General features: G+C 35.8%; 6 protein-coding genes across 11 annotated transcripts in view; 3 read left to right on the forward strand and 3 right to left on the reverse strand.

Annotated features, from left to right (window-relative positions):
- The first annotated feature begins 2,089 nt into the window (after window positions 1–2,089).
- LOC128241389 (uncharacterized) lies at window positions 2,090–7,415 on the forward strand. The gene is made up of 3 exons (XM_052958309.1): window positions 2,090–2,173; window positions 3,888–4,012; window positions 6,740–7,415. The coding sequence occupies exons 1-3, from the start codon at window positions 2,090–2,092 to the stop codon at window positions 7,413–7,415; spliced, it is 885 nt and encodes a 294-aa protein (XP_052814269.1).
- Window positions 7,416–8,683: 1,268 nt separating this feature from the next.
- LOC128241741 (centrosomal protein of 78 kDa-like) lies at window positions 8,684–104,418 on the forward strand. Of its 2 annotated transcripts, none has more exons than XM_052958804.1 (15): window positions 8,684–8,768; window positions 10,633–10,803; window positions 11,086–11,186; window positions 11,554–11,723; window positions 19,993–20,065; window positions 21,808–21,911; window positions 90,306–90,480; window positions 91,033–91,146; window positions 94,179–94,243; window positions 95,553–95,666; window positions 96,286–96,428; window positions 96,948–97,176; window positions 98,905–98,982; window positions 100,009–100,157; window positions 100,814–104,418. In XM_052958804.1, the coding sequence occupies exons 2-15, from the start codon at window positions 10,652–10,654 to the stop codon at window positions 101,670–101,672; spliced, it is 2,526 nt and encodes an 841-aa protein (XP_052814764.1). In that variant the 5' UTR covers window positions 8,684–8,768; window positions 10,633–10,651; the 3' UTR covers window positions 101,673–104,418. The 2 variants fall into 2 exon arrangements, with proteins under 2 accessions (XP_052814764.1, XP_052814765.1); XM_052958805.1 differs by lacking the exon at window positions 8,684–8,768 and adding an exon at window positions 8,916–8,961.
- LOC128241742 (uncharacterized) lies at window positions 47,038–48,719 on the reverse strand. The gene has a single exon (XM_052958806.1). It carries the CDS (start codon window positions 48,598–48,600, stop codon window positions 47,398–47,400), a length of 1,203 nt encoding a protein of 400 aa, XP_052814766.1. The 5' UTR covers window positions 48,601–48,719; the 3' UTR covers window positions 47,038–47,397.
- A 9,478-nt stretch (window positions 104,419–113,896) lies between the features above and the next one.
- On the forward strand, window positions 113,897–124,086 carry LOC128240701 (procathepsin L-like). Its single transcript, XM_052957447.1, has 9 exons — window positions 113,897–113,992; window positions 114,979–115,121; window positions 117,528–117,633; window positions 118,494–118,640; window positions 119,081–119,204; window positions 119,699–119,799; window positions 120,207–120,367; window positions 120,966–121,076; window positions 123,745–124,086. The coding sequence occupies exons 2-9, from the start codon at window positions 114,979–114,981 to the stop codon at window positions 123,842–123,844; spliced, it is 993 nt and encodes a 330-aa protein (XP_052813407.1). The 5' UTR covers window positions 113,897–113,992; the 3' UTR covers window positions 123,845–124,086.
- Window positions 124,087–127,490: 3,404 nt separating this feature from the next.
- LOC128240487 (uncharacterized) overlaps window positions 127,491–144,179 on the reverse strand; it is a 77,297-nt gene continuing 60,608 nt past the window's right edge. Inside the window, exons 1-10 of one of the 5 annotated variants that reach the window (XM_052957136.1) lie at window positions 139,220–139,390; window positions 134,404–134,595; window positions 134,051–134,160; window positions 133,738–133,882; window positions 133,088–133,243; window positions 130,928–131,080; window positions 130,572–130,682; window positions 129,697–129,777; window positions 129,193–129,283; window positions 127,491–128,625 (exon numbers count right to left, since the gene is read on the reverse strand). In XM_052957136.1, the coding sequence (XP_052813096.1) occupies window positions 127,962–128,625; window positions 129,193–129,283; window positions 129,697–129,777; window positions 130,572–130,682; window positions 130,928–131,080; window positions 133,088–133,243; window positions 133,738–133,882; window positions 134,051–134,160; window positions 134,404–134,595; window positions 139,220–139,268 (1,752 nt within the window). In that variant the 5' untranslated portion in view covers window positions 139,269–139,390 and the 3' untranslated portion in view covers window positions 127,491–127,961. Of the gene's footprint in view, window positions 128,626–129,192; window positions 129,284–129,696; window positions 129,778–130,571; window positions 130,683–130,927; window positions 131,123–133,087; window positions 133,244–133,737; window positions 133,883–134,050; window positions 134,161–134,403; window positions 134,596–139,219; window positions 139,391–144,179 lie in introns of those variants that run through there. The other 4 variants (XM_052957133.1, XM_052957137.1, XM_052957134.1 and 1 more) reach the window with 4 other exon arrangements.
- LOC128240486 (uncharacterized) overlaps window positions 144,101–144,179 on the reverse strand; it is a 15,853-nt gene continuing 15,774 nt past the window's right edge. Inside the window, exon 7 of the mRNA XM_052957131.1 lies at window positions 144,101–144,179. This exon is cut by the window's right edge and continues 3,116 nt beyond it. The gene's annotated coding sequence lies outside the window, so the exon portion shown is untranslated.

Genomic DNA, 144,179 nt, shown 5'->3' on the forward strand with positions numbered 1-144,179 from the left:
GTCACCAAGCTGTGTACAAGCATGTCCGACGATAATTCTCACTCCGACAATTCAATTGCCAGGCAGTTGCGTGATATTTCAAATAAACTTTCGCAACAAAGTGACGAAGTATCTGCTTTGCGTGAGGAATTTAGGGGAAACAGTGTTTCTATCGGAAAGGAAGTTAAGAAATTGAAAATGGACATAGACGTGCAGTGGAAGAGGCAAGGTAACAAAGTTCAATACACATTCAACGCGGAGATTATCGACTTTATGAGTCAAGCTTGTTGGGCTTTGGAAAACGACAAAGTATCCTACTGTAAAGATGTTCTCTCTGAAGGAATAGATAAACTGAAACACAGGCAAAAGTTAATTCGTATTGCTGATAGCTCTGAGGGTGGATGGGACACCGTGAATTGTTACGAATCCAATCCACTAGCCAGTGACTCTGATGATGAAACTAAGTTACGTAAGGCCGAAACGCAAGCTCTCAAGAAGCGAAAAAACAAGAGCGTCAAGCGTCTTCAGTCAGTTCGCAAGACGCCTTCTGCAACCGTTACTTCCGGCGCTTTGTATGGGTATCCTGCTTTTCGTGGTTTTCAACCAGACGCATACAGGCAGCAGGCTCCAAGAGGCAGGGGGTCTTTTCGTGGCTTCTACGGCAACGCTCCCAGACCCAGTCTCCCGTTCGGTTCCTGTTACTCCTGTGGGGAATACGACCACTTCCGGCGACAATGTCCGTACACCACCGGTGCCGCCGTCTTCAAGGCCGACGCCTCAGCCACCAAGAAATGACGTGGCACAGGGCACCAGCACCGTGGAAGATGAGTATTTTTCATATCTGTCAGAACATTGCAAAGAACAGGAACATTCACACAATTTGACTACTGATTATTTTGAGTATGAATCCGGGCAAAAAGACATTATAGTTCGTGGTAGGCTTAGAGAACATTTAGATTTTTGGAAACGAATTTGTACAAATGATTTCATAATAGACACAATAGAAAACGGTTATAAAATCCCTTTTTATTCTTTACCAGCATCTTGTTGTTTAAGGAATAATAAGTCTGCTTTAGATAATTCTGAATTTGTTTCTGAAGCCATAAATGATTTGTTAATAAGAAATTTAATTCAAGTTTGTGAGTCTAGGCCTCATGTAGTTAGTCCACTCACTGTCAGTGTCAGGAGCAATCAAAAGAAACGTTTAATTTTGGATTTAAGAGTCGTTAATCGACATTTATGGAAACAATATTTTAAGTATGATGACATCAAAACTGCATTAGGCTTTTTTGAACAAGATTGTTGGATGATAAAATTTGACATACATTCAGCATATCATTTTATAGAAATCTACTCGCTTCATACTGAGTTTCTAGGATTCTCTTGGGTAAACAGCCTCGGTGAAACTGTTTTTTATAAATTTTTAGTCTTGCCATTCGGTTTAAGCAGCAGTGCTTTTATTTATAGTAAAGTTACTAGGCCCTTGGTAGCTAAATGGAGGGGTGAAGGCTTTAGAGTCATGATGTTTCTAGACGATGGTTTAGGTTCAAGCAGGACTTACGATAGTACTGTAGATCTAAGCGCTGTAGTAAAGCAAGATTTGATCTCCTCGGGGTTCGTTCCAAAAGCTGAAAAATGCATTTGGGTACCAGTTCAAAACATGCAATTTCTTGGAAATGATATAGATTCAAAAACAGGATCTTTGTCTATACCTCATGCTCGGCTTGAAAAATGTAAGGACACTCTTCAAGGTCTTGTTAACAGTGTACGAAGTCACAGTAGGGTGAACGTTAGAAAGCTAGCAAGTTTTACAGGTCAAATTATGTCCATGTCAATTGTCATAGGTAACGTTGCTCAGATTATGACACGTTATTTAAGTATGGACATTATTCAGGCCCCTCACTGGGATTTCTATGTGTATTTAAGCACACAAAGTAAGGACCAACTTCGTTTCTGGGAAAATGAGTTGCCTTCGTTAAATTGTAGAAGACTCTTTGAAAGTCATTCTTGCTCAAAGATAGTTTACACTGATGCTTCGTCGTACGCGTACGGTGGTTACGAGGTTAGTACAGTTAACGGAGTAGCACACGGTGTTTGGTCACCTGACGAAATGTTGAAGTCCTCCACGTGGAGGGAGTTAATGGCTGTGTATAGAGTCCTGTTGTCATTGGTTCAAAATTTGAGGTTTCAGAGGGTAAAATGGTTTACGGACAACCAATCCGTTTCAAAAATTGTAGCTAATGGTTCAATGGTACCTGAATTACAAGAAACCGCTTTAGATATTTATAGATATTGCGCGTCAAATTCTATTATCGTAGAAATGGAATGGATTCCAAGGTCCGAAAACGACAAAGCTGATTATTTGTCAAAAATCGTAGATTACGACGATTGGGGTGTTTCGCAAGCAATAGTAGATATGGTTCAGAATAAATGGGGGAATCTTGAAGTAGATTGGTTTGCGTCTGATTTCAATGCAAAATTGCCTTGCTTCTATACAAGATTTTGGAACAAAGGTTCCAGTGGCATAGATGCATTTACTGAGAATTGGTCTGGTAAATTTGGACTGTTCGTGTCACCAATTTGTATCCTTCCGAGAGTTATCAGGAAACTGATTACTGACCATGTGTTTGGAGTTTTGATAGTTCCGTACTGGCCGTCTTCAAGCTTTTGGCCTTTATTATGTCCACTTGGGACTTTTACACATGCAGTGTTAGACTGGATGTATTTACCAACATCAAAGAGTTTTTACACAATTTGCAAAAACGGAAAAGGGTTGTTTGGAAATAAGGATTTAAATTTCCAAATGTTGGCACTATTGGTTAAATTTTGATAGAAGGGAGTTAAATCATGTACTTATTTAGAGCAATTACAGTGCTTTATTATCTCCCTTTGCTCCACACAGCTGCACGTGAAACATAATTACGTTAATTGCGTTACAACATGCTCTCAAATTGTGGCATTTTCATTTTTAACCAGTCAATTTTGTTTTGCAATATATGATAATCACGAGTTTTTAATTCCTACAGCATATGATATATCGCCTTATGGCATATTTGTACGTTTGTACGCTGATCAATGACAAATATAAAATGCTTGATAGTACATTTATTCACTCTAAATGTTTTCAGTAGCCAGAAATTACTCTGTTGAAGGTTTAGAAGCAAATATTGTAAAATTTACACGTGAATTTTGGCAAACGTAACGCAAATTTATGTTTTACGTGCGTTATAGGTCGAGCGCTTTTTACAATAGTCTGTGAGACATATGCACAGTTATAGAAAATTTAGTTCTCACAATAGTACCTAAAGTACATAAATTTCAGATAAGGGTCTTGTAGACATAATTATTGCAAAGAAGTAATGCATTTTCATATATGTAGGCTTGACAGCCATTAGAATAGTCAGCGAAAGAAACGCACGCATTTATATATACAGGCTCGGCGGCCATTAGAATAGCCAGTTAAAGTGATGTACGCATACATATACGAAGGCCCGGCGGCCATTAGAATAGCCAGTTTTAGTTATGTGCTCATATAAATATGCAGGCCCGGCGGCCATTAAAATAGCCAGTTATGTGTTCATATAAATATGCAGGCCCGGCGGCCATTAGAATAGCCAGTACAAGTTATGTACTCACATACATATGCAGGCCAGGCAGCCTTGAGAATAGTCTTAGAATTTATAAAAAACTCCATGTGTTGTACTTATGTACTACGTTCATGTATTATGATTATGCAACAAAGGTTGAAAGCGTTCAAATAGCTTTAATAACTAGTTATATTCACAAGATATAAGTTTTGTTGTTTAATAGATTTAATAGTATCATTATAAAGTTAACATGTTTATATGTTCATTTTGCAAATAAAAGATACATTTAATTTAAAAAGATTTTTACATCTATTTTTCCAGATTCACAAACACGAGATAGACGAGCTGCCGGAGGTCTTGGCGGACAAGGTGGCCCTTCTCCCTCAGATACTGCAAAAGTCAAGAGCCGACAGCACGTGCAAGAACTATAATCAGTCGTTTCAAAGGTGGAAAGTTTGGGCTCTTTCAAACGGTTTCAGGATTAGGGACATTTTGCCCGCTAGGGCGTTTCCGGTGGCTATCTATCTAACTTCGTTAATACAGACTGCTTCTACAGCAAAACCTATTATATCAGCTTTCTATAGTTTAAAATGGATGCACGAAATTAATGGTTTTGTTTCCCCTACTGATTCAAAACTTGTTATTAATGTGTTAGAATCAGCAAAACGTATAAATTCTAGGTCTACGATTAAGAAGGAACCTATAACTGTTAGTATCCTACAAAAAATGTATGATAGTCTTTATGGTAAATGTAACCTAATGTCACAGAGAATGATTTGTGCATGTTTAATAGCCTTTTCTGGGTTTTTAAGAAGTGCTGAACTGTTAAAGATAAAGAGAAGTGATATTATTATAAGTACAGCATATATGGAAATATTTATAGAATCTAGTAAAACTGATCAATATAGAGACGGCGCATGGATAGTTATAGCGCGAACTGGAACTTTGTTGTGCCCTGTTAAGAATTTGGAAAAGTATATTCAATGGGCTGGATTTTCTGATGAATCTTACATATTTTGTAACTTGAGTGCTACTAAAACAGGATTTAAAGTCAGAAGTGTTAACAAGCCTATGTCTTATTCAACTCTTAGAGACTTGTTCATAAAAACTTTCAAACCTTTAGTTACAGACGTTCGTAAATATGGCTTTCATTCACTTCGTTCTGGCGGGGCTACGGCTGCCGCGAACAAAGGTATAAAAGACCGAATGTTTAAGAGACATGGACGTTGGGCGAGTGAAAAAGCGAAAGACGGTTACGTAAAAGATAGTTTAGAACAACGTTTGGTTGTTTCACAGTGCTTGGGTTTATAAATGATGAGTTCCGAATTAGTTTTGTTTTTTATAAAGTCGCTTTCCCGTTCTTTATAATTCAGTTGATTGGCCATGACGCTTACAACAAATTAAACATTTGTATACTCTACATGTTGTTTTTCGTCTTAGTACAAGATCGAATTAGTAAGATAGAGTGAGTAAGGATTGATTCTAGGGGAATATAATTTCTACGTTTGATTGAAAAGAATTAGGAGAAAATTGTTTCCCCTTGTATCGTTCCGAAACGATACGCCTGGGGGCGCTATGATTTCGCGCTCTATCGAGCACGTGTTTACCGTGCAATATTGAGTGATTCATTCAGCGCATGGTCACCAAGCTGTGTACAAGCATGTCCGACGTTTTTTTTATTTCAAAAAACTTAACGGGTTCATTCATAGCAAACATCGAAACTCATCATTATATTCTTGAAATCAGTATACATTATGATATACAAAATTTTGTCTTTATGTTTAACAAAAGTTGTGTTGTTACATAGATATATCAATGCTTTTTGAATAATTTCAATGAAAATGTGTTGTTTATGTTAGTATATGTTGAAATATGTGAAAATGTTTGTGTATGTACAGTTGATTGGCCATGACGCTTACAACAAATTAAACATTTGTATACTCTACATGTTGTTTTTCGTCTTAGTACAAGATCGAATTAGTAAGATAGAGTGAGTAAGGATTGATTCTAGGGGAAGTTTATTTTGGTTACTGGGCAATCAGAGATAAAGTAAGCGAGAGACAGTTTATTTTGATTACTGGGCAATCAGAGATAAAGTAAGCGAGAGACAGTTTATTTTGATTACTGGGCAATCAGAGATTGAGTAAGCGAGAGACAGTTTATTTTGATTACTGGGCAATCAGAGATTAAGTAAGCAAGAGACAGTTTATTTTGTTGAAAACAGTCGGAAGAACATGTATACGCAGAAACTCTTTACAATTGGAAAAAAACGAGTCTGGATATTTGCTGGATTAGATAGAAGAGGGAGAGTACCATTAAGAGTGAGGGCACTTACTAAGAGGGAGGGCACCACCAGCAAATTAGAAATCGCCAAGTGAAAAGGCATCTGTCAGAGAACATATTAATTGTTTCCCAACCATATACTTGCAGTACATGTATACACAAAATCTTAGCATTATGCTACAACGCCAATTATTTGCAATAATTTACTTGTAGCATTTTAGTCACTGAATTTTATTTTATAAGAATACATATATATTTTGCAATATTCAAATGTACATTGCATATTAATTTTACAATGTTCTTTTGTTCGTTACGTATCCACCACGTTACAAGTACATGCTTTAGATATTTATCTTTAATGCATATCACCCTAAGCGCATTTTGTTGTTAAAACGTCTTATTTCTAAATGCGGGGGTCCAGCATGGAAAAAAGTTATGTAATATTAACTTATTAATAGCCTTGTGACAGTCACGTGGTTGATACTGACCAAAAGATACTGATAAAACATTTTCTGGTTTTGACAAGCGTCGAGGATACACCTCTGTTAGGATTTCCTATCAATTTACAAATATATGAACATTTTAAACTAGTGAAATGGAATTGTTACCACTGTTATTCATTATTATCACAATCAAATAAAACACTTGAAACTTGTATGCTGTTTTACTTGGATACTTTCGAAGTGAGCGTTGGACAACTAATAGTTATAACAACATTGCTTCATAGTCGACTAAGACTTCGTGACTAACCGTGTATTCCGGACATTACTTTTACTACTACTACTTTTAAAACCCGTTACACGACCAGTTTTTCATCCTGTCATCAATTATAATAATGTATGCACTCTATGCTTAAAAGTGTGAGAAATTCGGCAAATACTGTAATACAGAAGCAGTTTACAGAAATACATACATTCATGCTTCCACCCACACTTCACGGCACCAATCCCAATCAAAAACCCACCCACCCACACCTCACCCACCTCCCCTCCACCCACCCCTCTAACCCCGCCCCTTCCCTCGACCCACACCTCACCCCACCCCTCCCTTCCGCCCACCCCTCTCACCCCGTACCCCCTCAACCCACACCTCACCCCACCATCCCCTCCACCTACCCCTCTCACCCCGCCCCTGCCCTCGACCCACACCACACCTCACCCCATCCCTCCCCTCCACCCACACATCACCCCCCCCCCACACACACACACACACACTCGCCCCTTCCTTCGACCCATACCTCACAACACCCCTCCCCTCCCCTCCACCAACACCGCCTCCCCTCCACCCACCATTCTAACTACGCCCCTTCCCTCGACCCATACCTCACCCAACCCCTCCCCTCTACCCACATCCCGCCTCACCCCTCTCCTCCGCCCACCCCTCTCATCCCGCACCTCCCCTCCGCCCACCTCTCTTACCCCGCCCCTCCCCTCGACCCACTTCTCACCCCACCCTCCCCTCCACCCACACCTCACCCCACCCCTCCCCTCCCCTCCACCCACACCTCACCCCACCCCTCCCCTCCACCCTCCATGCACACAAAAGAGACCAATGAAAGGCGTGTAACCATTACGAAAGTTTGAAATCTGAAGGGAAATTAGACGATGCAACTGAGCAGAAGAAACATGCCTATCAAGAGAGGAGGAAAATGTTCCGACAAGAAGCAAGGCACACGAGAAACAACCCTCAACTTTACCCATCAACCAATAAAGTTTGACCTGAAAGCTATTTTAACACCATTCAGTTTGATTGGAGAACAAATAAAACAACTTTTGTATTTTTTTCTTCTCTGATATATGTGAAATGGAAATGGTTTCTGTCATTTGTGGGGTTGAAACTCAAGGTAAAAGAGGCTCTCGTGAGGCAGTTTTTATATTGAATATAATTGTAGGTAAAATGTCTGTCCCCAATATCACAAAAAATACTCAAGTCAAATCTAAATCTCAGTCTCAACTCATTTTAGCACATAAAAGTATGATTAGAAATGTTGCACGTTTTTATACTTTTTAAAAACTGACTTTCTCATAAAATGCGTTGATAAAAAGATTTTAACAATATTTCAGAGAAAACTCATTTTTATGCAAAATATATATTCGAGTTATTGTTGTATGGCATTGATTTATACTCAAGTACATTTTTGGCTGTATAATATGGTTTTCATTGAAATCTATATCAAAGGTTTTAATCATTATATTCAATGATATCTGGTTTATAGGTCCGTGACATTTATAACTAATAGGATAAGTAATGTTTTAAACACAAGTGATCGTCACATAGCTTTGTCACTAAAATATGGCCCTTCAGTTCTTTTATATTTAAAAATATATATATATGTGGCCCTTCAGTCCATTAATATTGTTTTAAAATTAACAAAAACTAATTAAAATTGATAACATTTAATTTCAGTAATTTTTATAAATATATAATTATATACAAATATATTTCAAGTTATATTCTTAGAAATTTATTGAAATTTCATTTTATCAATTTTAATTATGTTTTGTTAATTGTGAAACAATATCAAAGGACTGAAGGGCCATATTTTAGTGACTAAGCTATGTGACGATTACCTGTGGTTTTAAAAGTGCACAAACACTGTAAATGGTCATTTTATTTAGACTAGGCAAAATAAACACTAATCTCTTTCAGATTAAAAACGATTTTATTATCTTTTTTCGTTTTCCTCAAAGTGATGAATTTTGGAAGTTGGGTTTTACATTTGAAAAAAGTAATTTAAAGGTGTTGGTTTTTGTTTAAATTAAAAATAAAATTAAAGGTTGAATGTAGCCTTAAGTCGACAACGTTCATTATAGAAATTTTAACCTTTCCAACGCGCCATTTCCTGTCGGTTCAAAGACAGTTTACATCGACAACACTCTTAGTTACACCAAATTATCATTGCTTACAAATGATATTAAGGTAAAAAAATTGAGCGATTTCTCAATTAAGTGTTTTTTCATATAAACGTTTCCTTTGCAACAGCTAATTTTCATTGATTTGTTTGAAAAATTATTCGCGAACGAGTATTGGCATGAAATTTGGATGCGGATTACTCGGACTTTGCCGTTGAATTTATGTAGAGGAATAGTAAACAAAACGTCTTGTCTTTGCTGTATGTATTTGCAATATTTTTGCTTAGAACGACACAAGCAAAAGCCAATAATGTATATTTCTGCAGTTATTTCAATTTATACAGCTGTTGATTCAGTTGTGAACCAAATACAACTAAACTTGTCGTATTTAAATGCCATTTGTTACTGTCGCTTCAAGCTATCACTAGCAGGGTTCGAATTAAGACTCGCATACTCGCAAAATACGAGCGACATTTGCAAATTGCGAGTGACTTTTTATTCAGGCTCGTAAAATTTTGCGAGTGTTTTTTTCTAGTCCACAAAATGTTAAAAGGAAAGTAGAATAAACATGAACTAAACTCCGCTACATAGTTGAGTGTAAACAGCCTATAAGTGGCATGTTTACACTACCAGTATAAAGATGACTGTACGGAGCCACGCTTTAGTAAGTTTTCAAAAATAGAACAAATACGGAAAAGGCCGAGTTTTGTCTCGAATCTTTCCGGGATGCTCCGAGGCGTGCGTAATACAAAGTGAGTAGAAATGACGTAATCGCCAAGCTCAATCATTGGCCAAATTTATCGCTTAAACCCCATCAACCTTTAAATATATTTCCGCCTAACTGTCAAAGTGAATAGACTTCGTCGATCAATATATTTCATGGTCCAAAGCATCAACGCTACATTTACTGTTGCTTTTATTTATTTTAAATTTATAATGTTATTGTTTTTAATACGTATAGATTTAATGACATCTGTAGCGTGCTTACCAAATGGGTATTACCCAATGGCGAGGGTAAATATACAAAGTGAAAAATGTCAAATTATTGGACAGCTTTGTTACCAAAAAGCGGCCAGCATCTGATGAGTCTTTCCGTATTTCCCAAATAGAATAAGCCATCAACACGTTCTAGTAGTCAAGTCACTCAAGATTGATACTTTTTAATATTCATAATATGTTCAGGTGTAAATTTCTACTTTAATTAGACAATATTATAAGGGAATAAAGCAAATAATAAAATTGCAAGTTAATTTTTCATTTTGTGAGTAGCCTCAAAAAGCACTCGCAAAGTTTTGCGAGTGCTCCTCAAAGTTAAATTCAAACCCTGACTAGTATTATATTAAGAAGAGCTGAGGAAACAGAAGGAGAACTGAACAATAGCAACAAAACCCTGGTTCTTAAATGTTTCTGGTCTAAAGCAACAATTCATGGGATACAACTTGTTTCTAACATTTTACCCAGTACTCTCAACTTTTCCGAGTTCTTGTCTACCTGCATATGCCGAGTGTTTCAGTTGTCAGGTCAATCACATCCCTCAATTAATGTTTATTTTATTTCAAAATTGTCTGTTTTAATTCAACATTAATTTAACAGTATGTTAACATGCAATCTTAGTCTCTTAAAATGCTTAAAAGTTAAATCCCATATATATAAGTGCTCAGCCCTTCACCAACACAGCCTTACACAGCCCCCTTGACACTGCTGACTGCTGAAAAAGTAGCGACACCTTTTCAAAACCTAGAGGGAGCCCTTGCCTGCCTTCATAAATATATGCCTATGATACTTTGAGATTGAGCATGGAACCATCCGCACCTGAAGCGAACAGTCAAACACAGAGCTTTAGATAGCCACAAATAATATAATATTGGACCTTTTTAAGATTGTTTTCATTGAGAAAAGTATTCGGTTTTAAGTCTTTCTATTAATTTCAGATAACTAGCACCATCAAAGATGATAGAAAGCGTACAAGTACGGCACAGAGGTGCGTACGACTTTGAGACACACTATGACAACTTGTGTGCCTTACAAGATTCCTGCCCTCTGACTGCAGTTAAAGCCCATCTATCACAAGGGGTGTTGGATTTGAATGGCGACCGAATCAGGTATGAGTTTATGTTCTAGTTGAAAAAGTTTTTAAGTTTAAACTTAAATTATTTCACAACAATGGGGAAGAAAGTTACATGAATTCATACATATCCTTACCAACAATACTAACATTAAATCTGGATTGGAATCATGTCCTAGCTAAGAATCAGGCAAAACTATATACTATATATACATACTACATACTACGCCCAAATTAATACTATATGTTTATACAGCCTTAGCCACATTTCTCCGTATCACGGTATGAAGTTAAGGAGTCTGATATTATATGTTTACAGGGCCAATGACTGGATGCCGGTCCTGAACACATTGAGGATCAACAAAAGTTTAGAGTTTGTAGCTATCCGTAGCTACTATACACCACCCTCTGATGATAATGGTAAGCTGTATAATGTTTCTTGATGGGCTTCTGAGTGAATTGCTTTTTAATTTTGGCAAAAACTATTGTGTAGGCATTTTTTAATGTAGCAGTCCCCACTAGCTCTTCATTAAAGTCATCAAAATGAGACTTTAGAAGCTCAAATTCTGAAATTAATGCTTGACATCCATATTTTTAAATCCAGAATTGACATTTTGTTGGTAAGCCTGGCAAGCATTTTACCAGTTCAAGACTTGCAAGCTTGTGCTTATTTCAACTACAACTATTTACATTAGGAAAGTTATAATCAGGTATTTTTTAAGCGCCTAGCAGGGGTTTATAGGCTGCAGTCCATGAAGTATTAATGTTGTACCATTTTAATTTTCAGAGAAAAAGGCAATGATTGAGAAACGCAAGACTCCTTCAGTTCGATCGAAAGAAATCACCTACCGCATGTGCAAGGCTCTAAAGGAATGTCTTGGTTTGACCCCGGTGTTGACGTGTCTAGAGATCCAGGGACTGCCGCTGCGAGAGAGGGATTTAAACACACTCATGAAGGTTTGTGTTCCGTTTATGTATAATGTGGGTAATATCAGGGCTTTTTCTATAGTACCCACGGGTCCGACTATCGGACCCATTCCCAAAGCAAAATATAAGATATTTTTCCCAATGTTCAGGAAAAAATCCCAATCAAAAGTAAAAAAAAAAAAGAAAGTCTTTTTACATGTACTGGTTTATTTTCAACATCCTAATAAATTATGTGATGTAAAGTTTTTTTGATAATTGAACTTGGAAATCATTGATTTTCATCACATTCAGATATCTGTATGAAATATTATCTGTCATGATTGATTTATTGCAATAGATATTTACACCCAAGGATTGATATTTCAGCCATTTTGGTTCTATTAAAGGGAAAAAAACTAATGTAAAATCATTTCCTAATTGCAGGAGACTAGACAGCTTTTTCTTTTAACTGTAAAATTTCCCAATTTTGGCATTTTCACGACGCAAAATTTCCCAAAATGGCTAGGGTCTTTTTCCCAAATTGGGCAGAAAAAGCCCTGTATGTCTCAGTTGATGTGTGCTTGTGATTGTTGCATTGATTCATTAGTTGCTAGGGTTTTAGCCAGTTTTTCAAAAGAACAGGGTGCTGCAGAAAAAGGACAGGTTGCTGCAGAAAAAGGACAGGTTGCTGCAGAAAAAGAACAGGGTGCTGCAGAAAAAGGACAGGGTGCTGCAGAAAAAGGACAGGGTGCTGCAGAAAAAGGACAGGGTGCTGCAGAAAAAGGACAGGGTGCTGCAGATAAAGGACAGGGTGCTGCAGAAAAAGGACAGGATGCTTCAGAAAAAGGACAGGGTGCCACAGAAAAAGGACAGGGTGCTACAGAAAAAGGACAGGGTGCTTCAGAAAAAGGACAGGGTGCTTCAGAAAAAGGACAGGGTGCTTCAGAAAAAGGACAGGGTGCTTCAGAAAAAGGACAGGGTGCCACAGAAAAAGGACAGGGTGCTTCAGAAAAAGGACAGGGTGCTTCAGAAAAAGGACAGGGTGCTTCAGAAAAAGGACAGGGTGCCACAGAAAAAGGACAGGGTGCTACAGAAAAAGGACAGGGTGCTTCAGAAAAAGGACAGGGTGCCACAGAAAAAGGACAGGGTGCCACAGAAAAAGGACAGGGTGCTTCAGAAAAAGGACAGGGTGCTACAGAAAAAGGACAGGGTGCTTCAGAAAAAGGACAGGGTGCTTCAGAAAAAGGACAGTGTGCTTCAGAAAAAGGACAGGGTGCTTCAGAAAAAGGACAGGGTGCCACAGAAAAAGGACAGGGTGCCACAGAAAAAGGACAGGGTGCTACAGAAAAAGGACAGGGTGCTTCAGAAAAAGGACAGGGTGCTTCAGAAAAAGGACAGGGTGCTGCAGAAAAAGGACAGGGTGCTTCAGAAAAAGGACAGGGTGCTTCAGAAAAAGGACAGGGTGCTTCAGAAAAAGGACAGGGTGCTTCAGAAAAAGGACAGGGTGCTTCAGAAAAAGGACAGGGTGCCACAGAAAAAGGACAGGGTGCCACAGAAAAAGGACAGGGTGCCACAGGGTGCCACAGAAAAAGGACAGGGTGCTGCAGAAAAAGGACAGGGTGCCACAGAAAAAGGACAGGGTGCCACAGAAAAAGGACAGGGTGCTGCAGAAAAAGGACAGGGTGCCACAGAAAATGGACAGGGTGCTGCAGAAAAAGGACAGGGTGCCACAGAAAATGGCCAGGGTGCTTCAGAAAAAGGACAGGGTGCTGCAGAAAAAGGACAGGGTGCCACAGAAAAAGGACAGGGGACTGCAGAAAAAGGACAGGGTGCTTCAGAAAAAGGACAGGATGCTTCAGAAAAAGGACAGGGTGCCACAGAAAAAGGACAGGGTGCTACAGAAAAAGGACAGGGTGCTTCAGAAAAAGGACAGGGTGCTACAGAAAAAGGACAGGGTGCTTCAGAAAAAGGACAGGGTGCTTCAGAAAAAGGACAGGGTGCCACAGAAAAAGGACAGGGTGCCACAGAAAAAGGACAGGGTGCCACAGAAAAAGGACAGGGTGCTTCAGAAAAAGGACAGGGTGCTTCAGAAAAAGGACAGGGTGCTGCAGAAAAAGGACAGGGTGCTTCAGAAAAAGGACAGGGTGCTTCAGAAAAAGGACAGGGTGCTTCAGAAAAAGGACAGGGTGCTTCAGAAAAAGGACAGGGTGCTTCAGAAAAAGGACAGGGTGCTTCAGAAAAAGGACAGGGTGCTTCAGAAAAAGGACAGGGTGCCACAGAAAAAGGACAGGGTGCCACAGAAAAAGGACAGGGTGCTACAGAAAAAGGACAGGGTGCTGCAGAAAAAGGACAGGGTGCTACAGAAAAAGGACAGGGTGCTGCAGAAAAAGGACAGGGTGCTTCAGAAAAAGGACAGGGTGCCACAGAAAAAGGACAGGGTGCTACAGAAAAAGGACAGGGTGCTGCAGAAAAAGGACAGGGTGCCACAGAAAATGGACAGGGTGCTGCAGAAAAAGGACAGGGTGCCACAGAAAATGGACAGGGTGCTTCAGAAAAAGGACAGGGTGCTGCAGAAAAAGGACAGGGTGCCACAGAAAATGGACAGGGTGCTACAGAAAAAGGACAGGATGCTGCAGAAAAAGGACAGGGTGCTGCAGAAAAAGGACAGGGTGCTGCAGAAAATGGACAGGGTGCTGCAGAAAAAGGACAGGGTGCCACAGAAAAAGGACAGGGTGCTACAGAAAAAGGACAGGATGCTTCAGAAAAAGGACAGGGTGCTGCAGAAAAAGGACAGGGTGCTGCAGAAAAAGGACAGGGTGCTGCAGATAAAGGACAGGGTGCTGCAGAAAAAGGACAGGATGCCACAGAAAAAGGACAGGGTGCTACAGAAAAAGGACAGGGTGCTTCAGAAAAAGGACAGGGTGCTACAGAAAAAGGACAGGGTGCTTCAGAAAAAGGACAGGGTGCTTCAGAAAAAGGACAGGGTGCCACAGAAAAAGGACAGGGTGCCACAGAAAAAGGACAGGGTGCCACAGAAAAAGGACAGGGTGCTTCAGAAAAAGGACAGGGTGCTTCAGAAAAAGGACAGGGTGCTGCAGAAAAAGGACAGGGTGCTACAGAAAAAGGACAGGGTGCTTCAGAAAAAGGACAGGGTGCTTCAGAAAAAGGACAGGGTGCTTCAGAAAAAGGACAGGGTGCTTCAGAAAAAGGACAGGGTGCTTCAGAAAAAGGACAGGGTGCTTCAGAAAAAGGACAGGGTGCCACAGAAAAAGGACAGGGTGCTACAGAAAAAGGACAGGGTGCTGCAGAAAAAGGACAGGGTGCCACAGAAAAAGGACAGGGTGCCACAGAAAAAGGACAGGGTGCTGCAGAAAAAGGACAGGGTGCCACAGAAAATGGACAGGGTGCTGCAGAAAAAGGACAGGGTGCCACAGAAAATGGACAGGGTGCTTCAGAAAAAGGACAGGGTGCTGCAGAAAAAGGACAGGGTGCCACAGAAAATGGACAGGGTGCTACAGAAAAAGGACAGGATGCTGCAGAAAAAGGACAGGGTGCTTCAGAAAAAGGACAGGGTGCTACAGAAAAAGGACAGGGTGCCACAGAAAAAGGACAGGGTGCTACAGAAAAAGGACAGGGTGCTTCAGAAAAAGGACAGGGTGCTACAGAAAAAGGACAGGGTGCTTCAGAAAAAGGACAGGGTGCTTCAGAAAAAGGACAGGGTGCTTCAGAAAAAGGACAGGGTGCCACAGAAAAAGGACAGGGTGCTACAGAAAAAGGACAGGGTGCTGCAGAAAAAGGACAGGGTGCCACAGAAAAAGGACAGGGTGCTACAGAAAAAGGACAGGGTGCTGCAGAAAAAGGACAGGGTGCCACAGAAAATGGACAGGGTGCTGCAGAAAAAGGACAGGGTGCCACAGAAAATGGACAGGGTGCTTCAGAAAAAGGACAGGGTGCTGCAGAAAAAGGACAGGGTGCCACAGAAAATGGACAGGGTGCTACAGAAAAAGGACAGGATGCTGCAGAAAAAGGACAGGGTGCTTCAGAAAAAGGACAGGGTGCTACAGAAAAAGGACAGGGTGCCACAGAAAAAGGACAGGGTGCTACAGAAAAAGGACAGGGTGCTTCAGAAAAAGGACAGGGTGCTACAGAAAAAGGACAGGGTGCTACAGAAAAAGGACAGGGTGCTACAGAAAAAGGACAGGATGCTGCAGAAAAAGGACAGGGTGCTGCAGAAAAAGGACAGGGTGCTGCAGAAAAAGGACAGGGTGCTACAGAAAAAGGACAGGGTGCTTCAGAAAAAGGACAGGGTGCTACAGAAAAAGGACAGGATGCTGCAGAAAAAGGACAGGGTGCTACAGAAAAAGGACAGGGTGCTTCAGAAAAAGGACAGGGTGCTTCAGAAAAAGGACAGGGTGCTGCAGAAAAAGGACAGGGTGCTGCAGAAAAAGGACAGGGTGCTACAGAAAAAGGACAGGGTGCTTCAGAAAAAGGACAGGGTGCTACAGAAAAAGGACAGGATGCTGCAGAAAAAGGACAGGGTGCTGCAGAAAAAGGACAGGGTGCTGCAGAAAATGGACAGGGTGCTGCAGAAAAAGGACAGGGTGCCACAGAAAAAGGACAGGGTGCTACAGAAAAAGGACAGGATGCTTCAGAAAAAGGACAGGGTGCTTCAGAAAAAGGACATCATGCTTCAGAAAAAGGACATCATTCTTCAGAAAAAGGACATCATGCTTCAGAAAAAGGACATCATGCTAAGGGAGAAAAGTGTACATTGTGTCAGGCTGTGAAAAATTTGAACATTGTGAATTTTACAAAAAAAATCGTAGCAATAGGGCTAAACTTACAGTAGGTTTCAACTGCCAAAAATGTTAAGTTTGTATGAATTTATAATAATATTTTAAGCGGGTACCCATGCTGGTCTCCCTATGAGGGCAGAAGGGTGCTACTAAAAGGGGGCAGCATGCATCACCCTTCCATAACCCTTTAGCTAAAACCCTTATGCTGTTTCAAAATTCATTTTTAGCTCGACTATTCAAAGAATAAGGAGAGCTATCCTAGTCACCCGAACGGCGCTGTAACCACTGATGTTAAAGTTTGCGTATCACCTCAAATATTTTCAGTCAATTGACATCTGGCTTTGAAAATTTGCACGCTTGTTTACCATCATGCACTCAACCTGTACGCAGGAGGAGGTAACTCTATCAAGCATTTTGACAAAATAATGCCCCTTTTTGACTTAAAATTTATGTAAAAGTTTGCGTACCACCTCAAATATTTTCAACGTCCATTGACATCTGGCTTTGAAACTTCTCATGCTTGTTCACCATCATGCCCCCAACCTGAGAAAAGTTGAGTGCGCTGTCTACTGACAGCTCTCGTGATTTTCCTGAGGACCCGTTGTTCTTACTCATGTTCATCCAGAGGATGCATATATATCTAAAGAAATCTGTGCTCAAAAGTATACCCAATAAAATAAGCTTATTATTGCCCTGCACTGACAAAAATGTTTTCCGAGCTTGCTCAAATTCTGGGTTTTATACAAAGTAGTTAATGGTTTATTAGTCAAAATTGATGATCATTATACATGTGTTTGTAATGAATTTAAAAAAGAGTGTCACTTTAAAAGGTATCAATTAAAGGTGTCAACACTATCTTAATTATGGTATGGCAGACTAAACTGTATCCGGGCTGACTCCTTACAATAAGGTGAATTTGTACTAGGGTTGTGGATGCTTTCAAGAAAGCATTATTATAGTGTGTTAGCAATATAATAAGTTTTGGATTCCAAATTGAGAATAAATCTTGTTATTTTGGACTGGAATGGAAATGTAGATTCTAAACATTTGAGAGGGATGTCCCATACAGAAAAAAGATCTAGTCGAACTTACAAAATGCCAGTTAGGACAAGAAAATAATCATTTCAAAGAAAACATCTGGAAAACTTTGCTTGGTCATCTTTAGTTCACATAGTAGATAGTAGTGTGGGGAAATACATCGTCTGCTCTGATCAGCCCTGTTTGTTTAACTTTCTCCAGTGTGTGCTAAAGATAGAACACTGAGTTAAACAGACAGGTACATAGCTGAGGGAATTTACAATAAGCCACTCCCCATTTACTCGCTGCCGAGGCAGGGAATGTTGCCCCTGAAAGGTCTGGTTTAAAATGTCAAGTCAGTTTTCAAGGGTCATGAAATGATTTTCTAATATCTTGGTCTTTCTTCGTAATTTATGTTTCTCAATCCGTCATAGGATGTCAGAAACACGTCAAAACATTAACAAACAAACATTCGGCACATGCTTTGGGACTCCTTTCATCTTCATGTTCCTGACTTTCGACTCTTGCACTGAAATTATCTCCGGTCAAAGTTGACGCATACTTCAAACTTATGATGCATCAATTTCATTTTTTTTTTATGCATCAAAACCGGGGAGCTCGGATCAATAAATAGCCCTGGCATGGAACTCTCATATCTTGGCTTAGGACCCATAGTTTGAAATGTGCGAATCCTAAAAAAGCTTTGAAGCAGGTTTTGTCTTCGCTTTAAATATAGCGGGGAATGGGCCTTACATATAGACTCCCTGGGGTGCAGGGGCATTTGGCAGGGATTTTACCATCTGTTCGTCCCCGCAGGGCGGGGATTTTAGCAGGGGTTGGCTGGACCGAAAGTCAAAGTCCCCACTATTCCTCGGACCTGGGGGGGGGGGGGGCGTGGTTACAATTGAATGGTGTATTACATTGTAGACTGTCTTGTTGTGTTGGGACGTTGTATGTCACTATTTAGTGTCTCTTAGACCATGACCTTGGTTAACGTTTTTGTTAAGATAAAAACATGATCTAGATGAAGCATACAAAAGTCATGTGGAGTCTGTCTTTGTGTTTGTGATGTTGGGTTTCACTTGTTTAGTGTTGGTCAGGTCTAAACATTATAACTTTAACATGATCTGTATTGTGTCGATTGTATTATATTTAATTTTGTGTATTAAATCCCAAAAATCAATTAGACTCTAGAGATATAGTCACAGATCAGGGCTTTTTCTATAGTACCCACGGGTCTGACTATCGGACCCATTCCCAAAGCAAAATTATAAGATATTTTTCCCAATCGTCAGAAAAAAATCCCAATAAAAAATTATTTTTCTATAGAAATTCTTTTTACCTGTACTGGTTCATTTTCAACATCCTAATAAATTATGTGATGTGAAGTTTTTTTGGTAATTGAACTCAGAAATCATTGATTTTCATCACATTCAGAGATATGAAATATTATCTGTCATGATTTATTGTAGATATTTACACCCCAAGGATTGATATTTCAGCCATTGTGGGTCTTTTAAAGGGAAAATAAACTAATATTAAATCATTTCCTAATTCACAAGAGACTAGACAGCTTTTTCTTTTCACTGTAAAATTTCCCAATTTCCACATTTTCACGACGCAAAATTTCCCAAAATGTCTAGGGTCTTTTTCCCAAAATGGGCAGAAAAAGCCCTGCAGATAGATGCTCACAAAATATAAGCTAACTGACATGTTATGTGTAAGAATATGAAATATATATTTAAGGAATGTATTGCGGGGTTGATGTCATTATCGGGGTATGAACGCAATTGGGTTGGTCAATGTGTGTGGAGTCCGAAGGACTCCACGCGTACTTTGACTAACCCAATTGCGTTCATATCCCCGATAATGACATCAATCCCGCAATTCATTCCTTATATTTACACCAATAGTCCATTATTTTATTCAAGAAACGTTAAAAAAATACTTCATCTCATTTAAGAAAACCTTTCAGTAATCCGTTCTTACCCATTTTGTAAATAGAACGACCCGACTATAACTGGAAACATTTTTTTCAAATGACGTCACAATAACGCGGGAAAAGATCAACCACTTGAAATCACTTTAAAACGTAAAATTGAAACACTTCTGGTACCAATACATTTAAAATATAATAAACTAACACTTTTAAAAATGTTGATCTATATTATACGGGACCTGCAGACACAATACAACCAATAACAAGATCAATCGCTTTCAGGTATATTGTTATGCAATGATTTACGATCTGAACATATCCGAAGATGTTGCGTTCATCGATTGATGAACGCAATTGCCGAAAGGCAGTTCATTTAAGGAATGGAAGTTGAGGTGTAAATATTCTTTTATATTGGAGACTAGTGCTGTATTCATCTCTGTTGAAGATTTGGTTATTCTTGCTTATATTAATCCAAGTTGTATTTAAATATTTTACTGGATTTTGATTTATTTGAAATCGTCACATGTTTATGTTTTGTTTGCATGAAAGGTCATGTTTTATATTTCAGGGTCTTGTGAAGAATGCGACTCTGAACCACTTCTCTCTGGAGTACTGCAGGATCGGAGACGCCGGGCTGGACAGTAAATAGCATCTCTTTTTATTATACTCAATGGTCAAGTTTTATTAACGAAAATATCATGCAATGGCTTATTTAAATTAATATTTCTGAGCAGTTTCAGTGTATCTTCCCAAAACGTGATAGAAATGCTCAACAATCCAGCTCTTCTATCCTCTGCCAATATCTACATCCAGGGCTTCCGTTAATGCAAGTTTGGAAGTATATTACTCCCTAGCAATGGGTTAAAACTTCCAAAATTGATTCCAATATTAATTTTAAAGTCACAATTTCAATCAGTCTTTAACAAAGATGAATCATTATAGTATAAGTATGTGAATTTGGCAAGTTAAAGTTGCAAATTATTTGATTTTTAATACTAATTGAAAAATAGTGGAAAAAGATATCTTATTCAGGAGACCTAAACTTCCACATTTCAGTGAAAAACTTCTAAATTTGATGGACAGGAAGTTCATACTTCCAGATTCAAATTCTTAATGGAAGCCCTGCACATCACCATGTGAAATTTTTTGGTACAAGTGGTAAAGCGGAGTTTGATGACATGTGCACCTCAACCTGAAGGGCTTGATAGTTCCCAACTAATGGCCTCCCAGAATGGACACTTGTACTGCTTTCTACCAATAGACTAGCATGATTCCATAAATAGACTAGAGCGTGATCTATATAAAGACTAAAGCGTGTTTCTATATAAAGACTAGAGCGTGATTCTATATCAGGCTTAAAGAAATAATTATAAACTAACCTGAATATATTTATACCCCCACAAACAAAGTTTGAGGGGGTATATAGGAGTGAGCTTGTCGGTCGGTCTGTATGTCGGTCGGTCGGTCGGTTTTCATGGTTTCCGGACGATAACTCATGAAAGGCTAGACAGATTTGAAAAATTTTTGGTACACAGGTGTGAAATCAGAAGATACAGGTCAAGATTGATATTGGGGCTGGTGGGGCCAAGGTCAAAGTCACTGTTACTAAAAATAGAAAAACGGTTTCCGGACGATAGCTCATGAAAGGCTAAACAGATTTGAACAATTTTTGGTACACAGATGTAACATCAGAAGATACAGATCAAGTTCGATATTGGGGCTGGTGGGGCCAAGGTCACTGTTACTAAAAATAGAAAAATGGTTTCCGGACGATAACTCATGAAAAGCTTGACAGATTTGAACATTTTTTGGTACACAGGTGTAACATCAGAAAATACAGGTCGAGTTCGATAATGGGGCTGGTGGGGCCAAGGTCAAGGTCACTGTTAATTAAAAATAGAAAATGGTTTCTGCTTCATAACTTTAATTGGGCATGAGATATTGTGATGAAACTTGCTGTATAGGCAGCCTCTGTGTATAGGCAGCCTCTGTGAAGACAATGCTTGTGATTGAAAATGGGGCCAGTGGAGTAAAGGTTTTTGTGCACTGTTACGAAAATAGAAAAACGGTTTCCGGACAAACAATATGATAAACAGAAGATGCAGTGTGCAGTAACCTTGGAGTTATGGCCTCTTTTCAAAGGAATGGTTTGCCATTCCTGTGTCCAGGCGGCATTTGGGGGTATTCGTCACTCCTGTGTCAGCTCTAGTTTGTGATCCAGTGCTAGAAACAAAGCCCTGTACTGATAAAATATTTTCTTGTTTGCTCAAATTCTGCATTTCATATAGCAGGGCTTTTGATTTTGATAGAAAAAAATAATGTAAGAATCAGGCTTGTTCATTCAAATCATCTGTATTTTTGACGGCTGTTTCTCTATTTTCAGTTGTGTGTAAGGGTATTAAAAACTCCACTTCAATCAACTCTGTCAATTTCACGGGCTGCAGCTTGACTCCAAAAGGTTCCGATTCACTAGCGAAAGTTATCAAGGTAAGATGCGTGTGTTGAGTTTGATAAGCAGTGGTCAACTTAGCACAAGCCCCATGCTCCCTGCAATTGTTAATTGGAAGTTGAGCTCACTTTAATTGTGAATTTTACACAGCATGGCTTGTTTCCATTAGCTTAGTAATAACATGGTGATTGGACTTGTTGATCAAAAGTGCAAATTTCGATGACTGGATAACTTATATATCCATCATAAATAAGCAAGCCATGGATATTACAAAAATATGCTTGTACCAATTCTGCTTTGATGACCTTATATCATTTCCCCATGTTAAAATGATGGTGCTGATAATGATGGCGCTGATAATGATGGCGCTAATAATGATGGCGCTGATAATGATGGCACTGATAATGATGGCGCTGATAATGATGGTGTTAATAATGATGGCGCTGATAATGATGGCGCTAGTAATGGTGGTATGATCTAATATAAGAAATTATTTTTGATAAGAGCTTTACATCATCAAAAACCCAATGTGTTTGTTTATTAATCACCATCAGACAGTGCCTTGTGAAATCCAGCAAACAAGAATGGAGTAAAACCTCCTGGATCATTGTGCAGTAGTTTTACCCCTATTTTATTATAACACTAATTCATAGCTACTTGTATTTAATACTTAATAATTAGATAATTATTATACCCCCACCTCCAAGTTGCTTAGGCTTTATCGGAATCACCTTGTCCCTTCCATCCATACGTCAGTCCGCCGTGGTACATTGGGACAAGTCTACTTGTCTCCATTACTCCATATTTCCCTTGTATGGACAGATTTCAAAATAACTTGCCACATGTGTTCGACATACCAAGATGACGTGTCGCGTGCAAGACCCTTGTTCCTACCTCTAATTTTGACTGTTATTTCCACCAGCTGTATCTTAAAAAGGAAAGTTGCTGACTCGTTACCTCAAGTCATCAAGGTAAGGCTTGGGTAGTTTGTTGATTGATTGTTTATGATGAAGGTGGTAATAATTAAGCACTTGACTACTGTTTCATGAACTGGAATTGATATTCAAGCTTTTTAAGACTCTTCTATGTTCAAGTAGTGTCTATGATTGAGGCTCTTCGAAACTCAACAAATTCTGATCTTGCTTTTAATTTAAGTATACAGCATGTTTCTCAAGCACTGTTACTCGAAATATTAATACATGGTCAAGGCTTGGATTGCAAACAGCTTTGAATCAATGCAAGTGACACATCTGTTTTAACAGATAGTTTTAACACAATGTCTTGTCAGCTCTCAATGGCAGTCATTTAGACTGTACCGCTAGCAGATTTTTATGAATGAAGACGTCATTACCATAAATGGCGCCCAGTTAAAAAACAGTTGTGGTAATTGTATTGAAATGATAAAGTGTTGAATGGGTCAGATATTCTGACCCATGAGATGGGTGGAAAAGGCACTGATTACCCAGCCAATATGTTTTTATCATACAGTACATGCAGTAAGTGGCCAACTGTCTAGTTACTAATCTTTGATCCCGTAAAACAAATTTGGCTCTTTTAAACGACCAATTATTCCCTGTCACTGACATTCTTCCACTAATAAATTATCAAGCAGTGATGGGTTTGACTGTAAGCAATTGTTTGATCATATATATAGCAATCAGATGGTAAGCATAATTAAAGAAAATCATTTTTATAACCTTTCAGCTTCCGGTCAAATTCGGAATTATTTGTATTGAAATCTGTATTGTCCATTTCACCCTTTCATGAAATAAAATATGTTCAAACCAATATACTGCAATCATTAAAGCACAAGGTTTGCCTTCCTACAAACACAAGAAAGCGGATGGTTTTGTTTGTTGTCTGCTCCGCTCCTGTATTCTTGTGAATCTGAAACAATTATATCAAGGGAGGCTACTTTTAAGCATGGATTATGAAGTATCTGGAAAGTTATTTCCCTTTGAATGAGCCATGCAATGTTTTTAACGATTTTCCTGGGGGTTTTTAACGTTTGAAGCTCTCAGTGGCCGGAATTTCTTTAAATTTCTTAAGCGCAACTCTCTAAAGTATAATCTTATTTCATTTAGCACAATCATTCAAATATGACTTTATAAAACGAAAGTAGTTAAGTATATGGATCTGAAATATTATTTTCCTGTCAAGCCTCAAAACTCTTTCAAAAGGGCATTTTACACATTTAATTATACCAAATCAAAAATAGTATGCTGAGCTTGGGCCTGTTGTAAGGGAATTTAGATGTTTGGAGAAATTGAGGACCTGATTATCATTTAAAGCTTTTACTGGCAATAGCAGTGTTGGTTCTATCTCACGGCATCTTCAAAACACCAGTACTGGTTTTGACCCAGGATATATACTCTCTTGTGGATCTGTTAGCTATCAGCTTTCCTTGCAAGGAAGTTAAAAGCAAATAGTATCAACTAAGCAAAAAAAAGCAAATAGTATAAACTAAGCAAAAAAATAGTATAAACTAACCTTGCAAAGGTGTGCTGACATAAGACCTGCAGAGTATAAAACATATATGACATGAACTTCATTCAGAGTTTATCTTTTTATTTTATTATATGCCTCAAATTCCTTTTTCCAAATCCAACAGTGAAACTGTATCATGATACTGTCGTTTTCTGATTCCGTATCATGCGAGTACTGTGTGTAATGTCGGAACTACTTTCGCGTTGCTAAAAATAGCATGGCCAAAAAAACTGGTAAAACCTGTCAACTTTTAAATACATTAAATTAACTAACTTTACTCACGCTCTAGAGGCATGTTAATATTCAGGAAAATGGTTCTCATGTTCTTTAAAGAACCATAATGATAAGCATGAAGCAGAGAACACTTCCAATTTATCTAGACAGCTACTTCAGTGAACTAGTTGTTTGCCATTTCGTAGTTCATAAATTGTTGTATTATCCATGTTTATTATCATAAATATGAGCAGCTCGCAAATACAAAGAAGAAGCCGAAATTGCGTCATCGATAGAAATAGCGACTCACAAACTTCCCTCAATTCTGCATATTTTGATTGTCAAAAAATATTTACTTTGTCAAAAATGGCCGCGTTACGGCTACAGGAAATGACGATTAGTGTATACTCATAAAATAAGTACCGCTTTTTTTTCTTTTCTTTTTTGTGCTGTGACATTAAATAATTATTAAAGTATTAGCAATTTGTTATTTTGCTAAAATATAAAATATTGTTTTCTTATTTTTGCTCAATAAAGTGAATTCAGTAACATCTGACTTCGTTACGATGTAGTAGCCTTCCTTGACTTCATTACAAAAACTATGTAACATATTCATACGCGCATTCGACAGATGGCGGTAAAATTAAATCAAATTAAAACTGAAAAATAAAAAGGAATAATTAAATAGGCAGGTATATAATAAATGGAATATTACGACAAAATGATTTTCTGGTGACCTGCATCATGTCTCGTTCAGTGAGTAAACATGTATCCATCCTTCATTTTAGAGTTTATCTCTTAATTATATCATACTATAAGACAACACACTAAACATGTATGACATATCCTTCATTTTAGAGTTTATGTCTTAATTATATCATACTATCATACAACACACTAAACATGTATGACATGTCCTTCATTTTAGAGTTTATGTCTTAATTATATCATACTATCAGACAACACACAAAACATGTATGGCATGTCCTTCATTTTAGAGTTAATGTCTTAATTATATCATACTATCAGACAACACACAAAACATGTATGACATATCCTTCATTTTAGAGTTTATGTCTTAATTATATCATACTATCATACAACACACTAAACATGTATGACATGTCCTTCATTTTAGAGTTTATCTCTTAATTATATCATACTATCATACAACACACAAAACATGTATGGCATGTCCTTCATTTTAGAGTTTATGTCTTAATTATATCATACTATCATACAACACACAAAACATGTATGACATATCCTTCATTTTAGAGTTTATGTCTTAATTATATCATACTATCAGACAACACACAAAACATGTATGGCATATCCTTCATTTTAGAGTTAATGTCTTAATTATATCATACTATCAGACAACACACAAAACATGTATGACATATCCTTCATTTTAGAGTTTATGTCTTAATTATATCATACTATCATACAACACACAAAACATGTATGACATGTCCTTCATTTTAGAGTTTATGTCTTAATTATATCATACTATCATACAACACACAAAACATGTATGGCATGTCCTTCATTTTAGAGTTTATGTCTTAATTATATCATACTATCAGACAACACACAAAACATGTATGGCATGTCCTTCATTTTAGAGTTTATGTCTTAATTATATCATACTATCAGACAACACACAAAACATGTATGGCATGTCCTTCATTTTAGAGTTTATGTCTTAATTATATCATACTATCATACAACACACAAAACATGTATGGCATGTCCTTCATTTTAGAGTTTATGTCTTAATTATATCATACTATCAGACAACACACAAAACATGTATGACATATCCTTCATTTTAGAGTTTATGTCTTAATTATATCATACTATCATACAACACACAAAACATGTATGACATGTCCTTCATTTTAGAGTTTATGTCTTAATTATATCATACTATCATACAACACACAAAACATGTATGGCATGTCCTTCATTTTAGAGTTTATGTCTTAATTATATCATACTATCATACAACACACAAAACATGTATGGCATGTCCTTCATTTTAGAGTTTATGTCTTAATTATATCATACTATCATACAACACACAAAACATGTATGACATGTCCTTCATTTTAGAGTTTATGTCTTAATTATATCATACTATCAGACAACACACAAAACATGTATGGCATGTCCTTCATTTTAGAGTTTATGTCTTAATTATATCATACTATCAGACAACACACAAAACATGTATGGCATATCCTTCATTTTAGAGTTTATGTCTTAATTATATCATACTATCATACAACACACAAAACATGTATGGCATGTCCTTCATTTTAGAGTTTATGTCTTAATTATATCATACTATCATACAACAAACAAAACATGTATGACATGTCCTTCATTTTAGAGTTTATGTCTTAATTATATCATACTATCATACAACACACAAAACATGTATGACATGTCCTTCATTTTAGAGTTTATGTCTTAATTATATCATACTATCATACAACACACAAAACATGTATGACATATCCTTCATTTTAGAGTTTATGTCTTAATTATATCATACTATCATACAACACACAAAACATGTATGACATATCCTTCATTTTAGAGTTTATGTCTTAATTATATCATACTATCATACAACACACAAAACATGTATGGCATGTCCTTCATTTTAGTGTTTATGTCTTAATTATATCATACTATCAGACAACACACAAAACATGTATGACATGTCCTTCATTTTAGAGTTTATGTCTTAATTATATCATACTATCATACAACAAACAAAACATGTATGACATATCCTTCATTTTAGAGTTTATGTCTTAATTATATCATACTATCATACAACAAACAAAACATGTATGACATATCCTTCATTTTAGAGTTTATGTCTTAATTATATCATACTATCAGACAACACACAAAACATGTATGACATATCCTTCATTTTAGAGTTTATGTCTTAATTATATCATACTATCAGACAATACACAAAACATGTATGGCATGTCCTTCATTTTAGAGTTTATGTCTTAATTATATCATACTATCATACAACACACAAAACATGTATGGCATGTCCTTCATTTTAGAGTTTATGTCTTAATTATATCATACTATCATACAACACACAAAACATGTATGGCATGTCCTTCATTTTAGAGTTAATGTCTTAATTATATCATACTATCATACAACACACAAAACATGTATGACATATCCTTCATTTTAGAGTTAATGTCTTAATTATATCATACTATCATACAACACACAAAACATGTATGACATATCCTTCATTTTAGAGTTTATGTCTTAATTATATCATACTATAAGACAATACACAAAACATGTATGACATGTCCTTCATTTTAGAGTTTATGTCTTAATTATATCATACTATCATACAACACACAAAACATGTATGGCATATCCTTCATTTTAGAGTTTATGTCTTAATTATATCATACTATAAGACAACACACAAAACATGTATGACATATCCTTCATTTTAGAGTTTATGTCTTAATTATATCATACTATAAGACAACACACAAAACATGTATGACATATCCTTCATTTTAGAGTTTATGTCTTAATTATATCATACTATCATACAACACAGAAAACATGTATGGCATGTCCTTCATTTTAGAGTTTATGTCTTAATAATATCATACTATCAGACAACACACAAAACATGTATGACATATCCTTCATTTTAGAGTTTATGTCTTAATTATATCATACTATCAGACAACACACAAAACATGTATGGCATGTCCTTCATTTTAGAGTTTATGTCTTAATTATATCATACTATCAGACAACACACAAAACATGTATGACATATCCTTCATTTTAGAGTTTATGTCTTAATTATATCATACTATCAGACAACACACAAAACATGTATGACATGTCCTTCATTTTAGAGTTTATGTCTTAATTATATCATACTATCAGACAACACACAAAACATGTATGGCATGTCCTTCATTTTAGAGTTTATGTCTTAATTATATCATACTATCAGACAACACACAAAACATGTATGACATATCCTTCATTTTAGAGTTATCATACTATCAGACAACACACAAAACATGTATGGCATATCCTTCATTTTAGAGTTATCATACTATCAGACAACACACAAAACATGTATGGCATATCCTTCATTTTAGAGTTTATGTCTTAATTATATCATACTATAAGTCAACACACAAAACATGTATGGCATATCCTTCATTTTAGAGTTTATGTCTTAATTATATCATACTATCAGACAACACACAAAACATGTATGGCATATCCTTCATTTTAGAGTTTATGTCTTAGTTATATCATACTATCATACAACACACAAAACATGTATGGCATGTCCTTCATTTTAGAGTTTATGTCTTAATTATATCATACTATCATACAACACACAAAACATGTATGGCATGTCCTTCATTTTAGAGTTTATGTCTTAATTATATCATACTATCATACAATATGCAAATTTAGTATATAAGACATATCCTTTATTTATAAATAGGATTTTATGATAATATCACTCAGACAAGTTGCAAACATCACACTCCCAAAATCATCAAGCACAATTAATCGCTCTGTCAAAGAAAAATCAAGTTATCAACAGCCATGGCTGATTGTTGGTGAAAATTGTGGCTCAAATTGGGTGATGGATGATCGTACTGTAGGATCAAATATTTTTGTGAGGATTTTATTTTCAAATTCTCTATTCCAGACAAGTCATACAGATCATACTTAAATAACGGGCCCAAATATTTACAAGGCTTTACTTCGTATAACATAAAACAAGCCCAAGTTTTTATAATTCAAATTTTGAATAAGTCCAGCGAACATTTTTCGTGCGCACTGTTGGCAGGAGTTTGTATTCTTTTCTTTTTTTACCACAAAAATTTCATAGAGTTTTTAATTTTAGTCTTAATAATAAATAAAAAATGTACATTGCAGTGTAAATGATCAGACATTATATCATCATTGAATTTCGGACAACGTCGGGAGCAAGCCATGCACTGGTAAAATGTTTAACACATTTACTCAAATTTCGGAATTCTGTTCAGCAAGTCTTGTGCCAGGAAATGAAGTTAATATTGTGGCTTTTTCATCCAAAAAATCCAATTTTGATGATTGTTTGCTGCAGTTGTATATGATCTAAAACTGGCTAGGAAACAATTATCCTAAAAAAGGATACTACAAATCGAAAGCTGTCTACATTAGCCTGTAATTCAGACATCATTCAATATTTTGTATCTGACTGGAATGAATAATCAGCTACTTGATTGTTAATCTGTTTCCTGTGTTTATGCTGTGTCTCCGCCAATGAGATTGTGAGATGAATTCTGATGGCCCGTAGCTTGGTTGTGAATCCTTGATTGGGAAAAAATAAGATGTTTAGAAATTGTTTATTGCAATATCTCACTGTCCCTATTATGTTGGAAAATAGCAGGGTTATTGCTGAAAGTTATGTAAAAGTAAGATGACATGAAGTAAAGTCTTAATGATTAAGAATGGGTGGAGCGAGTGTAGCAAACGAGTCTTACTTAATAATTAAGATATTACTTCAGGTCATCTTAATGACTTAGAATACATCGTTGTTGGCTGATACATTGTTCAACGTAAAATATGATGCATGGATTGTGTATCAGATGAGTGGCAGTAGGCGGACCTTTAAACACACTAAGTTGAAATTCTTAATGATTAAGTCTACTACTTAATGATTGCCTTTCTGTGATTTCATCAGCTGGAAATGTAGGTTGTATTGTAATAAGGCATTCACTGCAAGGACCTCCCCCATGATGGCCATCAAGTTTTAAAAGGGACAGCAAAAAAAGTTGCTGAGTAAGCAGTCTAATTGCTGTTGTTTTTTTTACCCTGCTAAACCTACAGTAAATGACTGGGTATAAGACGATAGGGTGTATAAGATGCAGACAAAAAAAATCCGTGAAAAATCTGAGGAAAAAACTTTTAATCTATGTTTTGGGTTAAAGGACACATAGAAAAAATGTCAAAATCTTCTGCCAATTTCGGCCACCATGTTTGTTGACAGTGACAAAAACAAAAAATCAAGAAAATGGCGATGGTTATCTTTAAAACCATACAATGATTATGCAAAATATGTTTCATTTTTATTCGTTTCATGTAAGGATAGGCACTGAAAAGTACTGAGTGTGACAATTTGTTTCTGGATGGCACTGAAAAGTACCTTTTATGACAATTTGTAAGATTCCTTTCTGACAGTATATCGTAAATGATAACCTGTCGAGAATGAAAAGTTAAGTTATGCAAAAACCTTATATTGTACGGGTTTGTTCTCAAAATGTCAACACCTACAGAAATGGATAAAGAACGTGGAAAAGTGCAAAAAAACAAGACCATTATCGCATCAGTTTGTAGTATTGGTATGTTAAACAGGTCTAAAGGCAGTGCGAGTTTTTCAAACCTTAACTGACAAAAAATATTTTAACAGTGCCCAACTTTGCTTTTTTATATGCATGTTCAATTATTGTTATATTAAATAATATTGAATAATTTTAATCGTACAATATTTTTTTAAATTATAAACGTCTTATGATATACCATATCCCGTTCTTCAACTGCCGTTTTAACTGTATATACTCGATCGATATGACGTGAGTAACATTCCTTTCTACATTAATCTAAACAAACTCTCGTCCTGAAATCGACCACAGAAAAAAAGTTCAAAAGCTTGTTACTGGTTATTAGACGCAGGCATTTTTTTACATCAAAATCAGAGGGGAAAAAATGCGTCTAATAACCCAGTCATTTACGGTAGTCAGTTTGAACTCCTTGACAATGATCTAACTGTTGTACGTTCAGTTCAAAACCCTTTTCAGTAAAAGTTTCAATGATTTCTTCTGTACCGACCAACCAAAGGCTGGAAGCATCTAGTGCTGTTATGGCCCACATGAGGTTCAATTTCAGATTAGAATTAAGGTATTTGATAATCCATGGAAATAGGTAGTCAGTACTCCCTCATTTGAGTCTTCAAGTCTGTAAATTGGGTTCAAAAGCGGTAGAATTCCTTATTTCTTGAATTTTCAGACAAAAACAATGATGGAAACAATGTAAACAAATACTTGATATTTGTTACTATTTTTAGATTTTCGGAAAATACTTCTAAATTTATTTTAGAATGAAAATGTTGTTGTTGTTTTTTAAAGTGGTAGATTTTTTCTGAAGAGCAGAAGAGGGCTATCAAAAGCGGTAAATTTGACCTACCATCGGTAGAGTTTACATGTCTGGCTATAAACAAATCGATATGCTTTTTTTTGTTTTGATCAATAAAGCTAAGGGTCTGAGGTCAACATTATATTATGCACTAAAATTAATATATTTCTTTTGTGCATCTATTTTGACTTTTTACCTTTAAAAAAATATTACATACCTTTTTCGACTGAAAAACAAAAGTCAAGAACGGTGTTTGCTGCATTGCTTTCATATTTAAGGCATTATCTAAATTTTTCCATAAATGGGCATAATTCTCCTGGCCTTGTTTATTTGATGCAGCCTCTCTACCAAATAATTATCACCAAACAGTTTGCTATTCTGAGATAGAAATGAATTCCCAATCCATAGCCATTAAAAAAAAATCCTTAATTTAATGATATGATTGTTTCCATTTGAGGCGGCACATTACGCAGCAAATGTTGGAAAGTGCGCATCTTAAATTGTGCAATTTCACAGCATTCCCTATTAAAAGATTTTTGAGATAGTTAAATTTTAGCACCACACTGTAAAAAATTCAGGGCATTTCAGGCTTTAGTAGGAAAATAAATAAAATAGAAGCTATTATTCAAACAGATTGAAAAATATTTGGAAATTCATCAATTAAGCATGCTTTCTCAGGAAAGATTTCAATCAAGGTTTCCTGAAGGTCAATCAAAGTTTTCTGGAGATTTTCATCCAGGCTATACAAAAATGGGGTGCGTCAGGGCTCATGATATTTGTTAATATTACAAACATGGGTTATTTTAAGTGTTGGGGGTGGGGTGGGTGTGGTGCGGGTGTTTTAGGTAGGGCAAGAGTGGTATAATCTAAAAATATATTTTTCCTCAGACTGGCCAAAAATCAGTAATAGTTAGTGTTGGGAATATTTTCCAGTTTAATTGACTATCGATATTTGGTTCGACGTGAGTAACCTATTATTGATTGTACATCAGTTATTGACAATACGTTAATTGTAATTTTATTCCCGTACAATAACTTGAAATCCTTAACTATGCTATGTTATGTGTATGTTTGAAGTTATGAAGTGTTGTTGTTGCATATTGTTAATGATGACAACTGAACAATTCCAAATGTATAAATGATGGAGAAAATGGCGGAAAAATTAACTGAACCCAAATAACGCGAGGAAAGAAGAGAAACAACTGGCTGGTTGAACTGATAATCAATTATGACCAAATACAAACATTTTTCAATTGTATTCGATCATCAGGACACCACAACTTAGAACAGCTCCGGGTGGATCAAAACTTTTAAAAGACAGGTCAGGTAAAGACAGTGATTTACATATTTCAATTGCTTTTGCAGTCTTTTATAGCTGACTCTTAATTGTAAAATTGTAAACAATTGTTTTTGATACAGTAGCTTAAAAGAGCAATTTGTTTCTGAATTCTATGTTACCGTATGGCATGGTTTAGGATATACAGAAGGGTTTGATTTTATCCTTGTAATAAATCATGCAAAATAAAGCTTGAGTTGAGCAAAACCAGAACCCATCATTCAATTGTATCTAAAATATCTTGAGACAGTGTCGGCTGGAATAAAAAAAGAGTTTTTTTCAAGCCCACTATAACGTTAGCTCGCTTGCTGACTGTAGCTACAGATAGGATCATTTCCATTAGAGAGCGCTTGTCCGATCTTTTATAGCTCTCCTGTTTGGTAAAGGCTACCATGTTTATAGGATTGTCTTAGATATGGAAAATGAAAGCTTGTTGTAAAAGTCAAAATAGCTTCATATACAATGTAAATGTCTACCATTTATATAGTCAATGTTTTCTTAATTGAAAGAATAACAAGTAACATCAAGTTGCTATAATGCAGTGTTAGGTTGTTTAGCTTGGAGATACGTGATGCTGTTTGCCATAACAGATTTAATGTCTTGCTGATGGCTTAGATCGAATAATGTACCCAAAACTTACAACTTGAATACAAGTTTTTCAATAGTTCAAGTTTTGCCTGCCCCTATAAGTGAAAAAAAATACTGTTTACATCTATATGATATACATGTATGATGTTATTTAGCAAGTCTCATTACCCTGGCTAAAATATTTCAGTAGTTATGTCCCTTGATTTGATAGGAAAGTTGAGTTGGCCACTGTAGGACAAACGCTGGATTAAATTAAGCTTGCTATAATGCTGTCTGCCTTCACCCTTCATTTCAACATTCAGTATGACATTGATTTCCAAATGTTCCTTGGAATTTTTTAATGAATAGAGACTCCCAGCTTCCAGAAAAAGATAAAAAAAAAACAACCTTTAATGTCATTGTTTCTCTCAAACTCATTGTGGAACCTCCATTTTTAGACACAATAACTAAGCTTTCCCATACCATCAAGACACAATAGAGCACAATTTGTTAGATTTTCTTAATGAACCAAGTTCCTAAAGAAAGAGAAAACCTTTATTCTTTACCATGATAGTTTGTCTGAGGCTTTCTGTGAACACATCGGATTAAGTAAAAGAGCATCATTATACAGCATGGTTTCTACAATTGCCAATGTTATCTTATGCTATTGACTGGTGTTGATAATATTTGAGGTACTTCATTGCATTTTTGTAGTGTAAAGGTTAAACTTAGTACTAGACAATCATATTGGTTCATTTGTTTCATTATATATATATATATATATATAAGTAATTGACTGTGTTTAGAGTTGTTCAACTCTGTGTCCCATTATTCTGCAGCACTTGGGAGTACTCTACTGTGGCAGCTGGTGTTCTCAGTAAGTTTTGATTGCATCATCTTAAATAGTAAAGTAGCTAACCAGCTACTACTTATTTCTCTCAAAATTCACTTAATTTTCCAAATTTGAACCGCCCCATTTGCCATTTTAATTGTCAATTTCGGTCAGCAGCCCCTTTGTATTTATAACACTGGGTGGCATCATCCTTGTTTTGCAAAAAAACTAAAACATTGACCATTACTTTGAAACAGGAAAGATACAAGTGACAATACATAGCACTTGCCTAAGTAATTGTAGAGTTATGCCCCTTTAATGAAAAATATATGAGCATTTGGGGTAGTTTAGCCCTATAGAGGAGCATTTGAGGTAGTCTACACTAATGAGGAGCTTTTTGGGTAATTTACCCCTAATGAGGAGTATTTGGGATAGTTTAGCCCTATAGAGGAGCATTTGGGGTAGTCTACCATAATGAGGAGCATTTGGGGTAATTCTGCCCTAATGAGGAGTATTTGGGGTTATTTTGTCTATTGATGAGCTTTTGGGCTAGTTTAGCCTGAATGAAGAGCATTTTGGGTAGTTTAGCCATATTAAGGAGCATTTGGTGTAGTAATGCCCTAATGAGGAGCATTTGGGGAAGTTTAGCCCTAATGAAGGGCATTTGGGGAATGTCACCCTATTTAGGTTTGGGAGTAGGTATGCCCTAATGTTGAGCATTTTGGGTAATATTGCTCCACTGAGGAACATTTTGGGAAGTTTGTCCGATTGAGGAGTATTTGGGGTAGTTTAGCCTAAATGAAGAGTATTTAGGGTAGTTTATCCCAATTGAGGAACATTTGGTGTAGTTATTCCCTAATGAGGAACATTTTGGGGTAGTTTAGCCCAATTGAGGAGCATTTGGGGTAGTGTAGCCCTATTGATGAGCATTTGGGGTCATTTTGTCCCATTGAGGAGCATTTGGGGTAGTTTAACCTGAATGAGGAGCTTTTTGGGAAGGTTTGTCCAAATGAAATCTCAGGAAAGATCGATAAAACATTCATCATTTTCTCAGACTCATTGTTGAACCAACACAATACAGAAGTTCTCATAATTCTCCCATGCAATTGACTTGGAATGTGTTGATTACACTCTCAATATCTTCTTGATTGCTGACTGCATGAGGCCTTGGTTTATGACTTAAGTTCCATGGTGTTATTGTTGGAAGCTGCCATTTTCTTAGGAAATCTTAGTTGGGATGGGTTTTTGAGCTTATAGTAATCAATTGAAATAACACACTAGTAATCTAGTAACTGACTGGTATCTTAGTGACATTGCAGACTTGTAATCTAGTAAAATAACAGACTGGTAGTCTTGTGAAATAACAACCTGGAAGTCTAGTGACATTACAGACTGGTAATCTAGTAACACTGCTGACTGGTTTCTTAGTGAGAATGCAGACCAGTAATCAAGTAAAATAGAAGACCAGTAGTCTTGTGAATTACCACACTTGTAATCTTGTGACATTGCAGAATGGTAATCTTGTGAAATTGCATATTTGAAGTCTAGGGACATTGCAGACTGGTATTCTGATGACATTTCAGGCTGGTTATTTGGTTACATTGCAGACTGGTTATCTGGTTACATTACAGACTGGTAGTCTAGTTACACTGCAGACTGGAAGTCTGGTGACTGGATGTATAGTAACATTGCAAACTGGTCTTTAGTGACACTACAAACTGGAAGTCTGGTGACATTGCAGACTGGTAGTATAGTGACATTGCAGACTGGTGACATTGGCTTCTCTTTTTACACCGCCATAGCCCAGCAAATCAAAAGCTGGCTTGACTTTTGACACCCCATAGCCCAGCAAACTAAGCCTAGCTTGACTTTTTACACACTGCCATAGCCCAGCAAATAAAAACCTGGCTTGACTTTTTACACACAGCCATAGCCCAGCAAATAAAAACCTGGCTTGACTTTTTACACACAGCCATAGCCCAGCAAATCAGAACCTTACTTGACTTTTTACACAAGGCCATAACCCAGCATATCAAAACCTGGCTTGACTTTACACACCACAATAGCCCAGAAAATCAAAACCCAGCTTGACTTTTTACACACCACCATAGCCCAGCAAATCAACACCCGGCTTGATTTTTTACACACTGCCATAGCCCAGCAAATCAAAACCTGGCTTGACTTTTTACACACAACCATAGCCAAGCAAACAAACCTGGCTTGATTTTTACACACAAATTAAAAATAAAACATAGCTGAGGAGATCAACCTGAAATTACCTAAGAATCTCACTTGGAGCCTTATCTCAATCAATCAAAAGACGATTTCTGCTGATTCCAGGGCTGATTTGATACCTAATCATAGGCAATAATCCCAGCTAGGAATTCTCTGCCATCCAATATAACCCTTCTGTGTTTCTCTCATGATGTGAAATCTTTGATTTTTCTTGAGTTTATTGTTTGTGTCTCTAATAAGGCTGGAGTAGCCCGCAAGCCCTGCTCTGGTATCATGATCTCTGGGCTTCCTGAAATTCTGGATTTTGTATGGAAGGGGTTGTTTAAAATTTGATGTCAAACATTAGTTGAAGAATTTGGGTTTCTTCATCAAAAAAACAATTTTGATGACTGAACAAATATACCAGAAAAAGTATAAACAACAAGATATTTTTACCTTTATCATAATCGAATTGCCTAATTGTCTTATCAGATCCCTGATCTGAATATCCTGCTGTGCAGTTTTTGAGGTTTTATTATAGATATGGACCCTTAATGTCCCTGAGCCAACAAACAAATAAACAGGAAATTGGCCCCTTCTGTGACATCAGTGCATTTAACAGGAGATGCACTGAGCAGGGGATTGTCATGCCAAACATTCCTTAAACTTAAGGCCTGTAAGATCAGAAATATACAAACTCATTTTTTTATCTATCAGGTATTTTCGTTCATATAGTTTACATGTTTGTTATAAGCAAATACCTGTCAAATCATACCAAAAAACTGGTTAAACCAAATGCAAAAAAAGTCTTAGGCCACAACAAATTGATCATTTGTTCGTTGGATTTGCCGCACCCAAAATTCGGAAAACGAAAAAAAAATAAAAAAACTTTTTTTTTGCGCCCGCACATACCTTTTGGCCGCGCATATTATTTTTTATTTACTGCTGAATTTCCTCTATTTTCTAAACTTCTTTTACATAGAATTTAAACCTGCAACGTCGACTTCGCCTTTTTTGAAGGTATTTCCAAGTTTTACATTCTTCGCGAGCAAAATTTCCTCGTGTCAGGACAAAATCAGGTCCGGGTAACCGCAAAACAGCCTATTTGTTGACAGTCTTTTTTTTGTCGGGAATATTTTGCAGGACGCACCGTTGTTATTTATTTCCGGTATTAATGTTACTGTCAGTTTTAAAATACACGTTTAAATGAAAATCAGTGTCATAGTCAATGGATTATAGTCTTCAGCAAACAACAACATTTTTACGGCGTCGAAGGCAAGAATTATTTATGTGTGCTTTAAGTAATTCATTGTTTTGTACTCAAAATTTAGTGTTAAATAACAACTAAATTGGATTTTGAGGGCAAAACTTATATTAAAATACACGAACACACGACTTACAACAATTGAACATAAATTCGTGAGTTATTTTTTTAATTCTAAAATGCATTTCTCAGTTTTCATATACTCATAATTGTTATAAACTGACAAAAATAGTAGGACTTGTAAATGTTTTAGAAATATTCCCCCCTCCCCCCGCCACCCCCATCCCAGGGTCCGGGGGTATACCAGGGATAGCCGGGGAATTGGCAGTGTTTTTACCTTCCAGGTGGCCCCGCAGTGCCAGATGAATGAAGTGTATTTACCCGGGGTTGGCTGGACCGAAAGTCCAGTAAAGTTGCCTGTGATTAAAGAGGCCTGTTTCTTACGGGCATTGAAGCTATGGAGGCCGTCATGATATTCTTTTTCAAGGCACATACCTATAAACCATAGGTTCGTGGAAAAGGCGAGGTCTTGAAAGGGAAACATCTTTATTCCACCACCTGCTCTAATATAATGATCGTTGCCACATTTGCAGATTTGTTTGATGCTGCTTTAATTATGTTGTCCCGCAATTGAATCCACAGGGTCTTTTTTTAGAAATGTTCTCTGTGTTATTAACATTTTTGATCTTCTGCAATGTCAAAGTCACTACAATTTTATCATGTGCTTCAAGAGGTTCAAATTTAGACCTGACCCAATATTTGGAAATGCTCAAATGATAAATTACTTTTACTTGTCTAAAATGTTTTTTGTGATAGTAAGTTACGAAATGAATACAATAGTTGCACGTTACTATGAGAACTGTTGTCTTTACAATATATCCACGTTTAAATTAAAGTTCATAGTAAAGCACTGGATCTTATTGCCATTTGTTAAATATTGAGACAGATTTTCATGTGTTACCATCAAAACCTTTTCATTTATAACTGAGAACCTATGTTTGCAATTAAAAAGCATTTCTTGACATAATTCATGATAGTTGTATGATAAATTTGGTAAGATATAAACTGTTTAATTTTTTTTTTAATTTTTCACTTTGCGCTCGCCTCTGAATTGCCTTAAATTTAAAAAAAAGTATTTTTTTTTTTTTTTCGCTCGCTCGCTCCTACTTTTTTTTGGCAAAATCCGTAGAACATATGATCAATTTGTTGTGGCCTTAGCTTGGAAATAGGTATATAACCAATCCAAACTTTTAATGGTGTCCTTACATTTTTTCTTCACTGTGAACCATAATTTATAACTACCAATTAATATTGATTAGGTTAAGTCGCAAATGCATAGTCATTGACTATTTTATAAAGGAATTCAGTTCATTTTTTTTTGGCCCAATTCACAATACCAAAAGAATACTTTTTTCACCCCAAAATTGGACCAAAAACTAACAGTCCTAAAAAGTAAAATAAAAGAACAACAAACATGGCAAAACATCCATTCTAAACAAGTCAACAAGTACAGACTGAGATGTTTAAGTGCATTATTATTGTATTCTCTTCATAATTCTTCAAACCCAAGATCTATAAAGGGGGGCTTGCATAATGTTTCTGTTTTTGAAATATTCTATGGTATACATACATGCCATATTTTCTGGAGACCATTCAGGGGGATTTGTTCAAAAGGCTGAAAATTCAGGGGGATTTTGGTTGTATTCAGGGGGATTTTTTTAGCAGGTCTAAGTTGGCGAAATTTTAAAGTATTTTTAGATGCAAGTATGAACAAATGTATTCACATATAGTTTGCTTTGAAAACCTCTTAACTTTTTCATTATACAGAATTATTTTATGTCATGATTTATCATATTTTTATGATAAACTGTCATCTCATACTGTAATGCACTTGCAAAACAAAATATGTCATTGGAAAAATATGTTTTCGAGACAATTAAATTAAATTTACCTTCCTCCAAAGTCTTTTAAAAAATTGTGCTTAATTCTATCAGCTTTGATGACTTTCAGGCAATAAGAGAATAGAATAAATATTATTAATTTCTTCCTTCGAAAAGAGTAATATTTCTTTGCCTTTGATAATTACTACAAATTAATTGATCACTTGTTGTAAAAGTTTACTTTTGGAGAGTTTCGCTCACATACTGTGGTTTGACTTTGTCATTATTGCCTGATGTAAAATTAAAAATTCCGGGGGATTTTTATCTCCCGCCGGGAGACCAGGGGATGGATCGAAATTCCGTGGGATTTTTCCCCCCGCCGGGGGATATGGCATGTATGGGTATATTCAGATTTTTAGGCATTTTGTCTCTATTTTCCCATTTTTAAGGGCCTTGGCCCCTGGATCACAAGGGTGGGGGAAAAACGATGAAATTTTTCTTTAATTACCCATGATTGGGTTTGTCTAAAATTTCAATTAACAACATAGTCATAATACTACCTGGTACCTAACTTCAGTATTAGATTAAAAATGAATAACTTCAAACTAAATGCGATATTTTCAGTCCAATCTGAAAGTTATTAAAATTAGGAAGTATTCTGATGATATCTCTATGTAAGAAATTGACAGCTTTACTGCTCAGGATGGAAAAGAGCGCAAGAAAAGAACTATAATCACAACACTGAAGCAATTTCCCAAACCATCACCAGCCTACAATTACAAGCAGTTATTTTTCAACTCTGTCTAAGCAAGTAGTAATGATGTAAGTGTCATTTTCTGGTAGGAGAATTTCTGTCATTGACATTTCTGTAATTTGTTGCCTTGTCTGTATTCTGTCATGTTGTAGAGGCAGGCATTCCAGTATTCCTTCTTATTCCTACTTTTTCCTTACTATTTAAAAGGCCTTTTTCTTTTTCATACTTATCTATTGTTTTAGAAGGCTTCCCAGTCATCGAAATTAGACTTTTGGATAACAAGCCTGAATCCTTATACTATTGCTTGGCATCAATATTTGTAACAAGCCCTGCTCATATAATAGAATTTTAACAAGCCCGGAAGAAATTTTACCAGTGCAAGGCTTGCGGGCTTGTGTTAATTTCGACTAATGGCTTCCTTTTTGTACTACTTTTACTTTTTTTCCCTACATTTTGAAAAGACTCCTAATGATATTTTTTACTATTTTCCCCTATTGTTTTTTAAAGTTCATAGTTTTCAAGTTCCTCACAGCCTGATACAATGTGCCTTGTTCTCCCTTTATCACCCTGTCTCTATTCTGCAGCACCCCGTCTTCTTCTTTTTTTTAATATTTATATGAAAAACTACAGAAACAAGCCCAGTAGCCGAAAGTTTAAACATAAACCCCGTTTAATGGCACAGGGTAAACGCCAAAGACATAGAACACAAAACAAACAAGAGGCCCAAAAGGGCCTATGCTCTACTGGCATGGCTTTTGTGGTCATATCAATATACAGCATGTATGTATGGGTAAAAGGCAACAGACATATAGTTTATGTTTTGTGTTTGGGTTACCTGAAAACGTAGCACGTTCAACATCTGAGCCCAGAAAGTATTGTAAGCAGATTAGTTGCATGAACTATTTTAATATGTGCCAAGTAAAAGTCATCTGACAAAAAAAAAATGCTTTCAAAACTGTACTCACAGTAAAAATTTCTGTAGTTTTAAAAGTTAAAAAAAGTTGGTCAAAAGGTCAAAGTCAAGGGCATCCTAGGACAACATTGATCAATTTGAACAAACATTCACAATAACTTGTGCTGAGATGGATGCACGAACACACAAAAAGATTTTCAAACCTTTCCAGATTTATGTTTACCAAACCTGTGAACCCTGGGTGTGGCCAGTAATGACACCAGTGCATAACTTAAACATTCACAAACAATTTTGTTAAGATGAATGCGCAAACTACAGAACTTAAAGCTAAAAAATGGCCTTTGGACTTTCAACAAGAACAAGGCAGAGTATTTCACAAAATCAGCTGCAGAAGCAAAGAGCAAATTGTCTCTCAAAATCCTAGACTTGCAAATTGTCTCCCTTAACTCTAGACTTGAATTTACATGTACATGTACATGTAAACTTGGCTAAAAATAGAATTCGCTCATGCAGACCTGGCTAAAAATAGAAAGCATTTCTTTAAAACTTTCATGGCCCATAATCTAGGCATTTATGGGCGGATCTGGCTGAAAGGAACCGAGCTCTAATGGATATCTAGATACTGTACAAGTTTCATCGAGATACAAACTGAAGACTGTATCGTGTTCACAACCAATTGTTTACAGACGCACGACCGCACGGACGCACTGATGCACATACTACGTCCACATTACCATCGCATAAAAATCACAAACTAGAAACATGGCACAACAGCACAAAGCTCCAAAAACAACACAGTGCATATATACTATATAAAAAAACTAGGTGTGTTTATCAGGAATTGCAATTGTTAGGTACCACCTTGGAACGGTCAGTAAAATGCAAATTTAAACCTTGCTCAAATCCTAGGCTGTTGAGTTCTGTGGTTTATTATGGTCCTAGTGCCAAGGCTGTGGCATGGTCTCCATCACACATGGTTCCCATCACATGTGGCCCCTCCACATCACTTATGCAGTGCAGAGAAAGTTAAAGTAGCTTTTTTTTGTTATTTTGCTGGAGGCATGTTAAATTGCAGGTTATTGATATTCTACTCGCATCCTTCCTCTCGGAATGCAATTACATGACTTAATTAAATGAGATTTGGGAAAAACACAAAGCACAGCTAATGATTTGGAATACAATTATAAAAAAAAATACAATAAATGAGTGTTTCTGAGGAATACATTTTGCCTGAAGAGGTTTAAAGTGATATCTGAATGCTTAACAGTAATAAATGCCAATATTTGTACCAGGAGATAAAATAGTTTTCCCATAAACCATAAGCCTGTTTTCTACAGGTTTATAATTTGCTGAAATCTCTTAAGGCCCAACAAAAACAATGGTGTGGTTCTAGATACCAAACCAAACATAGATAACTTGTATTGTGTTACTGTCTTGTCAACATTAATGTCAGATTGTGTAAGTACCTATACAGTACAAGGATATAAAGTCAAACCTAGTTGGTCACCAGGTCCTGTATAACACAGCCACTTTTAATTCTTCCTGTAAATGTTCACTATGTACATGCATTAAGCAGCAGAAATTTCACACCTGGATTAAGTGGCCACCTGTCTTAAGCAGCCACTTTGACTATTTTCCCAAAGGTGGCCACTTAATACAGGTTTGACTGAACATACTGTGTACACACTAAATCTTTTTTTTTCAAATTTAATGTTTTCTCCATAGTCTTAATACCATCTTGACCTGTACTTTAATTTTGTCAGCATTTAGCTACAACATTTTGTTGTTAACCAACAATATTTATTTTTATTTATGGTCTTGTCAACAATTTCTTAAGAGGCTTCAAAATGTGGGCAATATTGTGCAATTAAGGCAGTTATTTGAAATTCAACATATTAATAAGCCCACTAATTTGTTTCTTGTTTTCCGAGAAACCATATTTTTTTAAAACTCGATTTATAGGATATCTCCCCCATGCAATATTTTCTATGAAAGCATTCACAATACTTTCAGGTGTCTAAATTACCTCTAAAAAAATAAGGGACACTTTATAAAAAAGAAACTAGCTGGAAAAAACCTGTAAATTTGCATCTTCATCAAGGTGAATATAACAATTATTCATATGCTTTCTGGTGGTTTGTAGAGATTTAAACAGTAACATATTATTTTGACATTTTATATGCATGACAGCTAGATAATGCAAAATATTAGCTTCTCATATTAAGTCATATTTATACCAAAAATCAACATTTTGAAAAAAATGAAATAAAATGTTTTGGACATTTTAAGCTTGACAAGATATATTGAAAAACCATTTGTTTGTGCAGAATTAGTCAAATTTAAAGCAAAATTCACATTTTTGAGAACAAAAGAATATTTGTTACATGGCGCTCATGCCAGCCATTGTTGTTCATCACAATCCTGAGGAAGTCACAGTTATGTAGAATTTTTTCATATTATTCTGTTTTATTCAAATATTAATACAGGATAATTTGCATTGTAGATTTCGCCATCAATATTGTATGCATTATGATCATCTTTTTCCGTGTTCAGTCTCCACATTACCAAAAGATATATTGGAAATGTCTGATCTCACCAAGGCAACTGGTTTAATTAATTGTGCATATGTGAGTTTGGTTTCACGTCACCAAACCAGACAAATTGGCAACCGGTTTGTGCATGTATGAGTTTGGTTTCAGGTCACCAAACCAGACAAATTGGCAACTGGTTTGTGCATGTATGAGTTTGGTTTCAGGTCACCAAACCAGACAAATTGGCAACTGGTTTGTGCATGTATGAGTTTGGTTTCAGGTCACCAAACCAGACAAATTGGCAACTGGTTTGTGCATGTATGAGTTTGGTTTCAGGTCACCAAACCAGACAAATTGGCAACCGGTTTGTGCATGTATGAGTTTGGTTTCAGGTCACCAAACCAGACAAATTGGCAACTGGTTTGGGCATATGTGAGTTTGTTTTCAGGTCACCAAACCAGTCAAATCGGTTTGGGCATAATAATTATGTGAGTTTGTTTTTTAGGTCAGCAAACCAGTCAAATTGGTTTGTGCATATGTGAGTTTGTTTTAAGGTCACCAAACCAGTCAAATTGGTTTGTGCATATGTGAGTTTGTTTTAAGGTGACCAAACCAGTCAAATTGGTTTGTGCATATGTGAGTTTGTTTTCAGGTCACCAAACCAGTCAAATTGGTTTGGGCATATGTGAGTTTGTTTTAAGGTGACCAAACCAGTCAAATTGGTTTGGGCATATGTGAGTTTGTTTTAAGGTCACCAAACCAGTCAAATTGGTTTGGGCATATGTGAGTTTGTTTTAAGGTCACCAAACCAGTCAAATTGGTTTGGGCATATGTGAGTTTGTTTTAAGGTCACCAAACCAGTCAAATTGGTTTGTGCATATGTGAGTTTGTTTTAAGGTCAGCAAACCAGTCAAATTGGTTTGGGCATAATTATGTGAGTTTGTTTTAAGGTGACCAAACCAGTCAAATTGGTTTGGGCATATGTGAGTTTGTTTTAAGGTCACCAAACCAGTCAAATTGGTTTGTGCATATGTGAGTTTGTTTTAAGGTCAGCAAACTAGTCAAATTGGTTTGGGCATAATTATGTGAGTTTGTTTTAAGGTGACCAAACCAGTCAAATTGGTTTGGGCATATGTGAGTTTGTTTTAAGGTCAGCAAACCAGTCAAATTGGTTTGGGCATAATTATGTGAGTTTGTTTTAAGGTGACCAAACCAGTCAAATTGGTTTGGGCATATGTGAGTTTGTTTTAAGGTGACCAAACCAGTCAAATTGGTTTGGGCATATGTGAGTTTGTTTTAAGGTCAGCAAACCAGTCAAATTGGTTTGGGCATAATTATGTGAGTTTGTTTTAAGGTGACCAAACCAGTCAAATTGGTTTGCTCTAGATTCTCTGTTTCCCTCACAACACCAGACCACTGTCTCTACAGCGCTAGCCATTGTGGCTCAAGTTCATTGTACCATGTTTTAGAATGTTTTCTTTGTGTTTGTCTACACATTAAATGCCATATTGGAATTAGAAGAAACAAGATGAATTACCGGACATAATATCTGTGGCTGTATGATGGTCAGCAACTTGCAAGGTAACATGTGTGCTAATCATGACAACTGGTAACCTAACATATCCGTTCTTCTCCCCACGCACAGTATATTACTTCTTTTGCTGTATCATGTTGTTTCAGGTCTCTTTAATGCCATGCTATTCCTGCGACATCTCTGAATGAATCTTTTCCAGAAGATTGCTAATGTCAAGAAATTATTCAGGAGACAGCATATTTTGCATACATAATTGGCGATAGAAATGAGATTTGTGTATTTCTGCTTGTCATTTTATATGGTAATGTCACCCTGATGGGTGATATGTGGGAATGGGATGTTTTATGTCACTCCCTCATAGTTTCCAGCACTTCATAGAGTGTAATTTATTCTAGTACAATTGAATTCACTGGTTGGTTAGAAACCATGATATGCCCCCCCCCCCCCCCCCCCGCCATGCGAGTGCATGAGCCCACCACTACAGGTGTAAAAGCCCGCCTCTGTGATTGTATGGGCCCCCCCCCCCCCCCCCCCCCGCCCGCCTCTGTGAGTGCATGAGCCCACCACTACAGGTGTAAAAGCCCGCCATTGTGGTTGTATGCCCCCCCCCCACCCCCCCTGTGAGTGCATGAGCCAACCACTACAGGTGTACAAGCCCGCCTCTGTAGTTGTATGGCCCCCCCCCTCCCACCTCTGCGAGTGCATGAGCCCACCATTACAGGTGTAAGAGCCTGCCTCTGTGGTTGTATGACCCCTCCCCCCACCCCCCCGCCTCTGTTAGTGCATGAGCCCACCACTACATGTGTAATGTGTAAAAGCCCGCCTCTGTGGTTGTATTGGCCCCTGGCCTCTGCAAGTGTATTAATGAGCCTGCCCTTGTAGGTGTATGAGCAGTACATTATCATAATTTCAGCAATTTCATATCAGAATATTTGCCCCTTCAAGATTAACCAAAAAGTAAGAAGTAAATGACCTTGAACTCCTACATTGTCTTCACACCAAGACATGACTTTGCTGTAAAAGAAAAACATTTTTGATTTTTGATTTAAGAATCCATATAATTATGATGCATTTTTGCACTGTTGGCAATAGACCAGGGACTTTTAAAATAAATTACTGTATACAGTACATCACTTACATTCTGGATTTTCTGACAAATATTACTTAACAAATTGCTTGATTAATTGCTTTATTTTCCAACTATAATATGATAAAAGATAGTCAAAATTTAGGCAAGATCAGTTTACACAGAATCTCAACACATGTCCAAAATGGGAATTGCAAAGTTTTCCACAAAGTTTCTTTCGTCCATTGTTTAATGCACATATAAAAGTGAATAATTATTAATTTTATATATATATTTGCATATAAAATCACAATAATTTAACTGTCTGTATAATATTTGGAAAACTTTCAAGTCACTTAGCATCTCTCTATCTTTATAACCCATTTGTTTGTGACTCATGAATACCCTTGATGAAGTTGTCCTTGATTTCTATTATTAGACTATCGGCTTTACCTTGTTACTATTATTAAAACATTATAATGTCTCCTGTGTTGCTATATTAGGTAAAAGTATATCCTTTGTAGCTATATTTATTATTGTCTCCCATGCTGCTATATTTAGTATCAATGTCTCTAATGTTGCTATATTTATTATCAATGTCTTCCATGTTGCTATATTTAGTATCAGTTTCTCTTATGTTGCTATATTTTGTATCAATGTCTTCCATGTTGCTATATTTAGTATCAGTTTCTCTTATGTTGCTATATTAAGTATCAATGTCTTCCATGTTGCTATATTTAGTATCAGTTTCTCTTAAGTTGCTATATTTAGTATCAATGTTTCCCATGTTGCTATATTTAGTATCAATGTCTCCCATGTTGCTATATTTAGTATCAATGTCTCCCATGTTGCTATATTTTATATCAATGCCTCCCGTGTCTCTATGTTTAGTATCATGTGTTGACTCTTTTGTAAGGGCTGAACCATCCTTAATGGCTTTTTGATGAGTTGGGTCTAATTTTTTTAATTCTCTCATTGAGTTTGGTAAACAAACACAATTGGTATTTGGAGAAGTTTCTAACTCAGGAATGATACAAATTTCTTCCTTTGAATTTCTTCGGTAAAATTTCATATTTCCTAAAATTGATTCTGATAAATCAGTTTCCATTTGTATATCAGAAACCACTTCACTAGCTCCATCTATGTAGGGTGCATGCAGTTCAACTCTTGTGTAAATGTGTTTCCTGGAATGTTTTGACTTCTTTTGAGATCTCTTGTTATGTATTGAAACTTCTTGTTCATTGTTTTGGAAATTCACATTTTGAGATGAATCTCGCATTTCATTGACTACACTAAAGCTTGACATATCTGTCTTGTTTTGAGGGTTTTCATATATTATTGGCATTGATCGACTTTGGCAAGTTAGTTTTCTTACAGTCTGACTACTTCTTGATGACTTTTTGTTTCCTTCAGTGTTTTTTGCATTTAAAAGAGGAGCAGCACTATTATCATTTTGGGATGCTGGAACATCCGACTTGTATTTAGCTTTCTTTAAAGATGTCTTTTTATTAGAGCCTTTTGATTTCATGGTCTCATTCTTAACTGCCCTTAGACTCTCCTCACCATTGTGATTGTTATCACTAGCATGCTGGTTCAGGTTTGGAGAACTACTAGACCTCATTTTGGCAGTCTCAGTTTTAACTGGTGAAGATGACTCAATATATTCGTATTCTGAATCTGTTGATGATTCCGGCTCCGTGTTGATATCATTGAGCTCAAGGTCAGAATCCTCCTGCTCACATTTCTGGAGCATGAACACACTGTTCTTCTTCCTACAGAATACAAACACAGACACAGTTATTACTATTGTGATACACATAAATATTCCAAGAAGTATTGCCAACATGATATTATGATTCCCTTTATCGTACTTGGGTTCCTCCTCGCCAACGGTGAAAACCGATATCATTTTGTGCGCCAAAGTTGTTGAACGAGAGAAACCCGGAAATTTTATGCTGCTGATCTGTGTGACAGAAATGCTTGGTTCTGAAGTTATGTGATTGATCACACTCACTAAAGTGCTGCCTTTGTCTTTAATTAGGCTTGTAACAGATGTGAAGTTCTCATCATATTCCTGTAACTGATACAGTTCCTTTAGAGGATCTTTAGCTGTTGTTACAGAGTATTGCTCTCCTGTATTTTCCACTTCTTTCCAACTGAAAATCATATTCATAATCTTGTAGTTTTGTGATGTGTGGATGGTCAGTATGGTCAGCAGTATTTTTACCTTTTGTTTAAAATCTTTTGCCAATAATTAAGAATGTATCTCAGTTATCTGCTGTTTTCATGCTACAATATTGCAAATCAGCAATCTAATAATTTGGTCAACTGAATCCTAAGCTGAAAAATCAGCCATCAAAATTAAACTTTTGGCTGAACAAGCCAAAATTCTTACACAAGTCTGTATTCTTACACAAGTTTGAATTCTTACACAAGTCTGAATTCTTACACAAGTCTGAATTCTTAGTGTAAGTCTGAATTCTTACACAAGTCTGAATTCTTACACAAGTCTGAATTCTTACACAAGTCTGAATTCTCAGTGTAAGTCTGAATTCTTACACGAGTCTGAATTCTTACACCATGTTCCTGGCATCAGTGTTTTTAACAAGCCCAGAGTGCTTTATAAAATCCAAAATTTGATCAATCCTGGAAATCATTTTGCTGGTGGAGGGCTTGCTGGGCATGTGCTCATATTTCAATCACTGAGGTCTTAACACAAGCATGTCATAATTGCCATTAATTGTCTAAGCAGAATGTCACAAGTAGAAAAATTCATGCCTTTGATGTGATCATGACCTCCTTGTAAAGTTATATTACCACGACAGTTTAATATGTAGAGTACAGTAATCTTATATGTTATAAACTTCATCATATTGTTTATATAGATGTTGGTGATTTTCTATCAGCTTTCATATGTAATTAGCATAACATGTGTATGGATGATACACTCTGTTTAAATCCAAATAAAGTACATTCTGATTTGCTGAAATGTCAACAATGTCCAATATGGTCACCTGCAGTGTTTTAAACGTTTGAATAGTTTTTCATTTTTTTTTTTGAACACTCAGAATGTACTGCCGTTTACTATTTCAGTTTAACATCTGATATATTGGTTGTTGAAGAATATATTAACTGATTATTTTTTTCTGAACTACACATCATTGATCTTAACACAGCTGTGCCATTGTCATACTTAGATAATATTAGCAAAATGTGTCATTTGCAATTCATCAACGTGGTTAATCAAATTGTAAAATTGTAAAAAAAAAATGCCTTTTGTATTCTAGACGAATCTCTTGCAGAAGTTTGATTTGCCTGTTGCTGACTGGTACTGAATGATTAAAAATTGCATTGTCAAAGACGTTGAATATTGGTGATATTTTGTGTCTATCGCCTCTGAACTAATGTTACACGCTATCTTCACCTTTGGAAGTATTTTAGGAGTCTAAGATGTCATTAACAGTTACATCAGGTGCTTTTTAACCACTACCACTTTAGGCGTTTCAAATTCTTGTCGTTTATGAAGGTGACAAAGTCACTAACTCTTGAGGTATGCACAGACCAAGGTGTCGGCAAATAAAGCTGGAGGAGGTTTGCTTCTGTTGTCTCATTTTTTTCCATTTACCCTTGAGATACTCTGTGTCTGTGTCAATGACCTTGGCACCTTGACTGTCAGTGACCTTGACTGTTTTTTGTCAGTGACCTTGGCTGTCAGTGACCTTGGCTGCTGTTTGTTTCAATGACCTTGGCTGTCAATGACCTTGGCTGTTTTTTGTCAGTGACCTTGGCTGTCAGTGACCTTGGCTGCTGTTTGTTTCAATGACCTTGGCTGCCAGTGACCTTGGCTGCTGTTTTTTCAATGACCTTGGCTGCCAATGACCTTGGCTGCTGTTTGTGATAGTGACCTTGGCTGTCAATGACCTTGGCTGCTGTTTGCGTCAGTGACCATGGCTATTTATGTACACATCATCACCACATTTGGAAGTTGTTTTTGTGTGTCTGTTATTGAGCATCCTGAAAAAAACACAAAAAAAAACGTCTTCATTATCAGATTAAAGTCATGAAATAAGAAACTAGCGTCTTGAGTCTGGGTTTGGCTCAGAAATGCAATTTCTAAAATGCTATAAAATTCATCTTTATTAATTGTTACAATTATGTTCAGCAAAAGATTCGAAACCTGTTTTAACTGTTACAGATTATTTACAATACAAAAACACCATCATTGCTGAGACTTCTAATAGCAATTAAACAAAAACATTAATATATGAAGCTTATAATCTTGAGTGTAAAATGGTTACATACACTAGATTGAGTAATAATGATAATGGAAATGAGTATATTTTAATCAGTAACCAAAATTTGACTTTTTGACCTTGTGCTTGTTCAAAAAAATCTGTAAGGTATACTATATACCATTTGGGACTCAAGCCCAAACAGCATTTTACCAGTGCATGGCTAAATGTGGGTTTGTACTAATTTCAACCACTGAACAAATGCACTGATTTAATTGATTCAGCATTCACAAACACACAGTTCTAAATGATTCAGCATTTACACACACACTGTTTTAAATGATTCAGCATTTACACGCCCACTGTTTTAAATGATTCAGCATTTACAAGCCCACTGATTTAAATGATTCAGCATTTACAAGCACACTGATTTAAATGATTCAGCATTTACAAGCACACTGTTTTAAATGATTCAGCATTTACAAGCACACTGTTTTAAATGATTCAGCATTTACAAGCACACTTTTTTAAATGATTCGGCATTTACAAGCCCACTGTTTTAAATGATTCAGCATTTACTAGCACACTGTTTTAAATGATTCAACATTTACAAGCACACTGTTTTAAATGATTCAGCATTTACAAGCACACTGTTTTAAATGATTCAGCATTTACAAGCAAACTGTTTTATGTTTTAAATGATTCAGCATTTACAAGCACACTATTTTAAGTCATTCAGCATTTACAAGCACACTGTTTTAAGTGATTCTACCTTTACAAGCACACCGTTTTAAGTGACTCAACATTTACAAGCATACCGTTTTAAGTGACTCATCATTTACAAGCACACTGTTTTAAGTGACTCATCATTTACAAGCACACCGTTTTAAGTGACTCATCATTTACAAGCACACTGTTTTAAATGATTCAGCAACACATGTTTCCATTTAGGACGCCTGGTAAAATTGAATTATATTTGTTACGTAAATTAGTTAACTAATTGTGAAAGAGAGAAGTGGCGATGAATTATTAACTTGGTACAGGGCATGACAAGAAAGAACTAAACAAGGGAAAAATCAATGGCCTGATTGTTCAGAAGTTTGTTAAAGTAAACAATGGGATTAACAACATCGTTGTTAACTTTTTAAAGGTGAAAAATGTGGTCATGTGCTCATATATTTAAATGTAAACAAGTATGGCTGAAACAGTCATCTCACCTCTTGTTAGGAATACTGCAAATCTAAGTTTATGTGTGAAACTAATACAGAGCAATATTGGTTTAAAAGTTAACAGCGATGATGTTAATAACGTTGTAAACTTTAACGAAGATCAGAACAAATTCAGCCCATTGTGGGTTTCCCTGGGCAAAACAGAGCAATATTGATTTGAAAGTTAACAACGATGATGTTTATAATGTTTTAAACTTTAACAAAGATCTGAACAAATTCAGCCCATTGTGGGTTTCCCTGGGCAACACTGTTTTAATTCCTGATAAAATTTCAAGGAGGATTAAAGAAATTGACAGTCACAAAAAAACACATCTTTTTTCTCAGTTTTGCAAGTTTAATGCTTCATGACATTCATTTTGGAAAATTCAAGAAGGGAGTCGTTAAAATTTCACCTAAATTTTTAAGCAAATGTGCCTTTTCATGGGCTCAGTTCAAAACAGAGGTAACTCGTGTTAAAATTAGATTGAATTACAACGTTCTTACTCTGAACCTTTAAATATTGGTTTGTTATACATTTGCATGTTACAGATGACAGCCAACTCTGAAATGATGGTAATGTGATGTCAGTGTTTTTTAATGGCAGGAAATTGCTCTTTTTAGAAATGTCATAACATTAAAGAACAAATTATTTCTCAGTTTCCTTGAAACAATTAAGTTCCGACCAAGGAAGACATATTTTTCTAGTTGTCATGCAATAACACCATTACAAGTCATGTTGTAAGATTTCAATGTGTTCTGACGTATTCACAATGATGAAACATAATGGTACTTTTTCCTCAATACAGTCAAAACTATCCTTGGCATCCGAGCTTATCATAACTTATATGATACCCTGGGCGAATTGGCTAGGGAAACTAGGTAAATCTTGAATATTCATAAGCATTTTCCGACCAATGTAATAGTCGATAACAAAAAGGAAAGAATCTCCTTTGTGAAGAGCTATCGGCATATTTAATAATATCCTGCCTAAAACGATTTGTAAGCCGTGATCTCAATGGCTTATTTCGAACCGAGATTACATCCGTAACTTCTCTGTCATTTCCGCACCGAAGAGGTGTATTTCATGCATTCTTAAAACAGGCCAATATTGCTTCCATTTTCAACATGCATGGCTAAAAATTGGGGACTATACAAGTAATCGACAAAACACTGAGAATCAGGCTCCGATGCATTCATCTCATTTTAATTATTGTTATGACCAATGAGATGTTATAAACTGATATGAAAGTATTTGTGCTCCCTGATTTTAACATGCATGCCTAATACTTTGTGTATACGTAATGTAGCATTTGAAAAAAGAAAATATTTTATGAACGATTAGTTTTCAGGGATGTGATTTATTTCCTTTTGTTTGTGTATAAGCCAGATGGCCATTCATACAAAAAACTTGTACTCATAAACAGATATGATTTAAACTGGAAACCATAGTATATATATGCGTTGTTTGAAACGGAGCACAAAGATGCGATCGCAACATGATTGTTGTGTTTATTATTTTAGTCATATAAAGTGATGTTTAATTGGCCTCCTAATAGCTCTCATGGACAATTTTAGGTTTGTTTTGAGGAAATACTGTATTTGTCGATTATACTGTATTTGTCGATTATACCGTATTTGTCGATTATACTGTATTTGTCGATTATACCGTATTTGTCGATTATACCGTATTTGTCGATTATACCGTATTTGTCGATTATACCGTATTTGTCGATTATACCGTATTTGTCGATTATACCGTATTTGTCGATTATACCGTATTTGTCGATTATACCGTATTTGTCGATTATACTGTATTTGTCGATTTTTGCACCATCTGCTGTCTAGCCCCTTTAAAGATGTGTGAGACAGAAGTTATTGCCAGAATAATTTAAGGAAATAGAAATTGGCATTTAGTGAGCATTTCTGCACATATGCTGCTACTTGTATGAAATAGGAGAACACTGACCTGGCATAATATTTTATTCATTGGAAACAAATTGATGTTTCCCTCCTGTGGCTCTGGTTTGGGAGTTGTAATTTTTTTTGGAATGTGTGTGGGGGATATTAACGACCAAAGAAAGAGGTGTTCTTTTTTAAATAGTCTTTTTTTGTACAGTAAAATTATAAGTTAGTTGTTGGTTTAATTAACCAGAGCCTATTTTAGGTAATAATATATTATTCATAAGCATTGTCATCTGATTAAAAACGAAAAAGATCTAATAAATGTGTCTTCAGATATGATATAAGAGCAAATTGCTATCAATAAAAAAATCAAAAAAATCTGAAATAACCTCCCACACTTTGTGAGGCCCAAATGAAATTTCTCTATATTGATAAACTTATTTTAAAATCAATTCTGTGAATAGTGTTATTATTTTTTGAAACAACAGGGGCCTCAAATAATTGGAAAATGGAGCAATATTTTTCCTTGGCCTACAATAGTGGAAAACTGCAACATTATTATTTCTTGTAACAAAAGGGATATTTTATAGGGCCTCAAATAGTGGAAAATGCAATGTTATTATTTCTTGTAACAAAAGGGATATTTTATAGGGCCTCAAATAGTGGAAAATGCAATGTTATTATTTCTTGTAACAACAGGGATATTTTATAGGGCCTCAAATAGTGGAAAATGCAATGTTATTATTACTTGTAACGAAAGGGATATTTTATAGGGCCTCAAATAGTGGAAAAATGCAATGTTATTATTTCTTGTAACAACAGGGATATTTTATAGGGCCTCAAATAGTGGAAAATGCAATGTTATTATTTCTTGTAACAACTGGGATATTTTATAGGGCCTCAAATAGTGGAAAATGCAATGTTATTATTTCTTGTAACAACTGGGATATTTTATAGGGCCTCAAATAGTGGAAAATGCAATGTTATTATTTCTTGTAACAAAAGGGATATTTTATAGGGCCTCAAATAGTGGAAAATGCAATGTTATTATTTCTTGTAACAAAAGGGATATTTTATAGGGCCTCAAATAGTGGAAAATGCAATGTTATTATTTCTTGTAACAACTGGGATATTTTATAGGACCTCAAATAATGGAAAATGCAATGTTGTTATTTCTTGTAACAACTGGGATATTTTATAGGACCTCAAATAGTGGAAAATGCAATGTTATTATTTCTTGTAACAACTGGGATATTTTATAGGACCTCAAATAGTGGAAAATGGAATGTTATTATTTCTTGTAACAACTGGGATATTTTATAGGGCCTCAAATAGTGGAAAATGCAATGTTATTATTTCTTGTAACAACTGGGATATTTTATAGGACCTCAAATAGTGGAAAATGCAATGTTGTTATTTCTTGTAACAAAAGGGATATTTTATAGGGCCTAAAAAAGTGGAAAATGCAATGTTATTATTTCTTGTAACAACTGGGATATTTAACAGGGCCTCAAATAGTGGAAAATGCAATGTTATTATTTCTTGTAACAACAGGGATATTTTATAGGGCCTTAAATAGTGGAAAATGCAATGTTATTATTTCTTGTAACAACAGGGATATTTTATAGGGCCTCAAATAGTGGAAAATGCAATGTTATTATTTCTTGTAACAACTGGGATATTTAACAGGGCCTCAAATAGTGGAAAAATGCAATGTTATTATTTCTTGTAACAACAGGGATATTTTATAGGGCCTCAAATAGTGGAAAATGCAATGTTATTATTTCTTGTAACAACTGGGATATTTTATAGGACCTCAAATAGTGGAAAATGGAATGTTATTATTTCTTGTAACAACAGGGATATTTTATAGGGCCTCAAATAGTGGAAAATGGAATGTTATTATTTCTTGTAACAACTGGGATATTTTATAGGACCTCAAATAGTGGAAAATGCAATGTTATTATTTCTTGTAACAACAGGGATATTTTATAGGGCCTCAAATAGTGGAAAATGCAATATTATTATTTCTTGTAACAAAAGGGATATTTTATAGGGCCTCAAATAGTGGAAAATGCAATGTTATTATTTCTTGTAACAACAGGGATATTTTATAGGGCCTCAAATAGTGGAAAATGCAATGTTATTATTTCTTGTAACAACAGGGATATTTAACAGGGCCTCAAATAGTGGAAAAATGCAACATTATTATTTCTTGAAACAACCGGGATATCTAACAGGGCCTCAAATACTAAGAAAATCCAGTGTTATTAGGGATATTTGGCTTTTAAGTTTGCAGATGATTACAGAGATAAAATATATATCAAAGCTGAGATGCAGAAATCTAAGCTCTTTTATTGAATATTCAATAATTATAAGTAGCGCTGTATGATATTCTTCAATATTTACTCAGGGAACAATTATTTGAGTTATTGTGGCTGCTGCCTTAGAAGAATAATATATTGATATTCTATAATTGCTTGGAATAAATTACAATTAGCTTAGTGAGCACAAATATTGATAACATAACAGGTTGCCTTTTATCATGACATTTTTAAAGCGAAGATTTCGATATGTTCTCAATGCTGGGAACAGTACATTTTTTCTTTTGATATATACTAAAAGAACCTCCAAATAAGAGATTCTAAAATACAAAATATATATATAAGTTTAATTATAAAATCATTATACTGAAGATAACTTTTACGCCATTCTCAAATGATGACAATAACAGTAAACATAAAGCCTCATTAAAAAATGCTAAGTTAAACCTATATACCTACATGTTATTCAACAAGATATAACTTTAATCACACATATTTTTTTTGGCTTTGTTCGATCGATCGCAAATTAATTGATCAGTATGATAATTATTTTTTGCCAAGCAAAGCTACATTTCAGCTACTAAAACATACTTTCCTCTGCAAATACCTATATCTTATCTGTTCAATTTAATTTCAAGTAGGAAAAAGAATTTAATGGAAATTAAAGACAAACAATACACCAGAGAAATTCATCTTTTGGATATTCCCATGAAATTTCTTTCATATTCGAACTGCCTGTCATAAATCACAAAAAAAGCTTCAAACCTTATAGGGACTGTACACCAGATTGGCACTAAAAAAGTTTTTTTCTGTAATGAATCTCAGGACAATTATTAAATAAAATGTTTTACTCTTTGATATCATAATTGTAAAAAATCATACCAAAATGTAAAAAAAAAAATCTGGTTCGAACCGGTGTCGCCAAAATTGCAGTCCAGTGCTGTATCCACTGTGCTACGAAGGTTTACTCTAAACAGTTGGAATGTTTAAGCTATATACCTAACATGGTCATATCATGTGATAACATCGACTAGCCAATCATGCATAAGGAATGAATTCTACTAGGTAGACATACCCAGTAATCTTTTTCAATGGAAAAATCAGAAATAACTGCTAAACTTAAATAAATTGTAAACTCCAATGCATTGTACACATCGATACCTTGTTTATGTCAGTTTTCGACAATTTTCTCTTTTTTCGCTGTTTTATCTTATGGAGTACAGTCCCTTTAAGTACTATTGATAAGAAAACTCTTGACAAATTAATTAAAAATACTTCCCAACAAATTAATACAAAGTCCAACAAATTAATCTACTGTCACAGAATCTAAAAAATGATGAAATTTGTCATAGAAATCATGTTATTTTCAATCTTGTTCAATATGTTATGGTATGTTGAACATCTGAGCTGTTAACATAATAGGCAGATGATCATTGGTAAATAGGGTTGTTTGCTAAAGAGTTCTGTCCATTTTTGCACAGGATCTTCTACCTACATAGAGGTGAATTCTTTTCTGTCGTTTACTTGATAATGCTGGAGTTCCTCACAGCTCAATGTTATGTGCCCATTTCAGCCATTAAGCACCCTTTCCCATTTCTGCAGCACCTTGCCTTGTTTAAAACCTGGCTAAAAATACTAGGATTGAGAAAACCACTTAAGTAAGTGCACAATATGAGCCTCTTTCTACAGAAATTCCTGGACTTCACTACATAATATGTATTATTAAGCACTTTTCAGCCAACTGAATATTCCATCTTCCAATCAATGTGCACTGTGATTGAAATCATGATGTATATTGAAGCCGAATTTTGGCACTTAGGTGCTTGGTATAAATTTTCTATAAGAAGCCCTAGCTGCCATGGCAGATATAATCAAGTGGGTCATTTCAATAAAGGTCTTGGTCAATTTTAGTAGCAAGTTGAAATCATCTGAGTGCCAAAGTTTATTTGGATACATATTGAGTGGATTTAACGCATTTAAAATGAGCACTTGAAGGTTAAGAAAATCAAAAAATCTTCCATTTTCGACATTTATTCAGATTTAAGATTATTGAAGTTACAACTAAAGTTTAACATATCATGAAACAGCCCCCAGAATTCAACTAAATTTTAACATATTGTGAAACAGCCCCCAGAATTCAAATTAATTTTATAATATTGTGAAACGGCCCCCAGTATCCAACTAAATTTTAACATTCTTATGAAATGGCCCCTATCATCCCATGCCAGTGAATGGTTACTTTTTAACAAGAAAATGACATCAGCTCAACTGACCTATATTCAACTAGTTAAACATTGTGGAAGTCCATGTGAGCATTTACACTTTATTAATTACATCCTTATACATGGCCATCTCTCTCTGAACTGAGGCCCAAATATGCAAAAAAGTTATATTCTTATTCATATGAAAGTCAATTACGGTACACTATTCAGAAGGTTAATACAATGATAAGGATTGAAGATCATTTCTTATAAATGAAGGGGTAGTGATCATTCCTGTGATATCTCTAGTGTTTGATAAAACTTCCCCAAACATGCAAGTTACAATAAATAACTGTACAGCATTCAGACACTTGCCTCTTCAAGTGAAAATAAAGTTGTTTCTGATCATTTCTTAGAAATGTAAGGTTAAGTAAACACTCCTGTGACAGCTGCTAGCGACTTTCTTAGGAATTGCCCAAATATGTATGTTAATTAATTCCTTCTCCCAAGAGTAAATATTGACGTCTGATCATTCTTGAAGTTAACTGTGGAAAGTAGTATCACCCCTGTGATAGTTGTATAGTTTCTTAAAACTTGTCCAAATAGGGTAAGTTAATTATTGGACATATTGAGTCAGACCATTGGGTGACCTGATCAGAGCTTAATTGCTTCTCCCTTGTGTAAATAAGGATGCTTCACTTGATGGGAAATTGTGGGAAATCTAATATATGATACACTAGAAATGTGTCTCTATCATTGTGTGTATGGGTTTGGGGAAAAATATTGATAAATATTGATAATTGTTTCAACATTCTGAACTGGCTTATCATCATTAATCTTGGTTTAAGAATTCACAAATGTTTATGCCCCCACAAAGTGGCGGCATATAGGGTTGCCCTTGTCCGTACGTACGTACGTACGTACGTACGTACGTACGTCCCGAAGATTGTTTCCGATCTAATTCTTGAAAACCGTTTGTCCAATCCTCACCAAACTTTAAACACATGTTTGTGACCATAATATCTTGATCAAGTTCGATAGTCATGGAAATCGCTTTAGTCATTTAGGAGTTACGGCCCTTTTTTGCCAAAAATTCCCGAAGATTGTTTCCGATCTAATTCTTGAAAACCGTTTGTCCAATCCTCACCAAACTTTAAACACATGTTTGTGACCATAATATCTTGATCAAGTTCGATAGTCATGGAAATCGCTTTAGTCATTTAGGAGTTACGGCCCTTTTTTGCCAAAAATACTTCAAAAATATATGTTTCCAATCTAATTCTTGAAAAGTATGTGTCCAATCCTCACCAAACTTTACATACATGATTGTGACCATAATATCTTGATCAAGTTCGATAGCCATGGAAATCGCTTTTGTCATTTAGGAGTTACGGCCCTTTATTTGCAAAAAAAGACTTGAAAAATACGTCCCGAAGATTGTTTCCGATCTAATTCTTGAAAACTGTTTGTCCAATCCTCACCAAACTTTTAACACATGTTTGTGACCATAATATCTTGATCAAGTTCGATAGCCATGGAAATCGCTTTAATCATTTAGGAGTTAGGGCCCTCAGATTATCCTGAATAATCATTATGGCTTAATTTTTTAGCTGATATATGGCTTTGGTAGAAAAATAATTACATTTTTTTCACAATTCTGAATTGGCTTGTTAAGTATACATTCCAGTGTAAGGAATCACATTTTTTTGCTGATAATTTGTATGGCTTTTGTACAAAAACATTGATAATTGTTTTACCATTCTGAATAGGCTCTGTACATGGGTGCTTTTCAAAATAATGAGGCAAAAGTGTGACATAGGGGTTGAAAATTTGAACTTAGTCTTCATGAGTGTCACCTATTTTACATGAAAATAAATATTTCAAATAACACAGAAATAACTTTGTCAAAGTGTCAGGAAATACAAATATTGCCAACATTTCCAACAATATGTGTGATTTATAAAAGTGTCTTATGACAAGAAGCAAGTCTAAATCATATGCATTTTTCTGAATCATCAATTCTGTAATTGGTACCTGTGTGTAGTCATATGCATAATTACTCAGTTGTTTAAGAAAAAAACAAAACAAAAAAACACATTTGATCTAAATTTGAAACCAAAAATAAATTGTTACCTCACAAAGTTTTTGCTGTAATTAAAACAAAAATAACTAGTGGCTAAAAGAACAACTAACAGCAAACAATCACATAAAAAATTACAACATTTATTACTTCTTATTAAGTATGAAAATAAGAAAATATTATGAATGGTATTATAAAGTACTAGAATTCATACATGTTCGATGATTTCTAGCTCAAGTTTGAATATGGGTTATCTGGGGTCAAAAACTAGGTCACAGAGCCCAAGTATGGAAAAACCTTGTTAACACTCGAGAGGTAACATATTTACCCTGGAAATTTGTAAGAAAGGTTATTTCGATGATTTCTAGCTCAAGTTTGAATATGGGTCATCTGGGGTCAAAAACTAGATTACAGAGCCCAATTATGGAAAAACCTTGTTAACACTTTAGAGGTAACATTTTCAGCCCAAATATCCTAAAACTACTAATAATACACTGCCAAGCTAATGAGAAGTCTTGGAAGGGGTTTACAAGATTGCTTATTGATTATTATAAGTAGACTTCTATAAAGTTTTCTATAAATCCTGACCCTTGTGTCAAATTTATCCCTGCCCAACACAGTTTAGACCTTTTTACAGGTGAGCGATCTAGGGCCATTATGGCCCTCTTGTTTAAGTTTTGTGCTTGGGTCACATACATGCAAACTATCAAAGCTATCATTTTCAAACTTGGAATACCTGTTCACTATCAAATGTACAATATGAAATAATTAAACTGTAAAAGGACAAAATCAGACGACCGTTCAGCATGACCTGCAGGTCGTGCTCTTGTTTTTTAAATCCAGCCATTTGTATAGTCAATAATCGATTATGATCCCATGTTGTGCTCAAAAATATCTTTTTGCCAGAATACTGGGAAAAAGCACATTGATCTGGAAAGAGTGTAAATTTGCAAAGTAGTCTCTCATAATCTTAACTATCAGGAAAAAGAACAGCTAATAGCACCTGGTAACTACTTTTTTTACAAGTATGTAATTAAGTTCTCCATGCCGTCATCTACAAAGCTTTCTATCTTAGAAAATTGAGAAATTTGAGATCTTGTTCAAGTCCTTGTTGCAACCTCTACTCTGAGTGTGCGCCAGACGGATGTAATTTGGCTATTCTAGTGGCCTTCTCCAGTTCTTGATATGGCGCTAATGAACTCTCAGATACTGGGATAATTCCAGGGAAGTGGTTGGAAGTGCTGATATCTCTTACATTTGTTAATAAGGCTGAAAATGAAACTCTTATTTATCATGGCATCCTTAAAAATACATTAACTCCCACCCGTTTATTTGGCCTAGAAATGAAGAAAATTGTTTTAGAAAATTGTCTAAGAAAAAGTTGTGATATTTTTTTTTTTTTCTTTAAAAATACACCAATTCTACCATTTTTGTGGCAAAGATAATGTTTTCATCAAATAATATAAATTTATATCATTATTAATATTTTCAAAACAGAAAGTGGGAGTTTAATTTTAATTTTTGAAAGACAGTATACATTTTAGCATTTTAAGAATGCGGCAAACTTTGATCTCCAAATTGTTCGGAAAACGGTAAAGTAACAAAAAAGTCTTATAGTAACCATTCTGCTGTCAGCTGACAGAGCCACTGCAAATTTATGTATTATAAATGCATCACATAATTGCCATTCAGGGTGCTAAATACATTTTGTTCTTGTTAAGCCAAGTTTGCCTAGCCAGTTTATAAAATGCAATCCTTGGTAGCACTGAACATGTTTCATTGCCTGTTTGTCAAATGCAATCTTAGGACACTTGATTCCCAGCCTGAGTGTTGGACATAATTGACAATTTACCCCGAGACTGCTTGGTGAAAGGATATTAGCTCTTGACTTCATGAAAAATCAATCCTTGACACTACTTTATTGCCTGGTGTCAAAACACCTTTGGGGCCTTGAGGAAATAAAGGGCAACGTTTGACAATTGCAAGTTTCATGTAAGACTGATTTATTTGTGTTATGCGGTTCTATAGGAGTTGTTCTGGTTTTGCAACAACACCTGGTAAAGACTAGAAAGATAATTCAAGAACATGTTTTAAACTGCTGTATTAGAGCATTTGATGTGGGGTTTTCAGCCTTGAATTATTTATTTCAAGTATGAATATTGTTTATATAGGATTATGTACATTTGATTGAATTAATCAAGAACCAACATAGAAATTCAATAAATTAATTCCCTGTCCTTTAACAATAATTGATGTTGTCTTTTGTATAATTTACATGGCTATGAATAAATTTACATCAGATAGAAATTATTATTTGCTTTTAAAAAACGTGCCCTTTTCTACATGTCATTATTGTACTCCTGGTGTCTGTGTGCAAAAACTTAACCTTTGCTGCAACTAGATATTCAAATGAAATCCAGAACACATGTTGCCGGAGACAATATGTATATGAATAGCAAGGCCCATAACTATCTTTACTGTAAGGGTCGAGTTATGCTCCTTGTTAATTGATGTACAACGCTCATGTAATTAATGAACAAGGCTCTTGTAAGTGATGTGCAACGATCTTGTAAGTGATGTGCAATGCTCTTGTAAGTGATGTGCAACGATCTTGTAAGTGATGTGCAACGATCTTGTAAGTGATGTGCAACGATCTTGTAAGTGATGTGCAATGCTCTTGTAAGTGATGTGCAACGATCTTGTAAGTGATGTGCAATGCTCTTGTAAGTGATGTGCAATGCTCTTGTAAGTGATGTGCAACGATCTTGTAAGTGATGTGCAATGCTCTTGTAAGTGATGTGCAACGATCTTGTAAGTGATGTGCAACGATCTTGTAAGTGATGTGCAACGATCTTGTAAGTGATGTGCAACGATCTTGTAAGTGATGTGCAATGCTCTTGTAAGTGATGTGCAACGATCTTGTAAGTGATGTGCAACGATCTTGTAAGTGATGTGCAATGCTCTTGTAAGTGATGTGCAACGATCTTGTAAGTGATGTGCAACGATCTTGTAAGTGATGTGCAACGATCTTGTAAGTGATGTGCAACGCTCTTGTAAGTGATGTGCAACGATCTTGTAAGTGATGTGCAACGCTCTTGTAAGAGATGTGCAATGCTCTTGTAAGTGATGTGCAACGATCTTGTAAGTGATGTGCAATGCTCTTGTAAGTGATGTGCAACGATCTTGTAAGTGATGTGCAACGATCTTGTAAGTGATGTGCAACGATCTTGTAAGTGATGTGCAATGATCTTGTAAGTGATGTGCAATGCTCTTGTAAGTGATGTGCAACGATCTTGTAAGTGATGTGCAACGATCTTGTAAGTGATGTGCAACGATCTTGTAAGTTATGTGCAAGGCTCTTGTAAGTGATGTGCAACGATCTTGTAAGTGATGTGCAATGCTCTTGTAAGAGATATGCAACGCTCCTGTAAGTGATGTACAACTCTCTTGTTAGTAATGTACAACACTCTGGAAAAAAAGTTTAGAGTCTGGAGAAAAAAAGGGGGCGGTCTGGTAACAGGTAACAATTTTTTTTTTAACAGAACAGAAGAGTACTCAATTGAAAGAATTCAACATTCAGGGCCAATGGTCATATAATTGCTTTTTTCCTCTGATAAATATTTGTTTCCAAGATAAATAAATTGGAGGGTGCTTTGGGAATATGTAGACAATTTAATTATCTTAACAAATGAGAAATAAACACTTAGAAGAATGACAATGAAGCTATATAGTTTATCCTCATATCTAGCCTGAATCCTTAATGGAAATCAAAATGTTGAGTTAAGTCTGTTTACTAGAGATCTAAATATGAACAGACTTGGAATAAATTGTTTGCGAGTTTTATTTTTTTCCAGTGAACTTTAAACATAATAATGAAAAAAATATTACCCAATTTTTTTATTATTTTTCCATTGCATATTTATAAACTTTCCTAGAATATTATATACAGTCAAATTTGATAGTGACGGAAAAATCGTTAGATTCATTAATACTAAAAAGCACAACACTTTTATAAAATATTTTCGACAAAAACAGTGTTGTTACAGCCTTGGTTTTGCTGTCAGCCTTGGTTTTGCTGTCAGCCTTGGTTCCACTGTCAACCTTTGTTTGGCTGTCAGCCTTGGTTTGGCTGTCAGCCTTGGTTTCACTGTCAGCCTTGGATTTGCTGTCGACCTTGGTTTCACAGTCGACCTTGGTATCGCTGTCAGCCTTGGTTTCACTGTCAGTCTTTGTTTCGCTGTCAGCCTTTGTTTCACTCTCAGCTTTGGTTTCGCTGTCAGCCTTGGTTTCGCTGTCAGCCTTTATTTCACTGTCAGCCTTGGTTTTACTGTCAGCCTTGGTTTCGCTGTCAGCCTTGGTTTCGCTGTCAGTCTTGATTTCACTGTCAGCCTTGGTTTCGCTGACAGCCTTGGTTTCGCTGTCAGTCTTGATTTCACTGTCAGCCTTGGTTTCACTGTCAACCTTGGTTTCGCTGTCAGCCTTGGTTTCGCTGTCAGTCTTGATTTCACTGTCAACCTTGGTTTCATGGTTGGTCTTGGTTTTGCTGTCGACCTTGGTTTCACAGTTTGAGTCAGCATTGGTTTTGCTGTCAGTCTTGATTTTGCTGTCAGCCTTGGTTTCGCTGTCAGCCTTGGTTTCACTGTCAGCCTTGGTTTCATGGTTGGTCTTGGTTTTGCTGTCGACCTTGGTTTCACAGTCTGAGTCAGCCTTGGTTTTGCTGTCAGTCTTGATTTTGCTGTCAGCCTTGGTTTTGCTGTCAGCCTTGGATTTGCTGTCAGTATTAAAATGAAACTTGGTACACATGCTACTGGAGAAAATATGTTCACATTTTTCAAGGCCAATAACTCTGGCTTAAATGTTTTTCGAGTTACTTCCCATTGTTTGACTAGAAAACAACAGACAAGAATCCGCTTATGCACCTAGCTTGGTGTTTTTGTAAAACATAGCTCATGATTAAGCTATTTGCTGCAGGCATTAAAAGACTATTGTAAGTAAGTACAAAAGCTGCCAAAGACATCCATCTACAAGGAAGTGTCATTTTTACACCTTAATTTTAATGTCACCATATATATATATATTATACCTCACATAAATTTGTCCCTTCTTTGTATATATAAACTTGATCGGTCCGTATATCACTGTATTTTAATGAAAATCTAGTTTAATGACATCAGCAGTCCATATTATATTTTTGGCCAGTCTGGACCTCGCCAAAAATGTAATATGGACCGCTGACGTCATACAATTGGTAAGTGGGGCTTGCTATTTTCACAACGGCGAAAATTTGTCGCAAGTAAACATTATTAGCTTTGTTCAATAAAAAACATTTATATCGCTTTAAAAATATTGAATTGTAATGCAAAGTGTTCGGTATAATATAAGAAATATAACACACCACTTCTGGCCATATGGCATTATAAGGACCGATCAGTCAGCGAAGGTGAATGGCCCTCGGCTAACGCCTCGGTCCATATACACCTTTGTTGGCTGACTGGCCGGTCCTTATAATGTCATATGACCCTCAGTGGTGTGTTATATTTCTTAAATATGTATTTAATAGTTTCATTTTAACATATTTTAATTATGTTATTTGTTGTTGGCATAATACACAAGAATAACCAAAGCAGACTCAAAAGCTGTCAAAGACATTCATCTACAAGGAAGTGTCATTTTAACGCCTTCTCTACTAAAGTGTATTCAAAGGTATCGTTTTACTCATCATAATTGTGCCTTTTTGTTACTGGCATGACAAGACTATCCCAAGCAGACCTGAAAGCCTCCAAAGACTTCCTTAAACAGAGAAGTGTCATTTTCACTCATCATCAAGTGTATGAGGTATTGCCTCTCTCCAGCCATAATTGTCTGCAAGTCTCCCAGTACCAGCGTTCATTAGCGGATTGTCAGGACCACAATATGACCACTAGAACAGCTATATTACAAATTTAAGAGTCTTTCAACAAGCCTCACTAGGTGCTTGGAAAATGTCCAATGTTTTCAGATTCAGAATTGTATCATATATATATATATGTATAGACATTCTACATTTACATTTTTTCAGTAATTTTATACTTGCATTACAGCGGCAAGCGTTGGAAGCCAAAAAAACATGGTGTTGTTTTTTTTAATTATAGATTTGTGCCAGGGCCTTTCTGATTTGCAAAAATGCATTTCTTTGACAAAAATTGGAAATTCTTATTTTGCCTAGTATTTTTATTAACAAGAATGTTTAAAAAATTTGAAGAAAAAAAATAATATGATGTTTGTTTCTTTAGAAATATATCAACTCTTCCATTGGCAAGGGGTAAAAAAACTTGATGAAATAAATTAAAAAAAGATATAAATACCATAACATACTATGATTGTGTAGCATAAATGTGATGCGTGCCAAAAAATATGAGAGAAATCTGGAAAAAAAAATCCAAAATGTCAAAAAAAAAAAAAAATTGTCAAAATTGGCAGCCACCTGATATAGTTTTGACAAATTTTATTGAATCATAAAAATTGCAAAAGTTATTTAAAAGTACAGTACATGTACATAAATAATAACATTCCTTAGTTTTAAGTAAAAAAACTCTTTTTTTCAATTTATTTCTCTATTAAGCAGTTTTACCTTTGGTGAAAAAAGGTATATGTTTTAAACTTAAGAGTAGGGTTACTCCGGCCCCAAATTTAAGCCACAACGATTTTGTTTAAAAAGAGCAGCTCAGAGGGCTAATTGCCACTTCTCAGGACTAAAAATAACTTAATGATCAAATCAATGATTATTACTGTAACTGTATCTCTAAATTGTCCTACCAATCCATACCAGCAATCCAAGAGGCTATTCTGCCGTGTTCCATGAAAGGGATCAGTTCTACATTTTTTTCACAATTAAGGCATTCTTATTTACACTCGGGAGAAACAATTAAGCTTAGGCCAGGTCAAACAATGGTCATAGTGGTGTCCAATAATTCACTTACATATTTGGACAGGCTCTATGAAACACCTCGTCTATCACATGAGTGATTACTACCCCTGCAATTCAAAGGAAATCTTAGGAATGATCATCGGACATCCAAATATTTACATTTGAAAGAAGAAATTTAGCTAAGCCAATTGTATGTCTGAGCAATGTCCAGTAATTTGTTTACTTAATTTTATTTGGGCCTAATTTAGATATACTCAACCTATCACAGGAGTTAGATATTTAAAAAAATGTCCCCCAATTTTCTGGAATTGACACTGTAAGAATCAATTGTAGATTCCTTTGTCCAATCATCACCAAATTTGGGCAGAATGTGTAAGTGTAATGTCTTGGACAAGTTTGATAACCAGCCTTATCTCTTTAGTCACTCAAGAGTTATCCCCCTTTAATTGTATAAATTACCAAAATTGTCTTTTTGAATTATTAACTTGGCTGAACCCCTTATAATATTATGTCCAATTATCACCAAATTTGGTCACAATGTGTATGGGCAAAAATGACTTGGTCAGGTTTAATATCCAGCCATTTTGCCTCAATTACTCAAGAGTTATGACCCTTGAATTGGCAAAAACTGTATTTACAGTGTCTGCTCTCTCAATTTGGCTTAATGTACAACAGTGTAATACCAAACTTGGTGTCCTTGAATAAGGACCGGCATCTTTTGTGACAGTTCGCTCTCTTTAATAACGCCATGTTACGGAAATGTGAAAAAAATGAGATAGGATTAAGATTTGACTTATTATTTGAAGTATTTTTGGGATACTGAGGCCTGCCTTTACATCCTTATTTGTTCATGAGATAGGCAATTTGGCTCTGACCTAACCAAACAAAGCATCAGTCTAAGATAAGTAATTTGGCTCTGACCTAACCAAACAAAGCATCTGTCTGAGAGAAATAATTTGGCTCTGACCTGACCAAACAAAGCATCTGTCTGAGAGAAATAATTTGGCTCTGACCTGACCAAACAAAGCATCTGTCTGAGAGAAATAATTTGACTCTGACCTGACAAAACAAAGCATCTGTCTGAGAGAAATAATTTGGCTCTGACCTGACAAAACAAAGCATCTGTCTGAGAGAAATAATTTGGCTCTGACCTGACCAAACAAAGCATCTGTCTGAGAGAAATAATTTGGCCATGACCTGACAAAACAAAGCATCTGTCTGAGAGAAATAATTTGGCTCTGACCTGACAAAACAAAGCATCTGTCTGAGAGAAATAATTTGGCTCTGACCTAACAAAACAAAGCATCTGTCTGAGAGAAATAATTTGGCTCTGACCTGACCAAACAAAGCATCAGTCTGAGAAAAAATTTGGCTCTGACCTGACAAAACAAAGCATCTGTCTGAGAGAAATAATTTGACTCTGACCTGACAAAACAAAGCATCTGTCTGAGAGAAATAATTTGGCTCTGACCTGACAAAACAAAGCATCTGTCAGAGAGAAATAATTTGGCTATGACCTGACAAAACAAAGCATCTGTCTGAAAACTTCTCCAAATTAATAATGCTTCCAAAATTTATTTAGATGGGATCTCACCCTTATTTGTGCAAAACACTTAATATGTAAGTCACTCAGGTTGTTATACCCCCCAAAACAAAGTTTGGGGGGGTATACTGGAATCGGGTTGTCCGTCTGTCCGTCTGTCTGTCTGTCCGTCTGTCCGTCCGTTTTTTTTTGTCCGGGATTCATCTTTGTCGTTATTGAACAAATCTTTTTCAAACTTTCAGATATTAATGGCCATGATGTAAACTTGCGCCTCTGTGAAATTGGTACGGGTCACATGACCCTGACCAGAGTTATCTCCCCTTGATGTGTTAAAGTAGGCAAAATAAGCCCTGTCCGGGATTCATCTTTGTTATTATTCAACAAATCTTTATCAAACTTTCAGAAATTAATGGCCATGTTGTAAACTTTCGCCTCTGTGAATTTGGTACAGGTCACATGACCCTGACTGGAGTTATCTCCCCTTGATGTGTTAAAGTAGGCAAAATAAGCCCTGTCCGGGATTCATCTTTGTTATTATTCAACAAATCTTTATCAAACTTTCAGAAATTAATGGCCATGTTGTAAACTTTCGCCTCTGTGAATTTGGTACAGGTCACATGACCCTGACTGGAGTTATCTCCCCTTGTAGGCAAAATTAGCTTTGTCCGGCCTAACTCCAGGGCAAACAACCTTAAGACATGGAGGGTTGGGGGGTATTCGTTAGCCTATGGCTTACAGTTCTAGTATTCAGCCTAGCATGGTTCAAATTTTTAAATCTTTTAAATCATCTTCTCTCATAGATGAAATTGATATAGATTTTTATAAAGTCAAAAAGGTGTTTTAGAGAAAGAAATATAATTACTTAATTATCGAAAATTGTTGACTGTCTCCTGACTGGGTTTTTTAAAAATATTTCATGACCACATATTTTGTGACCTTTTAAAAGATGTGTAAATACAGGACTTGGTTAAACTATTAAGGATGAAAAAAATGTCGAGATATGAAAGAACCAAAATTGTTATGTTCCCTTGGATGTATTGACACAATTTAAGTAGGGAACTCAGGACAGCTCACTGCATAGCACAGATCCCATAATGGGGTATTTATCAGAAAGTTTTATGTATTATGGAAATGTTCTCTATAATGGAATGGAAACCGGAGTTGTTCAAGTCGTGGTATCCAAACAAAGATTCTGCCGGTTTAAAGACAGGATCCGGACATTTAAGAGACAGCTCAGATCTTGTAATAGAGTATTTACAATGCTTATGCATTAATAAAGGGTATTAGCCCTAAAACAAACAATATTGGCTCTGGTGACTTGGAAGCCGTATGGGGAAAACCAATCGGCAATCAAATCACAGAACCCCGTCCCGGCAGACACGAGATTGCACTGTTATCATGTGAAATTGTTCTTCTTGCATGTGACACATTTTTCATTTGTTTCTTGGAAATTGTCAATTCTTGTCGTGAGCTGATAAAAAAAAATCACAGTTTTATATAGGGATGTTAATAAATTGTTTTGCCATGTTTTTTATAATAATTTGTGATTGATTTTTTGGCCAATATTCTATGTTGATCATGAAAATGTGTTGGACCCTTCATGTGGCTGTGCTTATCACAGTCTGTGAGCCGATTTTTATAGCAATTTGTAATTGATTTTTTGCCAATATTCTATGTTGATCATGAAAATACCGGTATGTTGGACAATTCATGTGGCTGTGCTTATCACAGTCTGTCAGCCATTTGTTCAGAACTAAGTCAAAGTTAACAATATTGTTAACATCATCGTTGTTAACTTTCCAATCTTTACTAAGCCAGAACTAAGTCAAAGTTAGCAATGTTGTTAACATCATTGTTTCAAATCTTTACTAAGCCAGACAAGTGGGTTTCCTCTTGGTAATCCGGTTACCCACAACACATTAGATGTGTAACATTGTGCCAACAAGAGTGATTTATATAATGTTGTATTAACTTGTTTCACAATTGCTGTAAAACAAAACGTTTTCAAGATTGATATCCTTAGCCTGGCTAACAGGTTAAACTTATTCAGCCATATTGGATTAAACTTGATTTTACAAAAATATAGCATCTGATTTTATTTAGAATAGATTCCTCTATCAGTATAAATACATTTGTTTTAATCTGTTTTAAAGTGACTCGTCCATGGTTTGTAAAATGTGCTCTCTTTTTTTTTATTATGAAATAAAGTGTGGCAAATCATAAGGAGTGTTAAAACAAAAAATATTAAAAGCTGGAACACATCAGTAAATGTTGATATTTGCTCAAATATCGCCTCGCCACAATTTTCACTAGCGTGCATAACACAATTGAAAATTAATTACCGCTGTGGTGTTGCATGATTGGTTGATTGACATTATCACATGATGTTATTAATGTATCCTTAACAGGTCAACACTTTTGTTAAAGTCCCAGTAGCCGTGTGGACTAGATGGTTGTTTTTTAATTTTTTCTTCACTTTACCGGCGTGGGTTCGAACCCCACTAATACCAAAATACTTTATCCCCCGCCTTGAAAAGGCAAGTGATATAGTAATGGTAGGCGCGATTCCATGCGTGTGTGTGTGCGTGCGTGTGTGCGTCTGTCCGTCCGTCCCACATTCATTTCTTTGCATCTCCTCTTACATTTCTCATGCGATTTCTACCATGCAAACTTTCACAGATTGATGATCATAAAGTGAAGCAGCGCATATTGTCGGGCTTTTAGGATTCGACCATTTTTGAAAGAGTTATAGCCCTTTGTTTATTTTACATTTAAAATTGGTTTCTTCGCAATTCCTCTTACGTTTTTCATGCTATTTCTACCAAACTATCACAGATTGATGATCATAAAGTGAAGCAGCGCATATTGTCAGGCTTTCCTGATTTGACCATTTTTGAAAGAGTTATTGCCCTTTGCTTATCTTACATTTAAAATTGGTTTCTTCGCAACTCCTTTTACGTTTTTCATGCGCTTTCTACCAAACTTTCACAGATTGATGATCATAAAGTGAAGCAGCGCATATTGTCGGGCTTTCCTGATTTGACCATTTTTGAAAGAGTAATTGCCCTTTGCTTATTTTACATTTGAAATTAGTATCTTTGCAACTCCTCTTACGGTTTTCATACAATTTCTACCAAACTTTCACAGATTGATGATCATAAAGTGAAGCAGCGCATATTGTCGGGATTTCCTGACTTGACCATTTTTGAAAGAGTAATTGCCCTTTGCTTATTTTACATTTAATTATTTTTTTTCGCAACTCCTCTTACGTTTTTCATGCGATTCTACCAAACTTTAACATATTGATGATCATATAGTGAAGCAGCCCATATTGAGGGGCTTTTCTGATTCGACCATTTTTGAAAGAGTTATTGCCCTTTGCTTATTTTTCATTTAAAATTGGTTTCTTCGCAACTCCTCTTACGTTTTTCATGCGATTTCTACCAAACTTTCACAGATTGATGATCATAAAGTGAAGCAGCGCATATTGTCGGGATTTCCTGACTTGACCATTTTTGAAAGAGTTATTGCCCTTTGCTTATTTTACATTTAAAATTGTTTTCTTCGCAACTCCTCTTACGTTTTTCATACGATTTCTACCAAACTTTCGCAGATTGATGACTATATAGTGACGCAGCGCTTATTGTCGGGCTTTCGCGATTCGGCCATTTTTGAAAGAGTTATTGCCCCTTTTTTTACATTTGAAATTGGTTTCTTTACAACTCCTCTTAAATTTTTCATGCAATTTCTACCAAACTTTCACAGATTGATGACTATATAGTGACACAGCGCAATTATTGTCAGGCTTTTGCAATTTGAGCTTTTTTGAAAGAGTTATTACCCTTTCTTAATTTTACGCATTTCTTATGTTCCTGAGAAACTACCCTTATGATCCAGGGATGTGATTTGTCCGCGGATTTGCGGAATTCCGCGGATCTAATGGCCCCAGAGATCCCCCCCCCCCAAAAAAAAAATAATAATAATAAAAAATAAAAAAATCTGAAAAAAAATAATGTATTTTGTTGCTTTCTGTTGTTTAAGTTAATATTCCAGTTTGCTTCAAATTTAAAGTCAGGAGAGCCCTCAAAAGAGCTTCTAAAAGCCATTTTTTCTGCTACAGGAGTGTGCTTTTGACCCCAAGAGCGCCCCATAAACCCAGTGGTCGAAATTAACGCAAGCCCTGCACTGGTAAACTATTTTTCAGACTGGCTCAAATTCTGAATTTTATATAGTAGGGCTTGTTCAAAAATTTGACGCCAAGTACTAGTATAAGAATTCAGGCTTGTTTATACCAAGTCTAATTTCAATGACTGTAAACCCATGGCCAAAAAATTTTCAGCCCTTCAGCTGCCAGGTCAATCACATCCCTGTTATCATTGATTGGCTTTTGTTACAAAAAATGTCCCCATGAGGCGGGGGATATAGCTGTCTGTGACCGCTCTCGTTTATGTTATAACTGTATCTTTTTCTGCAATTTCAATATCATGGAGTAATATAATTATAAAATAAGTGCTTTCAGATGCATTTCCGGGAAAACTTATTTTTGGTCCCAAAACATGAGCGAGTCTCTAATAATTATCATGTAGTTGTCACTGGTAGGTGCTTAAGATTGTTCAAGAAACTTATAAATTCAGTTAAAACTTAATTAACCCATAAAAAGTCTTAGTTATTCAGAATTCATTATGAGGAGAAAAACTTGCCTGACGAATAGCAATAACTCTTCAAACAAAGAGATTTATGTTTGACACGTCAAAGTCTGCTTGTTGGGTAAATGCTAGTTTTTTTCCAGAAGGAAAGAACAGTTCAAAATGGAATCATATTCCTGTAGTCTCAACAGACCACGATATTCCCTTGTTGTCCATTTACAGACGTTAATAAAGCAAAAATAAATAGGAAACTTTTCACCAGGGAGCTGTTTCATAAATGGGTTTTAGTTTTGACTTCAATATTAATGCAATTTTCTTAATCATTAAGGCCCTGAACCCATTCACAAATAAATAGAAAAAAACACTGGTGCTACTATTATTAAGTAACTTGTAAAATTATTGTAATAAGTTATATAGAACTTTTCATTCAAGCTTGAATAATTTTTTGCATTTTCAAGGTTTACAGACACACAGTTTACAAAGATTGAATCACTCAACAGATTACCAGTAATCTAAAATTGTCATGAATGTTCCATGGTATAAAAGTATTATTTTAACTTCCAGTTCATTTCAGAATTGTGGATGTTAGAATATTTTATTTTTTTCAATTTTGAATATACCACCTGGATGATTAGCAGGCACTTGATTGGTTGAGAGCTAATAATAACAGCTAGTGTGACCGCTTCAAAATTCATTCACAGCATGTAGACAATCTGTGTTCACGAATGTCCATTGATTTCTGCATATCTAATGGCTCAAGGGTTGATCAAACAAAACAAAATACATTTAAAACAACTTTGACTGGTTGCTATACCTTATTACTTTGTTGTTAAAATGGCTCCTTAAAGACCAGTCTTGATTCTGGGGCAGAGTGCTAAAATTACCCCTTTTGAACACCATCAGAGGTGGGGGGCCTTCAGTGCCCCCAGAAACCCACTGCCAAAATGGTTTCAACCCTTCAGCAGCCAGGTCAATCAAATCCCTTCTGAGACCAGGGTACACTGTGATCTGAGCACTTTATTTCAGGCAGTTAAACCCCTTCCCCCTACCAAACATGCTTAATTGTTTGCCAGCAACCATTATTCTCATAGCCCTTCCCCTACCAAACATGCTTAACTGTTGCCAGTGACCATTGTTCTCATAGCCCTTCCCCTACCAAACATGCTTAATTGTTTGCCAGCGACCATAATATTCTCATTGCCCTTCCCCGACCAAACATGCTTAATTGTTTGCCAGCAACCATTATTCTCATAGCCCTTCCCCGACCAAACATGCTTAATTGTTGCCAGCGACCATAATATTCTCATTGCCCTTCCCCCTACCAAACATGCTTAATATTTTGCCAGCAACCATTATTCTCATAGCCCTTCCCCGACCAAACATGCTTAATATTTTGCCAGCAACCATTATTCTCATAGCCCTTCCCCCTACCAAACATGCTTAATTGTTTGCCAGCAACCATTATTCTCATAGCCCTTCCCCCTACCAAACATGCTTAATTGTTGCCAGCAACCATTATTCTCATAGCCCTTCCCCTACCAAACATGCTTAATTGTTGCCAGCAACCATTATTCTCATAGCCCTTCCCCTACCAAACATGCTTAATTGTTGCCAGCAACCATTATTCTCATAGCCCTTCCCCCTACCAAACATGCTTAATTGTTGCCAGCAACCATTATTCTCATAGCCCTTCCCCTACCAAACATGCTTAATTGTTGCCAGCAACCATTATTCTCATAGCCCTCCCCCTACCAAACATGCTTAATTGTTTGCCAGCAACCATTATTCTCATAGCCCTCCCCCTACCAAACATGCTTAATTGTTTGCCAGCAACCATTATTCTCATAGCCCTCCCCCTACCAAACATGCTTAATTGTTTGCCAGCAACCATTATTCTCATAGCCCTTCCCCTACCAAACATGCTTAATTGTTTGCCAGCAACCATTATTCTCATAGCCCTTCCCCTACCAAACATGCTTAATTGTTTGCCAGCAACCATTATTCTCATAGCCCTCCCCCTACCAAACATGCTTAATTGTTTGCCAGCAACCATTATTCTCATAGCCCTTCCCCTACCAAACATGCTTAACTGTTGCCAGCAACCATTATTCTCATAGCCCTTCCCCTACCAAACATGCTTAATTGTTGCCAGCAACCATTATTCTCATAGCCCTTCCCCTACCAAACATGCTTAATTGTTGCCAGCAACCATTATTCTCATAGCCCTTCCCCTACCAAACATGCTTAACTGTTGCCAGCAACCATTATTCTCATAGCCCTCCCCCTACCAAACATGCTTAACTGTTGCCAGCAACCATTATTCTCATAGCCCTTCCCCTACCAAACATGCTTAATTGTTGCCACCAACCATTATTATCATAGCCCTTCCCCCTACCAAACATGCTTAATTGTTGCCAGCAACCATTATTCTCATAGCCCTTCCCCCTACCAAATATGCTTAATTGTTTGCCAGCAACCATTATTCTCATAGCCCTTTAAGCCTCTGTAAAACATTCAACATGCAAATTCTAGATCCACTGTCTGTCTATAAGACATCAAGAAGTATTGTAAAAGTCTTCAGGAAATACACATCTCCTCGATCAACGTATTCCCCTTACTTAAGTGTTCATTTTTAGTACTGGATAAAGTTCAGTTCCCAGATATATAGTAAATAAACTAAATATGACACTAACAGTATTCCCGTAATTGTAAAAATTCTGCCTGTCCACCGGACATGCTTGTTTGATGTTTTTTGCCTGTCCGAAAAAAAATTCTGACCAATTCATTTATGAAAGAGCTGCCGAATCCGTACAAAATTTGCTGGACATGTCCGGCGGACCGGCACATTTCAGGAAGACTGCACTAATATAATATCAGTTGAGGGGGTTCTAGAGTAACAAAAATCATTCTACCCAGCCCGTCTATGATATAACATGAGACCAGGATTGAGAGGCTATTGTACAGTTGTAAATATTGTGCCAGAGTTTGCTCAGACAGTTGTCCAAAGCAGTACCTTCAAATAAATGTGAATTCTAGATCCACTTACTGTCATGGATCATCAGGATGTGATTTGTTGGTAGCCCCTAACTGCCCCAACCGTAATCCCCCCCAAAAAACAACAACAACAAAACACCTACATAAAAGAATCTCAAATTGATATTTACTGATTTATTCTGGTTGTTGATTTAATTGTTGTTCATATTTGCACCCCAAGCAAGGAGGTCCCCTAACAGATCTTTTGAAGAGCCCCGGTGCCCGAACCCGTTCCTGACATGGTTTCAGCCCTTTAGCTGCCTAGTCAATCACAACCCTAATTGTCTGTCTGTCAGACATGAAGTGAGTATGGTGAATATTCCCATGACATACATCCAGTCCATCGGACTACAAGACATTGAACAAGTTTGATGAAGATTGATGATGATTGAGTTGTTTAGATTGGGAAACATAGATAATAGCTCTGTATGGAAAATTGGGTTCAATAATTACGTAGAATTACTTTTGATTTCTATCCGGTTCTCCTGTTGCGGCAATGCTAAATTGGAAATGAATCTCTGGGACTTTTGCTTTCAATTTTAAATTGGTTGAATCAGAGCTGCTGATTTCTTTTTAAGATTTACTGAAGGTATCTGATGTACAACCCGGTTGATGTTTGATTCCTGCTGTTGTATTCAAATCACAACTAAGGCCAACATTTTTTTATATATGGTTTACTGGAGCCCTGACCCTATTATTTGCCAAAATCAAATAAAAAGTTCTATCAATATCTTTCATTTTTATTCTGGTGCCGACTGTCATTTTTTCATGTGTTCAAAAAAAAAAAGACTGATGATGATTTGTCAATTTTATACTATTTCGCGTCTATAACGGCTATTTTAATTGGATGTTCACTGCGGTCAAATATGATGTAAGCCAATCAGACAATTGATTTTTCCTAAGATTTAACTGAAATTCAAAAGTAAAATTGAGTGTTTTGCATACATGTGATAACGTCCCGGACGTCCGGGATTGTCCCGGAAATCGTATCTCTGTCACGGAGTCACGGAGGGTGCATGTTTGTCCCGGAAAGTCATAAAAAAAAAAAACGAAAAAAAAATAATCTCGGAATCGGAATCGATTATCTTAATTTTACCAATGTAAGTCAGCTATTTTGCCTGTCCGGGACACTGGTCGTAAAACACAGGACATGTTGACACTAATCCGTTAATTGGTACGTGTGTCGTCGAGGTCATCGTCAATCACCCGATAATTGATCTATCGGCCTATTGTTGTGCTTAACGAGTGGGGGAGGGTTCTTGTATACAAATTCATTGTTTTCTTATGGATTTGTTTGGTCTTATGAATGATAGCTTTTAATTAATGAATTGATATTTTTCACACATTTTACCAACAAACGAGCATGAAGGTAAGTTCAAAGAAAGTGACAAAATGAGTAAAAAAAACAAAATTAAAACACGGAAAACATCCCATATTCCTTTCAAATTTCAAAGTCGATACGTCGTTATACTTTTAACAACTTATGCGTCCATAAGGAATTTTAGTGTTTTGACCTTTTTTCCGAACTATCGTGTGTATTTTTACGCCGAAATAAAACTGACGATATGGGGTTTACAGGTGATTATATAGAGTGCTTTAATCACGTGACCATGGTAAGTCACGTGATCGCTTTATACAGCCGATTGTTGACACGTCTCTATCAAAATTATATGCATCTCCAAACGGAAAAAAGCTCATCGACTGGAAAATCTTCTTTATCGTCTGAAAAATATTGTGTGTCATAAATTGCAAACGTTTTAAATGTGATGAAAAAATAAATATTTTGTAACGCATGTTCTCAAAAGCGCGGGAAAACAGGTGCCCGTATAGTTTATTTCCTGTTTTGATGAAACCGAAAGTAGACTGCATATCCTCCTGGTTAGCACTTCATTTAAAGCCTGGGAAAATATCTGGTGGTTTTATTTTTTCAAGAAAATACAGAAAAAAAACAACCATGTCAAGTAAAAAATACGTCTTGGCAGTCAAAATAGGTACATTTTCCCGACGTTAAAAACGACTAAAATAGCCCCAGATATGCTATAGAATGCACCACAGACGTTCCCCATTTAAAAAAATTAAGTAATTAGTAATTTAGTACCAAGTAATTAGTAAAATTACTTGGCCAATAAAATGAATGGAAGCAGTGAGGCATGACTAGAAGAATAAGAACAACAATTATATTGATAGGGCCTCTGGTGATTATTTGCTTCGGGTGTGGAAGGTCGAGGGTTCAAACGAAAGACGTTAATATATGGAACCAGTGGCTCCCTTGCCTTGCACTCGCCATTTAAAGGGTATTACTGGAAAAAAGTTATATTCAGTACTGATTCAATCCAGGAAGGTTAATTGTACCCTGTGTATCAGCTAGTGCTTTACATTGCATGAGCATTTAACACTATTACTATAATGAACAGGGGTGGTATTCATATTCAACTTATTAAGTTAATCTTATGGTCATACATCATTGACTTCATTCAATCCATTGGTCAGTTATTAATAACAAGTATTCAGATTAGCTACATCGTTCTTCAAAGATCCAATTAAGACTATTATATTGAATACCAGCCTTGATGAAATAAAAGTCTTAAAGATGCACTCTCACTCCCAAATAAGATTTACCACAATTAATAATATTGTTTTAATATTCCAAAACAGATTTATAAATGTCGAAAACAATGGTTCTTATGAAGGATACCGAGTTTAATTTGAAACAAATGAGCATAAAACATGCTATTTCTACCTGATGAGAATATAGTTGATCACAGTAAATCTTTAAGCATTTAATAATTTTTTGCGCTTTCTACTGCTCTTCACGGTAACAATCTTGTTATCAGTATATAATATTTTCCATAAATGCATTACTTAGTAAGTAATTTAGATTTATCAAAATGTATGCTTGTTATACATGTGTATGTAGTGATTTTGAATAAGAGTGTCAATTTAATTGTACATCTGATGCCTCGACATGATGGGTGAATGTGATCTTTCCAGTGCATACAATCTATCATCCCACTCTAACAAGGCTGCTGAACACAAGCAAATTAAAAGATAAATGGGCAATTCCTGATATGGACCCCTAGATGTCTAGGCAAGCAGGTTAGTTGACAGCCAAATGAAGATGGATGAGTTTGGAAATGGAAATAAGTGTTTCGGGGACAAATTAAAAATGCTAGATCGGAAATTTGTGGTGCCGTTGGGTAGGGAATCTTTAAGTTTTTGAAGTGTAAGAAATTAAAAAAAATAGTTGAGAATGATTTGATGAACTTCATGAGTACAATCACCAGGCATGGTGTATTATGGAAAAAATATATATTGACATTTTAAAAGAACCATTGAGATATTTTAAGAAATTACCATTTACATGATGAAGATAATTACCATTTACGATGAAAGATATAACCTGATGATTGACATGACTTTGTGTTATGAAAGAAATTATCATTTATATGAAAGATATAACCTGATGATTGACATGACTTTGTGTTATGAAAGAAATTATCATTTATATGAAATGAAATACAATTGACATAATGAAAGAAATTTACAACCATTGGTATGATTAAAGAAATAACTATTGACAGTATCAAAGATATAGCCATTGACAAAATAAAATAAAATGCCAGAAGATATGACAAAATAAATTTTCATTTCAAGAATTAAGTTATTTTTCCAGTGCTTAAAAATCTGACAAAATGCATGGCAAGATTTAAAAGATTTATTGTTCGGTTTTAGTTTGATGAATTTCTGAGACAGAAAGTGAAACATGATGTTAAACATGACATGATGACCAAGCAATTAAACAAACCATTAGCTAATGGGAACTCTCAACATGGTAGTTATAGGGATAATGAATTTTCTGAAACTCTTTTGAAGAAAATTGCAAGATTGCAGCCATAGCTCCCTTGCCACATTCATAAATATTGGGAACCTAAGCTTTAAGGGAAACATCCATGTTGCTACATTTAAGAAATTAAGACAAATTATGCTGCATTTTTCTATTCACCGATAATTACATGTGAGGCCCTGAGTGGGAGATATCTTGATTTCTTCTTTTAGTCAATAGACAAATATTTATATCAGTAGTTTGATATCATGATGTGCAAGGAAATTTAAGAGTTAATTGGAAACACCCCTGTGGCTACAAGAATTGAGGACAAACTGCAGTTTTAGCTTGACTATTCAAAGAAAAAGAAGGCTTTACTTGTAACCTGTCCCAGTGTTTGCATCGGCGTCCAGTTAAAGTTTAATGCAAGTTGGCATTTTCACTTATAACTCATTTAGCAAAGTGAAACCTAGTTATTTAATAATGATGTGCTTCGTTGTTCCGGCAGGCCAACGGGCAGGCCGACGAAGGGCAGCATCAAACTCACATAATTATGGTATCAAATAATTTTAGTTAGGTTTGTCAAGGTTTGACATAAAGTGACCAAACTTGGTATATGGGAAAAGTTTATTGAGACTTTTCATGAGATTGTGTTTGGAGCCCCTATGATCAAGGTCAAGGTCACTGTTACTATAAATAGAAAAATGGCTGGTACTGAATAAATTTTGTCAGGGTTAACATATTGTGACCAAACTTGGTATATAGAAAGAGTTTATGAAGACTTTTCATTGAAATGCATTTGGGTCAAGTTAACTATTACTAAAAATAGATACTGGTATCGTTTGGTACTAAATAATTTTAGTTATTGTGACCAAACCTGGTATTTAGGAAGAGTTTAGGGATATCTTTCATGGGATAATGTGTTTGGGGCCCCTAGCGCCAAGGTCAAGCTAACTATTATTAAAAATAGTAAAAACAGTTGAAACTGAATCCCACAACAAAGGCTGAATAAAGTTCTTCTGTCTATCAAAGTTCTTCTGTCTATCAAAGTTCTTCTGTCTATCAAAGTTCTTCTGTCTATCATTGAAAAACCTGGATTTGTTGCATTCAGGCATTTCTTGTTTTTTAATTTGAATTCTTTTATTGCTTTTGAGGTACATTATAAATTACATCATTATTGTATTAATTTCTAAGACAAAGCAGCGTATAGTCAAGCGCTCTGTCACAACAGCCCTTGTTCCATTCACTTATATTCACATTTTGAGTCCTAAATCTTAGATATCAAGATTTCTGATATTTATAGTTAATGGATAATCGCTTGATATTAAAATAAAATTATCAATTAAGAAATTGCATTAATTTTGGGCCTCACAATGTGTGCCGGCGCAGGTTGTAGTTTAAAGTTTCAGTAAAGACTAATAATTAAATGACTAAGGAGTATGGTCGAAAAGTATTCGTTTACAGTGTTGGTCACTGATATAATATTAAATTATTTTTTTAACTCCTGATTTTGATTGAAATATTGAAAATTGAATTTTAAAAAAGAAGCTTTACGAATTATTTTCAGTGATGGATTAGGTATTCATGCTGCAGGAAGGGTTTAATAGGTGGTATTATTTTTAAACCCTGGTGACTATATCTAGTTTATTATACTTCTAACCAGCTATGTTACAATTCCATGCAAATGTCCAGCAAAAATCAGTTATTCAAATGCTTGATAGACTGAGATTTAAAACTCGAACCTGATCTCTGGGGCTGATAAATTCTCTACTTTAAAGTCTGTTATAACAGGATTAATTAAGCTAAGCTCGCTATTTTTGTTCTTCTATAAGCTGTGTAATATTTACTTCTTTAAAAGTTTTTTATATCTTTTATTGAACTTTTTTTGTCCAATAATCAAGATACAATAACTTGTATTCATTAAAAGCAATTCTAAGTAAGAAATTTTGTAAATTATCATAAGCCTGTTAGTTAATCTTAGGAAATTTTGAGAAATTGGTACCCGGATCTAAATCCTGTCTGTTTTATCATATTTATGGTTAATTTTGCAAATCACAATCACAAATGCAACTGTTAGTTTACCTTTCGAATTCAAATAAACTTCTGTTATTTATTTTTAACCAGATTTTTCATCGAAAATCTTGGCTTTGCATAGTCGCATCATTGAATAAAAAATCTGCTTTGATATAGAGGCATAATTAATGCCGCATTCAGGCATTGTGTTACAAAATTAAATGTAATTTCATCCAAGAACGATTTTTTCTAAAAAGCAAAGACACAAAAAAACGATGCAATTATTTGGGAAATATTTTGCAAAATTTAAAGAAAATAAAATGTTTACTTACTGTATTTTTATTGTCCAAATATTCAAATCCTCATGACATCAACGATCAATCACTTATGCTAATAAAACAGCAATTATCAATAATTAACACTAACATAATATCAATTAAATTTTTCCGATATCAGTAAAATGTCATGTGAATTCCTGTCGGATATATATCTGTGAAGCAACAACTCGGCTGGATTCCCCAATAATCACTTAATCATAACTGTAGTGAAGAAGCGTTGGGCCTCAAGAATCGGTCATCGGTTATTGAGATTTGGTGCATTCCTCGGGCGTTTGTTGTAAATCGGAATCAATCAATCAGCAAGCAAGCTTTCATTATGCTGTATTGCCTCTATTATTTGTTTTTTCTGATGCTAAGAATGGGCTATAATTTTCAATGGAAAATGTTACAGTATTAATAGTATACCTGTAATTGCGTGGTATTGACTTTATTATTTAAATTTTTTAAAGGATAAATTTTATTAAGAAAAAAGAAATTTTGTCAACTGACATTTATTTAAAAAAAATGGTAGAAACAAACTTTCTTTTTTTTATCCACATAACAGCTTTAATATTCTAAGACTGATATCCAATCAGATCTGACATGGCCTTTCAATCCGTTTAGCAAATATTGCAATAATTATCCATAATTGACTCTTAACATATTAATATCCATTAAAGTCCTGCCTATTGATCAGTGTAATTGCATATTTTTTTCATTCCTCAGCCGGGTTTTTTCTCTGATTCAACAAACGTGACAGGATTCCCCAATAAGTTACACTTAATCATAACTGTACGTGAAGAAACGTCCTTCTAGTATATCTATCACTGGTTATTGAGTCTTGTTGGGACATGATGGATTCCTGGGACGTTTATTGTAGATTGGAATTAATCAACAACAAGCTGTACGCTGTTTTGCATCGATTGTTTGTTGTTGTTTGCTGATTCCGAAGAAAGGCTCGTCTACATGATTTGGTTATCGTTAAAGAGCTGTCTCTCTACATTGGGGGAATGGGGCTCAGGTCCGGCCCTAAGAAATGGGAGTAAAGCGTTATTAGATTTGCTACAATTTTTTAGTTGACAGAAAAAAAAGGAGAAAAATTCAAATTGATGTAATATACATGTATCAAAGCACAATACACGATGTGTTGTCAATGATTTGGTATTAAACCGTTGAAGAGCTGTCTCTTGATATATGGGGAATGGGGCTGGGGCTCTGAGAAATGGGAGATAAGCGTTATTTTTGCTAAAAATTTGACTGAAAAAGAAAAAAAAAACTTCTTTTTTTTAATACAAAATTGATGTAATATAAATTACATGTATCAAAAGACAGTACTCAATGGGTTGTCAATAATAAACAATTTTTTTTTACATTTGAACTGCAATTATTTTTTCAAAGGTTAAATTGTAAGATTATGTAGGGGAACTTTAACCAGAATTAGGAGAAGAGGGTTCACTCCTTGACTTGGGGAGTGGGGTCTTACATGATGGCCCCAAAATTACACTAAAGAAGGTGCTAAAAATTGTTTGATGATAAATTTAAGTTGTTTCTGTTGATGTTTTTAGAACTTGAAAGGATTCTATAACTTGATAGTCCCGAGTTAACAGAAGTCATTTATTTTGGGAGTTGAAAAACACATGTATTTTCATTTGGCTTTACCAGTAATCTGTTTTTAGGTAGTGTTGGAAAATTTAACAAATTCCAAAATGGATAATCATATCAAAAATGGGGGCCATATTGAACCGGTGAATTGGAAATTAATCTTACAAAATTATTGAATGACAGATGAGTAATATGAAACATGAATATGATATTTGTAGATTCATTTGTCACGAATTTCACTATATTAATAAACCTTAGTGCAATAACTCAATAACTGCATATAGAAATAGAAACAGATATTGAGTTCTTGCACTAAGGTGACGTTATGTTAGCACTCAAAAAAATAATTGGTAGTAGTGTATTTTATTGACTTTTAGTAAACTAATATAAGTTCAATGAAAAATAATTATTGATAACCCTTGAAAACCACAGATGATAAATAATTAATGGGAGACAGTAGCTATTTCTATTTTTAATAGCTATTTCCTTATGTCATTTGAAAAAAAAAAAAATGAAAATTTATATCACGAAAAATGTGGCCATTTTATCTGCAAAATTGACGGCTTGGAAAAAAAAGTTGATTGAGTTTGGTTTAAGGAAATTGCATGCACCATGGTAGTTCTCAGCACCTTATCAGCACACGATGGCATGGATTTTGTTTTGATGAGTTTGATTATGCTAGATTTATAGGATAAGAGATCAACAAATAAAGCAGGCGTCAGTTAACCACAAAAAAACCTTGCATGGCCCTTCAGCATGCCTACTTTTTTTTTTCCTTTTTAGGGTTTGACATTAAAGCTGCACTCTCACAGACCATTTTTACGACTTTTTTATTTTTTGTCTTGGAAATATCTTTTTTGCGTAAATATCTGCAATCCAATGATATAGGATTCCTTACAAAAAATCAGATCTTAGATTTTCATATTTCCATTTGAAAATTAATGTTTTACGGCTTAAATCGCAACAAGTTAAGAAAAGAGGCACAAAACATCAATTTTTGAACTTAAATATAAAAATCTACGATCTAATGTTTTGTCAGCAGCCTTATATAACCGGTTCCATGGATTTTCACAAACATTGGCTCAAGACAAAAAATAAGAAAGTTGCCAAAACTTTCCATCTCTGAGAGTTCAGTTTTAAAGGACCAACCAAACAACATTCTCTTCTAGATCGATGGTCCCATCTTGCAATGTCCAAAGCTAGCTTGACTGACTTGATGTGTTCTAAATTGGTCACTAAAATTAGGTCTTCAAACAAAAGCACAATGAAAAGCACAACATATTATGGTCTGAATAATGATGCTTGTCGATTTATTTCTCCAAAAATATATTTAAGAAACTGATATAATGCGAGTGAAAATTGGAAAATGCGTGTTGAGTTTTAAGGTACTTATAAATGTTTTCGAATAATTGCACCTTTCAATTTGCTTACTTTCTTTTTCTTGTAAACACACATAAAATGATGACATTTACACAAGTGTGTTATGCTTAGCGCACATTGAAGACTGTTTTTTTCGCGTTCAGATTTTAGGCGGCAGTATTTGACTAAAATCGTATCAATTTTGAGGGAAAGTCCCTCATCATGATATGCAAAAAAAATTTGTTTAGGCATGGAAATTTAAAATCAATGACGGTTGATGGGAATGATCAACCTAATCCGACATAGAAGCAAAAATTAAATAAACCGTCCATTAAAAAAGGAACAGAAAACATTGTTGTTGTTTTTGATTACGCTACATTTTCCTATCTAAAACAAAGCTGAGAACAAAAATATTGCGGGACAAACAGATTTTATTAGTTGGCATTTTCAGCACTCGCAAAAATGTGCAAGTACAATCTTTTTTCTATATTCCAGCCCTGGCTATGGATAATTGGATAACTTATCAAGGTTTAATACAATTGGCTGCAACATTTTTACCCTCATTTGATGACTGCTCTATTGGACAACCTATGGAGAAACTCATTTCCGGCCTTACTTGGCTTCCGTGGATTTTGTAATCAATTGAGGGCTCTCAGTAAGAGATTTAATGACAGTTTTTGTTGGGATGTATTTGTTTAGTTATTGATGGAGAGCAAGTTTTAAAGGATTGGTGATTGGTGACATTAATTGTTTTTTCAAATGCCTACTTGAAATGGTTTGTTAATCTTCCGTTTTTAAAAAATATAAAATGCTTTTGGTCAAGAAAGAATTGTGCATTTAAAAAATAAGGAAAATTATTAACAAGAATATATAAAAATAAAAGAAATCACACATACATGTAATGTCAGGTGTGTAGCTGACTGTACGCAAATACGCAGTTGCGTAATGAAATTTTGACAGGTCCAAGTTTTTGTCATACCATAACCCCTGAATTTGAAATAAAAACTGAAGTGGGGTAGGGGGTGAAGCTGGTTAATATGCTGTCCGTCGTTGATTTGCGTAATCCCAAATTGGCCTTATAGCTTCGTGCCTGTATGTTTTCCTTAAGAACTTTTCCAAACGCTTCAGGGTAATCCGCTTCATCTTTGCGAACATACCAACAAAAAACTCAGTAAATAGATCTCTTATTGAGAGCCGTCATACACTAATGTAATTTAACTTTACATTGACGTCATTTCATCTTTTCTTTATTGGGAAAATTTTACTAAGGAAATATTTGAATGAGTCTGGAAACTTGGTAATGAACAGTAAAACTTGGGTCTTTCTTCCTTAATAAGAGCAACAGCCATGATACTAATGGCAAGATACATCTTAACAGTTATGGCTTAAGGCAGTTTTCTTAAGTGGTTTTTAATAAAACTTCTTTAAGACTTGTTTTTTTATCATTAATGAGGAATGGCAGCAACGTGATCCGATAACTGATACTGGCATCGAGCTTTTCTTAACTAAGGCCATACCAAATAAATGATATGTTTAGTGTTATAAAATACAGGCTCCAATTTTAATGACTACATAATTAAATGTTAATAAAAATATATGTTTACAAGAATTGATTGGCAGATTTTACCATAAAAAAAGAATAATGATATCAAAAAGTCCATATCTGACAAAAAAATAACTTGTTTTCCTGACTCAACTTTATAATTTTTTAAGGTGTTTTTATTCGTTTCTTGGTTATATTGGAATTTCCCAATCTTAGTCAAATGACTCATTTTTCCCCAATCAGAGAGGCCCCAAGCCCCATTCACAAAATGGTGAAACATTTCAAATTTGTATGTATCCTTTTTATGCTTCAATTGCAAGTAATTTATTTTTAATAATAAAGTGTAATTTTTAATGCCAAAAATCCCTTTTGATTTTTTTTTGTTTCAGTGATTTTTTTATTGGCCATTTCATTGGTTGATAGAGGTTCTATAAATAAATGAAAAATCAGTTCAATAAACGTACAGGGACAAGCCCTGAAACATAACAATGATTCTGTTGAAAGGCCCAAGGATCGAGGCCAAATAATCACTAATTGATAGACAACGTTACAAGACAACAAACATTACACAAATATCAAAATATTGTGTTATTATCAGTAAATGTTGAAGTAAACACTTCGCACAGTAAGTGAAATATTAGCAAGAATTCACCTGGGGTTTCCCTAGTCCAAATAATTGTACTTTGATGGATTTTTTTTACGATTTTTGATATGACAGATCTTTCACATACAAATGTTTTGTACCAAAAGAGGGTAGTTATTCCGATTGGGATTCCGGGTTAAAGCATATCGCGTCCATAAAATATCATAAAACCAAGAAATATTACTAGATAATGTTATTTTATATTAGTTCCTTTACCAAGAAATAAATATCAAACGAATAATTATGAGATTGATGGGGTTTTCTTCGTTTCAATCTGTCGAAACATAACGATATATACATGAAGGGCACCTGCAAAGCTGCAGTTCACAGTTTTACAATTTACGAGGTCTATCTTGAAGCTTGTTGGAGGTGGCCGAGTTATTACAATTGCGTCGAGTTTTTCTGCTTGGCATAATTGCGTGTGTCAGGCAAGTTTTGTTTAATTGGAAAGGTAAATCATGTGATTTAAGTCATTTAATGCTTGCTTTTTTTCTGTATACTTAACCTTTATCCAACCCATTTAGACATTAAGGGATTGAAAGAATCCTGTATAAACATGTCTATTATTTTAGACTAGCGGGTTTCCCAGTTGGAAGCTGCCAACATCTTCACCTAATTGCCCAACCGTTTATCAAACAACAATCACCATTCCTCAACATCATTCTGTTTAGTTCAGTGGAGAAAACAAACATAGCTTTAAAATACCACTAAATAACTTCAGTCTGCAAGCTTAAATTTCCTATTACTTTTTCTTAAAGTGAGAATCATTCCTTAGCCGTCAGGGGGGTGTAGATAGAAAGGTTCTAAGTGACATTACATAAAGAAGCAGTTAAAACTGTTTTGCGTTCACCCCTCACCTGTCAGAGAACCTGTGACAAATCTTACATGGCTTTTAGACATACAGCTCCCACAAGACCCAGTACCATGTTTAACATTTAGAGAAAGTGAGAAGATTAATTGTGTTGTTAAATTATTAGATTTAAATGTTAATGTGTTTAAACTGGGAAATAGTTTCAAATATAACAGTGTTTTTTTTCACCACCTATTTGTGAACAGGGCCTGATGGCTCTTAAAATTGTGAAAAAAGCAACAAAGTGCCTAAAATTGTGAATGAGCTATAGGGTATTTCAAACATGGCATGAGGCCCTTTTTAGATCCCGAGTTCGAAGAAATAAGAAATTAAGACGCAATTAAACATAGCTGTACTTGTTCACTTGCTAAGAGTTGAACCATTTTTTTTTTTTAAAATACTTATTTTCAAGGATTGCGAATTTTGAATCCAATTTTTGCGGTAAAAGGTCCCTGTAATTACTTTCTAGGATTGTAAATGATGCCAAATCCAGTCCCATTTCTTTGCAAAAATGGACTGTTTTAGAAGTAAATAAATATGGTATACATACACAATAATAATCACCATTGCAAAGGACATTACCGTTGCTAAATATTTGTAGAGTTATTTCCCCTGGGTAGTTTAGAAAAAAAGCACCTGAGTTTTGCTTGATATGCACTTGTTTTGAATTGAACCCAAAACTGTACCAGCCCAATATTCTCAAACAATTTTAGGTATGAAAATTGTTGTTCAAACTATCGGATTAGCTTTTAAACAATATTTTTTTAGGTTCAAAATGCAGCTTATAACAGAATCAGCAAACAGGCCTATCACAGACAATACTTATACAATTATAACAGAATTAAGCTCAGCACACTATTTCTATTTGGTATGAATTGTGACATTTAAAGAAAAGCAAGTTGAAATAAATTATTGGCTGTAGGAAATAAGCCTATGTAGAGTATCCGCAGCAGACCAGATTTAAGGATGTGGAGCGTGAAACACTCAAAACTAGTTCCCATTGTGTAGAATGTCATTATCAGGAGAAACTAGTTTTATTTTCTACTGTTCTTTAGTATCATTTAACAATTGAGAAGACCAGGCTTGATTGGATGGAATACCAGGAATTCTGTGTGAGAAAATAATTTCCCTTTCTATTTCTAGTATCAGTTCTAGTATCATTCTATTTCTAGTATCAGTTCTAGTATCAGTTCAAGTATCAGTTCTAGTATCAGGATGTTCCTTTTCATTTTTAGCAACAAGGCACAAGGCTTCATCATGCCGAATTGAGGGATTAATTGCCTTCATGCTTCTAAAGACAAGACTTTGACTGTATGCCGGAAAGGACCATAATTATAATGATTTCTTTTTCTATATTTAGTAAAGCAATTCTTTATTTCTATTTTTAGCATCAAGGCACACGGCGTCACAATGAGGCTTGGAGGGACAGCCTGCGGTATCGGCGACCAGACCTGGACCGTATGCCTGGTATCCGGCGGATCACGATCAACAACAATCCAATGATTGGAGATCAAGGGGCAGCACTCTTGGCTGAGGCATTAAAAGATGACCTTTGGTTAAAAGGTGGGTTCTTTCCCTTGAATGAAAAATGTGTATGCAGGTGAAAATTCATTATAAGAAAAATGGTCACAGCTTATTTCTTATGTCACTTTTCCCAGTACTATGCTGGTAATTATTTCAAGATTATATATGGCTATATAAGAAGTTGTTACAGATGATGTAAAAAATTTTTACTGGATTTAAATTTTAAATTACCTATCCAGCCTTGGCATACAAGGAAATGGCAGAGTTAATACACATGAGCTGAGGCTTTACTAGATGTTTTTTACATGCAAACATGCAATGCCACACATGTCTTATCTTTAACTTGTCTTTGCTGATCTTAACTTCTGATTTCTGTTGTCCTTGACATCCAAGAAAATACAGATATTTAAGCCCTGCTGGATGTTCTGAAAAAAACAAAACCAAAGTTGTCTTATTTTGTTTTAACTTATAATATATATTATCTTCAATTTCAGCCTTAGACATGCAAGGTAACAGCATCTCGTTTACATGCGCTTAAGCCCTGCTGGATGTTCTGAAAAAAAAAACACAAAAGTTTTTTTTCAATTTCAGCCCTTGACATGCAAGGAAACGGCATCTCATCTACAGGCGCTAAAGCCCTCCTGGATGTTCTGAAATACAACACCACACTGGTTGTACTGGATGTTCGAAGAAACCCTCTCATAGGTAAAACATTTGATTGATTGTACATTCTTATAAAATACAGGACCTAATTTGCGGGGCTTATACACCGCTGTCCCAGAGTTCATGAATATGAATAGACAAGCTGAGAGCTTGAAGATTATGAATTTGACATAAAATATGAGAAATTGTGTTTTATTCTAATTATATAAGGTTTCAACTGCCGAAAGGTAGAGTTTGTATGTATCAAATTGTAGGTTTTGATAAAAACCAGAGAATCTCTTTGGTGGGGTTATGTAAAATGGATTGACAAGACCATAGATGTTGCGAAATTCACTTGGTGGTTCAAAAAATTGAAACTATAAGTTCGTTTGGAAACAGTAGTATTAAACTGTGATCTTTTAATGCTTCAAAACCTTGAAATGCTAAGGTCATTCGGAAACAGAGGTATCAAACGCTTGACATTATTGTACGATGTTGAAATGTTCATGACATTATCTTTCTCTTGTAGAGGTTATCAGTAAGTGAGATAGTAGTTAGACTTGTTGCATGTTGGTTGATTCTAATGCGCTTAATGCTGCCGTAATGGTTAATTTAACTGAAAATCAGTTATTTAAAAGATATTCTTGAGAATATAAGTAGTATATATTATTATGTATTGCACGATCTTGTTCCACATCCCACGACTTGTTCCACATCTCTTCTTATAAATGACAAAATAAAATTGATACAACCATAAATTCTCCTGAAGATATTTTATTATACCCCCACAAACGAAGTTTGAGGGGGTATATAGGAGTGAGCTTGTCGGTCGGTCTGTCGGTCGGTCGGTCTGTCTGTCGGTCGGTCTGTCGGTTTTCATGGTTTCCGGACGATAACTCATGAAAGGCTAGACAGATTGGAAAAATTTTTGGTACACAGGTGTAACATTAGAAGATACAGGTCAAGTTCGATATTGGGGCTGGTAGGACCAAGGTCAAGGTCACTGTTACTAAAAATAGAAAAACGGTTTCCGGACGAAACTCATGAAAGGCTTGACAGATTTGAACATTTTTTGGTACACAGGTGTAACATCAGAAGATACAGGTCAAGTTCGATATTGGGGCTGGTGGGGCCAAGGTCAAGGTCACTGTTACTAAAAAAAGAAAAAAGGTTTCTGGATGATAACTCATGAAAGGCTAGACGGATTTGAACAATTTTTGGTACACAGGTGTAACATCAGAAGATACAGGTCAAGTTTGATATTGGGGCTGGTGGGGCCAAGGTCAAGGTCACTGTTACTAAAAAAAGAAAAACGGTTTCCGGACGATAACTCATGAAAGGCTAAATGGATGTGAACAATTTTTAGTACACAGGTGTAACATCAGAAGATACAGATCAAGTTCGATATTGGGGCTGGTGGGGTCAAGGTCACTGTTACTAAAAATAGAAAAATGGTTTCCGGACGATAACTCATGAAAGGCTTGACAGATTTGAAAAAATTTTGGTACACAGGTGTAACATCAGAAGATAAGGTCAAGTTCGATAGATCCTTCAAAAACTAAATGAGCAAATATTTACCTTAAAAGTAATTGACACTTGGAAAGATGAACAAACAAAACAAATCCAGCATGTTTCATTTGAACCAGATGCCAGTGGAATACCAGCAGAACTTAAGTATGGCATATTTGCCATTGTAGTGCTTACTACAAATATTGACCTGTCAGATGGACTTGTTAATTCGGCTACAGGAACAGTCCCGGGATTTATTCCCAGGTGGATAAGGATGCATTCAAGCCCAAATATGTACTTGTAAAATTTGATGATGATCGTGTTGGAAGAAAAGCTCGTGAATGCTCTAGATGTCTTATTCCAGAAGAGATCAGCTAGAGCATCAGCTAGTTTTTCTTGTCAGCAGTGTAACTTCTAAATTACTCAACAGATTTAAATAAAACAATACATGCATGATAAAAGAAGATGCAGTGTGCAGTAACCTTGGAGTGATGGCCTCTTTTCAAAGGAATGGTTTGCCATTCCTGTGTCCAGGCGGCATTTGGGGGTATTCGTCACTCCTGTGACAGCTTTAGTTTGAAATTGATGTAAATATTTCCATGATGGAACGGTAGTCGTATGAAAATAATATTACTGGGTCATCAGAAAAATTAATGTATAAAAGATATATTATTGTATACTAACATGTGGCCATAAAAATATGCAAAGTGTTTGTGTTTGTACGGGCAAGAAGACTTTTAATCTATCATAATCATTCACATCATTTCCGATATGTGTTATGTTTTTGTTGTTAGCTAGGCTTTGTTGGTTCAGAATGGTTTGTCTTTAACTATTAACTGTTTTGTTCCATAGCGTTTAAAGTATAACATGATGATAGGTTTTCAAAATTGAGTTATGTGTATACATAATTATGAAAAATGAGTCAATTGATTTATTGATGGCTGACCATATGAGATCAATTATAGCCTTATAATTTAAGAAAAAATTAAAGTAAAATCTATAAATATAACATTGGCATAATATTTGTGTTGTCTTAAATCTGAAAGTAATAGGAATTAGTAGAAGCAGTGAACCTTCATTGAATGTTGACAGCAAAATAATTATATATCTTTTTCTAGCAGACATGGAAGTTTAAAAGTGCATTAATTATGCTTGCAGTGAGAACGCTAACTTAAAATAATATGCTTCTGTTGTAAAATACTGCAGCAAATTGTATTGTATAACTTGTTCACAGGTTATCTTTTGGCTAGTTGACTCTTAAAACAATTTGATTGGTTAATAGTTATTATTGGATAAATACTGACCAATCAACAAACATTTTGCATAACCAATTGACCAATCCAAAAGCTTAACCTCAGGTTGTATACAGTTGGCTGTTGATTATAATTTTTTATTTTCTAAATGTTGAATACATTAATCAAATATAGTATGACAATAACAAACAGATAAAAATAGGGTACAATCAGGAATGACTCTGGTTTTTGTGTGTACAGTTAAATCTTAGAAAAGGTGAGTATCATAATTTTGACTAGAAGGATAAATTTTGCAATATTCTTTTGTGAAAACTATATCTTGCTATGTTGCAGATCGAGACTTGGTCCACGCTATAATGGAACAGCTGATGATCAACTGTAACGGGCAAGATACTGAGGTAAGTTCTCAAATCTGAGAGAACTACTTAATATTTCTCTGCTATATTAGCTTTAAAGGGTCTCGTTCACATATTTTTTTGTAAACATTTTTTTTATTTAATTTAGTTGAAATTGAGGTTCTTTACATAAATAAATAAATGGTCTTTTATCATTGAAACAGTATTTTGTTCACATTTCACGTTCAATTATAGTTTATTTAACCCCATAGAATGTGAATTAGTCCCTTTAATGACGACCAATTATAATACATGTAAAAGAGTCAAAGCTTATAGGTATTAAATATCCCGCATCATTGTTGACAATGTTGTCATACTCTCATTTATACTCTCTAATAATTTCTTCTCAATTATTTACAAAGTAGGCAGCAATTCTTATTGGCATAATATAAACACTGAGTGTCATTACCATTAGGATGGATATACACTCTAAAGGGTTATGGCCCTTTAATTGTCAATTATTTACCAATGTTGGATGCTTTAGTTTGTATGATATTTATTTAATATGCAGGATTCTGAATAAGTTTGGGCTAAACCATCCCAAAAAGAAATGTTACCAACCAGTTTCTCTATGTTTTGATATTTTAACCAGGTTTTCACAAAGTGAAACCTGGTATTAGGATGACGAACATGGTTGTTCTAGCGGCAGGGCGGCGGGGCGGCGTCAAACTCACCTATGAAACTGAATAATTTCAGTAAGGGGTGACATATCTTGACCAAACTTGGTCTATATGAAGAGTTTATGATACCTTTCATGGGATTGCGTTTGGGGTCTCTAGGGTCAAGGTCAAGGTCACTGTAACTAAAAAAAGAAAAAAACAGTTGAAACTGAATAACTTAGTTAGGGTTGACATATCTTGACAAAACTTGATCTATAGGAAGAGATTATGGATACCTTTCATGGGAATGCATTTGGGGTCCCTAGGGTCAAGGTCAAGGTCACTGTTACTAAAAATAGAAAAACAGTTGAAACTGAATAACTTTAGTTAGGGTTGACATATCTTTACCCAACTTGGTTTATAAGGAAGAGATTATGGATACCTTTCATGTGATTGTGTTTGGGGTCCCTATGGTCAAGGTCACTGTTATTAAAAATAGAAAAACGGACACATGCTGAAGTTCTTCTGTCAATCATTGAAAACTGGGTTTCGTTGCATTGCGGCGTTTCTCGTTTTTTTAAAAATGGTAAATTCTAACCAACTTAAAACCAATTTCAATCACCCATTTTGGCTGCCAGCCGTTTATTATTGAGAACAATGTATGTTAATGTATTTAAATGATGAAAATATTAATATATATCTTTATTTTTCAGTATAAGTGGATCAAAGCTGAAGAACCAGTCGACAAAGGGAAGCAATCCTTGCAGGCCAGGAAACGACGGACAAAGACACTGAACAGCAGCTTTGGGAGGAAAACCACCATCAGAGTATGTTCAGATACATGGAATTGTTATTGGTTTGCTCCACTTAAGTTTGTACATTAAAATACAAGTATAGCTATCATTGTTGGCCATAAAAAGTATTCACGAACATATTGAGTCTGAGATTCAGAAAAATTTTCAAATCTATTTTACAACTAGGTGCACATCTTTTGTCAAAATTTGTAATAAAATTATTTCGAAAATTTCCAGAATTCAGTTTTCTTTAAGTCTGACATTCTCGAGACGTTAGTAAATATGGACTCAATAATACAATAAATCTACAGGGACAAGCCCAGGAGCTAAAAAAAACCTGTTTAGACACACAGAGCAAAGACCCAGACAACAGTGAATTAGAGACACAAATGTATAAACACCACATACACAAATAGGAATACCAACAGACCACACATGCATCAAGATAGTTTAACCAATAACTGAACAAATTACCTCCTTGGAACTGTCAGTTGAACATGAGTTCACTGGGACACAAGTCTACTAGGAGTTTAAACTAGTCATAACCTCACACTTGTCCCAACATTTTTACTGACAAAACTATAATAAGTCTCTTCAAACCTTCAATATCAGCTTTGGTAATTACAATGACTTTTCTCTTACGTTTTTATAGATTACTCCGGGGGCAGCTAGACGCAGAACTAAGTCAGCAGAAAATGTGGGCGTGTCAAGAAAAATGCGACCAATCAGCTCAGAGGATGTAAAATCGGGCCCTGGACTTCCCTGGAGAACTGCAGCGCGGGCAAATAGATACAGGTTTGTTATTCTGTGTACCACTCTTTTAAATATAAGTAACATATATATTCATCATGGTGGTAGTTATGATTATGGTGTCATAATTAGCTGTGATTGTGTGAGTTGTTTTTGTGGTGATGATAAAATACAATAAGTGAACAATGATGATAACAGCTATGAGATATGAGTTGAAAAAGAGGTGAAGTAATAATAGTTCTTAAAGTTTGACTTTTGCCATAATCAAGAATTTTCAAAAACAAGAACATTAAACCTATAAATATCTACTGTCAGGGGCCATACAAATCTTATAAAATGAAATGTGGAATAAGGATGATGATGATGATGATGATGATGATGATGATGATGATGATGATGATGATGATGAGATGATGATGATGATGATGATGATGATGATGATTAAGGAGAGAACCATGAAATCCCCTAGCTCATCACTCATCAAAACCAGACTATAACCGCTTTAGAGGGCATTAGTGGTAAACTGTGCATAATCTTTACTTGCAGTTTATGTTCTTTTCTCAGGGGCTACCCACCAGAACACGTACCAGGCCATACAAGCCTTATGGAGAGAACCGAAAAGTCCCCAAGCAGTTCTTTTATACATCAAAACCAGACCATGACAACCATAGATGACGATGATGATGGAGAAGAGACTGAGGAAACGGAGGACTCATTGCAGGAGCACTTTGATAGGATTAAACTGGATGACAGTGCCATGTCAACAGCTGTCACTGGAGGAAAGGGGGCAAAGGTAGGTTTCCTAGTGGGTAGGTTTCAATAGGTTTAAATAAATGATTTTAAAATCAATTTAAACAACTGAGGACTCCATTCAGGAACAATTTAAAGGATTAAGCTTGATGATAGCACACTGTCCAATGCTGTTAATGGCAGCAAAAGGGCAAAGATATGTTTATAAGGTTTTCATTACTGTATCATCAACTTAGAAAACCATCTGAATACTCAATCTAGGAGCAATTTGAAATGATTCAGTAGCATGATAGTAAACTGTCCACTGCTAAAACTGGTAGGAAAGGGGCATTTGTCTATGCTGTGTTGGGGTAAACTGTCCACTGCTAAACCTGGTAGGAAAGGGGCATTTGTCTATGCTGTGTTGGGGTAAACTGTCCACTGCTAAAACTGGTAGGAAAGGGGCATTTGTCTATGCTGTGCTGGGGTAAACTGTCCACTGCTAAAACTGGTAGGAAAGGGGCATTTGTCTATGCTGTGCTGGGGTAAACTGTCCACTGCTAAAACTGGTAGGAAAGGGGCATTTGTCTATGCTGTGTTGGGGTAAACTGTCCACTGCTAAACCTGGTAGGAAAGGGGCATTTGTCTATGCTGTGTTGGGGTAAACTGTCCACTACTAAAACTGGTAGGAAAGGGGCATTTGTCTATGCTGTGTTGGGGTAAACTGTCCACTGCTAAACCTGGTAGGAAAGGGGCATTTGTCTATGCTGTGTTGGGGTAAACTGTCCACTGCTAAACCTGGTAGGAAAGGGGCATTTGTCTATGCTGTGTTGGGGTAGACTGTTCACTGCTAAAACTGGTAGGAAAGGGGCATTTGTCTATGCTGTGTTGGGGTAAACTGTCCACTGCTAAACCTGGTAGGAAAGGGGCATTTGTCTATGCTGTGTTGGGGTAAACTGTCCACTGCTAAAACTGGTAGAAAAGGGGCATTTGTCTATGCTGTGTTGGGGTAAACTGTCCACTGCTAAAACTGGTAGGAAAGGGGCATTTGTCTATGCCGTGTTGGGGTAAACTGTCCACTGCTAAAATTGGTAGGAAAGGGGCATTTGTCTATGCTGTGTTGGGGTAAACTGTCCACTGCTAAAACTGGTAGGAAAAGGGCATTTGTCTATGCTGTGTTGGGGTAAACTGTCCACTGCTAAAACTGGTAGGAAAGGGGCATTTGTCTATGCTGTGTTGGGGTAAACTGTCCACTGCTAAAACTGGTAGGAAAGGGGCATTTGTCTATGCTGTGTTGGGGTAAACTGTCCACTGCTAAAACTGGTAGGAAAGGGGCATTTGTCTATGCTGTGTTGGGGTAAACTGTCCACTGCTAAAACTGGTAGGAAAGGGGCATTTGTCTATGCTGTGCTGGGGTAAACTGTCCACTGCTAAAACTGGTAGGAAAGGGGCATTTGTCTATGCTGTGCTGGGGTAAACTGTCCACTGCTAAAACTGGTAGGAAAGGGGCATTTGTCTATGCTGTGTTGGGGTAAACTGTCCACTGCTAAAACTGGTAGGAAAGGGGCATTTGTCTATGCTGTGTTGGGGTAAATTGTACTCTATTGTACAAGTACCGGTATTGGTTATTTATGAAATCTCTTGGTGCTTCATTTAATGAGATAATGTGAAGATTCCATTTATGAAAAGTTTGGAAGGTTTAAGGTAGATGATAAGGCACTGTTGTACTATCTGTTCACCTCTATATTCTTGTAATGTGTGATACATTAACTGTAACCAAATATGGTTCCAGGTGGAGATGCTCCAGCTGAGACGTCAGATACAAGAAGAAAGATTAGCCAGACATCGAGCAGAACAGAGGGTTGTGGAGGTAAGTAATTAGTTTATATTATGTGACAGGTTAATAGATAAGGCCATGCTGCTGGAAATATTGTTCTCCCACCTCAGATAAGTAGATCCAATAATTTAACCATGCTAAATATTCTTATCTTGCCCATGGGCAAAGATAAAATGCCCATATGGAACTCCTTTTAATGGTTACCACATTGTAATTACCTCCCTTGTTGACTACTGTAGCATCAAGGAAATCTTGTCTTATGGTAATATTTAGAACGCTAATTAATTATTTCTCGCTTCAAATGTCACCAAAAAACAGTTTTCACTCACCATTCAAGAAATAATGCTTCATTCTCTTTAGAACTATTTAAAAAGACCGATTTCACTATTAACATATTCTGAATCACTGTGCGAATATCCATGACAACCACATGCTATCGCATATCCATACGCAATTATTTTCACTAAGCACAAAAGAGTTCCAGCAAAAAATACATTTTTACTTAATTTTGTTTAACTGAGGTGGGAGAAAAAGCATCTACCATAGCCGCTCGTGTAAGATAGGTTCATCCCGACCCTCGCGCAGGGTGTTTTGCGGAAACTTGGTAAACCTCATTTCCGCAAAACACCCTATGCTCGGGTCGGAATGAACCTATCTTACACTCTCGGCCATGGAAGATACTTATAGTCCATACTAGAACATTGTACTAGTAACGGGCAGAACAGAACAGATGGTTGTGGAGGTAAGTAACTGGTTTAATTTTGTGACAGGTTAATTGATAAGGCCATGCTGCTGGAAAGAGTTGTCCATTCTAAAACATTGTTCTAGTAACGGGCAGAACAGAACAGATGGTCGTCCAGGTAGATTAAGGCTTGTTTGCTATGACTGGTTTATAGGTCTGCAGAAAGGCTCAGTCCATAATGTGGTAGCAGCTTTCAGGGTAAATAGTTCTATGTTTTATTACAAGGCATTTTCTTAAAAATGCCTTTGTCTGGTAGAATGTGTTGTTTTCATGTGCAGAATATTTTCATGTAATAAAGCACTCATTATGAATTTCAGTTAACACTAGAGAATAAGAAAGTGCGTGAAGAGAACAGCCGGATGAAGCGGTCCAAGGGCAGCATACTGGATGATGACAGTGTACTAGAGAGTATAGAGGCCTCCTTCAAACAGTTCCACGAGTTTCTTGATCTTCTTAGGGATGCTGGGTAAGAATGTATAAAGCTGTTTGTTGCTTGTCTCTTTTCTTCAAAGAAAAAGACACTATTGTCATAGCCTTGGTGTTATTTTTGTGAGAGTATGTGGTGAAGTCATCATGCACAAACCATGGAACCATCGTTTAAACAATTTCTGAAAGTATTGTTGGCATAGCGTTGTTTAAGATTATCTCATAAAAGCCCTATCTACTTCAGCATTTCCTTGAATTGAAAAACAGTTGCAACCTTTTGCCTCTATTTCCTCGTTGGCTGGAACTTGATGTAAAGGACCAAATTGTTTTTACTTGATGTAAGCATTCCTGCTTGGCTCAATAATTGTGGAGCTCAAAGTGTTCCTTGGGATATTGAGCCAACAGGTTTCGACTGTAACAATAGGAGAAAAAAGGGCGGGAAAGAAAAGGCTTTTTCCAAGAAATTCCACATGGGTTTTTCAGCTCATGTTTGATGCAGATTGGCAATGTAACAGCCTGTATCAAAATAGCATTATCCCCGAGGTAGCAAAATTTTAGCTGCTGGAAACTAAGTGGCGCTCTATACTTACATACAGCTGCATAGGATTGGGTTGTTAAGTGCTTGATGTATTACACTTAATAAGTCTTTTGAAGTTTAAAACCTGAAAATTACTCAAATCAACTATCCTTTTTCAGACTTGGAAAGTTAATCACGATGGCTGGTCTTGATGCTGAAGATTCCCCCTTCAACAACACAACTCGTGATCACATGCCCAGGTTCCAAAAATCTTTCTCTAAAAATGGCTTCTCGGGAGATATCTCCGGCAACAGCCAGATTAACGGCTCATTTGGCTCAGACGGGAAACAGTTAAATGGTAATGCCCGTCGGAAACCATATTTAAAATCTCACCAAGATGATCCGACTATGAAAAATAGTTATCTCGATGAGACGAATGAGCATGAAGAGGCACAAAGGAAGCGAGATGAACTTTATGAGAGAATTTTGCAAGAAACGAGTCACGCATTTAGGAATATCGGCGAGCAAGACGTTACTATGAATATCACTGGTGATACGACTAGAACGCAGAATGAAACGGCTGATGATAGTAAGTTAGATGAATCTAATGTCGATAATGAGTCAGGATATCATAAAATCGGAAAATTTGGAACTCCTGAAAAATCGGGGAAATCGAGAATTCCGAGACTGGGTGGGACGAGGAAACAAGGAGGAGATATTGATTCGAGTCAAGATCGATCGGAGTTGTTGGATAGCATTAAAGGTCCATCAGGGGAGATAATCATGACATTGTCTCCCTTTGATGATGAAATCCAGACACCTGGGGTGTCGCCAGGGAGGAGAGATGATGACGACGAAAGTGGAGGTGCCTCCCCTGATAAAGGGAACAGGCCAAGTGATTACAGCTATGGGATGGACAGTTTTGAGCAGTCCTACTTGAGTGAGAGGGGGGAAGTTGTTCACCTTGGAGATGATTTAGACTTTTACCCAGACTCCCCTTCTCCAATCAGACAAGACTCCGATAACGAAGATTTTTAGAACAGCTTAAAAAGTAAAAACAGTTCTTTGCTTATAGTATTAATAGTGTCACAGAAGTTTGTTTTCTTTATTTTTAATCGGCTATAAAATGATCTGTGCTAGTGATATTTGGATTTTATAGGAATTTCTTTATTTTAAGATGTATTTGTATCTCCACAAGTTTCCGTTTGTATGAAACACATCTCACAGATTGATTTTTTTTATAAATTCAGTATTTTAAAGATCTGTCTGTCCATGAAATTGTAAATGGCTTTTAACGATGAAGTGATACATGTGCTTGTGTATTTCAATTTAAATTTATTTTTTAGATAGTAAAATGAGAGATGATTTTTTATTATCATGTAGAAATGTCCTTTTAAAGTTTTGTCTCTGCAGATAATTTACGATTATCTAAAATGATAACCACAATTCCTTAACAGTTGTTTAACTTGAAGAAAAAGATAAGTGATTTGATGTCTGTACCATTGGTATATATTTTTTGTCAAGACTTAGGATAGAAATTCCACCTTAGCTTGAATTTTTGATATACTTCTTAATGACAACTTTTGCACTTAGCGATGGAAATATTATTGACTAAAAAAATTGCTCAAATTATTAAAATATTTGTCTTTAGCTTGTCTGTTTGTAGGAGAAGAAAAGTTAAGATATTGTCAAAGCCTCCTCATTGTCTTGCAATTTTTTTAACCTTGGCTGTAACTAAAAAACAATACAAGATATTCAATTGGAAACTTGGTAACCATGGTTATTGTTGCCAGAGGGAATACATGAATGTATAGCAAGGCCCTCAACTCCAGCTTGATAATTGTTGAGTTATTCCCCTTGTTTTAACCTTGGCCGTAATTCAAAAATATAATTAAACATATTACAGGAAAACTTGGTACACACTGTTACTGTTGCTGGATAGAATACAGACATGAATAACAAGGCCCATTACTCCAGCTTTTATAATTGTTTAGTTACTCCCCTTGTTTTAACCTTGGCTGTAACCCCAAAACAATTGAAGATATTAAAGGAAAACTTGGTACTCACTGTTATTGCTGCCAGAGGGAATACATGCATGTATAGCAAGACCGTTAACTCCAGCTTTTATAATTATTGAGTTATTCCCCTTGTTTTAATCTTGGCCGTAACTCAAAAACAATTGGAAGGTATTTAAAGGTACCCATGGTAATTGTTGCCAGAGAAAGTACTACCATGTGTAGCAAGGACCATAACTCCAGCTTTGATAATTGTTGAATTATTTCCCTTCATTGACCGGGGTAAAATGACAACAGATGAGTGTTGGCTCTTTTTGTGGTGCTTTTGTTTTACATTAACATACTAGCTGTTTTAACTACCTGTGATACCACTCATTAAACTATAATTTATTGTTTGTATACTAGCTTAGTCGCACTGCTTTGAAGGGTTCTAAATATCAGGGGTGTGGGGGGGGGGACTGTTTCAATAAAGATCTTTGTCAATTTTAGTCATAGATTAAAATTATTTGAATGCCATAGTTTTATTATTATGCTAGATATTTGTGTGAATTGAACTCTAGCCAACATTGAAAATGAACACAAAGTTGAGGAAATAAAAAAATAAATGATGTATTGCTATTTGTGATGTTTGTACAGATTTAAGATAATTGAATGCAACTAAATCTGTAATTGAGACGACCCCAGGATCTTTTTGTGTGTGGCACACATTGTAAGGCCCCCTCCCCCCCCAAAAAAAAATAAAAAATAAATCTGTTTCTAAATTTATTTTAAAATCAAACTGTTTTTTACATTTCTTTATTGACAAATAAAAGAAATCTGGACAAAAACAACTCCTAGGGTCTGACATGAGAAAATCACTGAATTTAGAATTACAGCTTATCCATGAGGACAACTTGGAGTCTTGTAACAACATTGGGGTTTCTTGTTAAGACAGATGTGGGCTCAAAATCATGGTGACTGTATAAATACATAGTTTGGTTTCTATAGTTGCTTCTTAGATCTAGTTTAGTTATTTTTTTGTGACTTTGGTTTTCAATCTGATATTTTCAAACCAGGTTGTTTTAGACAGATAGAAATGTGATGATTTTATCTTTTCCATGTATATTTGTTTTATTATTTTGCTGCCATGTTTGTTTATTATCTTCGTTTTATTTTAAAACAATCCTTTAGTTTACAATGCAGATTTTTGCTTAAATTAAGTATCCTTGGGATATGTTGTTCTTCTTTACCAAATGAAAACAATACTAAGTACATACACATGTTCTTTTCACTGTTCGATGGGCAAGAGTTATGGCACTTGAAATGCTTAAATTTTACAAACTTTTTGTTGTACATGCTGTTACTCAAGGACCTTTTGTCACATGATTACCAAACTTGGATAATATGTGTATGGGCTGACTATCAAGGCCAAATTCAATAACCAGCCATGTTACCACAGTCATTTGAGAGTTATTGAGTTGTTTAAATTACACAAACTTACACACAAAAAAATCCTAATTTGGATGGTTGTTTCATGTACATTCCAACGCTCTTGTTATTTTAAAATAAGCTCACCTGTCCGACAACGGTGGTTTTCATCTTCTGATTCATTTTGATGCCTGAATCTCTGTACATACAAGCATCTCTACATAGTATACATTATTATTACCAGCAGTTTTTTTGTTGGTATAATAGGTATAAGTTTCTTTGTTTATTAACTTTGTGTCTTTTATATGTATATGTATTTATTTAATGATTTTAGCTGTACTATATAAAAAGGATAGAAACTACATTGCCTTCCTTTTGTTTATAACAATCCACTTATTCTCCAACCATGGTGTAATACAAGGGAGTTTTCTTCCACTGTGGTGTATAACCTATATTCTCCTAGCATGGTGTAATGCAAGGGGCAATTCTCCCAACATTATGTAATGCAAGGGGCTATTCTCCCAACATTATGTAATGCAAGGGGCTATTCTCCCAACACTATGTAATGCAAGGGGCTATTCTTCCAACATTATGTAATGCAAGGGGCTATTCTCCCAACATTATGTAATGCAAGGGGCTATTTTCCCAACATTGTGTAATGCAAGGGGCTATTCTCCCAACATTATGTAATAAAAGGGGCTATTCTCCCAGCATGGTGTAATGCAAGGGGGTATTCTCCCACCATTTTGTACTGCAAGGGGCTATTCTCCCAGCATTGTGTAATGCAAGGGGGTATTCTCCCAGCATGGTGTAATGCAAGGGGCTATTCTCCCAGCATGGTGTAATGCAAGGGGCTATTCTCCCAGCATGGTGTAATGCAAGGGGCTATTCTCCCAGCATGGTGTAATGCAAGGGGGTATTCTCCCACCATTGTGTAATGCAAGGGGCTATTCTCCCAGCATGGTGTAATGCAAGGGGGTATTCTCCCAGCATGGTGTAATGCAAGGGGGTATTCTCCCAGCATGGTGTAATGCAAGGGGGTATTCTCCCAGAATGGTGTAATGCAAGGGGCTATTCTCCCAGCATGGTGTAATGCAAGGGGCTATTCTCCCAGCATGGTGTAATGCAAGGGGCTATTCTCCCAGCATGGTGTAATGCAAGGGGCTATTCTCCCAGCATGGTGTAATGCAAGGGGCTATTCTCCCAGCATGGTGTAATGCAAGGGGGTATTCTCCCACCATTATGTAATGCAAGGGGCTATTCTCCCAGCATGGTGTAATGCAAGGGGGTATTCTCCCAGCATGGTGTAATGCAAGGGGGTATTCTCCCAGCATGGTGTAATGCAAGGGGGTATTCTTCATACATGGTGTAATGCAAGGGGGTATTCTCCCAACATGGTGTAATGCAAGGGGCTATTCTCCCAGCATGGTGTAATGCAAGAGGATATTCTCCCGACATGGTGTAATGCAAGGGGGTATTCTCCCAGCATGGTGTAATGCAAGGGGGTATTCTCCCACTAAAGTGCCATGCAAGGGGCTATTATCCCACAATAGTGCCATACAAGGGGGTATTCTCCCAACATGGTGTAATGCAAGGGGCTAATCTCCCACCATTGTGTAATGCAAGGGGCTATTCTCCCAACATGGTGTAATGCAAGGGGGTATTCTCCCAGCATGATGTCATGCCAGGGGGTATTCTCCCAGCATAGTACCATGCAAGGGGCTATTGTCTCACCATAGTGCCATGCAAGGGGGTATTCTTCCAACATAGTGTAATGCAAGGGGCTATTCTCCCAACATTGTGTAATGCAAGGGGCTATTCTCCCAACATGGTGTAATGCAAGGGGCTATTCTCCCAGCATAGTGCCATGCAAGGGGCTATTTTTCCAACATGGTGTAATGCAAGGGGTTATTCTTACCAACATGGTGTAATGCAAGGGGGGCTATTCTCCCAACATTGTGTAATACAAGGGGCTATTCTCCCAATATGGTGTGATGCAAGGGGGTATTCTCCCAGCATGGTGTTTTGGGCGTATTCTCCCATCATGGTGTAATACAAGGGGGTATTCTCCCGACATGGTGTAACGCAAGGGGCTATTATCCCAGCATGGTGTAATGCAAGGGGATATTCTCCCGACATTGTATATTGCAAGGGGGTATTCTTCCGACATGGTGTAAGGAAAGGGGGTATTTTTCCACCATGGTGTAATGCAAGTGGGTATTTACCCACCATGGTGTAATGCAATGGGGTATTCTCCCGACATGGTGTAAGGATAGGGTGTATTCTCCCACCATGATGTAATGCAAGGGGGTATTCTCCCACCATGGAGTCTTGCAAGGGGGTATATTTCCAGCATGGTGTTATGCAATGATGTATTCTCCCACCGTGGTGTTATGCAAGGGGCTATTCTCCCACCATAGTCCCATGCAATGGGCTATTCTACCACCATAGTGCCATGCAAGGGGGTATTCTCCAAACATGGTGTAATGTTAGGGGCTATTCTCCCACCAACGTGCCATGCAAGGGGGTATTCTCCAAACATGGGGCAATGCAAGGGGCTATTCTCTTACCATGGTGTAATGCAAAGGGGGTATTCTTTCGACATGGTGTAATGCAAAGGGGATATTTTTTCGACATGGTGTTATGCAAGGGGTATTCTCCCACCATGGTGTAATGCAAGGGGATAATCTCCCACCATAGTGCCATGCAAGGGGGTATTCTCCAAACATGGTGCCATGCAAAGGGGTATTCTTCCAACATGGTGTATTGCAAGGGGCTATTCTCCCAAGATTGTGTAATGCAAAGGGCTATTCTTTCAACATTGTGCAATACAAGGGGGTATTCTCCCAGCATGGTGTTATGCAAGGGGGTATTCTCCCACCATGGAGTCTTGCAAGGGGGTATTCTCCCAGCATGGTGTTATGCAAGGGAGTATTCTCCAACCATGGTGTAATGCAAGGGGCTATTTTCACATCATGGTGTAATGCAAGGGGGTATTATCCCACCATGGTGTACTGAAAGGGGGTATTTTCCCAATATGGTTTAATGCAAGGGGGTATTATCCCACCATGGTGTCATGCAAAGGGGTATTCTCCCACCTCGGTGTTATGCAAGGGGGTATTATCCCACCATGGTGTCATGCAAAGGGGTATTCTCCCACCTCGGTGTTATGCAAGGGGGTATTATCCCAACATGGTGTTATGCAAAGGGGTATTCTCCCACCTCGGTGTTATGCAAGGGGGTATTATCCCACCATGGTGTCATGCAAAGGGGTATTCTCCCACCTCGGTGTTATGCAAGGGGGTATTATCCCACCATGGTGTCATGCAAAGGGGTATTTTCCCACCCTGGTGTTATGCAAGGGGAAATTCTCCCACCATGGTGTTATGCAAGGGGGTATTATCCCACCATGGTGTCATGCAAAGGGGTATTCTCCCACCTCGGTGTTATGCAAGGGGGTATTATCCCACCATGGTGTTATGCAAGGGGGTATTATCCCAACATGGTGTTATGCAGGGGGAAATTCTCCCACCATGGTGTAATGCAAGGGGGTATTCTCCCACCATGGTGTATTGCAAGGGGGTATTCTCTCGCCCTGATGTAATGCAAGGGGGTATTCTCCCAACATGGTGTCATGCAAGGGGTTATTCTTCCACCATGGTGTCATGCAAGGGGATTTTCTCTCACCATGGTGTCATACAAGGGGGGAGGTATTCTCCCAACATGGGGTACTGCAAGAGTGTACTATCCCACCTTGGTGTAATTTAAGGGTGTATTCTCCCACCATGGGGTACTGCAAGGGACTACTCTCCCAACATGGTATCATGCAAGTAGGTATACAAAGGGGCAGCATCCAAATTGAAAAAAACTGCTGTAAGTGTTTTCAACATTTAATGTTAAAGGAAGAAATAGTAGCGACAATATATCGGTCCCAAAGTACATTTTCCATTTTTACGTATTGAAAGTTTGTAAACATTCTGTATGTAATCAAATAGGTCTACTTAACCTAATATATAATTGAGTAAATCGCCGGCGGCCTTATCACATTTTCGTATATCTTGAAGCCTATTTACGAGTCCTATCCTTCGCGTTTCGTAGATGGCCTAGTTGTAACAATTGATTGTAGACCTATATCGTCACCCTAGTGCAATAACCATATGACTGCATTTGAAAAAAACAGCATATGTTGAGTTATTGCGCTGAGGTGACGATTCTTATGTAATTCATGTTACCAAAAACGTCCTCATCTACATTCGGCTGGTGATTTCTATAGCGGAGTTATCACTAGTTGAGGTTGGGCGTGGGACACATCATGCACGTGTCCTTCTAAAGTGAACGTTTCATGTCAATATGGTATACACATTATATCTTATATCATACACACACTTAAAGTGTCGCGATTTGGTTAGGATACATTTGCGCGTCTTTACCGTTACCAAAATAAAGGTCTGTGCTGACAGTAACAAAATTACATTTGGTTGCCAAAAATAAGGGGAGGTCGGGAAACCGGATTATTTTGTTTGTTATGTCTGATACAGTATGATTGTTCATAACAAGCAATTACAGTCACAGATAGACCAGATGAGTGTTTAGCAACGTTACTTGTTAAACAGAATATGTCTTATTTCATGTTCATACTTAAAACTATCGCGTTTTGGTGTTGGTACAATTAAGCGCCATTCCGTGCAAGAAACTGCCAAAAATGGATTCGAAGAAGAGGATCAACATAAAGGTGTCTGCTGGCACTAACACAATTACAGTCGATTGCAAAAAATAGGGTCAGACGGGAAACCGCAACCAAAGATTTGTTTGTTATGCCTAGTGCAATACGATTGTTTATATAAAAACAGTCACAGATAGTCCAAATGAGCATGTACAGACGTTACAAGTGCACTTGCCTTCATTATAAGATAAGAGGTTCATTTCTCGTCAATAACAATGGAGCTTTTTCTTCTCCTGACAATATGGGCTTTTACATATATTAACCCTGGGATTGCTCAAGAGGCGGATCTTATTGCCAATGATCTTCGTGATGTTGTGTTAGGTATGGCAAACAAGATGAAAACCTTGGAACAGAGAGTTGATTTTCTAGAGGAACGAAACAAACAACTTGAACTAATTGAAGGCTACTTTCAAACTGATGACGGCGATGGACGTGTAGACATAGTGGGTACAATCAAACAGTTTCAGACGACAATGTTTGACATAGAACAAAGGCTAACTAATATGGAAAGCACTGTGCAAAACCTTATCGAGAAAGTACATAATCTACAACAACGGAAAGAAGATGAAAATGTCAGGGTTCCAAGCATTGTTACGGACAACATGGCGAACTATTCAGTAAAAACGAAAGGAGTCGACGGTAACAGGCGAACGGGCATGGTATGTGTTTTGGTTTTGCTATTTTATTTGTTATTTTTAACCAGACTGTTTTCATCTGTATCTTTCTTCACTCGAATATTTCTTTTTGTGATGAAACGTAACTGTAAGAAGAAGTTGAATAGACACAGGTGTGAGTACATGTATTTATAAAGATTTAAACATATGAATACCTGTGTTAAACTGCATACATGTTACAGAGATGTGCAGTTTGCTTGTGCTAGCATTTTTCATTTTAACAGTGTTTACATGAAGTTGGTGCTACGCTATTCATTTAAAAATGCATTGTTATTTTGTTTTCAGGCCGGAAATCCGAAGCCAGTCAGTTTGGATACACAGAAACGTAAGAAAATACGTTCAAAATAGACCATTTAGTTTAGAAATATGTTTCATCCACAAGATGTTTGTTTGTAAGCTGCTAGAATGATGACATTAAGTGTTCAGAATGGATGTACTGTTTTTACATCTGTCACACACAGCATAACAAACATACAACTACACTGTACTAGAGCCAAATCATTAATAGTTTTGAATAGAGGAGTTGGGGGAGTTAGGGGAGTTAAAGGAGTTAGGGGAGTTAGAGGTGTTAGGGGAGTTAGAGGAGTTAAAGGAGTTAGGGGGGTTAGAGAAGGAGTTAGAGGAGTTAAAAGCCTGGGATCATTTCAAAAAAGATCTTTGTCCATTTTGTCTTTAACTGAAATTATCTTAGAGTCCTAGTTTCATTACTTTGCTACATATTTGAGTAAATTGAATTTTAAGATTATTTAAAATCCTTAAAATTTGTAAGAACGGAACTGTTTCGCGTGAGAACACAGAATACAAACAACAAGAACTAAGAACTTGTGCAATCTGTATTTTAACAGATTAAAGAATAATCTTTTGCATGCATACTATACTATGGTGTTAATTAAACACAAGCTAGATACAACCTGAAACTAGACTACAAATGGTTTTAAGGAAATATTTGTTTTTAAATTCAGGCACAGTGCAAACAACTAAAGTTGCTTTTACGGCAGCTGTATCCGGCCATCTTGGTCATCTAGGCGTTCACCAGACAATTGTGTTTGATCACGTGATTACAAACCTTGGAAACGCTTATAATGGTAACACTGGAATAATCCACGTCCCGGTTTCCGGTTTCTATGTGATAAGTCTGACATTCAATCCCGGAGAAAAACATGTACCTGAAACTTTCCTCGAAATTGTTGAAAATGGATCTCAACTTGCGAATATAATGGTAGATAACGACATCCGTGTCTACGATCAGCAAGGGAATGCTGCTGACACGTATCTGCGACACAATTCCGCGAGTAAAACATGGGTTTTTCACTTACATGGAGGGTCTGATGTTTGGGTCAGAACGACAAATTACTTCAGTACTGCTACAGTTCACGACCATTCAGTAATCACTGGTTGGTTACTATATAAAGATTAAATTAATAATTGTACAATTTGTACAGTTGCCAGATTCTCGATATACTGGGTATGAACTTTGAACTCAAGCATGTCTTATGTTACTTTCAGTTTGTCAATGGACAAATAGTATTTTTTATCATATTTGAATCAACACATATCAGAAATAATTCAAATAAACACTAAATGTACAGTTTCATGTCGAAAAAATATCAATGTAAGGATTTTATCTAAGTTTTTACTGTTATGTTACACCATATCGTTCATGCGTTCAAAGATATCATGTAACGACTACAAAACGAGAAAGAGGAACATTAGCAACAAACTTTAAACAACAACACAATGTATTTCCTCTCAGTCTTATAAAATAATTGTCCAATAAACAATGATTTAATTGAAATACCTTGAATAAAAATAATGTCCAAAAGCCAAAAGTTCACAAAGTATCTTCACTGATCCTGGTATTTTTAATGTACACACATAATTAAAGCCACATTAACTATTGAACACACTTAATGAGCACTATTCAAAACCAGCAAATCTTTCGCAATAATTTTCGCAAATAGTTGAAATGTAATTATCTTAGAATACTTTAATCTAATTGAAACAATAAAATACTCCAAAGACCCAAGACCAGCGAAGTTTGCATTTAACATTTGCAAAGCTCAAAAACTTTCTCTTAAATTTCAAGTTCAACGTTCAAAATTTGGCAGAAATCGGCATATAAATGCCATTAATGGCCATTAAACACATGGTCATGGTGATAATATGAATAATTATTATATGCCTGTCAATTTCCTTTTCCATATCCAACAGTGAAAATACAGCCCGCCGTATTTAAAAATACGTATCACCTTTCTGTTGTTTAAGAATTGATTCCGTATCATGCGAGTACCGTGTGTAGTCTCATAACTACTTTCGTGTTGCTAAAGATAGCGTGACAAAAAACTGGTAAAACATGTCAACTTATATATAAAATACATAACATTTAAAATTATCTAACTTCACTCACGCTCCAGAAGAATGTAAATATTAAGGGACATGGTTCTTCAAAATACATGAGGAAAAGCACGCAGCAGAGAACACTTCCAGTCTATCTAAACAATTAGATGTTTGCCATTTCGAAGTTCACAAATTGTAGCATTATCATAAATATGAGCAGCTCGTCAATACAACAAAGAAAGCGAATTCGCGTCATCGATAGAAAAGCGTTTGACTCACGAACTTCCCTCAATTCTGCATAGTATGATCGTCAAAAAATCCAACGAATATTCTCTTTGTTAAAAATGGCCGCGTTACGTCTACATGAAATGACGATTAGTGTATACTCGTATAATAAGTACCGTTTTTGTTGTTGTTTTTGTGCTGTGACAATTAATAATTGTTTTCGTATTAGCAATTTGTCAATTTTGCTAAGATAAGAAATATTTTCTTCTTTTTTGGTTCAATAAAGTAAATTCTGTAACTTCTGACTTCGTTTCGCTGAAGTAGCCTCCATTGACGTCAATACACAAAAGTACGTAACACATTCATATTATGCGCAAGCCATTCTATATTTTGACACTTGACAGACGGCGGTAAATTTAAATCAAAATCGTTCGGTGAGTAAACATGTATCCTGCTTCCACCAACGGTCTCGACGGATACGTGTTTACACACCAAAAAACAAACAAAAAAGACGCACACAATTCAATAAAACGACATAATTATAAGACCCTCCGCTTCTTTTTGCGACGTGTTAATTTCAAAGATAAATATAATTTAATGTCTTCCATCTTCATACAATCTACTGCAAATTAGTGTGAACAATTTGTCTGCAGTTTGTCCGATAACTTGCCTTAAATGTAGGTCAACGATAAGTTAAATCTATTTAGATGTCCGTAATGTTTTTCCTTGCACTTTTATTACAAGTTGTATTTATATTACTACTGCTGCTACTACTGCTGCTACTACTGCTACTGCTCCTGCTACTACTACTACTACTACTACTGCTGCTACTACTACTACTACTACTGCTACTGCTACTGCTACTGCTACTACTACTACTACTACTACTTCTGCTGCTGCTGCTGCTGCTGCTGCTGCTGCTGCTACTGCTGCTGCTGCTGCTGCTACTGCTACTGCTACTACTACTACTACTACTACTACTACTACTACTGCTGCTACTACTGCTACTGCTTCTGCTACTACTACTACTACTACTACTACTACTACTACTACTAAAACTACCACTACTACTGCTACTGCTACTGCTACTGCTACTGCTACTGCTACTACTACTACTAAAACTACTACTACTACTACTACTACTACTACTACTACTACTGCTACTGCTACTACTGCTGCTGCTGCTGCTGCTGCTGCTGCTTCTGCTACTACTACTACTACTAATACTTCTACTACTACTACTACTACCACCACCACCACCACCACCACCACCACTACTACTACTACTGCTACTGCTACTACTACTTCTACTGCTACTGCTACTAATTCTAATACTACTGCTGCTGCTACTGCTGCTTTTACCACTACCACTTCTACCACAGCTATTACTACTTCTACCACAGCTATTACAAGTTCTAACACTTGACGACGACCAGATGATGATGATGATGATGATGATGATGATGGTGATGACTATGATGATGAGGATGATGATGGTGGTGGTGGTGGTGGTGGTGGTGGTGATGATGATGATGATGATGATGATGATGATGATGATGATGATGACGACGACGACGATGATGATGATGATGATGATGGTGATGATGGTTGTTGTGGTGGTGGTTGTGGTGGTGGTGGTTCAGGTCGTTAAAATGTATAGAAAAATAATGAATATAACACAATAATGAACGGTTCCAAGTATACAATATATTTGAGAGCATTTTGTGAACACATACTGTACTAATGCAGATCAATTAACAAAACGAAATTAAATGGACTACCATTCGGATACAATGTGATCAGCCAGTGCATCTAATTGTCCCTATAGTTTCATATCAAACCTATTATCATACTTCATTATCAAGTTTTTATCACACATCACGCTGGATATCATATGAGTAACGTGACTATCTTACATATAACCACTATGGCCAGCGGAGATTTTAACACACGGCCGGAGGAATAGACACAGCAAAGGTATGTTACTTTTTCTAAAATACGTTATGCGCTAATGAGATTTTGCTGTTGGTTGTCGGGTTAGCGAGCAGTGGCTAGCACACTCGCTTTACATCAAGGCGTATCGGGTTCGATTCAAATCCTGGGCGCATTCGAGTTGGTTGGTGGTCATCAAGCCGGATCAGTGCGATTTCTCCGGGTACTCCTATTTCCCCCACGACACAAGACCACAATCTCGTGCAATATCGTACCAACGAGACTCACTTAGCATACATTCATATAAACATTCACTATCTTACCATAAATACAGTTTTTAAAAAGGCTTACAGTATATTTTCTGGTACTTTGGGGGACATTGTGTATGTGTCCATATGGCTCTTGGAAAAAGAACATGGCTTAAGCCGATGCTTGGTGGTCGTTGGCAGTGTTGCACTGTGTACAGTTGACAAGGAAACCAATACTGATATTTTCAAACCTGCGATATAGTTATCTCTATTCCAGAATGTACTAGTATTCATTGCTTTTGAACGCCTTCTTGTTCGGCGCCGTCCGCCTTCTATAAATTAATTGTGTCGATAGTTTTGAGTTGATTGTAATAATCCATAGAATGCCATAAATGACAGATAATTTAATTAGACTTGTACAATGTACGTCGTCCTCGTAGCCACATTAATCCTTTAATTAAACAAAAGACGCGATGGATGCATATGCAATATGACATATGAAAAAAGAGGTGAGGGTGAACAAAAGTATAATTAAAATTCAACATTCAAAGTTGTTATTTATTAGTCCTAGACACAACTGGATAAAATATTCTGCTGTGACATCTTTTTATACGAAGGTTTATTTGCGCCAGAAATCATGGGAACAAACCCAGACTGTTTCTCTGGTGACCTGTGTATAAAGTAAAATTTGTCTTGGACACATATTAATAGGACATCTTTCCGAAACATATTAAATGGCGATTTTACCAATGAAAATGGAACTAAACTTATGCTACTTTTCAGATGTTCCGATTGACCCTTCTCGTTGCTATGGGTGCGGTTGCTATGGCAGCTGTCATGCCCTCAAACCCCGCCCTGGACGGGGAATGGCAGGCGTACATGAAGTACCATAACAAACAGTACCTTCTCGGAGAGGAGCCAGCGAGGTGAGAAATAGGCGTTTATTTATATTATTTTAATTTGACTATTATATTTAATGATTAAAAATGGGTGAAATGAACGTAGCGAACAAGCCCTTCTTAATCATTAAGATTTAACTTCAGCTTAACGGTTATATTTAATGACAAAGCAGATGCCCCTGGTTTAACTTTGTCTTACTCATGATGTTCGTGGCTGCGATGTTTGATGTCACGTAAAATCGTAATGATCAAGAATAGGCGTAGTGGGCGTAGCAAAACATACAATATTCTTAGCCTGAATCAGTTTAAGACTTAGACTAAGAGAACTATTATCATCAAAATAAACTATTTATTATCATGTAAAATAAAGTTCTAGTAAGTGTTTTGGGTCTAAGAAATAAGAAACTTAAAGTTGCACTCTCACAGAATTACCGTCTTCAAAACTTTTTTTACATATATATCTGCAAACCAGTGATAAAAGACTGCTGACAAAATATCAGATCGCAGATTTACATAATTCCGTTTGAAAATTTATGTTTTATGGCTTAAAGCGTGACTAAATAAGTTTCTGTCAGCAGTCTTATATCACTGGTTTACATGCATGTTCGCATAATTTGGCTAGGTCCAAGAAAAAATAAAAAAAAGATGCCAAAACGTTTAATATGTGAGAGTGCAGCTTAAAGCTTGTTACTCTTACGAGTTTTCGAGAAATGGGGTCCATTATATTTTGTACAATTAATTTGGGAAATAAAATATATATATGAAGTTAATCCAAATGACTGACAAAATTTAATATCCATCATAAGTTAACAAATGGAATCGTGCTTGCATAAGGGCGACAAGCACGAAGTCGCGCGGCATTTAGGCAAAAACTGGCCTTAACACCGAAATTCCATTTCCTGTGGCAGTTCTTAGTCGATGCAAAAGCTTTCGGGCGACCATGGAGGTCTCCCTGACGGTCTGTCTTAAACGCTGACTGTTTCTTGGAATAGCGTTTGCAGACGAACATCACTTTATGATCATGAACAAACTGACCATCCAAAATAACCAGTGTACCCGTAGCACGTGCTTTACCCAAAATAACAAAAACACATACAGTTTATTAAGTAGTTGACCGTGAATTAGCTGATATATAAATGATAACTGGGTCAATCATATGTTGTATACAATTATTAAATTTAAACTATCAAAATTGATTAATTTAGACTAAAATGAAAAAATGACTAAATATTTTCTAATGTGTATATAATGACTATCGTATCTACCTGACCAATTTAACCAGATCGGGACAGCCTTTATCAATGTATTCACATGATAGTGATTCGAATATATGTCAATAAAGTTATCTGAAATTGCTTTAAATATGATAATTATCATAAAGACAATCGACATGGTGATAAATATGACCCATACATCTATGCAATTATGATATTATACAGACATCTAAAACCTGATAAAAGTGTAGTGATAGTAAATACTGAAGATTATAGATCCATACTTGAAATACGCCAAGGGTTATACGTTATAGACATGTTTAAATACTCTGATGAGTATGTTCAAGACTTTGAACATATGATATTTATAAAGTGATTTTCTAAATACACACTTCGTTTAGGGAAGTTCACCCATTCTCCAGATGATATGCCCGGGTGGTGAGATCCGGGGGGGGGGGGTTATCCCACCTCACTTTATTGCCCATCTTTATTGCATATATACGCTAAATAAAGTAGTGAACATTGTTCTTGTAGTATAATATCAACACTATAAATAATATACTATAGATCGAGCAGTAAAGACATTTATAAGTTCGAAGAAATATCTTCTTTTTATGACAGTAGAATATTATTTTTATCTCGATTTACGTTTTGAAAAACATATGATGTAATCATTTGTTCTTAAACTAAAACACACAACAGAAATAATAATATGAAAACTACAGGGACACGTCTAATATCCAACTATTTAACAAGGACCCCGATTAGAGGCACATGGTTTTATATTTACAGGTTATGCTACTGGTATTTTCCTTCAAGGTCCAGCATTGACTTAACGGAATAATAAGTAGTCAACATTAAATGGCATACATTTTATGGTAGATGGACACTAGCATTTAACAGGCTAAGTTAGGTCTTGACTACTGCATTGACGTTCTTTTTTAAATAATATTAATTTGGTAGCGGAAATACCGGTACAAGAATGCACATTATATCCACATTGCTTCCTTTTAAACTCCTACTACTTCCAACTAACATATCAGAAGAAGAAACTGAATTACCTTAACCACCACAATCTTAAACTCGATCGGGGAGTCTATAACTTTTGGTCGGAATAAACAAATGAAAAAATAACGATATATTTCCGTTTTCTTTGACAATGCATCATATTCTATTTATAAACATTACATTATATTCTTTTTATAAACATCTATTTTAGGAGGATGATCTGGGAGAAGAACCTGGCCTACATTAACCAGCACAATCTGGAAGCTGACAGGAACGTGCACACCTTCTGGCTCGGAATGAACGAATATGGTGACATGGTAAGATAGTATATAAACTTACTACTAAGGTCACCTAATCAACGCCTGTTTGATTGTGTAACGTGTAAGACCAACAAGGCCAACAGATCCCTTCAGAGAAAAGCATGTTCCTCCCTGATGGGGTCGACTGGTCTTTATACAAATATATTCTCCATCCACACGGTGATCTGGTTATGCAAATTTGCATATATATGTTATCAAGTACATCAGCGTACTACGAACGCACATCCGCATACAGCGCAACGTTACAACAGTTTCAATTCCCTATATAACGAGGGCAACTCGTCAAACTAAAAGGTTCACTTGTACAATAAAAAAACTCTTTGCCTTAACAAAGCTCTAAGTGTTGAAATAGTTTATTCCTATAGCTACTCAGAACTATTTATTCTAAACATCGAACGTACAACAGGTGCTTTGATAAGACGGCGCAAACAAAAAACATAAACGTACATGAGTTAAAATTATACCTGACATGACTGACAAAGGAGGTACAAGATTTTTGGAGTCATGCATGAAACGTTTGAAGAACAGTTTCATGATTTCGTTAAATTCATCGGTTTAAAAATAATGACATGGAATTCTGCATCCAGTTAGGGACCAGAATTTCATGTCATTAATTTCGTTAAATGAGCTGTGTAGGTGTGTGCAATCTTTCTGAAATGTGTAGCGTCATGATTGATTTGTGTTCCAGTCATTATAACTTTTTCAGCAATCAACTATAAGGAAGGTATTATTTTACCAAGTATTATTCCTATGATATTGCCTTTCCTTTATCATATATCATAGATTTTTTTCAAACTTGGGCAATAGATAACAAAGGACAGAACTGACTGATACTAACTGTTGGTTAACTATTGCAGACCAATGAGGAATTCGTCCGCGTCATGAACGGTTACAAAATGGCCAATCGCACGTCCGGATCTACTTTCCTTCCACCCAGCAATGTTGCCCTTCCCGACAGCGTTGACTGGAGAAAGCAGGGTTACGTCACCGACATCAAGAACCAGGTGGGTCGACGGCATTGGTTGATATCAAATAGAACTACTTAACTGATAAATATTACGATAAATATAAACGGTTACAAAATGGCCAATAGCACATCCGGATCTACTTCCTTTCACCCAGCAATGTATCCCTGCCCGACATCGTTAATTGGAGGAAACAGGATTACGTCACTCACATCAAAAACCATATGCGCTAATAACATTGGTTTATAGGTTTAAAACAGATGCGAAACAAATGTTATTGGGTTTTTATTATCAATAAAATTTTATTTTACATAATAGGTCATACCCTTTCTTAGAAATTTCTTCATGTTCTATACAATGCGGTTTATTATACGCTTTATTGACCAATGTCACTCTTGACAGTAGATACTTATATAATTGTTTTTGTATAAACTGCGTCATATCATATTGATAGGAAATGACGTCATGTTCTTTTTTAGGGACAATGCGGCTCCTGCTGGGCTTTCTCCACTACTGGTTCCCTGGAGGGCCAGACCTTCAAGAAAACCGGCAAACTTGTGTCCCTTTCTGAACAGAATCTTGTGGACTGCTCTAAGAAACAAGGTACCGTACAGGACTTAAAATTTGCAGGCGCTTCTATTTTTTTTTTTTTATGATATTAAGACAATTGCCGTGTTTAATAAATAATTGTCAAATAAATAAAAAAATATCGTTCTAAAAAAATGTAACAGATTTGGCTTATAGAAAAACAAATTGCCTTTAGAAATTAACCCCCTCCCCCCCCCAAAAAAAAAGAAATAATAAATAAAATAAAAATACACATGTTGTCTGAAACTTATGTTGCCTTTTACCGTACTAGTGTGTACGATGCCTATATTTCTATATTTGGAAACAACGGAACTTTTTCTGTTTTTAAAACATGCGATGTGATTTTTGATCGGCTATGGGTCCTATTTTAAGGAAACATGGAATTTTGGAATATATTTTATGAAACATGGGGCGTTTGTTCTGTTTAAGGAAACATGTTACATATTGCTTAACGAAACATTGGATTTTAGAAAAAAAAATGGAAACATGGAATGCGTGTTCTATTTAAGGAAACATGGGATGCCAGGGAGGTCTTATGGACCAAGGGTTCACCTACATCAAGGTCAACAATGGTATTGATACCGAGACCAGCTACCCATACAAAGCAGTGGTACTTATGATTTTATCACACATTTAAACACGTAGCTTAGTCAGTCCTCTTACATTCTGCATACTGTTAATATATTTTATTCCGGGGTAAATAACAGAGAAAGAGAGTACAACATCCTATGCACCATGTGAGTTTGGTTGGCGGTCCAAATGATGGATTCTCAAAGGACCACTGTCTCCCACATCATCGTGCCAAATGTTGACATATTAATATGTCTACCCTGGTGTAGTGGACACTGTCCCCGACTTTAGACTGCGAGTATCATGACTCGAAAACAGTGGAAACGGTCCCCGCCTACAGACTGCGAGTATCATGACTCGAATACAGTCATATTTGCGTAGTCAAGTTATATATTTACAGTTGGCCGAGTATCATATTGTAACTGTTTTCTGTTTTATTTCCATTAGGACCAGACATGTGCGTTCAGCGCTGCCAACGTAGGCGCTACAGATACGGGATTTGTCGACGTCAAATCCAAGAGTGAATCTGATCTCCAGTCCGCCGTCGCGACTGTTGGACCAGTGTCCGTCGCCATTGATGCGTCTCACTCAAGCTTCCAGCTGTACCGGTACATATATAGTTAATTTTAACTAATCATAGTGTCCTAGTATGTTTTGTAGAGTTACGTTTACATGAACCGAGTGGAGTTATGTGGTCAATGATTATTTCATTGTTGCGCTCTAATTGGACAAAGCGTGACGTCATTAGACATTTGCAAAATCGCGGCGGATCGTTCATACAGCGTTAACGCAAAAACAATATTAATCGATGTTTAGATATTTAACTAACACATAAAACGTCCTTAAACGTTGGGTACATTACTGCCAACGCCATTATCTCTCATACATGGCCCAAGCTCTTCAGATATGGTTGCGACGTACAATGTATCGTTTTCGGCCTACACATTAGTTATCTCTTTGCTTGTATTTGATAATGTTCATTGTCTTTTACATTGTGCCTCTGAACAGGGTTTAGCTTTTATTTTTCGACTTCTGGGCTTGTCCCTGTTGTTTTTCATTGTACTATTATGTTGATTCATACTGATACTAACTTTAATTTGATAGTATACATTTAGGGAAACATATTATCACTTATTGAGTGATCATTTTTTCCTTATTTTTTTGAAACATTTGGAAAACAAAACATAAAGTTGCGTCTTGATTCAGGTCCGGAGTCTACCACAGCTTCTTCTGTAGCCAGACAAGGTTAGACCACGGTGTTCTTGCTGTCGGATATGGCACCGAGAGTGGAAAGGACTACTGGCTCGTGAAGAACAGGTTAGGATATAAAAAGATGTGTTACTACTAATAGCAAATTACATCATCATTGTGAGATTTGATTTGTCTTTTGTCTTCCGGTCCTCATATTTGACATTGGAAGTGGAAACGAATATTTGTTGGAAAAGAACAGAATGAGATTTAATTTACTAAGCTTTGGCCACAAGTTACTGAATTGTGGCCACAATTAACTAAGCTTTGGCAACAAGTTACTACGTTGTGGCGACAATTAACAAAGCTTTGGCCACAATTTACTAAGTTGTGGCCACAATTTATTAAGCTTTGGCCACAAGTTACTGAATTGTGGCCACAATTAACTAAGCTTTGGCCACAAGTTACTACGTTGTGGTCACAATTTACTAAGCTTTGGCCACAAGTTACTGAATTGTGGCCACAATTAACTAAGCTTTGGCAACAAGTTACTAAGTTGTGGCCACATTAAACTAAGCTTTTGCAATAAGTTACTGAATTGTGGCCACAATTTACTAAGCTTTTGCCACAAGTTACTGAATTGTGGCCACAATTAACTAAGCTTTGGCAACAAGTTACTACGTTGTGGCCACAATTTACTAAGCTTTGTCAACAAGTTACTACGTTGTGGCCACAATTAAATAAGCTTTGGCCACAAGTTACTGAAGTGTGGCCACAATTTACTAAGCTTTGGCAACAAGTTACTACCTTGTGGCCACAATTAACTAAGCTTTGGCCACAAGTTACTGAATTGTGGCCACAATTTACTAAGCTTTGGCAACAAGTTACTACGTTGTGGCCACAATTGACTAAGCTTTGGCAACAAGTTACTACGTTGTGGCCACAATTTACTAAGCTTTGGCCACAAGTTACTGAATTGTGGCCACATTAACTGAGCTTTGGCAACAAGTTACTACGTTGTGTCCACAAATAACTAAGCTTTTGTCACAAGTTACTGAATTGTGGCCACAATTAACTAAGCTTTGGCAACAAGTTACTAAGTTGTGGCCACAATTTACTAAGCTTTTGCCACAAGTTACTGAATTGTGGCCACAATTAACTAAGCTTTGGCAACAAGTTACTACGTTGTGGCCACAATTAACTAAGCTATGGCCACAAGTTACTACGTTGTGGCCACAATTAACTAAGCTTTTGCCACAAGTTACTGAATTGTGGCCACAATTTACTAAGCTTTGGCAACAAGTTACTACGTTGTGGCCACAATTAGCTAAGCTTTGGCAACAAGTTACTACGTTGTGGCCAAAATTAACTAAGCTTTGGCAACACGTTACTGAATTGTGGCCACAATTAACTAAGCTTTGTAAACAAGTTACTACGTTGTGGCCACAATTAACTTAGCTTTGGCAACAAGTTACTACGTTGTGGCCACAATTAACTAAGCTTTGGCAACAAGTTACTAAGGTGTGGCCACAATTAACTAAGCTTTTGCCACAAGTTACTGAATTGTGGCCACAATTAACTAAGCTTTGGCAACAAGTTACTAAGTTGTGGCCACAATTTACTAAGCTTTTGCCACAAGTTACTGAATTGTGGCCACAATTAACTAAGCTTTGGCAACGAGTTACTACGTTGTGGCCACCATTAACTAAGCTTTGGCAATAACTTACTAAGTTGTGGCCACAATTAACTAAGCTTTGGCCACAAGTTACTGAATTGTGGCCACAATTAACTGAGCTTTGGCAACAAGTTTCTAAGTTGTGGCCACAATTTACTAAGCTTTTGCCACAATTTACTGAATTGTGGCCACAATTAACTTAGCTTTGGCAACAAGTTACTACGTTGTGGCCACACTTAACTAAGCTTTGGCAACAAGTTACTACGTTGTGGCCACAATTAACTAAGCTTTGGCAACAAGTTACTACGTTGTGGCCACAATTAACTAAGCTATGGCAACAAGTTACTAAGGTGTGGCCACAATTAACTAAGCTTTTGCCACAAGTTACTGAATTGTGGCCACAATTAACTAAGCTTTGGCAACAAGTTACTAAGTTGTGGCCACAATTTACTAAGCTTTTGCCACAAGTTACTGAATTGTGGCCACAATTAACTAAGCTTTGGCAACGAGTTACTACGTTGTGGCCACCATTAACTAAGCTTTGGCCACAAGTTACTGAATTGTGGCCACAATTAACTGAGCTTTGGCAACAAGTTTCTAAGTTGTGGCCACAATTTACTAAGCTTTTGCCACAATTTACTGAATTGTGGCCACAATTAACTTAGCTTTGGCAACAAGTTACTACGTTGTGGCCACACTTAACTAAGCTTTGGCAACAAGTTACTACGTTGTGGCCACAGTTAACTTAGCTTTGGTAACAAGTTACTACGTTGTGGCCACAATTAACTAAGCTTTGGCAACAAGTTACTACGTTGTGGCCACAATTAACTAAGCTATGGCCACAATTTACTAAGTTGTGGCCACAATTAACTAAGCCTTGGCAACAAGTTACTACGTTGTGGTCACAATTAACTAAGCTATGGCCACCAGTTACTAAGTTATGGCCACAATTTACTAAGCTTTGGTCACAAGTTTGGGCCACAAGTTACTAAGTTTGGGTAACAATTTACTAAGTTGTGGCGACAATTTACTGTGGTCACAATATAAATTAAGTGTAGCGGATGTCCCCTATGTACCACCGTAATATCAATATAAATATCATATCGTTTTATACCATTTCAGCTGGGGCAAAAGCTGGGGAATGGAGGGCTACATCAACATGTCAAGAAACAGAAACAACAACTGTGGTATCGCCACCCAGGCCAGTTACCCAACCGTGTAATCTGATTGGTCAACATTTGACTTCACACACCACCTTGCTCTTGACTTTTGTTATACTGTCTCAGGAATATTTTCTTTGATAAAAAAGCGTCCTAAAATTGCCCAGAATGTATTGTAGAAATTATTGTACTGACACTAATGTGTAACGTAAGAAAAGATATCGACAATTTAGGCATTTGTAATATTTGTATCGAAAAAGTGATCTTGTATTACAAAAGTTTGAATAAAAAAGCAGAAAATTAAGGACTTCATCTGTTTCATCACATTTATCCGCATTGTGACCCTGGCATCGACCTGGGGCTACTTTTTCTAAAATAGAGACTCACAATCAAATCTGCAGATTTGAATTTAATCGTAAATTGCCATTTAAAGGGTAAGAATGGTAAGAATTGACATATCCGTTAAAATAACTTGTATCCCAATTATTTAAAATGTATTATGTCAAACCAAAAAACAATATTTCAGATATTTTGAATAATATTATAGAAATCATTTCTGGTTTGTGTCTCCAACTGAGACTCAATAGAGTTCGTGAACAGTTTTTCCCAAAACACTAACTGATATCAGTTTTGACTTTATGGCCAGCTGATTGGACTGTTATTATGACTGACTAACATATTTTAGCCAATTGCTCGTCTTAGCACCCCCCCCCCTTGAAATGGCACCTGGTTTTTCTGATATCTTTGAATATACTGAAGTACTTATACAGTTCTGGCAGGATACATTGTTTAACAAAACAAGTTGTCAATGCCTTTGAAATTATGAACCATTCCTGGCTATAGGATAGTAAAATGAGTCTAGTGAGTTACTGGAAAATTACTTAAGTTGTTTCGAAACACTTGGGCCAAATATGTACGCACCAGTTGCGAACTCAATTCGACAATATTTACAACACATCATGAGTTTATCTTTTGTTCAGCCAATAAGCAACCTATCATACGACATGGTAGTACTAAATTCGACATAAGCTACAACACATCATGAGTTTATCTTTTGTTCAGCCAATAAGCAACCTATCATACGACATGGTAGTACTAAATTCGACATAAGCTACAACACATCATGAGTTTATCTTTTGTTCAGCCAATAAGCAACCTATCATACGACATGGTAGTACTAAATTCGACATAAGCTACAACACATCGAGATAAAAACAACATGGGCTTTTTATTGCCCCGCCAACAAGCAACCTTACATTCGCCATGCTATTACCCAGTTTGACATTTAGTAGGTTGCGAAACAGGTCGTGTACGTGTTTTTGTAGGTTGTAGTTGAGTTTAAATGTCATTTGCGATAATCATTTTTAGGCTGTAGGTCGCTAGGCCTGCAGACGTTTATAACCGTATCTCGGAAATCGCATCGGCAGATCGACATAACATTTTTAACTTTTGGCGAATTAATGCGCGCACGGGCGTATCAACCCCAGCGCTGTTAGAACTGCGGTGGTCACCAGCCTAATTTACAATAACATTTACATCGAATGTTCCTAGTAAGCAATCTGCTATAAAAGCTACGGACTGCTTTCTGCATGTTAATTAGCTTGCTATAAATAGCACTGTAATGAGTTTTCAATCTATGTAAGGTGGTTATTATAGTTCGAATGAGCATCTTTTTGTGTAATATATCGCAATTGAAAATGTACAAAAAGCAATTATTTTTATATCGGCGAATTACAGAACGTAGTATAAAAAGCAGAATCCTATATACCTGTGTTTAGATTTAGCTTCGGCCGAGGACCGATATTATCTACATGTACATTTAAGTTAAGAATACAATGTGGTTCATCACATTCGCACAGGTTTATTCCCCGGAAATAAACTCTGAGAAGTCGTTAAAACCCGGAAAAAAATATGATCGTATTATGATGCAAAAAATGCTAATAAGGCGTAAAATATCAATTCATAATGTTTTAAATAAAATTATAATACTTTATTTTATCCAACAATCAGATTTTGGTGATTATAGTTCATTCATAAGCATATTTTCTATGTTTAAAATGCTTAAATCGCCTATTACTTGACGTTTTATTTATTGAGATTGTTAGTTTTTACTTGTGTTTGTAAAATCTGTGTCGCATAAAACCATTCGCTTGTGTAAGTACATACTAACAACTATTTAACCACTACTAAATGAATATTATAAACTATTTCCATTCAAATCAAATCGCGTAAAGCGAATATTTCTCAGTATGTCTCAGTAATTTCAGTCCAATATCTTGAGCATGTAACATAATGCATATGCATTTTTAAAAAATGATATAAATCTGTTCATTCTGTCCACGATTGACATATGTTGATGGCATTATTAAGATACTTGTACATCAAACATACAGGAAATAAATAATATGTGGATGATTCGATCAAGAGATATTTGGCGTTGTAGAAAGAAGCCTTAAACATAAGCGTTATTGATACACCCAATGCATTTTGTTGGGATGCATTTGGTTTAGCTGGCGTACCCTGGTAGTAAATACGCCTTAGTCAAGTTTGAAGTGAAGAGTAAATTCTACTAAAATTCAATAATGCTCTATCCGTGGCAGGGCATTGTTTATGCAACAAAAGCTCCAGATAAGGTTTTATATGATATTGAGAATTACTCTATGCCTTATAACTAACTATTTTGTGTATTCCACATTTCAAGTGACTTATACTTTATGATCTCATTGAGAATCAACATTAAACCCTAAAAGTTTCGCGAAGAAAATTATGAGCGGGCATATACTATCTTTAGATGTTTATGTTAAAAATCATGTTTTACAATTACATGACTATACTCACAAAACACTGCATGCCGAAAGCCATACAACGCTTTAAGCGCTTTGATTCAACTTGTTCCTGTGCACTCGCTGTTACTCGCATGAACTATTGTCTTTGTGTTATCGTTCATGTCATTATAAACATGTAAACTTCACACATATCCGGATGACGTAGTGCACACAAATAAATCTACATGTTCTCAAACCTTGATGACGTAGTTCAGACAATTCATTCAACATGTACAAATACCTGGATGACGTAGTGCACAAAAATATTCCACATGTACTTCTTGAAGTTGTGTTTCGCAACCTTTCCAACAGTTGCCCCAGTAAGTGTACATGTAAACTTTTTTTTGTGCACTTCGTCATCCAGGTCTGTATATAGTGTACTGGCAAAGAATGGCATGGACAAAAACTAGAAACCAAAATGATTGCTGTATTTTGGCATGATAAGTATTTAATGTACATCTATAACGTATAAGATGCGAATGGCATCTTTTTAATACCTCATTCTCCTTCGAAGTGATCTCCCTTGACAAGCAGATAAGATCATCTATGCCACCACGTAATAGATTAGCTGGCGTACAGCTAAATGAGGTTTTCGTTTGCTTGTTGAATAATACTTGTTGTTTTTACACGCATTTATGTAATATTTGTGGGAAAGGACTTTCATAAGTTGTTTAACATCTTCCAGTTCAATCTTATATTTTGGTGGGGGACAAGATGTCTCAACAAATGATAAAAATACCCTTTAGCAGGGCCTTAAAACGAAAAAGATCGTAGAAAGAAACTAGGCTCGACTTGCTGCTCTCTAGCTTGTGATGAATCACCCGTCTCAAGAAGTCAATATTTACGAAGGTGAAAATAGAGAAGTCGAAGTCGTATGTCATCAGAAATAACAACAGTTTTGTGTTATCAAAAAACTTTAAAACATTAATCAAACAACTATATATTATAGCGAAAAGTTCATTTGTTTTACGTTTACCTAGATATAATAATGGCTCTTAACAGCAAAGAGTAATTTGTTAGTTTACACATGTAGTTACAAAAAAATGACGCTTGTGTCTATGGCGACGAGAAACAGATATTTCAACACAAAGCATACACAATAAGATACAAACACAAATATAAAAGTGTATAACCTGGTTAAGCATGTCATTTATACCATTTAACAGATGGGGCACATCTTCCGTAATAGGATTGAACGGAAACCTAGTTGAGTTATTCTTTTCATTAATTAAACATTTCTCACGGTTTTATCAACAATAGGTACAAAACGTTGATTGTTTTAATCAGCCTGAAAGTAAGATAACTTTAAATGATCAAGTCATGTAATTATATGTCCTTTGACTGGCACCGAACTCTACCATTTTTTTTTAACCACGGCATAACCATTCTCCGGTTCTTTTGCAGCTGCATTCCGGCTACCTTTCAGATCTCCGAAAGTATCGTATCCACTGTCGCCATCTGCTTCCCTCTTTCCATGAATATCATCCTTGCCAGAACCCTTCAAATTATGTTTGTGCAATTGATTATATGTATTATCGTCATCTCCACAACGTTTATTGCGTTTGCCGTTTATAATGTTACTTGAGATATCATATTCATTTTCAATTTGTCTGTCTAACAGAGTTCCATTTTTATGAATATGGTCATACTCATTAAATCGATGTAAAGTGACTTTGTTATAGTTGCTATCTTGCTTAGCCAATTTAGTCGCGGCAGTGCCATTTCTGCCATCGGTTGTGTCGTAATCGTTAACAATGTCTTTCCCTGGCGTTTCGGTCAAATCACAATGGTCAAAATCGGTCGCATCTGGCTCTGCATAATGATCAGCATCAATTTTATTCACTCCGCCAAATGTCTTTTCAAGTACAAAATAAGAATGATTGGAAGCTGTCAAGTCATGCATTGTGTTTGTGCTAGATTCAAATACCGGTGTTGATATGTATGAATTTTCTGTCGCTGTGTTTGCGGTATGATTGCTTGTTTCATCAGTTTGTTTGTGGCACTTCGGTAGAAGTTTCCTGCAAAGTAAAATATATGTAGCATTAATTTCAATCTACAATTGTTTATAAGTAGGGTACACCCGTTGTACGATATTATGGAAAGAGATTTCCATGACGTCTGACGAATTTAATTCCCGTTTTGAGTTTTGTTCAAGAATTAAGGTTTTTGCACGACGAACCATTGACGAGGAACTAAGGATATACTTATACCTACGTTTATACTTATACAAGACACTGACTAATTGGTAAATCATGACAAATATAATATATAAACAAATACAGTTTAAACTACAAAACCGAATTTAACATTCACGGGTAATGTGCAAAGATTAAAATGTGGTCATTTAATAATGACCGATACCAACAAGTAAGAGAAACGTTTAAAAAAATCGAGTGCAGCCTTACTAAATTACAAGGATTGTGGACTGTTTTAACGTATGAGCAACATCGTGTGGACGCTTTTACTATTTTTTTCGGTATAACCATGTATGCCAATTTTTATAGAAAAAGACATTCCAGTTGTCGAGTAATATATAAGTAATTCATTTGAATATCCATATAAGGTAAAATTATTATAAGTTATACCTCCTTTTTAAGAACATCAACACAATGATCGCACCAACAATAAGTAAAACTAGAGAAACGGACACACCAGCTGCGAGACCGGCCGTGGATCCTGCAATATATGAAAGGAGCATGAAGGCTGTTCAATTTTATTAAACAACACTAAGATGTTGCAACTTGGAAAGAAAAATCAATTTTGGAAATCTTATTTCTAATGTATTCAATCAATGTTTGACTTAATCACAGTTTACATATGCCAACATTATTCCAGGTTTTTTGTGTTACTATTTATAGAGTATGTCTTTCATAACACGTTGTTTGTTGTTTATTTAGGCCTTCGACGTGTATCTTTAAACAAACCTGCTTTTACTGATAATTATTTTTAAAATTAAGTTACGTTCATGTAAAAATACATACATAATTAATCAATATAAACGTAAACACTGCTACAGTTCATATATGTATAAAACATTTTCCAACCAAAAACACATACGTGTTTTATAAGATGGATAGCTATAAATATACCTGAGTCTTCTGTGCCTAGCGACGCCGTTGTTTCTTCCGGTGCTGTGTACGATTTTGTTGATGTTGTTGTGTTCGAAATTGCTGGTAAATACACAAAACACACATGGTTACATTTCAACTACATGAAATCACGTTTTCTACTTCAGTGTTTCACTATTTCCCGATTTCAAATTCTCGACTCCACGATCTCAATTTTATAAAATAACGATTTCAATATTCTACGATTTCAACAACTTCATATTCATTATTTCACGGATTCATTGTTTCAATTGCACGAATTCATGATTTAAACTTCACGAATTAACAAATTTGACTTATAGATAATTAAGACTATTGTTTATTCATAATTATATTCTATAGGGATGTAAAGAACAGTGCATTCCTTACTTCTCAAGATTACGAATCTAGTGTTATACAATTATTATTTAAAGGAACTGAAGTGTATAGGAAGACTAGTATACATCGAAAACAAGTGAATACATTTGTACAATAACGTAACAACCGTTTGACTAACAGTTCTTTCTAAAACATGTTAAGCGGCGATATTTTTAACTATTCACGGACATCAAAACGGTTCCGTTACTACATCGATTTCAGAAAGTTGAAAGAAATGTGTATTTGATAAGTATTCACTTTTCTTACAATCTAGAAATTTATCCATATACTCTTGTCCATTGAAAATTGTAAACATGTATCCCTATAGACTCGGCCTCTTCGTCTTATAAAGGAAATAAACCATATGACAATACCATATGACAATAAAAAAAATACGATCTCGCGCAAAGCTAAAACAGGGACGATAAAGGAAGTTGATAACAAATTTATTGTTATATAATCTATACTCTGTAATGCATTAGCAATAAATGTATACTTACGAGGATGGCATAAGTGCTTTCTAGGTTGAGTCCCATCTTTAAACACAACCGTACCATTTTCATGCAGAACAGCGACCGAGACCGCAGGTATTTCGTAGAGGGTGAAATTTTCTGCATATTAAGTATCTTTTGAACATTTGATTGGGTAATATGTTCCAATTATATTTCCAATGTAGTTTAAGCGATATGTTTTATTAATTTTGCTTATGTTCTTTTATATATCATAATCGTTTATGACCATTCATAAAATTGTTTTCTTCATCCATTTGCTCCAAATAACCTCTAATGTATGCCCAAAGAATGTATGAGAGATAACAAATAAGCTATCAATTAATAAATATAAGAACATGACATACCGGTTCGTTTTATAGTGGACAATTTTCTTATGACCCCTGTCCAACGCTCTTGTCCGGCAACAGTGTTAGAAAACGATGTGCTCAATATGCTTGTATATGTCGCTGGATATTTTCCGGCAGCACAACACACTTCAGATGCAGATGCCCACGTTTCTTTAAAAACAGAGTTCGGAATTACAGCCGTTTGGTTATCATCTGTAGAAGAAATATAAGAAATGTATATGATATGATACATCCCTTTGGGTTCCGACCAATAGTAAAAGCAAAAAGACTATGGTTAAATAACTTCTACAAGAAGATTGATCATGACAATTATATGAAATATATTGCTTTATAGATAAAATCATCAAAGGTTAAGGTCACAGTGACCTTAAGCAATACAATATTTTCCGATCAATAATTCAATAAAGTCCTCCGATTCCTCAAATTTCACCATATTAATTTCATATGTCACAGTGATATTCCGTTAGAACATTCCTTTAGATAAATAATTTAAATACGACTGAGCCCATGACCATAAAATGTCAGAATAAAATAGTAACCAGTAGAACAATTTCAACTAGTTTGGGTTTTAAAGGTAGATACCAAAGTTATATTTAAGTTTACTTCTATTTCTGATAAAACACACCCACAGACTAAGACAGTGGTTTCCTCTTTGTAAATGTAGCTGGTGATAAGTTGCTTTGCATTACCAGGCAAAGTAAATGACCCGCATATATTTCGGACGCAAAAGGTCAAGAGGTTTCTAGTTATATATAGTTTCCGATCAATAACTCAAACAAAGGGGTCAAAGGGCCATGGTTATAGAAAATTTCACCAATAAAATAATGCAAAAGGAACGGAGACTTTTAAGTTCAGAAGTAGGTTTGTTAAATAATGACAAGCTCAGCTCTATTTAACATTTGATATGTTCCAGATTGACTAATTGATATGTAACAATGAAAGTAAATGAGATTCAAAGAAAAGTTGTGTGCCATAGCTTTATTATTTAGTAGGTTTAGGATAAGGCTTACACATTTAAATGTGCTGCTTTTGAAAAACGTTGGTGCTAGTGGTTATTGTTATGGTACTCCCTACTTCGACCCACTCCGCCGCTGGTTATTGAATTATTTTCGTTTTTGATCGTAGTGTTTACTGGTTGTAATATATATATACCTAATGTGAATGTATTAATGTGGCGCTGTGTGTCTCGTTGAGGGTGTTTTCGTTCTTTGATCGTTTTGCTTTTACACAAGCTCATTGTTAAATGTTGGCCTACTGGGTTCGTCTTTGAATGAGATATAACAACTTTTATGTTATCTGTGTGCTTGGAGCAAAGCATATGTGCCCAGCTGCATTCTTATTTATTCAGCCTACTGCTGACTGAACTCATGTATTCTGAAACTCTCTTCTGCGGATAAGCCCCTAGTTGTATAGCCTACGCATAAACAGTGTGGTAGATGTATGTGTTGCTTTATAATAAGATGTCATTAAATGGTCAGCGTTATGAAATACAATTAAAAGACGAAAACAATTAGGAAGTCATAGATGGCAGATTTAGTCAGAGATACTAAAAAATTAAAGTGTGATATAATTATATACATCTCCAAGACTGTTTTATCCCATTACCTTTTAAAAATGAAATGTCCAAGTAATAAGACAAAGTTAATGGGAACATGTCTATATTTCCCTTGAAGTACTTGGATGTACAAACACTAATAATATTAAAACAGCCTTCGATACATTGTCGACATTATCTCATTTTTATCGTGTTAATTCTTTTCAAGTTGTTCATTTGATCCTATATTATAGTAACAATGACTTCTAAGCCTTTCAGATATTAATATTATATGATTTCACCTTTACTAGAAAAGACTACGCTGAGAAGAAATACGTTTATGATCAACAAACTCAAAACTTTACTATATGTAGACTATATTGAGTACAAATGTTAAATTCTACTTTTAAAATACAGACTAGATAATGTTTGTGTCTTGGAATGTACATTTGATTTATATCACATAAAAGAAGGCATGTTTTACATCATTATCATCAGATCCGATTTTACAATTTAAAAAAGCACACGATAAAATGGGATAAATCTTTTAATATCCCTTAGCCCGTCAATTATTTCTGGTAATAAATGATAAAAATGTGTTATTAACTGGGTTAACCATATACCTGAAAAGTTATGGTTATTGCAAAGGGGTTGAAGGGAAAAATCTTTCTTCATGCATGTCCTCCATTTAAATATGTATTCGGATGGAGTATTATTGTATGTGAATGAGAGGCAACTGCATTCAATCGACGTACATGTGTCGTCCGTCTTTGATATTACTGAAATATATATGATTACCGTAAGATAACATTTCACATGATAACAACAGTCATATCTTGGAATCATTTGCATTAATCACGCATGCGTGTACCAACTGCACGACATGTACACGGCTTTGGTTTGTCCTAGGCATAGTTTCGGCAAGGGTGTCAGTTGTTCGAAACGAGTGTCAATAATGACAACTTCATGTGCAAATAAGCGTCGACATATCTTCTAAATGCGAAACATTTTGTATTTCGTATAGTCAATCTCTTTTACCCTTCACGTAAGGTATGTTATACAATTTTAATAACAAAATGCTATGTTACAAGTTTACACTATGCTGCTATAATAAATGCTACTTTTAATAATTATTTATCTATAGAGTCAAAACAAGAGCACACGATTTTAAGCCTTAATTTATATATTCTCTGGCAAAGAAAGTACTTCATAGGGAGACATCTCCTCAATTTGTATACAGAAATAATATACGTACATTAAACTACTAACTTACTTCTTTCATTGTCTGTGTTGTATACAGACATTATATTGGTCTCTGCCATTCCACACGGAAATTCAAAGTTCGAGTCATTGCAATGTGAATCACAAGATATGTTGGCAAATACTGTATATCCCAAGGCACATTTACATGTAAGGCCCTGGAAAAAATTACGCTTTTATAACATCTTGCATGTATTTACACAAACAGCTAGTGTGTATATTCGCTACATTCATACGAAGTTTTAAATGTTTCAAGATTTTACGCATCCAAATAATAAATAAATTAGTAAAACAAATACAAAGAATAAAATGTTATATTTTCTTACTGTATTTGATTTCCATAACCCGAAGGTTTTACATCCAGTAGCGGATATGCAGTCGCCAAGACTTTGTACGTCATAAATCTGCCCTTCATACTGATCCCTTCGACCGTTTCCTAATTTTGCGTTCATTTGTAAAAATACTTCATAATGTAGCAACATTACGACAATGCAATTCTTAAAAAGTGATGCATGCAAACACACCACGTTTCAAAATATATTAATTAAAATATATTTAATGATAAACATAAGAGCAAAGACGGCTCGGGTTTGTATACATTGCGAATGTAGCTGTAAGTGAACACAAAGATAAATGGCAATGATTCCTAAGCTACTACAAATGGTCAATCTTTACTTACCGACATATGTGTAGGTAACCATTGCTTGATAATAGCCAATCCAAACACCTTTCCCAGGAATTGTTAGGTTCGAAATATCCTCGGTTGAATCTATAGAAGGTGTACTCCCAGAGAAATTCAGGACTGGAAATGCTATTTGACATGAAGCTTTTCCCCATACCGATGGTTGTGTCTCGATGAAATAACTATGCACTGGAAAATAAAAAGAGAAAATACATCAACATTGTGCTCAGAACGGTTACAACTACATAAGTAGTGAATATAGGAAATGAGTGTCCAAAGAAGCGTAAAACATATATTATTAATATGAATCACAAGTCTTTGAAACGTTAAGAAAACAGGAGTCTTTAGATAGAACGCTTCATTGACAATAATTATACTAATATATATAATAATTCTTTCGACGCACCCTGGTATGGACTTGAGACACTTTTATTTACGGGTGACGTCTACTTATGGACTTAACAAAGTCGTTTGTACGACCCTACCTACTTCACATTCGGCCAAATATTCTCAAAATGTGCTTCACATAAATTAATTGAGCACATATTGTTAATATTGCTTTAAAGTCCTCATACGGTGTTCATGTATGGCAGGGATTACTTCCCTTTTTGCCGTAGTTATGCAATTATTGATTTATTTTTTTTGGTTCAGCTAATGTGAAACAAAAAAGTTGGTCATTCATTGCTCTTATAAGGCATGAGTAGGCCGCATCCAATTGCACATGTTCTCGGTATGACCTTCCTAAAACAATGAAAATCAATACGGAAATACCCAAAGTACATTTATATGTTTAGATCGTCAGTATCCAGAAATATATTTGTTTGCTTATGCGTTGAAAATAAATCGATTAAAAAGTATGTTTCATGTTTCGTACAATAGAATATGAAGCAAACTTGTTTTGGTAATTTAAACTATTATTGCTACTGACGAATCACAAAACATCGTTAATTCAAATAGTTATGATTAAGATTTATATGTATTTATCTGCGGTTAAATTAAATTAAATGCGGTCGACAGGACAACATTGTGTGTTTTGCAAACCAAGGCTGATTCATTCTTATGAGATTAACAGAGATGAGTGACTTTTATATTTAATTAAATCATTGACATTTTAACACTACTGTGATCACTAGCGACTCCATGTTTTATCATGTATGTTTTATTATGTACGCATCATCAAAACGATAATTTGATTCTGAACGATCCACATCATGACTCATAACTCACTGTCTATAACTGTCGCCCTTCGCGAGTTACAATGGTGTTTTGTACTGTTTAATTAAAATGATCGTGATACTGTATACACCCCAACCTGGACCGACATTTGTTCAGATATCTGGTAGAAATTTGGCTAGTTGACCTTGCTGCGCCATAGAACATTGGTGTTTGAGAATGAATATTGTAAATCGAATTACATTTAATAAATTATCATATTTGTTGCCATTTTTAAAACATTCTACGTGCACTTTCAAAGTTGTTTGTAAAAATGTTCAAAAGGCTAGTAACTAATATAAGAAAGTCTTGCTCTTAAAATCCAAAGTAAAAATGGAGGATTTAGTTAAAACATCAAATTCATCGATGTGAAATCACGACAAAACGCAAATGGATGCCTTATATGATAAGGTGCTCTCACAGGCGGTCCTATAATGTATGCGTTTGTCAATGCCAAGTTTCCTGACAGCGGTTAGTGTCAAAATGTACATGTTTACAGGTTGGATACTTGGTTCATCTCTAAGCTTTTGAGCAAAGTTCCGAGGTATCACACATATGCCCTGCGCCATATTTAGTCGCGGTGGAACACTTGGGTGTTGAGTTATATCAGACGAACCAGGAATACTTGAGATGTTTTAACAGTGTATGCTTCATAGGCCATAGGGGCTTCAATGATTGTTATGCATCTATTTGTTATCCTTACCTATAACTGCCTTATTGTTTGAAAGAGGCCCGGGGAAATGATGACAAATCATCAAGCCTGAGCTTTAATTGGTGTACAGCAACATGCGGTATATTTTAGTATTTCAAGATTACGTTATGGAAATGTAACCAAACAAAATCATTATATCCGTTAGTTTAGATCTGTAAGTTAAATTACTATATGATTTTCTAATGAAACCGATGAAGTCGACCTCTTAGTGTTGGTCATTGGTCTATGTTGTGAATCTATTTTCGCATTTTGTTTGCTCTTTTATGCGAGCATTACATAAAATGCATTTCATCAGCAATGAAAATAAATACTACATATATGATGCAGAATGATGCATTATTTAGTGTACATATATTCATCTTTTTTAATTAGTTCATCTTTTTTAAATGAATTCATCTTTTTTAATTAATTAATGCTTTCATTCATTAATGCTTTCATTCATTAATTCATTAATTCATTAATTCACTCACTCACTCACTCACTCACTCACTCACTCACTCACTCACTCACTCACTCACTCACTCACTCACTCACTCACTCACTCACTCACTCACTCACTCACTCACTCACTCACTCACTCACTCACTCACTCACTCACTCACTCACTCACTCACTCACTCACTCACTCACTCACTCACTCACTCACTCACTCACTCACCCACCTCACAATTGAATAAAAAATGAAAAAATGAAACAGTTAATGGTTTGGTACGTTAAACGAACTTTTATAATGTTGACGACCCTTAATGACTGTTACGGATTAAGTATAGCCATGACTTCTTTACCTCACATTTAAACATTATCACCGCTTATACTAAGTTTATACTAGTTCAGCACATCCTTTAAAGGAAACCCTTTAATTTAATCACGAATGTTTGCACAGAAAATCATTGAAAACTACAGTCCCAACCCAGATACCGAAAAATGTTTTGTGATAAGCCGAAATAACATCAAGTCTGTATATTTCTTGCAAGCTTAATGTTTTGGACATAAACTCTTATATATTTGACTACAGCCCAGTAAACGCTCTTGTATGTTGCTCTGAAGATCATCCTGCATAAATGATAATAGTCTTTACAATGTAAAATACGGTTTGACCATTTTCATGCAATTAATGGTGTGACCATGACATACCATCATAGAAAAAGGAGGAAATTCAATGGCTTTGCTACGACAATGTTATGGACATAACCATATCAATGATTTAAAAAGTTAAATTGGTACAGATGTTTCGACCATGGTTGGATTAATGGTCAAAACAAGGTCACCTGTCTAAATCATAACAGGATTGTCCAAATGGCAATATTTTATTTGTTTCAAATTCAGTGTCAGATCAACACTCTTTCAATTATATAATGTATTACTGTTACTGTAATGAAAATAAGAACAATACCACATGAAGTTCATAAAAGTGATTTTATGTTCTATGTCTTTGGCGTTTACCCAGTGCCATTAAACCGGGTTTATGTTTAAACTTTTCGCTACTGAGCTTGTTTCTGTAGCTATTTGCATAAATATTTATCTGGATAAATTAAGGTTATAACATATTTGTCCGAATGTCAGTGATTTAGCATTGTTTCAAACTCGGTGTAAGATCAAGTGCCTTTCACCAAGCTTGTATTAGATATGATTTTACTATGACGGTAATTTAAATTAGAGCAATACCATTATAAGGTCATATAGTTTATATCAAACATATTTTCTTCAATTCACAGGTAACAGGATATTGTGTTCTGAATTTTTCCCAAAACACATCAGAACATTTGTTTACCAAAAAAAAAAAAACAGTTAAGTCTCGGTTAACAATTAAGACAATCCGAAATAAACACCGACTTCATGAATTTACATAATTGTATGAGTTTTAAATAATTTAATCAGGTTTATTCGGAACTTATTCTTTTGAAGTTTAAAAGTTTAAAGATCGAAATAATTGTCTTTGATTATCTGTAATTTTCAAAAATTAAAGACCATTTATTAAAACTCGCCATCTGTACAGCTTGTACTGCTGAGTTCATTTTTTTATCATTGAACTCGCAATTATGCCACCTCAATTTGTCCAAACTTTCATCTCTAAAATACCTTATTTTATAACTCAATCAAATGCAAAATGCAACTTGATCTACGTCATGCATCTTAAAATGCAATAATAAGTTTCATAGCCGACATTAAGTTGTTTTGAAATCATTTATTATACAATTGCCTTAGATAAGACACTTTTATTTATTACTTGTAGTGTATTCGTATTTTATATGAATATAATTTTATGACGAAAATAAACGAGACGGGAAATAAAAGACAATTATACAAAAGAAAAGTTATTAAATGTCAGCAGGATCATTAAACGCAAGGTTGCGTTAACTGATATTCTCAATCATTCCATCAGTACTTAAGTACTGTGCACTAGGTATCTTATCCCTTTAAAGCGCATATAAAAGAACCGAGGCTGTCCAACAAATAATGACAATGTTTTAAAGAATTTTGAAATCACAAAGAAACAAATACATAGAAAGAATAGGATAGAAATACTGACTAGCACAAAATATATATGCTCAAACCTCTAACACCTCTTACATATTTATAAAGAATCTCTCTAGAAAGAATTAAACCATGGACAATGTAATATATTAACTATGCTAAGACGAAGCTTTCAGCAAAAACATTGAGTCATGCTTTTACAGATTACCTTTTACATCATATATACTTCTTGTAAGCCTACAAATGATCTTAATTGTAATTGAATTTACCCTAAATTGACAACAGGATAAGAACTATTTTAATAGGTTTTAGTATTCACCATGAACATACTGAACAATAATCTATTCTAGACTAGATGCTTAAAATACATATTTTTTTCTGTACGACAAATTCAAAAACTATTGCTCTACTTACCTAGAAAATGTACATTTGTCCCAAAAACAAACCAAAAGAAAACGATCATTGTCCTACCACATATATGAATATTTTAACCTATTATCGTTTCCCGGTGTATATATATATAGATACACATTTTATACCATATTTATTACTTAAACACACTATATACGTCTGCTCGTTATGGTTGAAAACACAGGTTTAATCCAACCGACTTCCTTGTCGATAAATACGCTGTTTATCATGTCATCGAATAAGGCAATCTTGCATTACCTTGTCACGGAAGTTCATGAAACAATTATTGTATGATATTAAACACGAAACTATTTTCTTCCTTTTTACGTTTTAGTCTACATGTAATTTATATGAAATTAAACAGACACGCCCTTTGGCAAACATTTATCATACGTATGTATATTAAGTGGAATCAACTGTACCATACCATTATGGAGAATTTAAAAAATAAAATCAAAACATTCAACGGCGGAAATCACACGCTATTGAAAGCGATGATAATGTTTAATAGTATTTGGGACAGCTTTTTCCGAAAAAAGATTTGACAAGCATGCAAAGATGGTAACCAAGACATTTGTCAAAAACATGTTACTGTATTTCTGTATCAGTTTTTTTGTCAATTTAGTTGCCAAGTTGAAAAACTTGCTTGCGTTCGCATTGTTTAGATTTTCCGTGTTCTTGTCATCCTTGTTATAAAACGTTAGAACAAAAGCTAAGTTGCCTGAAAACCTATTGAAAATCCCAGTAAACATCCGTTTAAATGAAGTTACACGGACAGTTTCTTTGCTATCTGGCCTAACTCATGTTTAAGGGGTCACGATAACTTGTGATCCTTATATCACTTCAAAAGATTATTTCGCTGCTGAGCTACTCTCTCTGTGTTTTCTATTCCATCACTTAATTGGTATGATCATTTTAAGATATATTTATGTTTTAGTTTATAGTTTAAACAAATTTCTTAAAGTCTGATTGTGACGAAAGCTTACAGCATATAGATTCACGCCTGAGTTCGTTTCCTGTGAGAGGTCATATACTTGGGTATACTAGGTGTGAAACGATACCGCAACCACTTGGATTTAAGGCGGATACTACTTAACCACTCTCAGCCTTGTGATGGTTAGTATATTTGTTCTAAAGAAGCATGCTTTAAAGTTCAGTGTTCATAGCCCAAGTCAATAGTTCTAATTATAGGTCTAAGGGTTATCTATAATATGAGAGCATTTACACATGTAATTAGGTGTCTAATTAGCTGCAAACTAGAATGCAAGTTTTGCGCAACATCATCGATACGATTGCGTAGCTGGTGAGAAAGCAACATAACCGACGAAGCACAGTCATGCTTTCGAGCTTTTTTAACTATTGTCAAGTTATTTCACCTCCAAGCAATTATCCAACAGATTTAACAAAGATGCAAGGTATATTATATATATTTTACATAGATTTTCATTAGGCGTTTGACTATTGTGTCCATACTACAATGAAATCTACAGGGATAAGCCCAAGTATCACATATCCAAAAATGAACCATGTTTAGATGCACAGGACAAGGGCACAGACGACAATGAACTAGATACACTAACGTATAAACACCTCATACACACATACAGTTCCAAAGTCAGACCACACACTCATCATAATTAATTAACCGATAAATTATGAGATACAGCCTTGGTACAGTCAGTAAAACACGACTTTACTGAAACAAGTGACCATGGGGGCTTAACAAATTGAATGACCATAACACTTGTGCAAACATGTTTCAGTAATTTATAAAAATAAATAGAAATAAAAACCTTATCAGAGCCAGCATTAACCATACTAAAAACTAAATGTAAAATCAGTTAAAGTTAAATAAAAAACGAAAAATCAGTGGAAAAAAATCATTTCATTTTATTTGTTTTAACAGTTCTTTTTTATTGTTTAAGGTACAGTTTCGTTTCGATCATCCAAACATTGAATTCAGATCACTTTAGTAATTAAGCAAGTGCCATCTTTGAGTGTATATTCTTTGGGGGGTTTCTACACATTAACTCCCAGATCGGAACGGTAATAAGAACTTATAACGCACGCTATTTATTGAACGTCGTCCTTGACAACAAGGTACGAAACAGTTACGTTACTCACAACCCTCATGGTTGCACTCACGCTACAGCACTCGTGTACAATCTCAAAAACTCGGGCTGTGGGTGCCGTAACTACTACGAAATATAAGCAAAAGATTATATCGCTATGAGTAATACCAAAGACATTCAAAATTCAAAACTAACGTACTACTTGCTAAATAGTGTTTATTTTAATAAACAATATGAAAATCGCATAGAGGTCATTTCTTTAGCCTGGTTACTGATCTTCAAAAAGAAGCCAGCCTGTTAGCAGGGTATGGTGGTTTCCATGTATTGTTGCAGTTGCGAAGTAACTTGTTGTGCGTACCCAGACGTCTGATCCAGCACGTAAATTAAACACCCATGTTTTAGTCGTTGACATATATTTAACACCATACCCTATATAGTTGCCAGCAGAATCTCGAGCCCTGTTCTCGACAAGGACATCTGCCAATTGTGCACCGTTTTGAACAATTTCTAGGTACGTGTCTGATTCCGTCAACTTCCCGGGGTTGAAAGTCAAGCTAAAGACATATGTTCCCGAGTATGGAACATGGAATATACCAGTCAAAGGGTTGTACATGCTCCCTACATTGGTGATCACATGGTCAAATACGATAGTCTGATGTTTGCCAAGGTTTTCGATTTGTTTGGTTGAAACGGAAACGGTAAAGGCAATTTGGGGGGTCTCGCCCGATCCTGAAAGAGGATAACACACATTTGAAGATATGTAAAATTAAACGTCCTCATTATGGATGGTATATTATGTAGGAGCACACGATCTTTCGAAATCTAACCCCGATGAAAATAAGGATAACAAACCTATCTTTAATATATGTAACGTTAATTTATAAAATTAAACTAAATTAATTAATCTTTTAGTTATTAGTTAATGAATTAATTACTATTAAATTATTAATAATATGTATATATTAAATCGTGTATCGATCAATGAAAACAGAACGCATTAACACTACTATATCGCGCACCTAAATAACATTTTACTTGTTAAAACCACGTGAACGATCTCATTATATTTAGTTACATATATGGCTGTAAGAGCGTTTCTGAACACGTTGAACGACATACAACAGGGCCGATATCGAGAGATCTAGTGAGAAATATTGCTTTTAGAGCGTATTTTTAAGCAGACATCGGGCGATCGATAGAGATGTAGTACCCCCTTAGTGGTCAGTAAGCTAAAACATTTCCTTACGACGGTGTCTTTGTCCAACTTCCCGTTCAGTCATTGACCCACTCTGAAAAACAAAATTAACAACTAACAGTAATGTGTATAGTATACATCGCACACTACTTTTAACGGCAACTATTAAGTTTCATCGATTAATTATTTTACTCGTACACAGCTGCACCATGCAGCCCTTCTTTATGGTACACACGTAGTTTATGGCACATGTAGATAGCCTGGCGAGTCAGTGTATTCAACATGTTATTTGTTTATGAGTTCCCTTTAAGGGTATCGCTCACGTTTTGGTGCTCAGACCCCGAACAGTTTATTCACGTTAGAAATGTGATTAAATAAGCGCTATATTGTTGACTTTTATTTTAAAGTATGACAGAAAAATGTCCAAGCCAACCAACTTATTTCAACCAGTTGCTGTTTAATTAAAGTAAAATAACCCAATTTGAACAAATAAAAACCGTTGCTTTTTTAAAATCTGAAAACGAGTCTCTTTCAACTCACGGTGTAGTTTTTGAATATGAGACTTAATTTATTGATCAGACAAACATGAGTTAGGTATTAATTATTACAAAGATAAATACTCTGTCTAAGGTATTAATTTTAAAATGTTTATATTGATAGATACAGAAACGTTGCCCTTTTCTGATTGTGTGTCTTCGCCACTGTCGTTAACATCAAAGGATGGGGTTTTCACAAGTGTATCTTCAACACCAGCCGAAGATTCTTTCATGAGTGCAACATTGACGTCATGGTTTTCTATTGATGTATTCTTAAACTCTCCACTGTGTCGTTCCTTCTTGAGAAGAACTTGAATAAACTGTTCCATATTTTGTATTTTAATTTCCATCTCATTAACGTTCCTATGAAAGTGTTTTATTTTACTCAATATGTCATTGTTATCATCAGAATCACCTTGCACCATTTTTTCAATTGTTTCTAGCAGTTTATGTCTTTCCTCTAGAAATTCGACTCTTTTATCCAAGGAATCAATTTTTCTGTTCATGTCAAACACCATCTTACGCATATCTATATCATTGAGGTTTAAGTCCTGCGCATTTCCAATTGTCGTACATGCCAACATAAAGGAAATTAGCTTAAGGAACGCCATTTCACAATATGTGTCGCACATATGGAACAAACAAACCACCGGCTGATTTATATAGCAAGGCTTATCTAGTCATAAAATTGGTACATTATGATAAGTATGCATTGCTTTCTTGTCGTGTTAAGCATATCTTAAAATCAAAATCATAGGCGTAGCCTGAACCCAAACCCTTGTGACGCATAACTCTTTAAAGGGGAGCCGGTATTCAACTGCAGAGAATCGAATCTAGAAATTTTCGAATTAATATATGCTTGAATATTTGAGTTATGGTTAATTAGATACTTTACGTGTCATAGATTTAGGGCTATTAGATTTTCTAAACATGCCTCTGATTTGATGATAACCCCAAGGGCTTTCAATACGCAAGATGAAATTCATTTACAAAATAATATCTATGTATACTTTTAAAATCCAATTTATGCGATTTCTGTCATGCAATTGTTCAGGGAATGAAGAATAGCAAAATATTTTATTATTATAATTTATTGGATGAAATCAACTATTGCAACGAGGGTTTCATTGCAAAATTTAACATTTCATTTCAAACAAACA

This window comes from Mya arenaria, chromosome 7 (genome assembly GCF_026914265.1).
Source record: "Mya arenaria isolate MELC-2E11 chromosome 7, ASM2691426v1".
Lineage (NCBI taxonomy): Eukaryota > Metazoa > Mollusca > Bivalvia > Myida > Myidae > Mya > Mya arenaria.

What these genes read in the sequence shown, in the direction of transcription:
- LOC128241741 (XM_052958804.1), top strand. Translation starts at nt 10,652, where the DNA reads ATGATAGAAAGCGTACAAGTACGGCACAGAGGTGCGTACGACTTTGAG. An exon ending in CGGAGACGCCGGGCTGGACA is followed by an intron (nt 20,066 to 21,807) that starts GTAAATAGCATC and finishes CTCTATTTTCAG; the next exon opens with TTGTGTGTAAGGGTATTAAA. An exon ending in GCGCGGGCAAATAGATACAG is followed by an intron (nt 96,429 to 96,947) that starts GTTTGTTATTCT and finishes TTCTTTTCTCAG; the next exon opens with GGGCTACCCACCAGAACACG.
- LOC128240701 (XM_052957447.1), top strand. Translation starts at nt 114,979, where the DNA reads ATGTTCCGATTGACCCTTCTCGTTGCTATGGGTGCGGTTGCTATGGCA. An exon ending in GCTACCCATACAAAGCAGTG is followed by an intron (nt 119,800 to 120,206) that starts GTACTTATGATT and finishes TATTTCCATTAG; the next exon opens with GACCAGACATGTGCGTTCAG. An exon ending in TACTGGCTCGTGAAGAACAG is followed by an intron (nt 121,077 to 123,744) that starts GTTAGGATATAA and finishes ATACCATTTCAG; the next exon opens with CTGGGGCAAAAGCTGGGGAA.
- LOC128241742 (XM_052958806.1), bottom strand. Translation starts at nt 48,600, where the DNA reads ATGATATCGGTTTTCACCGTTGGCGAGGAGGAACCCAAGTACGATAAA.
- LOC128241389 (XM_052958309.1), top strand. Translation starts at nt 2,090, where the DNA reads ATGTTGAAGTCCTCCACGTGGAGGGAGTTAATGGCTGTGTATAGAGTC. An exon ending in AAAATTTGAGGTTTCAGAGG is followed by an intron (nt 2,174 to 3,887) that starts GTAAAATGGTTT and finishes CTATTTTTCCAG; the next exon opens with ATTCACAAACACGAGATAGA. An exon ending in TATAATCAGTCGTTTCAAAG is followed by an intron (nt 4,013 to 6,739) that starts GTGGAAAGTTTG and finishes ACTGTAATACAG; the next exon opens with AAGCAGTTTACAGAAATACA.